The 144,179-nt window shown below is 42.9% G+C and overlaps 2 protein-coding genes across 2 annotated transcripts; both read right to left on the bottom strand.

The window, feature by feature from the left end:
- Positions 1-27,307: 27,307 nt before the first annotated feature.
- MALL (mal, T cell differentiation protein like) lies at positions 27,308-63,885 on the bottom strand. The gene is made up of 4 exons (XM_017872320.1): positions 63,010-63,885; positions 35,099-35,266; positions 31,060-31,182; positions 27,308-29,195 (listed from the first exon to the last, which is right to left on the bottom strand). Exons 1-4 carry the CDS (start codon positions 63,112-63,114, stop codon positions 29,133-29,135), a joined length of 459 nt encoding a protein of 152 aa, XP_017727809.1. The 5' UTR covers positions 63,115-63,885; the 3' UTR covers positions 27,308-29,132.
- A 6,843-nt stretch (positions 63,886-70,728) lies between these two features.
- On the bottom strand, positions 70,729-140,713 carry NPHP1 (nephrocystin 1). Its single transcript, XM_017872319.1, is given in 22 exon segments — positions 70,729-71,098; positions 72,996-73,026; positions 73,028-73,038; positions 76,508-76,581; positions 79,002-79,114; positions 87,921-88,020; positions 88,869-88,945; positions 91,119-91,201; positions 92,294-92,404; positions 94,547-94,621; positions 104,555-104,683; positions 106,020-106,114; positions 107,461-107,548; positions 109,094-109,136; positions 109,458-109,564; positions 112,842-112,943; positions 114,509-114,701; positions 123,374-123,498; positions 124,602-124,623; positions 124,625-124,660; positions 137,036-137,112; positions 140,515-140,713. Coding segments are annotated over 22 exon segments (2,034 nt in total). The 5' UTR covers positions 140,584-140,713; the 3' UTR covers positions 70,729-70,825.
- Between the last annotated feature and the right edge of the window lie 3,466 nt (positions 140,714-144,179).

The raw sequence follows: 144,179 nt of genomic DNA, 5'->3' as shown, positions 1-144,179 counted from the left end.
GGGCCAGGCCAGTGGATGGGCCAGATGCTGGGCCTGTCTGGGCTGGAGCAGGTGACTGCTGTAATCTGACCCAGGATTCTCCCAGGGTCCCAGGGAAATGTGACCTCCTTGAAAGCATGAGAAGAGAGCGGCAGGGGGGCGGGGTTGGTGGGATGTGTTCTGTGTTCTGCTCTCCTGCCCTGTCCTTCCAGAAGAGCCAGACTGCCAGGCTTCGGCCCCCTGGGAACTTGCTGGCTGTGGGGTCTGGGAAATAACTTACTGTTTTTCTGTCTCAATTTCCTTGTCTGACAAGCAGAGGTGCTGCTGGGACAGCCCACCTGCTACACTGTGGGAGGGCTAAAGGAGGAGTCCCCTGAGCGGGGCTGGCCTGCACAGGCACACTTGGCATCATTACTAATTCACTTTTCAATGCCTTGAGCATTTATTGGGCACCTGCTGCTTGCCTGCAGAATAGAGGGGCTGTGAGGGAGAGGCGGAGATGCCACAGTCTGATTCATGTCCCTAAGGGCCTGACTTCAAGGTACCAGACTATCCCCCAGGAAGCAATCATGAGCATCTGCGTCACGAGCCAGTAAGGGATTATGTGGCCTCAGTGTGGGCCAGGCCCTGTGCTTGACCTTTTCCCACGGGCAACCCTACCTAAGGGTGTCATCTTTGTGAAAGCAGGGAGAAGAGTGACCTGCGTGAGGTGCCCCTGCGAGCCAGAGGCGGAAGCCGGTCTGCATGGGGTTGAGTTGAGCCCATGCTGACTCAACACACTTCCAGTGGTGAGGTGAAGACTGTGGTGCAATGCTCACTGTGGCCCGCTCCCCAAGGACCTTCTGGACTCTAATGTAGAGGCCCCTGCATTTGCCCAGCGATGGCCTCTCTGAGACACAGCAACACTGGTGGCTGGACCTCAGCTGTGGGACTCTCCCTCATCCCACAGCCAGCCACAACACTGCCCCTCTGCTCCTCACTCACTAAGAACCATGTCAGAGTTCTTAAGTGTCTACCACATTGTTTTAATTCTCCACTTGCACTCAGTCCCATCATCATTCATCTTATTTGTTTGTTTACAGATTGTCCGTCTTTCTCCACTGGACTCCAAGCTCATGAGGCCAGGGACCGGGTTGGTCTGTCCTCTGTGGCCCCAGTGCCTCGTACAGTGCCTGGCACATGGTAGGAACTTAGTGAATTCTCAGGGAAGGGAAGAGAGATGCCCCAGCACAACATCTCCGTTAGCTGCAGAAGTTTACTTTTCAGGTTGATACAGACTCCCAGTAAGCAAAGCAGATCAGAGTGGAGCAGCTCTGGTTGGCTTGAAGGCATGTGGGGGCCCAGGGGCCCCTGCTGTGCTGAACTTCCTCCACAAGCAGCCCCTGATAGTCCCATTCACAGCCCCCAAGGCTCAAAGAACACAGTTTGAAGAACCACTGGTCTGCGACAAGCTCCTCATTTTCCAGTGGATAAACAGAGGCAGAGAGGTAGGGTCATGTGCTTCAGGTCACGCACTGAGAGACAAGTTGAGAAGAGTACAGGGTCCCTTATCCTTGCTGTCACCCACATGGGTGTTTAATCAGTTGTCAGGCCCAGGACCCTCTTTGGACTGGCCATCCCAACACCTGCCCGGGTCTTCCGGCTCTCAGATGGAGGCCAGAAGTGAGCCCTAGACCTAGCCTCCCTGCTGGGATGCACTCCAAAAGGCATCCTGGTGAAGAATGAAGGGGCAGGAGAAATACCATCTCTGTGCTGTGCATCCCACAAAGGCCTGGCCTCTGCCTGCTGCACTGCATCAAGTAAGTTAACCATCCCAAAAATAACCCAAGTGTATCTATTTTTTACCTACTTGGTAAAAAATTCCTGGGAATTCGTGTCATTGTTCTTAATTATAGATAAGAATTGCCAGTTAAAACTCAATTTGTAGTGTGGAAAGGGAGGCTGGGAGCCAAGTCTGCCTGGCTAAGGCAGGTCTGTGGAGCAAGGTGCTCACCAACACAACGCCTCAGGAGAACAAGAAGACCCGGCCAAGTTACCTGTCAGAACCTCAAAGCCAGGGGCGGTTTCAGGATGCTGGTTCTGAAACTCAGACGTGGCCTGATACTCAGACCTCTCCCAGATTCCAAGGGAGGGCAGCTAGGACTGCTGGCGGGTGTCTGGCTGCATTTCCCACTTCCCTTTTAATCGCTCCTAGGTGTGGCTTCCGTGTTAGCACTGATAAAATCTGGTTCCCACTCCACATATAAAGCAAAAACTGGTGAGCTTATGGCAGATGTCCAGTGGAGGGATGGCTTTTTGTTAAGGCAGCTGCTCCAACAAATTAAGGATGTCTGAATCCAATGGGCTTGGGAAGCAGGAACTGTTTTATGCTTTTGGTTTTTTTTAGCTTTTGATGCGAGAGCCCTCACTTCAGAAGAGGATAGTGAGAATCAGAGAAGGACCCTGGCCATTTCAAGTCATATGGTCATTGTGGTGGTGACGATGTTGGATGTATGTGATGATACTGGTGATGGTGATTGGTGATGATGATATGATGGTGATGATGAAGATAATAGTGATGGTGGTGGTGGTGATGAATCCGTGTTGATGATCATGTTGCTGGTATGATGGTGATGGTGATGATAAAGGTGATAACAGCAATGATGATAACGGTGATGGTTATGACGATGTTATAGGACTTTTCCTTAATTCAGCTAAGAGCCAGGTTCTTGTCGCAAGGTCATGAGAGATTAGGCTTGCAAACACCTTGAAGAGTGAGAAAAAATGGAGCTTATTGGACAAAAAAGGGAAAAAATGGGAAACAGGGACCCTCCACAAAGCCAGAGTCCCTGCTGGTGCGCTTCCTGCCTTGCAGATTGAATCCCAGGTTCCACGCAGGAAGAGGAGGGGCCAGGCTCCTCCCTGCTGCAAACGGTGTGAACTTCTATAACTCCACCCCAGTGTGCAGGCAGGTTGGGGACACTCTGGGGACCCCTTCCCACTTGGCTCTCTCAATGACAATCATTTCTTGGGGACTTGCTTTCTTCCAGACATCATATGAACATTACTTCATCTGCTCCGTCAATCATTCTGTGAAGTATCTATTATTATTAACTCCATGTTATGGATGAAGAGATTGCATCATTTCCCTACATCACTTTTCTATTGTGATGCCAAGATGTAACCAAATTCAGGCCTGTCTGGCTGTGAAGCCTATGATTTTAAACACACTGACAGGATTAAAAATCCAAATATCCAACCTCACGAATCCCCACTAGTTAAGCACCTCAGTGATATGCCCCAACACCTTACCCATACCTCAAAGGTCGCTGTTCCTTCTGAACTGGTTCTGCTTTGGTTTCAGGAATTTGCAGTATCCTGGGGCAGTTGCTGCTGTGCCACACAGAATGCGAAACTTCTCTTCCCATAGAGAAGAGGTTAGCTCAAAAAATAAAAAACATAACAAAACATAGCTTTGCAAAATCAGCAGAAATCAATCTGAAATTGGCATACCCATTAAACCCATCCTTCTTCTGTGTCCTTCCCCTCACTAACTCCTGCCAGGAAATGAGTGGATTTGAAGATAAACCCGCCCACCAGCTTGATTTCTGCACACAGCCAAAATTCTGGTCAGGAGAGGTGACATTTCACCGGCTCAGTACTGTCTCACCCTTTCTGAGGTCTTGCATAGGTTAACACACTACAGTGAACTAGCAGCCCTCATTATGAATGTCTGGAAGACCTCTTCTTTGGAAAACAATAATTGTGGTTCTCATCTGCACACTGACAAACCAGATAAATTGTTGTAGTTTATGTAAAGCATGATCTGTATCTGCATTCTAAGTGTTGAAAATTAAAGAGGGCAAATTTGTGGTCTGGGATGCTTTCAGATTCTGCTATTTTGAATATTCTTTCAAAATTTAGAAACTATGATCTGATTCAGCAAAAAAGTTGCTCATGTTATTGATGGATGAGTAAAGTTGCGACATATGTACGCATTGTTTTTCTGTTGTCCACCTCTTTAATTTAAAGGAAAATATCAACTATCATTTATATTGGAACTATTCTTTTTTTTTTTTTTTTTTTGAACTTTTTTTTTTTTTTTTTTTTTTTTTTTTTTTTTTTTTTTTTTTTTTTGAGACGGAGTCTTGCTCTGTCGCCCGGGCTGGAGTGCAGTGGCCGGATCTCAGCTCACTGCAAGCTCCGCCTCCCGGGTTCACGCCATTCTCCTGCCTCAGCCTCCGGAGTAGCTGGGACTACAGGCGCCCGCCAGGTCGCCCGGCTAGTTTTTTTTTTGTATTTTAGTAGAGACGGGGTTTCACCATGTTAGCCAGGATGGTCTTTATCTCCTGACCTCGTGATCCGCCCGTCTCGGCCTCCCAAAGTGCTGGGATTACAGGCTTGAGCCACCGCGCCCGGCCGGAACTATTCTTATTTGTCAATTGTACCCATATGTTGGCTACTGAGACAATAATTTGTCAAAAATTAACAAAAGCATTCTTTGAGAATCAAATGGAAATATGGAATTTACAACTAAGAGTGTTATATACTTTATTTGTAAGTAGTGTGGCATATATTCCTCACATCAAAAATGTTTTATAATGAATGTATGCATATATATACACATGTTTTTGGAGAGGTGGTTGTTAAACATACACCAGCACATCACTGTGTGAATCTCAAATGAGTTTCAACAGCCCCCTTAATCTTTGAGTTCAATAATGGAGGATCAACTGAGATATCTCAAGGTGCTCTGTGAACAAAAGTGTTGAGGAAGGAAAATGACGATGATTTAGTCAAGACACCTAAAATGGAGCAGGAAGGCCATTTCAGCTGAGCCTCAGGCACGCCTTAAGGGGAGAATGCATGACTTCCAGAACTTCTGCCGCCTGCCTCCTGCTGAGTTAGGAGGCCCCTGACTACAGATCACCTTTTTTGACTGGAAAGCAATACCCTGATTTCTGAGACTGCTCTAAAGATGATCACACCAATTGTAATGGTTGAAAAACAACTTTTGTAATTGAGCCCTCTCCTAATTTGTCATATATATATATATATTTTCAAAGCTTCAGCTTCTCTTTTGTTCTCTGGAGCACTTCCCAAGGTAACTTGGAAGTATTTCCCAGGCGATAGTCATTTAAATTTGGCTCAAATGAATTATTCATTGTATAAGTCCTGCCTCAGCTTTTTCCAGGCCAGAGTGTGATGCTGGACTGGCACACGTAAGGTGCTGCCGTCAAGATAGTGCCACATGACAAGGTTTCTCTTCAAATAATCTGATCAATCTTTTATTCTTTAATTCATAGTACCCCTCTACCTTTTTTCCTTTTTCTCCTTTTTTCCTTTTTGCCTTTGTTAGATGCCCAGGCAGGCCACAGTACCAGGCGTTATCAGTAGCAGCGCACATTCCTTTCCTTATTTGGAAAGAGGACTAACTTTCTAGCTCATTACAGACACCTCTTCCCCTTCCTCTCCACTTTCTTTTACGTGCCCACCTTATCTAAAAAAATCAAATGTTTAGCCAACGGGGATTAGTTTAGATTGTACGACCCAACTCCGGCCAGTGGGGAAAGGATACAGGAGCAGGACCTGCATCAGGAATAAAGGCTCTCGTGCCCTTTGTTCAGGTGCGCTCTCATGGCGACTGGCCAAGGAGGCACCCTCTGCGCAATGACAAAATTGCTTTGCTAAGAATCCTTTGTTCGAGTGTCCAATTTCTTTAGGATTTTGAGCGCTATTCCTAACAATAGGGTGTGAACCATGTACTCAAGAGAGCAAAAAAATCTAACCTATTTTGCTTTATGAAATCACCCTAATTTTGCCATTCAACTCCATCCTGCTGCATTGGTTAAAAAAAAAAATACCTAACCTCAGACATTTTGTGGTTCAAGTCATTTTTATGACCAAGTCCCCATAGTTGGATCAACCTAAAAGGCAAAAACCACACAAGAAGAGAGTTTATTTGGACCAAGATTGAGGACTGCTATACTGGAGTATAGACTCAAGCTGCCCTGAATATGCACTTCAATAAGCAGCAGTTACAAGTGGGTTTTTAAAGGAAAAAAGAGGGACAGGAAGTGGCTGATACAACGCTGTTTGTTAGGAATTCTCACCGGATTATAGAAATAACATTGATTAGTGATTGGCTATACATTGTGAAGCTATAGCATGTGGTTGCAGTGTCTGATGCGGTATTATTAGGCTAGTCTACAACTACTCGTGGCAATAGCAAGCAGTTTCAAGGGGCGAGCACATAGCTCAAGGGGAAAGCCAGTGGTGATTGCTGTCTCATTTTAATGTCCCTTTTGGCCTGATAATTTAAAAAAAACTCACATTCTTCAGATAAAAGTTCTTTTCTCAGTTCCTCTGTTGCATCAAAGCCCCGGGGAGGCCCTTCTTCTCTCTGCAGGTATGTCAGCCATCTTAAGCACACTCCTCTGGTCTGGAGGCTCTGAGGGTGGGTGTCCAGTCTGGACCTGGGGTCTTTGTCAGGCTGGGAATGCTGGTGTTACAGGTGGGTCTTTGTTTTTAGAGCTCCCAAGATGGTGGCAGGCTGCTCCCAAGATGGCAGCAAGCCTCTCCTTCTCTGACCTGGGGTTCTTGGTCTCACGGATTCCAAGGAATGGAACCTTGGGCCATGCGGTGAGTGTTATAGCTCTATTAGAAGCCGTGGGTCACGGAAGAGAATCGTGGAACCCAGCAACTAGTGTTCAGTTCCATTAGGTCGAACCCGGGCACTTAGCTGCACAGGAAGGACGGCGAGCCACTAGCCCGATCGGGAGTGGCAATGGGCGCCCCAATGCGTCAGAAGCACGGTGGACACCCTGCCAGATCTGGAAGGGTGGAAGTCAATGGCGGGTCTGCAAAGGCACGATCAGCAGTGGCAGACGGCAAGCTCAGCTCAGCTCGAGCAGGAACAAACACGGAACAGAAGAGTGTGCAGTTGCAAAATTTAATAGAGTGAAAACAGAGTTGCCATACAATGGGAGGGGACCCAAAGGGGGTTGCCGCCACCGGTTCAAATGCCTGGGTTTATATCCCAATCATTGTCCCTCCCCCTGTGCTCTCAGGCGATAAATGACTTGATTATTTACCCCCTGCTTTTAGCCTAATTGGTATTTTAGTGAGCTCTCTTTACTACCTTATTGGTCAGACATGAGCTGAGTTACAAGCCCCGTGTTTAAAGGTGAGTGTGGTCACCACCCCCAGCTAGGCTTAGGAATTCTTAGTTGACCTAGGAAATCCAGCTAGTCCTGTGTCTCACTGGTGCTGAGGGGTTGGACTTCTTTTCAACTCTTGGGAAACACCCAGAAAGATTGGAGGGAGCCATCATGACCACAGTGCTCCCTGCCTCTCTCCCCAGCCTCAGTCCTGGGGCATCTGCCCCTTCTCTCTTGCTCTCAAATCTCTGGCTCTCCCTATCCCTCCTGGACATCTGTATTTCTGTGATAGGCCTGAGCTTCCACAATGGGCAGAAATTGCCTCTGGCTGCAGTAACTGACCTCTGTTCAGCTTTCTTTTCTATTCCTTTCAACCTCACTCACAGTTTCTCTTTGTATTACATTTAGAGGGGGATAATTAACATGGACTTACATGCATCAGGGATATTGTGACTCCCACTTAATATTATCTCAAATCCTTAAAGCCAACTTGGTAAAGTAGCTAGGTAGACTTTGAGGATAGCTGGCTATTGCCGGCAATGAATTCCTAATTCTGCTGCTATTGCCAAACCACTGTATGCTCTCTCCCCACATGCCAGTCGAGAGCCCATCCTTTGGTCCTTACAGGCATAACTTCCTTTGAAGCCTCAAAGTTAGCATTGTCTACCCCCCTGCCCGCCCCACCCCAGGCTTACCTAATTTTGGTAAACCTTTTCACCTACATAGTCATGAAAATAATGGGATTACTGCAAGTTTTCTAGGCCAGCCCTTTGCCTCTCAGATATGCCCTGTAGCATATTTCTTATGCCAAGTGGATTCTGTGGCAGCAGGCATGCTCTCATGCCCACATGCAGTGTCAGCAGCCACCCCTAATTGGTAGAGCCAGCACGTTTACATTAGGCTCCCCCATTTGCCTCTGTGTTCCCCATACTCTCTCTGCTCTTACAAGTTCCTAAGGCACATCACCTCTCTACACGAAGACACGCTACATATGAATAGTCCTATTAATCAATCCCTCTATCATCTTACATATTCGTAGCACCTTAAATCCTGCTATGCTCCTACATCTTCATCCCATTCCACAGGATTGCCTAGCAGCTGTAGAAATGGCTTCAAAGCCACAAGAGGGTCTCTCAGACACTCCTTTAGACAACATGTTAGCGGTGGCAGAGATCCGAGTTACCCCGAGTCACCAGTGGCATATCTGTATGGGTCCATGGCAACTTCAGTCCTTGCCTCCTCAGAAGAAAGAATTTGACTGAGGGGCATAAAGCAGAAAAAGAGACCCAGGCAAGTTTCAGAGCAGGAATGGAAGTTTATCAAACAGGCTTTAGAGCAGGAAAGAAAGGAAAGAACCCTTGGAAGAGATCCTAGTGGGCGCCTGAAGGTCAAAGAGAGAAAAGGAGAGCAAAAAAGGGCATTTAACATTGATCTTTGGACTTTATAGGCTCGCATCCCTCCCATGATTCTTCCCGTAGGGCGGGTTTCCTGCATGCTCAGTGCTTTCTGAACCCTTTGGAATTGGACAGCTCAGTGTGTTTAGGGGGTTGTACACATCTGAGCCCATCTGAGCCTTCTTCCTTTTTCTCGTGGAGTGTGCCCAGAAGATACTTTGCCATTTTCGTCTCTTAATGTGCAAGCCCAGGAAGTTTCTTCTCACTGGAGTCTGCATTCAATTAATATTTTGATTTTAACAGGTGTAGATTATCAGGAAACGGCCTCTCCCTGGCTGCCAAATTATCATTTTTAGAGAGGAAGTGTGATAATCATTGAACTATCACCTGACATTTCTAGTGGGTGGGGCGAGAGCCCTCTCCCGCCCCCCGTTGCCTTATCTAACTGACTGTAACAAACCCAGACTTCTGTTTTATGATGGCTCTCATTAATGAAATTTTAAGGGGAACAGCATAACTGGTTATGCCATAATTCCCCTGCATGAAGCCCTTGAGAGCCCTTTGCCTTGAATCTAGCCAATCTGCTGAATTTAAGGCTTCTACTAGAGCTTGCACACTGACAAAAGGAAAAATTGCCATTATTTATACTGGCTCCAGATATGCTTTCAGAGTCTGTCATGCTGCCAGCACAATCTAGGAAGCCTGTAGATTCTTAACCTCCGCTGGCACTCCTATTGCCAATGGATGTGTAATTGCTGCCTGTAATGAACACGCTATTCATCTTCCTACTAAAATTGCTATTGCTTATTTTCTGGCCCACACTAAAGAGACTAATACTATATCTTTAGGGAATGATAGGGAACACAAGGCTGCCAAGCACACAGCCCAAAAGGAACCCCTGTATCCATTTTCCACACAATTTATCAAGTTGCCTTTATCCCTGACTAATATTATTAATAAGCATATGCTCCAAAGATAGACTTTCCATGGCCCATTTCTTTTAACCTTTTGGCTTGCAGAGGGGACTCAGTTAAGAAACGAAACAATAATTGTTTTTCCCTAAGATTTACGAGATTTCTGACCAAATTATTTCTCATTGCATTACTTGCAAATCTCACCAAAGCTCTGGAGGAAAGCAATCTTCTTCAGGAAGGCCCACACTTTCCCTTGCAGCTGTCCAAGTGGATTCCATAGGTTGACCTTCAGCTTTAGGCTATTCTCAGTTTGGTTATTGTCTGTGTTTAGTGAATGGACTGAATGCTGTCCCACTTGCTGTTCTGATGCCACAACATGGTGCAAACATTCATAACAGATTCTTCATTGCTTTGGCATCATTTTATGGATTGTTAGACCAAAGAACTATTTTGTTTTGTTTTTGAGACAGAGCCTAGCTGTGTCACCCAAGCTGGAGTGTAGCAGTGCCATCTTGGCTCACTGCAATCTCTGCCTCCTAGGTTCAAGTGATTCTACTGCCTCAGCCTCCCAAGTAGAAGGAGTTACAGGTGCCTGCCACCACGCCTGACTAATTTTTGTATTTTTAGTAGAGACGGGGTTTCGCCCTGTTGGCCAGGCTGGTCTTGAACTCCTGGCCTCAGGTGATCTGCCTGTGTTGGCCTCCCAAAGTGCTGGGATTACAGGTGTGAGCCACCATACCCAGCCAGGAACTCATTTTACAGCATAAACTACTTGCCTGCAACCACTCTAGGGTACTCCAAATGTTATAGCCCCTCCCCAATCCCCAGGGCAAGTGAGGCATACAAATCTAAACATTAAATGGAATTTGAGAAAAGTCTGTCTAGACACCAGAATTAAAGGGCCGGAAGCATTACCTCTAGCCCCTATAGAAATTTAGAATACTCAGAATAAAAGACATGAATTACCCCTCTTGAAATAGTGTTTGGCCGGCATCTCTAATCTTCCATTCTTGAGTTGAATGAGCACTATGGGGCCATATGAACAATTTGATGCTATGACTAGCTATATACAGGCACTAATATGTTTGGAGCTCATGATCCATAGGTACAAAGGGCATGGTCTCCACCAACTGACAAGACTGGCCATGCTTTTTGACCAGGAGATGATGTGTACATAAAGGTTTTCAGAAGAAGGCAAGCACTGTCACCTCACTGGAAGGTCCATGTGAAGTACTGCTGACTACTTATACTACCATCAAAATAAAATAAAACAGCTCCTCGTTATGCAAGTCACACCAAGCCAGATCCTGCTTAGCACTCTCAAGAGAATTGGAAAATCTCCCCTACAGGTGACCTTTACGTGAAGATTTTCAGGGTCAATTTCCAGGCCCTAGAAGCAGATGGTATTTCTTCAAAGTAGACAGTTTTCCCAAGACCACACATCAAGAAAGTTTACTTCCACCTATGTTCTCCCCATTTTAGGACTCTGTATTACCCTACCTTTAAAAACATTTTTTTTTTTTAAACTACTCTGTTTCTGGTTGGCAATTTTTTTTTTTTTCCCCTGTCTGTTGGTGGCCTGTTAAAAAGCTGGCTAGGGACTTTCTCAGTCTATCCTACTCTCTCTCTAACCCTCCACTATAAATGTTTTTTTCAAATTGTATCTTGCTCTAATTAACACTTACTATTTTTCCAACAGGTTGGACACAGACCTGGCACCATTTTACGTTAGTCTTTCAAACCCTCACTATGATAATTAATCAATCGGATTACTGGTTAAGCAACATCTAGGTTATTCAAAAGAATGTTAACTTATTTTTGTTTTTGCCATTATAAGTGTCTAGTAGATAAAGTCCAGAAAATAGACGTACGACAAGAGGAAACAGTGTCATGCTATTGTCCTTTAGGTAAATCAATTAGACACAGAGAAATCTTTATGAGAGCTCAAGGACTGTCTCTGCTCTGATAAAGTCATGAAAATATTTTTCCTTCTACATTAAAGCAGAAATGGTGCTGGACTTTTTCTTAGATAACATACCAATGAGGTATTGCAATCAAACCCGGTGCTTTGATTCCATCATTGACATTCACAAATGTCACAAATCTCACAAAGGTCAAAAACAGTCCTGATCTGACTCTCATGATATAAACATTTGCCAAATCACCAGATCTTACAAAGGGCTCTCAAGTTAGAAGAAGCTTACTTCCTTCCTTTATGAGGCCAGCAGATGCCAAAGGTCACATGTGGATAGATCAGAATTCTGGACTAACTTGGCCAGGTGACAAAATTAAGTCCTACAGCTGCCAAAACAAAACTAAAGGCCTTCTCTATCAGATTTAGCAACCCGTTCTGTTCCTATGGACTGACAGAGACGCGTGGAGGATAAAGATGCACAGATGTCGCTATGACAGAAGACAAGGCACAGCAACAAACCCCAACCTGGGAATCACAAGTCCCACTCTGACCTTGTTTGTAAACAGTTCCGGTCTTTTTATCTTTGGTGACAAGGTGTATAAAAGAGCCCCACCTAGATGATCGGAACAATGTGGATGCAGATCCGAATACCTCTGTCACCAGGTACTCTAAATGCTAGAAGAGTCACTGCACTCCAACCTGGGTAACACAGCGAGATCCCTGTGTCTTAAAAAAGAAAAAAACAAAAGGTAAGAAAAGAAAAGATGTAGAACATCTCCTTCCCCACAGGGATCCCTCTTGCTGCCCTTTTTGGCCAAACTCATTTCTCTCTTGTTCCTCCTCTCCTTAACCTGTGGCAAACTAATCTGTTTTTTATTTCTAAAATTTTGTCATTTCAAGAGTATTATTTAAATTGAATCACACCATGTATAACATTTTAGGACTAGGTTTTGTTTGTTTGTTTGTTTTTTGAGACGGAGTCTCACTTTGTCACCCAGGCTGGAGTGCAGTGGCGTGATCTCAGCTCACTGCAACCTCTACCTCCTTCCGTCCTCCCGGGTTCAAGCAATTCTCCTGCCTCAGCTTCCTGAGTAGTTGGGATTACAGGCGCATGCCACCATGTCCAGCTAATCTTTTTTTTTTTTTTTTTTTGTATTTTTAGTAGAGACGGGGTTTCAGTGTTAGCCAGGATGGTCTCGATCTCCTGACATCGTGATCCACCTGCCTTGGCCTCCCAAAGTGCTGGGGTTACAGGCGTGAGTCACTGTGGCCAGCCTAAGATTAGATTTTTAAACTCCGTATAACTCTCTGGAAATTTGTCCAAGTTGTATATATCAGGAGTTCATTCCTCTGTTATTGAGTACTTTTCTATGGGATGGATGTGCCACCGTGTTTAACCAGACACCAGTCAAAGGATGTTTGCGTTGTTTCTAGATTGGAGCTATTACAAATAAAACTGCTATGAACATTTGTGTACAGATTTTTGTGTGAATGTAAGTTTTCATTTCTCTGAAATAAACAAGCACCCAGGAGCATCATTGCTACTTATCTGCCTTTTTAATTTTAGTCAATCTAATAGGTGTGTGGGATATCTCTTTGTGTTAATATTCATTTCCCTGCTGGCAAACAAAGTACAATATTTTTGAATGTGGTTCTTGGCTATTTGTGTATATATATATTTTTTTCAGCATTCAGATCCTTCATCTACTTTGTAATGGAATTTTTATCTTTTTATTATTGAGTTGTAAGAGTTCTTTCTGTATTCTAGATACAAGTCCCTCATCAGATACACGCTTTTCTCCATTTTATGGGTTATCATTTCACTTTTCTTGAAGGTCTCCCTGAAGCAAAAAAGCTTTTAATTTTGATGAAGTATATTTTTTCTTCTCTGCCATCTGTGTTTTAAGGCAAGGTCCAGTTTATTTTTTTCTTCTGTTGCTGATACTTTTGGCATCACACCTAAGAAACCTCTGCCTAATCCAAGATCATGGACATTTACTCCTGTGTTTTCTCCTAAGACTTTAGTGGTTTTAACTCTTATGTTTTATGTCTGTTACACATTTTGAGTTAGTTTTTGTATGTGGTGTGAAGTAGGGGTTCACCTTCATTCTTTTGTTTGTGGATATCCAGTTGTTCCAGCACCATTTGCCGAAAAGACTATCCTTTTTTGGTTTGTTTGTTTGAGATGGAATCTCCTTCTGTTGCCCAGGCTGAAGTGCAGTGGCGCGATCTGGGCTCACTGCAAACTCCGCCTCCCGGGTTCATGTCATTCTCCTGCCTCAGCGTCCCGAGTAGCTGGGACTACAGGCGCCCGCCACCACCCCTGGCTAATTTTTTGTATTTTTAGTAGAGGCAGGGTTTCACTGTGTTAGCCAGGATGGTCTCCATCTCCTGACCTCGTGATGCGCCTGCCTCCCAAAGTGCTGGGATTACAGGCGTGAGCCACCGCGCCCGGCCTACGACTATTCTTTCTCCATTGCATTGTTCTTGCATCTCATATGGTCTGGCTGTGTCCGCACCAAAATCACATCTTGAATTGTAGCTCCCATAATCCCCCAGTGTTGTGGGAGGAACCCGTGGGAGATCATTGAATCATGGGTGGTTTCCCCCATACTATTCTCGTGGTAGTGATTAAGTCTCGTGAGAGTTGATGGTTTTATAAAGCAAAGCCCCTTTCCCCTGGCTCTCATGCTCTCTCTTGCCTGACACCAATGTACGATGTGCCTTTCACCTTCTGCCATGATTGTGAGGCCTCCCCAGCCACGTGGAACTGTGAGTCAATTAAACCTCTTTTTCTTTGTAATTTACCCAGTCTTGGGTATGTCTTTATCAGCAGTGAGAAAACAGATTAATACAGCATCCTTGTCAAAAATCAATTGACTGTGAATGTGGCGAGTTGCTTCTGGACCCTTAATTATATTCTGTGGCCGTGATGTCTACGCTTTTGCTAATACCACTTTTACTGTATTGATTACTGTAGCTTTGTACTAAGTTTTGAAAGCAGGAAATGTGAGCTCTCTACTTTTGTCCTTCTTTTTCAAGATCAAAATCATTTGGGCTATTCTGGGTCCTTTGCATTTCCACTTGAATTTTAGGGTCAGCTTGTCAATTTCTCGAAAATTGCCATTTCCTATTGGGGTTTGCTAGTGATTGCATTCCTCTGTAGATAAATTTGAGAAATATAGCCTTCTTAATATTAGGTCTTCCAATCCATAAACATGGATTCCTTTCTATCTATTTAGGAGTTTTTAAATTTCTTTCAGCAGAGTTTTGTAGTTTTCAGTGTACAAATCCTGTACTTTTAAATTCAATTTATTCCCATGTTTTTCTTTCTGATGCTATTTACATAAAATTGTTTTCTTAATTATACTTTTGGATTATTTACTACTAATGTTTAGCCAGCAATCACTTTTAATAGACCTTTGATGAAAATCATTTGCTTTTTTTTTTTTTTCCTGACAGGGTCTCACTGTCACCCAGGCTGGAGCGCAGTGGTGTGGTCACAGCTTACTGCAGCCTTGACTTCCTGGGTTTTAGCAGTCTTCCCACCTCAGCTTCCAGAATAGATGGGATTATAGGCACGTGCCATGATGCTTGGCTAATTTTTTAATTTTTTTATAGAGATGGGGGTCTCACTATATTGCCCAAGCTGGTCTCAAACTCCTGGGCTCAGGCAATCCTCCTGCCTCGGCCTCTCAAAGTTCTGGAATTACAGGCTTGAACCACTACACCTTGCCAACATTTGGTGCAATTGCAAATTGAATTAAGGAAATATCTTCCAACATTCTAAACTGCCTTTATAAGTTTAATATACTAATTTTCCCTTTTAGTTATGTCAGTGATCTGACAATAAATTGGTTTCAGTCTCTTAAATGAACCGTTGTATTGAGTTAAATTTGAAATATGATGAACTTTATATTCTCTTAAATGTTCCAACAGTTTGTTAACTTAGATTTCAACCTAAAACCACAAGTCTAAAGTAACTATGCAATTGCACACCAGAGTCTAGGTCCCAAATCTCTAACATATTATCTGCAGAAAATTCCGGATGTGCAGACTTCTTAACACTGAGACACTAACACCTAAACTTTTCTGAACTCATGCAAATACTTTTGAGACTGGCATGTGTGCGCCTACTGGGAAGGGCAGTTGCTATCCCAGTTGCCTGCAGAACTTGTTGGCAATTTCACTCATCTAAGGAATAATCTAAAAGTCTTAATCAGTCATTGTAGCTGGTTCAAGCAAATGGACTTACACAAAAAAGTATGCACATAAATGCAAGCCCAAGTTTCTCATTAAGTTTTTAAAAAAGTCTTTATTTTGATGTTTTGTATCAATTCCACCTTTAATGCCTCCCAATGCCTTTAAAATTATTTTTATTGTAATTAAATGTATACAGAAAGGTAACATAATGATTTTTTTCACTAAGTCCCTACTTTATTCCACTGTGTAAAAAAAAAAAAATTGTATTATTTTCTATGCATTCCATGATGTGTAAAAAGATTGGGAAGTAAAATATAAGAAGGTTCTACTGTGCCAGGATCTTGATCCATATTTCCTTATTTAATTCTCACAACAGAAGGCAAAAAGGTGAGTGAATTGCCCAGGACAAGTCTCTGACTCCTAACCAGCTGGCTTTCAAGAGACACTTGCCAAAGGAAGAAATGGCAAATGGCCTATGCCTACCATTCACACTGAGGTATGAATTTATTTCTACAGTATTATTTCCACTCTGTGTCTGAAATGAAAGACAAGTGTTTCATGTAAGCTGCACCAGTAAGAGATGGCTAAGAGGCTGGCTGGTTTTTGCCGTGTAAGTGGTTCGACCAGGGGCTGCAGAATACTCTGGCCTCATTCAGAGCTGAAAACACAGATGCCGTGGGCCCAGGAGTCCACCTGCCTTGGTTGTTGTGACTGCACTTGAGCAGGAGGGAAGTCAAGAAATAAAAGCAGAAGAAGGCCGGCACATAGTAGAACCTTCTTATATTTTATTTACTTCCCAACCTTTTACATAGCATGGCATGCATAGAATACAATACTTTTTTTTTTTTTTTAAATGAGAGTGTTTCCCCAAGATGGAGGCTATATGGGGGAGCCTTGCTGATGTTACCGTCTTCCCGAACGCATGGGAAACATTACCCATTTATCACACAAGCTGTCTGAGGATGCAGTAGCCTGTGAGGCCAGGGGAAGAGCCCTGGCTCCTCTGAACCTTCCCCTTGGTAACCTTCCACAGGCCATGGCGCTTCGGCAGGTCAGACCTAAGCCAGAATGCAACCTCCTCAGTCACCCAGTCTGTGAGCTGTGGACTGGCAGCCTGACCTCTCTGAGCCCAGGTGGGTGAGGAACCCTGCCCAGGGCCGTGGTGGGGTGGAAGGACCAGATGTCATGTGCCTAGCACATCCTGAGTCCCACCTCATGTGCTTTCCCTCACCCTCCGTGTTCCCTCAGCTGAGCTGGGCCCAAACCTTCATCCCAGGGAAACGGGACCCAGTGACCAACTGGGCTGTGCTACCGCAGGCACCTTTGAAATGAGCCCATGGGAAGCAGTAAGAAAGCAGCAGGCTATGCTTGGGGAAGCGCCCGTCCTGTCCACCATCCCTCCACCTTTCACCATCACTCCTTACCTGACCTACCCCAACACAGGTGGCCAGAGGCGGGAGGGCTCCCCAACAGCTCCTACAGGTGTCCCCTGCAGCTTCCAGCCAATTCTCACACAGCGACAGCTGTTCTTCTGGCCTTTGCTTGGGGTCTGAGCCTGAGCACACGTATCCACATGTGCGAGTTCAGGCTGAGCTCCCACGGTGGGCAGCACCCTGTGTGTGTGTGCCTGTGCATGTGTGCACGCATATGTGTGAACTAGGCAGGCTGTAGTTTGCAAAACTAAATTTGGCTTTTTTTGATTTGTAAGTTATTTACATCAAAGAATTTTAAAAAAGCATAAAATGAAATTAATTAAGTTAGTTTTAGTGGATCACCTCTGAAAAAGAAAAGCTTTTATTCTGTGAAACTGGATTTCTAAAAAATTCCAGGATTCCCCACAGCTAAAGGCACAAGGCAGGGACAAATTCTGGCCAGGATCACATGCAGGGGGCATGGGCAGTAAGAATGAGAAATGGGGTTCTGGGCTCAGTTCCCCAGCACCTTGCTCTTCCTCTTTCTAGCTCCACTGGTTTGTCTTTTCCGGTGTCTGTGAGCCCCTCAAGGGCAGAGGCCATTTCTCATTCATCCTAGCACCCAGTACCCAGGGCCCAGCCAGCCTTGAGCAGGTGCCCAGCAATCTGACAAAGAGTATTTAAGACTGGGTCCTGATTCTGTCTTTTGTTCCCTCCTTGGGTTCCCAAACTCTCCGTTTTCTGCTCCTTCACATTTAAATGGACCCCCAAATGGGACTTCCCAGCTTCTTTGGAGGTGTGGTCTCCATGCACGGATGACAGAGGCTGGGGTCTGGAACCTTCCCCCAGTGCCGCTGAGCTGGAGCCTGCTTAGAGTTCGCAAGTCATCACGGAGAATCCTCAGATCCTTCAGAGATACCATCCCTGGGCCTACTGGGTTCTGAGATGGCAGCCCTAGGGCCAACCTCATCCAGAAGTCATCACTCCCTGGGGGACTGTGAGGGTGTCATCGAATATCTGCCACATCTGCTGACAAGTAGACATCCCAGTGGCTATGGAGAAAATGTCTATGCAAGGGCTTTGATCCTCCAAGGCTTCATGAGAACACTGCTATTATAATAATAGGAGTATATAATACTGAGCATAGTAAAAAGTATAATGATCCCCATTTATATCATGAAGTGGACCCAAAATAGCAATGTTTAGTTCCTAGTGAATTCAAAGTACACAGATTCTTGAGAAGGACACAGCTGCCAAAGAGACTCAGGTCACCTCCCTGCGGTGGCCACCCTCCCCGGTGACCAGTGCAGGCACAAGGATCTGCCACTCCCTGTTTAAACCCCCACGCCCACGCAGAGCTCCCCATTCCCTGTGGGAAGTCACAGGAACACCCAATTCCTGCGGGCCGGACCTTGGCCCAGGCCCTGTCGCCAGTCACCAGCCACCTGGCTGCCACTGTGCCAGTGTCTTGCCTCATGCTGTTCCCAGTGGACTCTCCCCACAGGCTGCCCTTCATCCTCCAGAGCTCCAGCAGGGTTATCCCAGACCAGAAGGGTCCATGCTCGTGACCAGAGATCATTCTAGTAACTTTTGGGAGGTCACACTTTCTAGAAGGCCCCTAATAAGTCCCTCCCCTCCACTTCCAGTTGGGGCTGGCGACCCCTCACCCTAAGACATGAGGCCTCTAGGTCTGTCTCATTCCGCTCCCGGCCTTCCAGGTTCTGGAGCAGGAGGCCTTGGCCCAGGGTCAGGCACCCAGCAGATGCTCAGCATCCATGCGTGCAACAGAACTAAATCTTCCAGCTTTGGCTGAAAGCAAACATCATGGCTGTCCCAGCAGACACGTGCTCCCAGGGTTGTGCCCTTCCTGGAAGATCTCAGCTTCTCTCACATCTGTGTCTCCTGAATCCACACCAAAGGAGCCTCGTTCAGAAGGGACCCCAGGACAGGGCACGGACACCTGTAATCCCAGCACTTTGAGTGGCCGAGGCAGGCAGATGGTTGAGCCCAGGAGTTTGAGACTAGCCTGGGCAACATGGCCAAATCTGTCTCCACAAAAAAATACAAAAATTAGCAAGGTGGGTGGTGCACACCTGTAGTCCCAGCTACTTGGGAGGCTGAGGTGAGAGGATCGATTGAGCCTCACAGGCCAAGGCTGCAGTGAGCTATGATCTAGCCACTGCACTCCAGCCTCTGCAACAGAGTGAGACCCTGTCTAAAATAAATAAATAAATAAATAAAAAATAAAAGGAAGGGGCCCTGGGTTTGACTCGGGCCTCACGACATGCCCTCTCACTGCACGGAAGTGGCCCAGGGGCACACTCTGCCCCTCTCTAGGAGGTGGTAGTGACCTGGGAGGGCCTTGGAGGGGATCTTTGCATGTGCATCAGTACATGGAGAAGTAAGCTGAGGCACAGAGAGAAGGCATGTGTCCCCGATGGTGGGAGTCAATGCTCGCTGGGGCAGCCCCTCCTCGGACCCAGGGGCAGAATTTCAGCAGCAGGTGGGGCCAAATTATATGGTCCAGGGTACGAGAAACACCTGCGTAAATTCATCTTATAGAGCCCTGGAGAGGGAGGGTGGGAGCTGGGGGTGCCCCTGGAAGCTTCTAGAGACCTGGATACACACCAGACAGCAACGGCTGATGAGGGAAACAGTTCGGCTTTTAACAATGTGTGGACAGTCATGATTCTTCCCCTGTAGCCCTGAGACCCCAGTGTCCTTAGCCACGGTCCCTCAGCTGCCCCGGGAGCCGCTAGCATGAGCTGGTGTCGGTTTTAGTGCAGGCGTGCCCTGAGACACTGCGGGTGCTCAGTGACCTGACTGAGCAAAAAGGGGCTTCAAGTGGAAGTCCCTTTTTCAGTTACCTCCGTGTCACTCCTGCGCCTGCATGGGGTGCCTTCCCGGTAAGATTCTGAGACCGTGCATGGGCTGGCCCCAGCTCCTGGCTCTGCCCACCTGATGTCACCCGAGAACTGCCCCTCCTAGCCTTTGCGCAGAGCCCAGGCGCCACCCAGTGGGGCATTCGGGTAACCGAACCCAGCTCTCAACCAGATCCCCGCCTCCAGCGGACTCCCCAGTTATTTTCTCTTAAAAAGGGCCTTAACTCTGCAGCGAGAAATAGCTCCATGATCTTAATGTAAAAGCGGCGGGATTGTTTCCTCTCATGGTTGAGGGCATGTCTCCGGGTAGGTTCCTGCCAGGTGTGATGATGCAAATCAGTAATGATTCTTCATAGGCTTTCACACCTATTTCAGGCATACTTGCACATGTACCTCTCACCTGCACCTTAGCATAACCTTACCAACTTGGTCAGCTTGGGCCATTGTAACAAAACACCAGATGACTTGAACAATGACATTTTATTTCTCACAGTTCTGGAGGCTAGAAGTCCAGGATCAAAATGCCAGGTAATTCCATTCCTGGTGAGGGCTCTCTTCCTGGCTTGCAGGTGGCAGCCTTCTCACTGTGTCCTCACATGGCAGAGAGTGTAAGCTCTCTTCCTTTTCTTATAAGGACACCGGCCCTATTGAATGAGGGTCCCATCATTATAACCTCATTTAACCTTAATTATCTCCTAAAAACTCTGTCTCCAAATACAGTTACATTGGGGGTTAGGGCTTCAACCTATGAATTTGGGAGCTGGCGGGGAAGACACAATTCAGTCCATAGCACCCACCTTGATGTAGCTACAACTTAACATGATGGCGCCTTGACATAACTACCTTTTGCCATATCTAAACCTTGAAGTAAATGCACCTTGACTTTGCTACACCTTGTTGTAATTACACCTAACTGCACCTTGACTTAACCTAACCTTGGAAGAACTCCTTGGCAAGATGGAATTAGCCACCTTGATGTAACTTACCTTGACATATGGTGTAGGAACCCCTATGCATCCCAATTTATGAACAAAAATTTGAGTCTTTCAGCAGTGGCATGACTTTTATGAGCTGTCAAGGCCAGAAAGAAGCAGAAGTGGCCTCCTTCATGTTCTCCTTCCTGCTTTCCTTGTCTCTAAATTTGGAGCCTGAGTCAGGTAGCTTGTGGGCGTTGACCCCAAGAGAGTCATTCCCCATGCTCCCTTCTTCCTAAAAATGACAGTGTGTTTCTGAGATGTAAATCCTATTTCCTTCCTACTGCTGCTCTCAATGCTCTACTTCTGATACCAGAAGTGTGGGCATTTTCCCCACACCAACCACTTCTCCAATTCTTGGAACACCAATTGGGTGTCCTATAATTTAACTCAATTCTGATACCATCTACCTGGAGGTAGTATCAGATCCCACACATTACGGAGTGAGTCCCACAAGACCACCCCCATTTCAGTTGCCAACTGCTAGTCCAGGTTGGCACCTGTGCTTCTGACCAGCTATAAACTGGAGGTTTCCACAACCCCTTCCTCATGCTTGATAGTTTGCTAGAATGGCTCAGAGAACTCAGGGGAACTGTTTAGTTATAAATGATACAACTCAGGAATGCAAAAGCATAAGAATGATATAATGGACTCTGGGGAGTTGGGGGGTCAGGATGGGAGGGGCGGAGGGATGAAAGACTACACAATGGGTACAGTGTACACTGCTCAGTTGGTGGGTGCACCAAAATCTCAGAAATCAGAGCTATAGCACTTATCCCTGTGTCCAAATGCCATCTGTTCCCCCCAAACTATTGACATAATAATAATAAAAAGGATAAAACTCAGCGACAACCAGTGGAAGAGAGGCACGGAACCAGGTATGGGGAAGGGGCATGGAGCTTACATGCTCTCTCCAGACACACCACCTTCCCATCACCTCTCCATCACCTCCACGTGTTCACCAACCCAGAAACTCCCCCAACACCATCCTTTTGAAAGTTTCATTATGTTGGCATTTTTCAATGGAGGCTTCATTTTGTAGGCATGATTGATTAAATCTTTGGCCACTGGTGATTAACTCCATCCCCAGCTCCTCTCCCAAACCAGAAGTCGGCAGTCAGTCAGGCTGAATATTTCAACCGTCTAATCACACAGTTGGTTTCCCTCACAACCAGTGCCTTCCTGAGGCCACCCAGGAGCCCCTATCCCCCTAGTCATCTCATTAGTTACAAAAAGTCATATATCACTTTGGAGATCCCAAGGGTTTTAGGAGCTCCGTTTCTTATTATAAGTCACAATGTCGGTCTTCACCTAAGAAGCAAAGGCAGAGGAAGGAGGTGCCCTGAGCAGAGCTGCTCCAGCCAGCTCCGGCTTCCTTCACGGGGATTGACGACTCCTGCTCCATCTCACTCAAAGGCCACAATTGCTACTCCTGGCCCCCAAATCCACCTGCTTCTCCAGTTCAGCTCTGGCATTTGTAAAGCCATTGTTTTAGCAGTTCCCTCAGAAGAGGTCCTCATACACAGGTCCTCTGGGCTCTGGAGGCACTCAATGCATTTTTATCAGCACTATGAAGAAAGAAAAGAACTTTTACCTGACGTATGAGAGTCCTTTTAAATTATCAGGTCCAGAGAGACAATAAAATGAGACAGTAATCAACCTTGAGCTACGAATTCAGCTCTTGAAACTGCTTGCTAATCACAAGGAGCTATAAATTAACCTAATAAAGCCACACCAGGCACTAAACCATGCAGTGCAGCCTCACAATGTAGAGCCAATCACAAATCAATGTTATTTCTTTTTTTTTTTTTTGGCAATGGAGTTTCACTCTTTCACCCAGGCTGGAGTGCAGTGGCGTGGTCTTGGCTCACTGCAACCTCTGCCTCCCTGGTTCAAATGATTCTCCTGCCTCAGCATCCTGAGTAGCTGGGTAAAGGCACCCACCACCACACCTGGCTAATTTTTTTTGTATTTTTAGTAGAGACAGGGTTTCGGCATGTTGGCCAGGCTGGTCTCAAACTCCTGACCTCAAGTGATGCGCCCGCCTCGGCCTCCCAAAGTGCTGGGATTACAGGTGTGAGCCGCCGCCCCCGGCCTCAATGTTATTTCTATAAACCAATGAGAATTCCTAATGGATTTATATCAGCCCACTGGTTGTCCCCCCTTTTTGCCTTTAAAAAACTGATTGTAACAAAGACCCAGTGAAGCTCATTTCCAAGCTTCCTTGCGTCTGAGTCTTCTAGGCAGCTGTCCTCACTTTGGCTCAAGTAAACTCTTTATATTTTATGCCTCAACCTCTTCCTTTTAAGTCAACACCTACTAGTGCTGGGCACAGAGCCAGGGGTGGCCTGGAATCAAGCTGGGCCCTTCCTCAATTGACCAGGCTTCCCTACAGCCAGGGCAGCCTTGGCTGTGCATGGTGCATGGCCCTGTAGGGCCACCAAAGCTGGACTGGGTCCTGGCGGTGGCAGGCCAGTCTCTTCCTCTTTGTACAGGTGGGAAGCTAGAGTGAAAGGAACTAATCCACTACAGCTCAGGCCAAGGAGAAAGGAAAGAAGCAGAGAACACCCCTTTTCCCCTGAGATGTAGAAGGTGGGTTGGGGGGTGAGGACTGGGAGGGCTTAAAAGCCAGCCATGTCATCCATCCCTGTAGCCTGGCTGTGGCTTTTGCAAGTCCCCATTCCTTTCAACAGTGTGAGCAGAGCACTCAGAGCTGAGGTTGGTGGGGTCAGGGGAGGGTGCTGGGCATAGGGAAGGGCAAAGATGATAAAAACACCCAAGAACCAAACCTCTGCTCATGGAATCTCATAGTCTTGTGGGGGAGAACAGCATTGAATGAGTGGGTAACGCAGCACGGCACGGCAGAGCACGGCACGGCACAGCAGAGCATGGCACAACACACACCCCAGGTGCAAAGGCACCCAAGGGGGCAATGACTAACTTCACAGAAGGGCCAGGGGTTTGAGAAAGACTTTGAGATAAAAAGATAACAAGAGTTTTTCATGTAGACAAGAAGAGGGCTTCCTGTTCCCAGGGAGAGGGAATAGGGAATGGAATGTCCACCACGTGCATGGATGCAGCAGCAGCGCTGAGCTGGCCACAGCTGCCATGCTGACACTGGACCATCAGGGCTGGACGACGGGGGTAGCAGGAGCTACAGCTGGACATAAGGCAAGGTCATGCCTGTAATTAAGGCCTGGGAGGTCACTTTCCAAAAGGTTTGAACTTTATCGTGAGGGCAGGGAAGGATTTGGGGCCAGAGATGGGCTGAATTTGACCATGGCTGAGAGACTGGCCCAAGTCCTTGGAGATGCTGCCTGACTCTGGGATGCGGGTTCTGCAGTACCCAGTGGTGAGGGCATGGACAGGGCCTGGGAGGTAGGAGGAAGAAGACCAATTCTAGGTCCATTCTGGAGGTAGAGTCTCTGGATCAGGCCTGAGGGAGGACCAGGCTTTGGAGCGAAGGCCCTGGTGAACTTTCGGAGGAATTGGAAGGTGTGAAAGCGCATTTCTACCGGGCTGTAGTATATTCGGCTGCATGTATCGTGAGCTCAGCATAGTGGGGAACGGATTTTGTCATCTTGGACTTCTTATGAAGTTCAGGCAAAGAGGTGGCTGGTGTTGGTCGAACAGCTGCCAGCATCTGGGCTTCTATTTTTGCCATCTCTTTGGCCGTGAAGTCCTTGTCCCAGGCAGGAAGAGGAGGTGGCAGTGTAGTGGATGTGGTGGCATCCTGCCCAGGTCACCTGCTCAAGCCAAGGCATTCCCTACAGCTGCTGGGGAGAACAGCTGCTACAGATGCCTTCACCCCTGCCTGGGAACTACTGGCTGACATGAGAGACGAAGTCTGTGCCCACTTGACTCAAGGCAGGGTAGCTGCAGGGCCCGCAAGCTCCAGAGTTCCCTGTAGTGTCAGCCACAGCCTCAGTTGCAACTTCATTGCCAGCCAGCTTTTCCCACTGCTCCATCCTGCCTCCCTCATCTGTCCCAGGTGCATCTCCCAAAAGCCTCCACAGTAAACCTGCATGCACAGGGTTCTCAGTCTCAGAGTCTGTCCCCGGAAATTCAGTCTAAGACAGCAGTTGTATCTGACCATCGTCTCAGGAAAGCAACCCCAGCCCTGGAGCAGACCTTGGCTTCTCTCTCAGTGGCCGGAATTGAGCCCTGGCTGCAAGGGAGCCCAGGCACAGTACAATCTCAGGAGTGTGCTAGCAAAGGAGAAGGCAGGAACGAGTGTGAGGGGCATTGACTGTCACAGAAGTTTCAGACACTTAAAACCACGCATTTTATTTATCAAAGCCCGGAGAATGAGAAAGTGAGAAGACAGAATGCCCTGGGACACTTAATGTTCCTGGGATGATGTTTTGTATGTTCTGATAAGCTGGGTCTGTCCTTTGGAAACTTCTTATGGCTAAGGGCTGAGATGAGGAAGAAAAGGTGGAGAAATACAGAGTTTGGCATTTAAGAAGTCTTGATCTAAGTGTTGACTGCAGTGTGTTCTGGATGTGAAATCTGGGCTGTTTGCTCATCTGTCAGACGAAGACGTGATGCCTCTGAGGAGTGGCTGTGACCCAGCAAGGGAGGCGACATTGTCATTGTACTGAGCAGGGCTGAGGATGGCCAGGCAGGAATGAGGCTGGGAGGAGAGGACTGGGGAGCAGGGTGGAGTTCCTCAGGGGCTGTGTCAGGTGAGACAGGGCAGGGCGGAGACAAGCCAGAGATACTCCATCTGGCTAGAATCTCCCACAGGTGTGACCCAAGGCACAGAAACTGGGGTGGAATGAGGGTGGACTCTGGTCAGTGGGACTCAGTAAAGTGGGTTGTAACCAGTGAGCTGGATGTGTAGCCCTTCAGGGGATGGAGATCCTAGATGTGAACTCAGAAACCAGTGTGTTTTCTGGACCCTCCTGGCAGGTAAGTTAGAACAGAAGAGGCATCTACGTGGGGCCTTGACTCACCCCAGGTATTTTGCCACTAATTCCAACATTCCTTCTCTGAGAACACAAACATACATGGGAGATAGAGGGATTTACAATCCCATTTTACTGCTATACACGGAGCCCTGGGCCACTGAATCAGTAAAATTTATGATGATTAAGCTTCTGCACAGGGGTAGTCCAGCATCACCATGGAAACATCACACCCTTCTCCCAGCCCAGAAGGTGATGGAGGGTGATGGGTAGGCACAGTGTAAGGAATCAGGCTTGGACAGAGGCACGTGCAGCACTGGAGATGACTGATGGTGGGCAAGAGAGGCTCTGGAGCAAGGCAGCTCATCACCTGCTGGTGTCCCATGGAGGGCCAGATCCACCTGAGTGAATCTAACAGCACATACTGGAATCTGAACTCTGCAAATTTTGGGGAGAAGCTGGTAATCCTCCCTCACAATCCCTCCCCTTGAACAGGAGCTCGCCTTTGACTCTCAAGTCCAGCCTCTAGTTATTACTGAGATGTGCTTCCCTGCAGATTCCTTCTAGGGTGGGAAGTAGGGCTGTTAGTTTCTCTGCAGCCAACCCCAGAGATTAGGATGTTGTTTGTTTTTCAAATTTTAACACTTTATTGTGCTTTTCCATGTTTTAAAGATCATAGCCCAGTTATTGGCTAAAGCAGAGCCTCTGGCTATTTTGGACAAAGCTGCACGTCAGAGCTGCTTGCTCAGTGTGGGGCCTCTGGTGTGGCTAGTGGGACCCTGTGTCTCAAAGCACTGCACCCCCAGTGCCCAACACATGCTGAGGCCTCAGGAGATGGTTGTGGGATGTCCGGGTCTAAGTTTTCCCATAGCTAACCCTGAGACAAGACGGGTGCAGGATCCTGGGAAGCCCAGGGGAAAAGATGGGTGCAGAGCCTGGAAAGGAGAAAGCCTGTGAAGCTCACGCCAGAGTCCACTTCTGCTGGAGCCCCTGAGGAGCCTGTGGAGAGCCTCGGGGTGTTCCCTCCAGAAGATAAGAGCCTGGGGAGACCCCTGCACTGAGAGGAGGGCTGCCCTTCAAACAGAAAGGCAGCAGCACTGCGACAGCTCCAAGTGGACTCTGGGGGCCCAGGATGAGCCTCTAGTGTCTGCACAGGGGATGGCAGGCCGGTGTTTGCTGAGACTTGGACAAGCCTTGCAGTGTGGCAGGAGACGATGGCCAACGTGCAGCAGAGAGCCATGCGGGGGTCAGCTCTTCTCCTACTGAGCCCTCTTCACCTCTCCCAGCCCCTACTGGTGCACTCCCAGTTTTGCCTAAGCTGTGTGAGTTTGGTTTCTGGAACTTGCACCCAAACTGTCCTTACTGAAGAACAGATGACATTATAAACCCAAAGCCCTGGAGACAAATGTGACCTCCCTTTGCTGTTGCTCTAGAAGCAAGGCTGGGTGGCTGGGGAGCTGGGGTCCCACCCTTGGAGAACTTAGGTTGTGAAATGCTCCAAGGGGTGCTTTTAGTGAAATTACTGACAGCACGTAGGACCTGATGGCCAGTTCCAGATGCCAACAAGATGAAGTCGACCAACTGCTCCTTTTTACCATACAAACAACTTTTATTTGCATGTGGCTACTTAGTAAATAATAAACAGTGATCATCCTAGACAGCTGCCAGGTAACAAAAAGAGAGACACATGGAGGCTTTTCAAGGTATCAGGTTGCAAAAATAAAAAAAAGTATCAGAGTGATCAGAAAGTGAGCGAGCAGTAGTGAAGCCAGAATTTTCTTTGCCATGACTCCTGTAGTTCTGTCCCTGCCTCTGCAAACCCCAGGAGGGGAAACAGGTTGATACAAAACTGTAAGGTCTCAAACCAGTTAGGACAAGTCCCTTTCTCATAATAATTTATTTCATTCCCAATGACAGAAGGCATGTGCAGTTACAGGGCTGTGCCCCACTCGTCTGGGTCAGCAGAAGAGCACAGCTTTCTTTGGAAAAACATTTACTTTAGAACCAAGCACCTTGATTTAATATTTCAATGTGTACAACTCTGCCCATCTAGGTCCTGGTGAGCCCTGGCCCAACCCTGTGGGCACCACCATTCCGCCAGGCCTTGGAGGGCCACCGGGTGCTTAAGAGAACGTGAGGAGGGTGAGTGCAGGTGGAGGAGCACGGTCCCTGGGACACGAGTCCTTCACTCCTCCCTGAAATGATGCGGCAGCCTTTTCTTCCAATGTGGTTGTGGCAGAAGAATGCATGGATGTAATGTTTTTGCCTTCCTCCCTGGGGGTCTTTTCTGAGGAACCAGGCACCATCTAGTCCTTAAGAGGTGGAGTCCTGGAATCCTGACCCAGGCGCCCGGCAGCTGTGCAGTTTCTGAGATATCAGACACATGGAGGAGCAGGCTATGCCCTTCCCTCCCCACTCCCCACGCCTCAATACCCAGGTCTAACTATATAATGATTTATTTTCCCCACAAATCTACCTCAAAATTGGCTTCATGCAGATTTTCCTTGGATCCCAAAGCTGCAGAGGAAAGGGGAGGGGAAGTGGGAGGCTGGTGGGCAGAGTGGCTTGACCCTGTCAGCCTCCCAGGGAACTTGGGACCACAGCTCCCTAGCGCAGGCTCAACAAGGGACTAGGAACAAGGTATATGCATCTGCATTAGATCTGAAGGCCTTGGCAGCACCTCTTCAATTTTAAGAGAATCAGATGGGGCGTGGTGGCTCAAGCCTGTAATCCCAGCCCTTTGGGAGGCCAAGGTGGGTGAATCACGAGGTCAGGAGATTGAGACCATCCTGGCTAATACGGTGAAACCCTGTCTCTACTAAAAATACAACAAAATTAGATGGGCGTGGTGGCGGCACCTCTAGTCCCAGCTACTCAGGAGGCTGAGGCCAGAGAATGGCGTGAACCCGGGAGGCGGAGCTTGCAGTGAGTGGAGATCGCGCCACTGCACTCCAGCCTGGGTGACAGAGCGAGACTCCATCTCAAAAAAAAAAAAAGAGAGAGAGAATCAGAATCAGACTGAGTATTCCCCTGGACCTACCCTACGGAAACGCACAGCTGAGGCAAAATCCCCAAACAGACTTGACATTAGTGGAACTGGGATTCTCCATTAGTGGAGTGAGGGCTTTGATGTGAGTTGTCTAGAAGAGCAAGTTCATGGTCAGATAATTCCAAGAGACAGTTGTTTTCCCAGGAGAAAGAAAAGTGTCGTCCTATTCAGCAGAGTGAATTTAAATGTCCAAACAAAGTGTGGTGTCATCGCTCAGTCTGCAAGGACGCTCTGTTAATCCTGTGGATGTTTTAGTGGATCTTCGGTTTATCATCCAGATGGCAAACGTTGGAAGCTGCTTTTGGGGACCAGTAATTGGGGCTCTCAAGGAGCACTTCCCCCTTGGCCTGGCGCCTGTGCATCAGTGGTAATAGATGCTGAAGGCATGGAGGATGTAGAGCAGCGTGGTGATGAAGCTGAAGAACTGGAAGGAGGTGGAGAGCGACTGTTAGAGACAGCAGCGCCAGCTCTTGCCCACTCCCCAGGGACCCTCAGCCCCACTGCCCAGGAGGCCACCCATGACCCTGCCTCCGCATGACACTGCCTCCTCACCTCCTGCCTGGCCTGAGGGCAGCAACCCCTGGCCAATGACTCCCTCTCCTGGAAACTCTCCCATCAGGGCATCCCTGGGGCCATCCTGGTGTCCTGCCCCGATTGCAGTCTCTGTCTCATCTGCACCTGGATGTGAAGCAGGTTCACCTCCACTCTAGCCCTGGGCCCATATCCCACACTGACCTCCTGCCCGAGGCCCACTCTCCTCTACCCACCTCCAGCAAACCTGTGTTCTGAACACTCCTACAGCTCCCCTTGCTGGTCCAGAACTCCGCTCTGAGTGGCCGCTTATCAGCTCCTTGTGACTGTTCAGACCTCCTCCAGCATTTCCTGGCTCACACTGAGCCCCTGACATTTCCTCACAAGCCCAGTAGGCCTCAGGGTCCTCCTCTCGCCCTGCTTCCTGAGCCTGACGCCTGTGGCCCCTGACTCCTCCTGCCTCCCTTGCCAGCCATATGCAAAGCCACCCCAAAGGCTACTGATTTCCCTGCCTAGCTCTTGGGACATTCATTTCTCCCTTGTCTCAGCCACCGGCATCCCTCAGCAGGACTCCTCATGGCCTCACTTGTCCATTTCTGCCTGCCCTGACCCTTGAATCTGCTGCACCATTCAGGCAGGACAGGCAGAAGTGGACAAGTGAGGACACTTCTCACTCATGGGGAGAACACAATCATGTTGCCCCACATTGAAGCTGTGTGATGGCTCTGCTCTTTTCTCAGGGTAGGGCCTGTCACCTTCACCTTTCGGGCCCTTCCAAACATCCCAGCCCCACTCTGTCCCACTGTTCACTCACACGCTCCTCATTCAGTCAGTCAGTCAACAAATATCTTTTAAGCACCTGCTTTCCTTCAAGAACAACTGTGGGTATAACAGTGAAGAAAATATTCAAAAATTCCTGCCCTTATGGAGCTTACATTTGAGAGATAAGAAGCAGATAGCAGCAAGACAGACGAGTAACACATACATGGATTAGATGGAGGTAAATGCCACCCACTGTGGGGTACACTGAGACCCTCTGGGGTGGCCACTAGATATTTCAGCTGCTTTCCAGCCTGTCTGCCTCCCTTCCCTCCTCATCAGGTGAGTTTAACTTCCTAAACCTACAAGTCCAGCAATGGCCCCTGCAGCCCTCCATGGCCCAGCCTGTCCCCAGCATGGCACCCTGCTGTTCACCGATGGTCAGCTGTCCCAGCTACACCGCCCTCCTGGCTGCCCTTGAGCATATAGAGGGACCTTGGCAGGGGTAACTGCCTGGTGGGATCTTAGCAGGGGTAACTGCCTGGTGGCCCCTGCCTCCTTCTGTCCTCTTGACAGGGCCTTCCTTGATGCCCCCTCCCCTGAGACCTTGGCATTCCGCTTTCCCCTTCCCTGCTTCTTCTTCTCCCAATAGTTCAGCCATGCCGAGAGATGTGGGCTCTATTCCAAAGGCAGTGGGTGCCACTGGAAGATTTTCAGTAGGAGAGAGACACCTGTTCCAATTTGTGTTTTGGAAAAAAAAAAATTCTGCAGACAGTGTTGGGAGTCTAAGAGAGAGGAAAGCTGGAGTGGGAACAATAGAAGGTAAAAGAGGACCCCTGAATGTGGGTGCACAGGTTTACAGGGACACACATCCCTCTCCCCTGCTCATGTGGCTCCTTCACTTGAGGGCTCAGGGTCTATGCAGCACAAGGCAGAGTTAGACCTCCTGCACTAAACATCTTCTAGCCAAGACTGCTGTCCGTGGCCAGCCCACTCACCGAGGCTGCCGTGTTAATGTAGTAAATTCTCGGGTCCACGCTCTCAGAAACAATCGTGGCATGTACTTGTAGGACGGCAGCACTCATGTACAGGATGCCAGTGGTCCCGTGGTACAGGCTGTCCTGGAAATGCAGAGCAGAGCCATGCATGGCCATGTCAATCAGGTGAGCATTTTCCTCTGACTACATAGCTGTAAAGAATGAGCAAACGAGGCAGGCCAGCTCCCCCAGACTCCTGCTTTTTTTTCTTTTTTTTTTTTTGCAGTGTGATTTGGTTTGGCTCTGTGTCCCCACCCAAATCTCGTCTCGAATTGTAATCCCCACGTGTTGAGGGAGGGACCTGCTGGGAGATGATTGGATCATGGGAGCAGTTTCCTCATGCTGTTCTCATGATAGTGAGGGAGTTCTCATAAGATCTGATGGTGTAAAAGTGTGATACTTTCCCTCTCCTACTCTCTTCTGCTCCCTTGTAAGGCATGCCTTGCTTTCTCTTCGCCTTCCACCATGATTGTAAGTTTTGTGAGATCTCCCCAGCCATGCAGAACTGTGAACCAATTAAACCTCTTTTCCTTATATATTACCCAGTCTCAGGTAGTTCTTTATAGCAGTGTGAGAATGGACTCATACAGAAAATTGGTACCGGAGTCAGGCACTGCTATAAAGATACCTGAAAATCTGGAAGCAACTTTGGAACTGGATAATGGACAGAGGTTGCAACAGTTTGGAGTACTCAGAAGAAGACAGGAAGATGTGCGAAAGTTTGGGACTTTCTAGAGACTTGTTGAATGATTTTGACCAAAATGCTGATAGTGATATGGACAATGAAATCCAGGCTGAGGTGGTCTCAGATGGAGATGAGGAACTTATTGGGAACTAGAATAAAGGTCACTCTTGCTATACTTTAGCAAAGAGACTGGTGGCATTTTACCCCTGTCCTAGAGATCTGCAGCACTTTGAACTTAAAAGAGATGATTTGGGGTATTGGGCAGAAGAAATTTCTAAGCAGTAAAGCATTCAAGATGTGACCTGACTTTTCCTGAAAATGTACAATCATATGCATTCACAAAGAGATGGTCCAAAACTGGAACTTATGTTTAAAAGGGAAGCAGGACATAAAAGTTTGAAAAATTTGCAGCCTGACCAGGTAGAAAAGAAAAACATATTTTCTGGGGAAAATTTCAAGCTGTCAGCTGCAGAAATTTTCATAAGTAATGAGGGGCCCCAAGACAATGGGGAAAATATCTCCAGGGCATTTCAGAGATCTTCACAGCAGCCCCTCCCGTCACAGGCTCAGAGACCTAGGAGGGAAAAATGGTTTTGTGGGCCAGGCTCAGGGTTCTGTTGCACTGTGCAGTCCTGGAACACAGCACTCTGCAGCCCAGCTGCCCCAGCTCCAGCAGTGGGTGCCAAGGTACAGCTCAGACCATTGCTTCAGGGGGATAAGCCCAAAGCCTTGGCAGCTTACACATGGTGTTGGGCCTCCAGGCATGCAGAAGGCAAGAATTGAGGTTTAGGAATCTCTGCCATGATTTCAGAGGATGTATGGAAATGCATGGATGTCCAGGCAGAATCTGCTGCAGGGGTGGAGCCCTTATGAAGAACCTCTACTAGGGCAGTACAGTAGGGAAATGTGGGGTCGGCACCCCTACACAGAGTCCCCACTGCAGCACTGGCTAGTAGAGCTGTGAGAAGAGGGCCACCATCCTTCAGACCCCAGAATGGTAAGTCCACTGACAGTTTGCATCAGGCACCTTGAAAAGCCACAGACACTCAATGCCAGTTTGTGAAAGCACCTGCAGGGGCTGTACTGTGAAGAGCCACAGGGATGGAACTGCCCAAGGCCTTGGGTGCCCACTCTTTGCAACAGTGTGACTTGAAAGTGAGACATGAAGTCAAAGGAGATTTTGGAGTGTTGACATTTAATGGCTGCCCTGCTGGGTTTAGGATTTGCATAGGTCCTGTAGCCCCTTTGTTTTGAGCAATTTCTCCCATTTGTAATGAGAGCATTTATGGAATGCTTGTACCCTTATTGTGTCTTGGAAGTAACTAACTTGCTTTTTGATTTTACAGGCTCATAGGCAGACAAGACTTCCCTTGTCTTAGATGAGACTTTGGACTTAGACTTTTGGGTTAATGCTGGAATAAGTTGAAACTTTGGGGGACTGCTGGGAAGGCATGATTGTATTTTTAAATGTGAAAAGGACATGAGATTTGGGAGAGGCAGGGGTATAATGATATGGTTTGGCTCTTTGTCCCCACCCAAATCTCATCTCCAATTGTAATCCACATGTATCAAGGGAGGGACCTGGTGGGAGGCGATTGGATCATGGGGGCAGTTTCCCCTGTGCTGTTCTCATGATAGTGAATGAGTTCTCATGGAGTCTGATGGTTTAAAAGTATGACACCTCTCCCTCCCCTCTCTCTCCTGCTGCCATGCAAGGCATGCCTTGCTTACCCTTCACCTTCCCCCATGATTGGAAGTTTCCTGAGACCTCCCTAACCATGAGGAACTATGAGTCAATTAAACCTCTTTTCTTTATAATTTACCCAGTCTCAAGTAGTTGTTTATAGCAATGTGAGAATAGACTAATACACAGTGTTTTAAATGTAATATCTATGTCATAAGCAATGGCAGATTAATAAAGATCAGTATATTTCAGTTACCCAAAGTCAATCTTGGTCGGAAATATTAAATGAAAAATTCCAGAAATTAACAATTGAGTGAGTGTCTTTCTGAGTGTAATGATGAAATCTTGCACTGTCCCACTCTGTTTCACCTGGGATGTGAATCAGACCTTTGTCCAGCATGTCTACACTGTCTATGCCACCCATGTTAGTCACTTTGTACCCATCTGGGCTATCAGATCAACTGTTGTGTCATTGCAGTGCTTGCATTCAAAGAATCCTTATTTTACTTCATAATGGCCCCAAATTGCAAGAGTAGTGATGCTGGCAATTTGGATATGCCAAAGAGAAGTCATAGAGTGCTTTCTTTAAGTTAAAAAGTATAAGCTTTCAACTTAATAAGGAAAGAAAAAAATATGCTGAGGTTGTTAAGATCTACAGTAAGAATGAATTGTCTATCTGTGAAATTGTGAAGAAGAAAAAAGAAGTGCATGCATAGCATAATCGGGGTTCAGTACTATCTGAGGATTCAGGCTTCCCTTAGGGGTCTTGGGACTTGTCCTCCAGAGATAGGGGGACCACTGTATACTGTCTTAGGTATGCTGAGGAATTGTTTACTTTGTATACATGTGATAATGTGAGAAAGTTGGCGGGTGTTCTTGGAAATATACCGAAGTGTGTGGAATAGAATGGCATGATGTTTGGGGTTTGCTTTAAAATTCCTTAGCGGGGAAGAAGGCTAGATGAAACAAATGTGGTAAGGTCTTGATAATGCTGCAATATGGGTTATGACTACATGAGGGCCTATAATGCAATATTCTGCACTTTTAAATATGTCTTCAATTGTTCGGTATGAAACACTTTTAAATGGTTTTTTGAGATTATGTGATAACATAAAAATTAGTGACGTAATATTAAATGAAAGCATCTACATCCAAAATTATTTGTAGAGTATAATTTATATAAATATGTGTGTGTATATATATGTGTGTGTGTGTGTGTGTGTGTGTGTGTGTATACTTTGCATATAATTCATGTGGGATATGGAAGAAATAACCTGTCACAGGGATTGTGATAGGACGTTGAGATGGGACTGATTTTTTCCTACTAGCATTTTCTTCAGTGTTGCTCCAAGGATTTTACCAGGAAGAAAATTTAAGGGAAACACATCAGAATATGCTTGATCAAAGGGCATTGTGTGTTCTCCTAACAGGGAAGGCAATGAAGGGGAATACAAGGAATGATTTACTCTTGCAGAGAAATGTCTTCATTTTGGCCTGGTAGTAACATACTAAGATAAAATGTCTTGGTTCCATAGGAGCCTAGCCCAAGATCCCTCCCTGCCCAGAAAGGCCAATTGTCCTCACCCAACCCAGGACGTCCACCCAGGAGGAGCCATGCTGCTGGTTCTTACCACAACTCTCCAGGATTCAAATCTTCTGTAAAATCCAAACAAGTAAGACAACAGGAACATCAAGGAGATGAGAAACGAGGTGAGCGAGACATACATCACCCATCCTTGCAGCAATGGGAATACTACGTGGGTGGCAGCTACCAGGGTCCAGACCAAGAACCCAAATATCTGGAAGATAAAAGCATAAAAGAAGGGGCTTCATTATAGTATGGAGCATGTTTCCCTTTGCAGGGCATCTCTTTTCTGTGTCTAGCTACAAGTTCAGGTGAAGTTAGGAGGGAACCAAGAGGGAAATGGGGAAGGAAGCCTGGCCCCTCTGAGTCACAGTAAAGTCAGGTCCGATTGCTAGAAAATTCAAGGGGTTAATGCAGAGGTCACAAACAGAGGGACTCAGCCAAGTCTGGCCTGTGAATGTGTCTTTTGGCTCAAGCAGTACTGGCATATACACTTTTAAACAATTCTGAATAAGTTCTCAATGTTTAAAACAGGATATTTCACATGGAAAATCCAGATTTGGGACATTTCTTTAGAAATCTGTGGTTCTGGCCACAGGGTACCCATTTATCAGGCCAGAGTAGGCTGAAATAAGTTGTGACTGTCTCTTTAAAAAGGACCTGGAGTCCTCAGTGGACCACATCCCCTCACCCAATTAACCTCACACCACGCTGTGGGACATTCCCTGTTGCTCACTGACACTGTGAAATTGTTTACCAATGAGATACAGTTTATTTTTATGTATTTGTTAGCCATTAATATTTCCTCCTCTGTAAAGTTTTTTATTTTTTTAATCTGTTAAATATTTTAAAATAGATTTTTCTTTTTCTTATTGATTCATAGGAATTCTTGCTAATGGTGTGGATTTCATGGACTGTCATTAACATTGCAAATATATTCTGCTAGCATTCACATACTTTGTGGTTTCCTTTGATTAACTAAGCCCGTAATTTTAAGGCAGCTGAATATGTCAATCTTTTCCTTTATTGACTATGTTTTTATCAAGTGTAAGACATTCTTCTCTGTTTTGAGTCATGAAGATATTCTTGCATCCAAGATTTTCCTCCTGAGATAATTTTCCTTCTTCCTGGAGTGCACCCTTTAGTAATCTCTTTAGTGAAGGTCAGTGGGTAGTAGTCAGTTTGATTTATTAGAAAACGTCCTTAAATTTCCCCTGACAATTATTTTCTCTCTGCACTTCCGAGATATATTTCCGCCATGTTGTATATTTTCTGTATGCTTCTGTTGTGTTCTGGCTTCCACGGTTGCTGCCGAAAGGTCAGCTGTCCGTTGAACTCTTGCTTTGTAGGAACCTGTCTTCCTTATTTGGCTGTATTTAGTCTTCACTCTGTCTTTGGGATTCTGCAGTTTGTGAAACAGTGATACCATGTGTCAAGATGTGGATATCTTTTTATTACTCCTGCTTAGTGTTCATTCTACATTTAATATCTGAAAATTCCATTCACTTGGACTTAATAGCTTGATTCTGCAGTTTGTGGCTTCCATTAACTTCCATTCTTGTTCGCTTGTTTCCTCTTATGTTAGTGAATTTTGATTGGGAGCTCATGTCTGTGGAAGTAGCTCAGTTCTGAATGATGTATCAGAAACTTTCTAGACCAAACAACTTCACTCACATTTTTTTTCTTGAGGGAGTCTCTCTGTGTCACTCAGGCTGGAGTGCAGAGGTGCAATCATGGCTCACTGCAGCCTCCAACTCCTGAGATCAAATGATCCTCCTACCTCAGCCTCCTAAGTAGCTAGGACTACAGGTACATACTACCACACCTGGCCAATTCTTATTTTATATTTTGTAGAGACAGGGGCTTGCTTTGTTGCCCAGGCTGGTCATAAACCCCTGGCTTCAAGCAATCCTCTTGCCTTGGCCTCCCAAAGTGCTGAGATTACAGGCATGAGCCACTGTGCCCTGTCTTCAAGCCTTTGTCTATAGCTCAGCCAAAAGATATACAACTTGAGTTCTGCTTTCCAAACTATATCCCTAGCTTTCTGGGACCAGCAATTCTTGTATTACAACTGGCCAATACATAGACATAGATGTGTCACCCTTTCACTTCTGAGGCTTCCCCTTGCTGTTGTCAGCTGTTGTCTTTGAATTTATGGAGCATTCTTGGGCTCTTAAGGAGAAAAGGGGAAAAGGAGGTGAGAAGCTAGAACTGAAGCTAGAATTTGCTCCCAAAACTGGTACCTCTTAAAGCACCAGTTCTGGGAGCAAATTCCCCCGTAACAATCAAAATCCAAGTGAATTTTGGAAGTCCTAGGCTGGTCTGAGACTGCCGGAGAATGAGTCAAGGTGGGCTTGTCCTAGGGAGGGGGCGGGAGGGATGGAAGCTGCTGTCCTCTGGCTCCCCCTCAACTGTGCTGTTGCGTGTCAATCCCAGTGACAAGGGCTGCTGATGCTTCAGAAAGGTACCAGGGCTCAGCTTTAAGGCACTTGCCAAGAAGCTATGAGAAGTGCATTAAAATGCTGGCACATGAACAATGCTGGTTATTAGTGATTCACCAGGTACTTTACAGTTTTTTAAATGCATTCACACAGACTGCCTCATTTAGTCCACACACCAATTCTAACTCCCTTGGAAAGACCAGAGAACTACCATTTGATACCTTCCACTGCTTACTGCCAGCTCACCTGTGCCAGGCATGGGGACAGCAAGGGAACCTCAACCACATCTTGCCAGTCAGTGCCTGCAGAGGGGTCCTGGTCCCCCTCTTGCCATCAGAAGCTTCCTTGGCCAGACACAGTCATGCATGTTACTTGCATTCGCATATTTAATTTTTGCCACAGTCCATGAGGTAATACTGTACCAGAGGGGACTGGGGCCTGAGGTCACACAGGCAGTGCGTGGTGGGACTAGGACATGGTGTAGGACACTTGTGGTTCTTGCCCCAAAAACCAGATTTCAAGGCCAAAGGCAGGGCCAGGTGGAGGCTCCTAGAATGTGCCAGGGGGTGGCCTACTAGAGCCTCAGCCAAGGTCTGCCTGGGGCATTAAGGGCCTTGATGGGGATATCATACCTGCAGTCTCAGGGAGCCCATCAGCGGCCTCCTCTCTCTGGGTTCCAGCTATGGCTTAGGGATCCCTGTCCTGTCTTTCACAACAGGCCAGGGGCCTCTGAGCATTTGGGAATCTACTCAAATGTCTCGGGAACCTTCCTGCAATGGCTTCAGTGTTGCAGAATCAATGTTCTGCAGAAGAAAGTCACTCACTTCTTATTTCCACACCCTCTACCTCCTGAACAGTAGGAGGGACCAGAGCCAAGGGCTGCAGGTGGATTTAAACTCGGTAGAGTTCGTGATCTCATTTCTGTCTCAAGTAGTCTAGGTTGGATTCCTTATAGGTGTGAAAACTTTGAGCATTTGTTTTTACTTTTTCTTAAAGCTCACATTTGGCTTTCCAAATTTCCTGGTGGCCTAAATTGCTTTCCCATTTTAATGCTTATTTTTGTATTTCCTCAGAGCAGGAGATATTTTTCAATGGTTGGGGCTGGCCCTCAACGTGGAGAAATATTTGATTACAGCGAGCCATTTAGAGCAAGTAGATTTCAAGCACAACTTTGGCAGATCCTTTTCTTATAAGCAAACACACACAGTCATATATAAATTTTCCAAAAGGCTGAACTGACACTTGAAAGGACGTCTTAAGGAAAGATGGAGCTTAACGATAGGTTTTTAAAACCTATTCTTCTCTAGAACATGCAGAGCTCCTTCATTTTTCAGAAAGTTTGTTAAGAACTAGAATATGAGGACTGGGGTAACAACACCCAGATTGGAGTCCAGGAAGAAAGGGCTGACGCCAGGTTTGGAGAGGGAGGTTGAGCCTGGATGTTACCACACCAGATAGTGAGAAGACTTCCAAAGCCTCCTCGGGTCCGGCCAAAAGGAATCAGCAGGCTCCTGCTGGCCAAACTTGGGTCCCTCCTGGGACCACTTCGGCTGCTTACAGCTATGATGGATTGGAATGCATCAATTAAAGTAAAATCCATGAGTTCAAAATGATACTTAAAATAAAAACTTCTTTGGTCACTTTTGGAGGATGCTTATTATTTTGAAAACTGCTTTAAAAGAAAAAGAAGCTGGCAAAAAATGTGTTGTGGGGGCAAAGAGCTTCTCAAATACACACATACCAGAACACTACACTCCAGGTGGCACTCTTAAGTCCTACTACTCCTAGAACCCTTTGGGGACTTCAAGAAAGCCCCAGGGTCTGGGTCCTGCCCCAGAGAGTCTGCTTGAACAGGCAAGGGAGGCTGCGTTGTTGAGAGTTCCCCAGGCGGAGTGGCCAGGGCTGAGAAAGCCTGAGGCCAGCTCTCTGCTTCTACTCTCACCTCCAGTCCATGCACCATGCAGTACCTTTCCTCCTGGGTTTGAGTCCCAGCTCTGCCTGGTGGGCAGGCCATTTAGCTTATCTGTGCCTTTGTGTCCCTGTCCATCAAATAGAGGAGGTGGGGGTCTCACTGGCCCCTCTATCATCCGGCCCTTGTGATGGTTTGGTGGGTCTGTCTGGCACATGGTGAACGTCAGCTGTAGTAGCCATAACCATTTGGAATGGCACAGAGGGCAGGAAGGGACGTCGTTCCATGAGAAAGATACAGAGGAGGGAATGTCCAAGAGAGGCCTCTCTAAAGGATGGGAAATTCACTTTTGGAAAGGAGGGATGAGAGATCAATCAGCTGGGTGGGTGAGATAACATTTAGAGGGCACAGACCCTTCTTATGAGTTGATTATAGCTTTGGTCACCAAGAAAAATGCACCTACACACACACACACACACACACACACACACACACAATTTTTGCCTACAAATCTGGGGGCTCACAGACCCACAATGTCCGTCTGCAACCTCCCAGTTGAAGTCCATTGCCACCTCCAGGTTAAGTACCTTTGCCATCAACGACTCTATTACTTTGGCAATATTGATCAAAACATTAAATGCACATACTGTTCAACTCAATAATTTCACTCGATGGAATTTGTCCTACAAATGATGCACATGAGCAAAATGACAAAGATAAAAGTTGTTTACTGCAGCCTGTTGATTACAGAAAAGCTAGGAAATGACTCCTTTATTCAGAGGGAATCAGTTAAATCAATTATGTCTGCAAAGTGAAACACTCAGCAATCTTCTAAAAAATAAAAAATAAAAGAGAAAAGTCTATATCCCAAAATGGAACACGCTCCAAGAATTTGTAAAAGCACAGACCAGTGTACCCAGTGTGCTCTGATTTGTGCAGAAAAATCAGAAAATGCGTGTGTGAGTGTCTGTGCATACGTGCATTTGTTGCAGGTGAACAGAATATTCCCAGAATGAGACCCAATCAGCCAGTCAGTGCCTTGGTCTCGGGGGAGCAGAACCTCTTGGCTTGGAGACAGTTTTGAATGTAGGACCATGTTCACATTTAAAATAACCCAAAACAAATAATATGTAAATTTAAAAAGAAAAGAAAACTGCGTGGGCACTGGAGGTTCACTAGAGAATTCTGAATGGGAAGAGATAAGGAGGATGGCCTTTGGGGAGAGTAGATCTGCTCACTCACACAGAGCAGCTAGAAGCCCCTCACGGGCGGGAAAGAGGCCGCTGCAGGGGCCGGGATCACACACAGAGGTTCTGAGACAGACGCTGCCCGAGTAATGACACCCTGGGAATGGTGAAGGATGTGTCAAAAAGATGCATGGTCTCAGGTCTGTGTGGCCAGGGCTCTGGGCTGTGGCTGGGAGGTGTGGGTTTGGGGTGGGGCAGACAAGGAGCTGAGAAGCAGGGAGGAGTGCCAGGGTTGGGTACCTGGTGGCAGGTTTTTCTGCATAGCTGGGCATTGCTTCAGCATGGCAGGTTTCATGTACTGCCAACCCCAAATTCCTTTGCTTACTGTGTCTCTTTTTTTTGTTTTCTGGGTCATGATGAAAAATGTTTATTTTAGTGCAGATTGCTATCAAAAGTTTTACAGCTTTTGCAGGAAAGGGTTGTGTTAGTCCAGCTTTCATGACAGCTTTGCCTCTCTTTCTCTTCCCTGGTACTCAGGTGACCACAGGCTTCATAAAGCCTCAAAAACTTCAGGCTGAGAGGAAAAGGCCCCAGTCAAGATGGGTGCGGCTCATGTCATCAGCAGACAAGTGAGCTGGGGTCTCCTGATCCCACCACAGGCCAGGCAGGCATGGGTTCTGTAAAGGACACACGCGGCGTCGCCCACAGCGGGAACCTGAATGCCCCGAAGGTTCCCTCTGCCACTGTGATGTTTCAGGATGAAGGAAACGATTGCCCCTCGCGTTCAGGTGTGCAGAGTGCATGCTGTTTAAGTCCAGGCTCTCTTGTTACTATATACCTCTCTCTCTTTTTAAAAATTGTGGTTAAATACATATAACAAAATCAAACATCCTAGCCATTTTTCAGTGTACAGTTCAGTGGCATTCGTGTTCATTCACACTGTCGTGCAAGCATCACCACCATCCATCTCCAGAGTGCTTTCCATCTTGCAGATCTGAAACTCTGCACCTGTTAAAGAACAGCTCCCCATTCTTCCCTCCCCACAGTCCCTGGCAACCACCATTCTACTTTCTGTCTTCTCTGGGTACCTGATATGAATGGAATCATGTCGTGTTTGTCCTTTTGTGACTGCCTTTTCTCACTTAGCATAATGTCCTCAAAGTTCATCTGTGTTGTAGCATGTGTCAGAATGTCCTTCTTTTTCAAGGCTGAATAATATTCCATTGCATATGTGTGTCACGGTTGGTTTATCTACTCATCTGCTTATACACACTGGGCTTGCTTCCACCTTTTGGCTATTGTGAATAATGCTGCTATGAACATGGGTGTTAAAATAGCTGTTTGCTGCACACCCTTAAAATATAAAAACAGCTGGGTGCAGTGGCTCACACCCATAATCCCAGCACTTTGGGAGGCCAAGGTGGGGATCACTTGAGCCCAAGGGTTCAAAAGTTGCCTGGGCAACATGGCAAAACCTTGTCTCTAAAAAAATACAAACATTAGCCAGACATGGTGGCACATGCCTGTCGTCCCAGCTACTTGGGGGGCTGAGATGGGAAGACCACTTGAGCCTGGGAGGTGGACAGCCTTAACTGTGCCACTGCACTTCAGCATGGGTGACAGAGTGAGACCCCGTCTCAAAAAAAAAAAAAGGAAAAGCAAGACAAGGCCTATCCTGGGGCTGTGCTTCAGACCCCATCAGGCAGTTGCCATGCAAAATGCCTCAAGAGTCACAGCTCTGTCAAACAGATGTGCACATGTTCCTGCCACTGTAGCATCCCTTGGGAGTCTGGTTCTGTTCACGCAAAATGAGTGGGAGTTTGGTTCTGAACACGCAGCACTAAGGGGACCTCGAAAAGGACACCTTACAGCACAAGAACTCAAACAGGAAGGCAGAGTGTCACCTTGCTTGACCTCAGCTGGGAATGTGTGTGCGTGTCTGACAACTCAAGGTTTTCGTTGCTCTGAGCATGTCAGTGACTGTGAAAGTGCCAAGTGTATTAATTTGGGGGTTACAAATACATCTTAGCAGAAGTGGGTGAATTTGCAAATACAGAATCCAGGAGTTATGAGGGTCCACTGTATTTTCAGTGTCAAAATTATCTTCCATCGAGTTGATAAAACCTCATTTACTCAATTAGGCCCTAATCAGTGTATATGGGGGTTTTTAGCTTTTTCCTGTTACAGATGCTGCTGCAGCAAATACCTTGTGGCAGAGAGCAGAATATATTCTCTCATGATAAACTTCTGTGGAATGAGTTTCTGTGGAATGAGTTCCCCAACTGGCCTTACTGGTGAGAGGTATAGGCTCTCACCAGTAAGGGGATGTCGCTGCCCACGCCATTAGACTCATCACATTCCCTAGCTAGGAACACATACTTGACTTAGTCCTGATCAACGAGACAGAGGGAAAGTCTTCCTGGTGCCTAAGAAGGGGGCACAGGGCACAATGGTCCCTTTCTTGCTCTGGCCATTACTGTGCAGTGGTGAACCTGAAGCCATGAAATGCAGGAGGAGAAAGATGAAAGGAGCCTGCATCCCAGATGACACAACGGAGCTGCTGACCCAGATCGCAGGACACGAGATAGTGCATTTCCCTTCTGTTAAGGCCAGTCCCAGCCAGCGACAGCCCTTTCACAGCATTGCTGAGGAGTCCCGGGGATTTGAGTCTGTGCATGTCACTCATACCCCTCACCTTCTCTTCAAACACTCCAATGACTCCCATGACTCCCAGGCCAGACTCGGGATACCCACCCTCTGCCTTTATGCCAGGCTCCCCAAGCCTCCACCACATCCCCCAGTCCTGGGACTGGCAAACTATGAGTGAGACTCCTTCATGGACTGCGACTCCATTTAGAGGATTATCAACCAGCATTAAGAACTGGAGCCGACCGGGCATAATGGCTCACACGTGTAACCCCAGCCACTTTGGGAAGCTGAGGTGGGAGGATTGCTTGAGGCTAGGCATTTGAGGCCAGCCCGGGCAACAACATGAGATCTTGTCTCTAGAAAACATTTCAAAAAATTAACCGAGCACACCTGTAGTCCTAGCTACTTGGGAGGCTGAGTGCGGGGAGGATCCTTTGAGCTCAGGAGTTCCAGGCTGCAGTGAGCTATACTTGTACCACTGCACTCCAGCCTGGGTGATGAGCAAGACTCTGTCCCTCACTGCCCCCTCTGCAAAAAAAAAAGAACTTAAGCAGAGTAGAATTATAAAGTATAGGAGTGTATTTTGTACAGGAAAGGGAAATACTGTTTCCTGGATCTTTTGTTTCACTCACACACACACACACACGCACACACACACGCCTGTAGTGTACCAGGGTGCGATGGAAATCTCTCTTTTTTTGTGGATGAGTTTGTGGAAGCCCTTGCTCCAGCGTGCCTTCCTTCCTGCCCGCCCCTGGACCACTCCTCCCCTTCACAGCACTGTCCCATGGGTAGGCCACAGCCCAGCACAGGGCCCAGCCTGGCGCCTGCAACATCATCCCAGGGCCTGAGGGGCCATGCGGGGGCCTGGGTGGGAATGGGAGCCGCTGAAGAAGGTAAAGGGAAATGTGGTGAGATGACAGGCCCGTTGTCAGGAAGTGTGGGAGGAGCCCTGGAGTGCCCTACCTCTGTGGGGCTGGAACTCCCTGTACCCCAGCTAGGGTCTTCCACACGCATGCTCCTACCTCAGGTGCCACAGCTGGAGGCCAGGGACCCAGCCAGGCTGTGCTGGGTGCTCCTGGGCAGGGCTCACCTGACTGCAAGTCTCCCTGTGGGTGGCTCAGAGACCCAGAGCCCACCTGGGTGCTGTTTACAACTCATGAGGCAGCTCCCACCCCCGTGTCACTGGCCCTGCAGCCTCATGAAGCCTTCTGAGCAGCCATCCTTATCTCCTTTGTGCTTTGAATACAGGAGGATGCTGGCTCTAAAAGGCAGAGGGGCATCCTCAGTTACCCAGCAGGGGCGTGGCAGGCCTGTCTCCTGTACCCCAAGAGGACCCTGAAAACGAGTAGCATTGCACAAACGTTCCACACTCCGCAGTTCAACCTAGCACACTTCCAAACCCTGAGTCACATGGAGGGATCATTTCTTTTTCTGTGGCTTTAAGGCTAGCAGGAAATGGCCAGCCCAGGCCCCTAAGGCCTCCAGGGAGGGCCAGGTCTCATCTCCCACTGGATAACAGTGTTGGCGGGAACTTCCATCCAGTGCTAGTGGGAACTGTGTCCACAGCTGCTTGTGGCTGAGCGAGTCATATAAGGGGGTCCTAGGTACTCATAAGCACTCACAGGATGGGGCTGGCAGTGTGCCCCACCTCTCTGGGATGGGTCCAGACTGGCAGGAAGCGCAGTCCGGAAGGGGCCCTGAGTCAGGGCCAGGCATCCCCATTCCTGCTTCCTCCTCCCCCAGCACCACGTCCGCCCATTCAGACTGACTGCCTTCACTTTTTATTGACCAAACAGTACAGATTTACAGATTTACAATGTCATATAAAATTGACTAATTAGAACATTCTTTTCCATCCAAAGTCTAAAGCGCTTTTCCTTCTTGTCTCTTAAAGAAAAGGAAGGGGACAAAATTAAACACAGCATTTGGGGGGCATATTTTCCCTTTTGTCTACCTATGCACCTTAGGAAAGCACAGACACGCTGTAAAGCAGCAAGGGGAAGGCATCCTGCTCCCCCCGCGGCCCCGTGGCTGGGCTTCCCCACGCTCCCTGGCCCCCCGCCCCAGTGTCCTCTTCCTCACTCTCCCTGTTTGGTCCCATACATTGATTAACTTCATGTTCCTGCCCATGTGCCCCCCAGGAAGTTGCCTAATGATCCCTGGACTCAGGCTCAGAGCAAGTCCCCATGCTCTCCTTTCTCCTTAGGAGCCCACAGACATTTTGTGACTAGTAATGTACCTGCCCTTCATTAGGCACCAGGTCACTTAGTCCTAGTTGATTGATTGCCTGCTTGGCTCTCCCCAGCTGACCCCCAGTCTATCTATGACCAGACCCTGAAAGGCAGGGACCAGACCATGTCACCTCCTCCAGGAAGCCACCCTTGACTACCAAGCCCCCTGCGGCATACTTCCCCTAGGGTCACTCTCCACTTTCATTGTCTCTCTTTTTCTCTTCCCTGCCTCCTGTTGGAACTCTGAGTTCCTGGAGGCAGGACTGTCCCCTGAGGTCTCTGTCCCTGGGGTACAGCACGGAGCCTGGCCTAAAGCAAGTGCTTGGTACATGTCACTGACTCACTTGAGAAAGGAGGAGGGGGCTGCTGGACACACCACTCACTGGATGCTCACAGCCTCAGCTTCCTGGGACAGATGCCCGTGAAGGTGGCACCGCCTGCTGCCTTCTGGGCCTTCCACTGTGGCCCAGCCACAGACTGGCATTCCTGCCAGGAGCCTGAACCAAATGGGGACAGAGGTGTATTTGTTTCATCCTCACTTACTTCCTGCTCCATCACCTCCCAGGCCCCAGAAATTCTCCCAGTAGGGTAGGGAGCAAACTTCCCTCAGGATTCCCCAGGAAGGCTTTTCCCACCACCCTGCCTCCTCCCTCACCCCACCAGCGCCCCTCGTCATCCTGAGATGCCCCATCACCCTGGTACGTAGGACAGACTACTAAAAATTGTGCTGTCAGAGAGGACGGTGCTCAAATAAATACACCTCCCCTCCATACCTCCCCAACATCACGGGGGCAGAGAGAGAGTCCAGATGGGCAGTGCTGGGGGGAGGCTGGTTGGGGTATCTGTGAATAGTGCCGAGGTAGAAAAGCAAAGCTCAAAGAATCCAGTCTTCTTTGAAAGAGGTCTAAAGACTCTGGAGTCTCAGACCCATGATATTCGGCTCCTCTGGATGGGGAGCCTACTGAGGCTATACTCTGGGACCCCACTGGTATCTTCTAGGGACAGCTTGTGGCCAGGGACAGGAAGTGGTGCCATGGGTAGCTAGTGCTGTGGAATGTGGTACAAGGGTTGGCCCTGTCCAAATGAGGTGGGCCCTGTGTGGGGCCTGAGCAGCCATCCATTCTGGCCGAGATGGGGGAGTCTGACTAGGTAGTGACTGAGGGACAGGCTGGTCTCTTCAGGAGGCAAGAGGGCCCGAGGCTAGGGGCTGGGATGGGCAAGGCAGGGGAGGGGCTGGAGAGGATGGGCGAGGCAGGGGAGGGGCTGGAGAGGATGGGTGAGGCAGGGGAGGGGCTGGAGAGAGATGAGGGGGCAAAGGCCAGGGTCCTCGAGCTCCTCCCCACTAGGGCCCTTTGCCCTGTGTGTTATTAATCTGGACAACTCTCTAGGAGCCTCTCCTGACTCCCACAGATCTGCCCTGCCCAGGGGAAAGTTCTCCGGGGAGAAAGCTCCTGGGAATGGCGGAGAGAGCCAGCACTTCTACTGGCAAGGGTCCTTATCTGGGGCTCGCCCTGGGTCCAGTGGGTCAGACTGCCCGGGCCTCTCTGTTAGGCTCCATACCAGCAGCCGGTGGCTCCTTCAGGGCAGCCGTCAATTCTGTGTACCCCTCCGGGTGGGCTGGCCTTCTGACAGTGTGCTTGGTTGACTGTCTTGGCCGAGTTGAGAGAGGCCACTGGTTCAGGGACAGCTGCTCATGGTCCTGCTGGACGGCCAGGGAAAGACCCAGGCTGGAAGTTCAGACAGGGGCTGGAGTGGCCAGGGATGCGGGGCCAGGCCAGGTGGTTCCCAGTGTCTCTCTGCTGTGTGGTGTGGGCTCCCTCGGTGGCTGGGTCCTTGCTAGGTTCTGGCAAGGGAGGATTTGGAGGGAGGCTGGGATGTTAGGAGAGGAGTGGGGGTTTCCTGCTGCCTTTTCCAGGCCTTGCCATTGTCTCTCCAGAATCAGCAGCAACAGCTGGAGACGAGTTTCCCAGTGCCCTTTCTTTAGGGTGAACACTGTCTCCCAGCACCCACACACTGGTCTGAGCACTGACAAGGCAGGGACAGCTTCATCTACAGGTTTGAGCATCAGCCTTGTTGCCCTTCTGTCCCCGATTCTGGGGGTGGGCAGCAGGCGCTGTGAGTGCTTATTATTATTCTCTGGATTGTTCAGTGGCCCCTTTCTGTTCATCCAGCCTTCCAACAACTGTGTTAACAAGTCCCAGTATTGAATACCCTCTGTGTGAAGCACCTATCATGGTTTCTGTTTCCTACTGGACCGTGACAGGCATAGCACCTTTACAGATTTGCTTGGCTGTTCTCCATCGCCCTCATTACGCATCAGGCTCCATAGGCAGGGGCCATGTCTGTCTTGTTTATCTTTGTATCGTCAGTGCTTGGCAGAGAGAGAGTAGGTGCTCAGCTTGAATGAATACTTGGGATTTAAGTGGGGGATTTAAGTCTTCCTTCTACCCTGACTTTATGTATTTGTTAACTTCCTGGTCCTAGGCAGCCCTAATCTGAACAAGAAAATGCGTCACCCATCAATCCAAGCCCTTCAAGAATGTCAAGATCCTCCCTGAGTCAGCTTGTCCCGACACCACCTGGCTCCCAGGGCCGCTGGGCAGCTGTGGCTGGCTGTGCAGCCCTTGCTTTTCACCTCTCTCCTGTCCTGGAGTGCCCGTTGCATCTTTAGTGTGTTAGTTGCACCACTCCTTTAAGACAGGCTCATGCCTTACCTTATCCCCTCAAAGACTGTCTTATTTTTGTCTGCCCCTAAGAGCAGAGCATGGTGCTAGAGTGGCAGTAGTGTTTCAATAAACACATGTTGACTTATAATTGCTACTTCTCTTACAATGCACTTTCTAGTAAGAGGTCCGATGACCACCAACGATAAAGTAGTATGGGCTGGCATTATGGAGCACTCACACACCATGTCCTGATACTTCCTGTGACGTCCACATTCAAACCCCACAGCTGTCTTATAGGATCCTTGTTTCTCTTTATTGTTACTCTTTCCATTGTTGACAAAACTGCGGCTCAGAGTGATTAAGTAACCTGCCCAGGGTCTCACAGCAATGAAGAAGCAGAGCCAGACTTTAGGCCCCATCCTGACTGATTCTATTTTACTGAACCTGAATACACCGTGGCCTCCCAGAGGAGGGCCTGGGCCTGACCAAGGGGGAGGAAGGCCAAGGTGGCCACAGGCAGTGTGGGGAGGTTCACATCCAACTCCTGCCCCATGCCCTTTCTCATCTTCTCTCCTGGGAGGCCTTGCTCTTTCCCAGCCCAAGGCCTTCCCTTTCCTCGTGTCGGCCCTTGTCTTCCAGGGGACATCCTTGGCCATTATTCCAACGGGACCCCATGGTCCCGTGGGCACAGTGGTTGGTGGCTCCCATGTCCTGCAGGAGAACAGAAGAGAAGGGTGCTGCCCTGTGGGAGCTGGACCAAGGATAGGAAGAGGCAATGTGGCAGTGAGGGGAGTGAAGCGAGGGACAGAGACAAAAAGGCTGAAGCGTGAAAAGAGAATTATAAAATAAACTGGGGTGAACTGAATTAACTTTGCTGCTCCTGGAATTATAGAGAACTGACAGGGGAGCAGAGGAAAGCAAGGGAGATGATTTTTCCTCTTGGAAAACTCAATTTTAAGGCACAGTTAGAAGGAAGAGGAAGATTCCTGCCCTAAGGTCAGGCCTAAGAGGAGTCCTAATTTCTTCTCCCAGCCCCACCTAGTCACTTTCAGTGCACACGGAGTTGGCCCTAGGGGATTCCCAGGGGGCCCCTGGCTTCAGTGAGTTTCAAACAGGCTCTTCCATATAAACAGAGTAGAAGCAGCAGCAGGTTGGAACGGAGGTGATACTGGCCATTTGGGTAAGACATACAATAAACTTGCTGAGCTGGAAGAGCTCGGGATGAACTTATAAGGGCTCAGAGGATTTCCCTCTGACTGACATGCTGGCGAGTTAAGCAGCTAAAAGGAAAACATCCAACATCAAACAAAGAGTTTGCATGGTCTCCCCTTTTAACTTTCGGAACCTCTAGAAATCTTAGCTGTTTGTTTTAAACTAGTCAAAAATCTCGTAAGTCAACTAGTGACAAGGTTGACAGTTAAAAGAATTTATTGGAGTCATATTCATAAAGCATTTCCTTGTTCACAGTCACCTAGGTGAGCTTGCAGCTTCCACCTTTAAGCTTATAAAAAAGCTGATGAGTCACCTCCATCAAACAGGTAATGGCATGGTCAGTCCCCAGCACCCACAGACAGCTGGCCCCAGAGCAGGGCAGGGGTGTGAGCCCCACCCACCCCAGGCTCCCCCAAGGCACACACACTTGCTGCATGAAGGAGAGAGTTCTCATCTTAAAATTCATCCATTCAAACCTTTTTTGCACTTGTAGATGATGTTTTAAAATTAATATTGTCTTTAGGAAATCTACATTCACCGGTAAACTACATAAAACATGAACTTTACCGATGAAGTTTCAGCAGTCACTAGTGGGGATGTAAAACGCAGAAGTTATTCTCCAGCCACTCTGGAAAATTGTTTGTCGGGGTTTCTTAATACTTACTACACCACCCAGCAATCATACAGGGGCATTTTCCTGGAGAACTGAGCATTACCCCCACACAAAAGCCTGCACACAAGTTTTCACAGCAGCTTTATTTGGAACAGCCAAGAACTGGAAACAGGCAAACTGTTTCTCAATAGGCGGATGGTTAAACAAATGACGGCAAAGCCAGACCACGGAACACTACTCAGCAGCTAGAAGGAAGGAGCTATTGACATAGGCCACAGCTTGGATGGTGCTCAGGAGCATTAGGCTGAGTGGAAGACGCCAACCTCAAAGACCCATATACCGTGTGGTTCCATTTATTTATATAACTTTCTGGAAATAACAAAATTGTAGGAATGAAATTTGTGGTTTTCAGGGGTTTGTTCAGGAGTGGTTGAGGGAGGGCAGGGTAGGGGGTGCACTCTGAAAGGGTAGCACGAGGGAGCTCTTTGTGGTGAGTGGCAGCCCTGTACCTTGATGCAGTGGTGATTCCCTGAATCTACATATGTGAGAAAAGTGGAGCCCTAAAGTACCAAGGGAGGTTTTTGGGCTCTGATACTGTACTACCATTAGGAAAGATGCAGCTACTGGGGAAAGCTGTGGACAGGGACAGGAGGCCTCACTGAATTATCTTTGCAACTTCCTATGAATCTATAATTACTACAAAATAAGTTTTAAAATGTGAACTTTACTGGCAAAGACTTGAAAATAAACATTTTAGGCAATTATCCATGAGAGCAAGCTCAGGAGAGGAGAGGCGGAAGAGAAACTGCAGACTCCCCAGGGCCTGGCCCATCCCTGTCTGTCATCACCAAGAAATAGGGGATCTGGCCTGGCCAGCAGGGTGGCTCAGGGTCTAGGGAAGTCGAGAGAGGAACCAGGGCCTTGTGTGAGTGCATCTGACTATGCTTTCCTGGCACATCTGGCCTCTTGTTCATATGGGAAGTCTGTAGCACGGGTCTGCTCTCAGGTCCTTGGGGTATCTCGTTAGCAGCAGCTGGAAGGGAAGGTCCTCCCTGGGCCACCCCCACTGTGGACAGTATCAGAATTCCATTATTTGATTTCGAGTTCTTTGTCCCTTTGCTGGCCTGATTTTACAACTCACTCTCTGTACTAACACCCTTAGAAAAACAGGCCTGTTCATGAGGTCTTAGGCCCTGAGACAGAATTTGCTGGGCCCCCAAGGCCTGGTGCTCTGGGATCAGCCCCAGTGGGCAGCAGCAGCTGCACCCCTAGGAGAGCAAAGCAGAAGAGGTGCCTGTGCTAGGCTGTTTCTGTACTTGTCTCTCCTGCCAGCATGTTTTCTGTTCAATGGCATCAGAATCACCCACCCACCTCAACATTCTCCCTCTCTCCCATCTACCTCCCCATTCCTCACCCCAGATATAAGGTCCATGTGATTCTAGTTTCGTGCTAGGAATGCTTATTTAAGGGAAAACCAGGTACAGAACAGCAGGTACAGAATAACCCCATTAAATAGGTGTGTACACATATATGAGTATGTGTGCACATATGGATCATATTTATTTCTGAACTTTCTCAAATTTCAATAATGAATAGGATTACTCCTGAATTAAAAATAAATGAAGTTATAATGAGGAAACATCAGACAAGACCAAATTAAGAGACATCGTACAAAAATAACTGATCAGAAGGCAGAGGGGATCATGGCAGGTGGAAGGCAGGACTGGATTGCAGCTCCAGACAGAGCAGCACGCGAAGGCTTGCATTGTGAATTTTAGCTACAGATCAACTGCAAGAACAGACCAGCAATCCTGAGAGGACCCACAGACCCTCTGAAGGAAGCAGACTGCTCTTGCAGGACCCGGGAGACACCCCAAATACTGTGAGTGCCCCAAATGAGGAATTAGGAAAGGGAGACCTTCCTCTTCCAAACACATCCCCCCACTGGAGAAGCTGAAGGTCTGTTTGCAGGAGAAGTTTCCAACTTTACCTGGAGCTGAGTCAAGTTGGAGAGCTGAGCAAAATACAGGGGTAGAGGAAGCAGCAGAAAGGCCCTGGGAGCTCACTGGGTCCCCAAGCAGCCCATTCCTGCCTGGCACCACAGGAATTCATCGGGAGGGTGGCCAGAGGAGCAAGGGGTAAAACTCCACAGGGAGAAGGACTTCTCTAGCTGAACTTTGTAACAATTTGAATGGGGAGAGATGCCTCCTGGCCAGAACTCAGAAGACCTGGCCGGAACTCAGGAGAGGTCACAAATTGAGTGTGCAGACTTTATAGGCAGGGGAAGAACTAAAGCCCTTTTCTCTTGCTTTGGGAGGAGGATAGCCTTGGGCAAGTTTTCAAACCCATCCTGCCCTCTGCCTGGAAACAGACTTGGGGCCGTTGTGAGGGACACAGTGGGAGTGAAACCGGCCATTTGGTTTGTGTGGGAGCTGGGTGAGGCCTGTGACTGCCAGCTTTCCCCCACTTCCCTGACAATCTTCATGACTCAGCAGAGGCAGCCATAATCTTCCTAGGTGCACAACTCCGGTAACTTGGGAATCTCACCTCCACCCCTCACAGCAGCCACAGCAAAACTCATCCAAGGAGAGTCTGAGCTCAGACATGCCTAGCCCTGTCCCCATCTGATAGTCCTTCCCTATCCACTCTAGTGGAAGACAGAGGGCATATAATCTTGGGAGTTCTAGGGCTCCACCTACCACTGGTCCATCTCCATACTACTACAGCTGTTGCTTTCTGGAAAGTGCCACCTCCTGGCAGGGGGCCAACCAGCACAAAAATAGATCATTAAGCCACCAAAGTTAAGGGTGCTCACAGAGTCCACTGCACCCTCTGCCACCTCCACCAGAACAAGCACTGGTATCCATGGCTGAGAGACCCATAGACGGTCCACATCACAGGACTCTGTGCAGACAATCTGGAGTACCAGCCCGGAGCCAGGTAAATTTGCTGGGTGGCTAGATCCAGAAGAGAGACAACAATCACTGCAGTTCGGCTCACAGGAAGCCACATCCATAGGAAAGGGGGAAGAGTACTGCATCAAGGGAATACCTTGTAGAACAAAAGAATCTGAACAACAGCTTTTAGCCCTAGACCTTCCCTCTGACAGAGCCTACCCAAATGAGAAGGAACCAGAAAACCAGCCCTGGTAATATGACAAAACAAGGCTCTTCAATACCCCCCAAAATCACACTAGTTCACCAATAATGGATCCAAACCAAGAAGAAATCCCTGATTCACCTGAAAAAGAATTCAAGAGATTAGTTATTAAGCTAGACAGGGAGGGACCAGAAAAAGGTGAAGCCCAATGCAAAGGAAGTCCAACAAATGATACAAGTGGAGGGAGAAATATTCATGGAAATAGATCGCTTAAAGAAAAAACAGTCAAAAATTCAGGAAACTTTGGACACACTTTTAGAAATGCGAAATGCTCTGGGAAGTCTCAGCAATAGAATTTAACAAGTGGAAGAAAGAAATTCAGAGCTCAAAGACAAGGTCTTTGAATTATTAACCCAATCCAATGAAGACAAAGAAAAAAAAAAGAGAAAATATGAGCAAAGCCTCCAAGAAGTCTGGGATTATGTTAAACGACCAAGCCTAAGAATAATTGGTGTACCTGAGGAAGAAGAGAATTCTAAAAGCCTGGAAAACATATTTGGAGGAATAATCGAGGAAAACTTTCCCAGACTTGTGAGACCTAGACAGCCAAATACAAGAAGCACAAAGAACACCTGGGAAATTCATCACAAAAAGATCTTTGCCTAGGTACATTGTCATCGGGTTATCCAAAGCTAAGACGAAGGAAAGGCTCTTAAGAGTTGTGAGACAAAAGCACCAGGTAATCTATAAAGGAAAAGCTATCAGATTAGCAGCAGATTTCTCAGCAGAAACCCTATAACCTAGAAGGGACTGGGGACCTATCTTTAGCTTCCTCAAACAAAACAATTATCAGCCAAGAATTTTATATCCAGTGAAACTAAGCATCATATACGAAGGAAAGATAGAGTTGTTTTCAGACAAACAAATGCTGACAGAATTTGCCATTACCAAATGACCACTACAACAACTGCTAAAAGGAGCTCTAAATCTTGAAACAAATACTGGAAACACATCAAAATGGAACCTCTTTAAAGCATAAATCACACAGGACCTATAAAACAAAAATACAAGTTAAAAAGCAAAACCAAAACCAAAGTAGACAGGCAATAAAGAGCATGATGAATGCAATGGTACCTCACATTTCAATACTAACATTGAATGTAAATGGCCTAAATGTTCCACTTTAAAGACACAAAACTGCAGAATGCATAAGAACTCACCAACAAACTATCTGCTGCCTTCAGGAGACTCACCTAACACGTAAGGACTCACATAAAGTAAAAGGGTGGAAAAAGGCAGTTCATGCAAATAGACACCAAAAGTGAGCAGGGGCAGCTATTCTTATATCAAACAAACTTTAAAGTAACATCAGTTAAAAGAGATAAAGAGGGACAGTATATAATGGTAAAAGGCCTTGTCCAACAGAAAAATATCACAATCCTAAACATATATGTACCTAACACTGGAGCTCCCAAATTTATAAAATAATTACTAATAGACCTAAGAAATGAGATAGACAGCAACACAATAATAGTGGGGGACTTCAATACTCCACCGACAGCACTAGACAGGCCATCATGACAGAAAGTCAATGAAGAAACAATGGATTCAAACTATACCTTGGAACAAATGGACTTAACAGAAACAAAACAGCAGATATTACAACTGACGGAACATTTCATCCAACAACCACAGAATACACATTCTATTCAACGCACACGGAACTTTCTCCAAGATAGACCATATGACAGGCCATAAAACGAGACTTGATAAATTTAAGAAAATTGAAATTATATCAAGCACTCTCTCAGACCACAGTAGAATAAAACTGGAAATCAACTCCAAAAGGAACCTTCAAAACCATTCAAATACATGGAAATTAAATAACCCGCTTCTGAAAGCATTTAGTCAAAAATAAAATCAAGATGGAAATTAAACAATTCTTCAAACTGAATGACAATAATGACACAACTTATCAAAACCTCTGGTATATAGCAAAGGCAGTGTTAAGAGAAAAGTTCACAGCCCTAAACACCTACATCAAAAAGTCTGAAAGAGTACAAACAGACAATCTAAGGTCGCACCTCAAGAACTAGAGAAACAAGAACAAGCCAAACCCAAACCCAGCAGAAGAAAGGAATAACCAAGATCAGAGCAGAGCTAAATGAAATGGAAACAAACAAACAAAAAAAAACCATAAAAGATAAATGAAATAAAAAGCTGGTTCTTTGAAAAGATAAATAAAATTAATAGACTATTAGCAAGATTAACCAAGGAAAGAAGAGAGAAAATCCAAATAACATCACTAAGAAACGAAACAGGAGATATTACAACTGACACCACTGAAATACAAAAGATCATTCAAGGCTATTAGGAACACCTTTATGCACAAAAAACCAGAAAACTTAGAAGAGATGGATGAATTCCTAGAAAAATACAGCCGTCCTAGCTTAAATCAGGAAGAATTAGTACACTAAACAGATCAATAACAAGCTGCAAGATTGAAACAGTAATTTAAAAATTACTGACAAAAAAGTCCAAGAACAGATGGATTCGCAGCAGAATTCTACCAGATATTCAAAGAAGAATTGATACCAATCCTTTTGACATTATTCCACATGATAGAGAACAAAGGAACCCTCCCTAATTCATTCTATGAAGCCAGCATCACCCTAATATCAAAACCACGAAAGGACATAACCAAAAAAGAAAACTACAGACTGATATCTTTGATGAACATAGATGCTAAAATCCTTAACAAAATGGTAGCTAACTGAATCCAACAACATATCAAAAAGATAATCCAACAACATATCAAAAAGATAATCCACCATGATCAAGTGGGTTTCATACCAGAGATGCAAAGATGGTTTAACATATGCAAGTCAATAAATGTGATATACCACATAAACAGAATTTAAAACAAAAATCACACGATCATTTCAATAGATGCAGAAAAAGCATTCGACAAAATCCAGCATCTCTTTATGGTCAAAACTCTCAGCAAAATCGGCATACAAGGGACATACCTTAATGTAATAAAAGCCATCTATGACAAACCCACAGCCAACATAATGCTGAATGGGGAAAAGTTGAAAGCATTCCCTCTGAGAATTGGAACAAGACAAGGATGCCCACTCTCACCACTCCTCTTCAACATAGTACTGGAAGTCCTAGCCAGAGAAATCAGACAAGAGAAAGAAATACAGGGCACGCAAATCAGTAAAGAGGAAGTCAAACTGTCACTGTTCGCTGACGATAAGATCGTTTAACTTGAAAACCCTGAAGACTCTTCCAGAAAGTTCCTAGAACTGATAAAGAATTCAGCAAAAGTTTCTGGATACAAGATTAATGTACACAAATCAGTAGCTTTTCTATATACCAACAGCAACCAAGCAGAGAATCAAATCAAGAGCTCAACCCCTTTCATGATAGTTGCAAATAATAATAACAATAATAATAATAATATAGTTACGAATATAACTAACAAAGGAGTTGAAAGACCTCTACAAGGAAAACTACAAAACACTGCTGAAAGAAATCAGATGACACAAACAAATGGAAACACATCCCATGCTCATGGATGGGTAGAATCAATATTGTGAAAATAACCATACTGCCAAAAGCAATCTACAAATTAAATGCAATTCTCATCAGAATACCACCATCATTCTTCACAGAATTAGAAAAAACAATTCTAAAATTCATAGAACCAAAAAAGAGCCAGCATAGCCAAAGCAAGACTAAGCAAAAAAAAAAAAAAAAAAAATTCTGGAAGCATGACACTACCTGATTTCAAACTATACTGTAAGGCCATAGTTACCAAAACAGCATGGTACTGGTATAAAAACAGGCACATAGAGCAATGGAACAGAATAGACAACCCAGAAATAAACCCAAATACTTACAGCCAACTGATCTTGGACAAAGCAAACAAAAGCATAATATGGGGAAAGGACATCCTTTTCAACAAATGGTGCTGGGATAATTGGCTACTCACATGTAGGAGATTGAAACTGGATCTTCGTCTCTCACCTTATACAAAAATCAACTCAAGATGGATTAAGGACTTAAACTTAAGACCTGAAACACAAAAATTCTAGAAGATAACATTGGAAAACCCTTCTAGATACTGCTTAGGCAAGGATTTCATGACCAAAAACCCAAGAGCAAATGCAATACAAACAAAGATAAATAGGTGGGACCTAATTAAACTACAGAGCTTTTGCACAGCAAAAGGAACAGACAGCAGAGTAAACAGAAAACCCACAGAGTGGGAGAAAATCTTCACAATCTATACATCTGACAAAGGACTAATATTCAGAATCTACAATGAAGTCAAACAAATCAGTAAGAAAAAAACAAAAAATGCCATCAAAAAGTGGGCCAAGGACATGAATAGACAATTCTCAAAAGAAGATATACAAATGGGGAACAGACATGAAAAAATGCTCAACATCACTAATGATCAGGGAAATGCAAATCAAAACCACAATGTGATACCACCTCACTCCTGCAAAATGGCCATAATCAAAAAATCAAAAAACAGCAGATGTTGGTGTGGATGTGGTGAACAGGGAATACTTCTACCCTTCTGGTGGGAATGTAAACTAGTACATCCACTATGGAAAACAGTGTGGAGTTTCCTTAAAGAACTAAAAGTAGAACTACCATTTGATCCAGCAACCCCACTATTGGGTATCTATCCAGAGGAAAAGAAGTCATGATTCAAGAAAGATACTTGCACACACATGTTTATAGCAGCACAATTCACAATTGCAAAATTGTGGAACCAATCAAAATGCCCATCAATCAATGGGTGGGTAAAGAAACTGTGATATATATATATATATATATATATATGATTACAAATATGGTGCAGTGTATACATGGATGATGAGTGCACCAAAATCTTACAAATCACCACTAAAGAACTTACTCATGTAACCAAATACCACCTGTACCCCAATAACTTATGGAAAAATAAATTTTTCAAAAGCAAAAAAAAAAACAACAACAAAAAACTAATCAGTACTCTTCAGAAGTGGCAAGGTAAGGACCCAGGTTGTACCAGATTAAAGGAGATGAAGGAGATATGACAACTAAGTGCCATGTGGGATCCTGGCCAGGATCCTGGACCAGAAAAAGGACATCAGTGAGGAAATCAGGAAAACTGAAGTAAGGTTTATAGAGTACTTGATAGCACAGTATCGGTGTTTCCTGATTTTAAGAGTTGTACCATGGAAGATACAGGCATTAGGGGCAGCTGAGGGAAGAGTACACAGAACTTTCTGTACTATTATTCCAGCTTTACTGTAAATCTCACATTACTTAACAATACAAATAAATGAAGAAATGAAGACAATTGGGCCAATGTCAATTTTGATTGTCATTGAGCCCCTCACCTCCCACAACACATAAGGCCTCAGAGCCCAACACGAGCATGCACTTTGCTCTTCCAGGAGTTTCACTGGCAGGAGCAGGGCAGGTGGAGCCACCATGACCTCTCACAGTTCTCACCCTGGGTGCTGTCCTGATTCCAGAAACACTGTGCCTCTAGCCTGCTTCCAGGACTTCTCCCCTGGCCTCTAGGCCTTTCCCTCTCTTTCCCCCCAGCCTATGAATGCCTGTTCTTTGAGGTCCAACTCTTGGTGGCAGGCCTGGACCCCTCCCTGGCCTGGAGAGTTCAGAAGGTCCCTCCTTGCTGAGGCTACCATCCAACTGTGGGGAGGAAATGCTCACAGTCTCTCCCTGGCAGACAGGAAATCACCAGGAGGCAGTGCCCTGTCACCAGGGGCTTGCAGGACTGACATAAACCACAGGCTCAATAAAAGAGGCAGAGTCAACCAGTACCCCGGCCGCCCATGTGACTGTTCCAAGGTGAGGGGCACACCCAGGGCCTGGCACATAGGACTCATCATAGCATGGTTATGTCATCAGTCTGGCAGCATGCCCATTCTGTGCTGGGGATGGTAGCCTTGGCAGAAACCTGCCTCTTAGGTGGAGTTTCAACTGGAGCCACTCAGATGCTAGGCCCACCCTACCTGGTTCTCTTTCTGGTTGCCATCAATGGCCACCCATTAGCCAGTTTGCCTAAAAGTGGCTCGATCAGGCCCAACTTTGCAGGCAGATGACCAGAGTGAGAAGAGCCGGTCACGTCCGATTTAAAAGTAGATCCACTTTCTATCTTTTCCTCCCTGCTCAGAGACAGCACTGCCAAATTCAGGGCAGGTAAGAAAATACCACCCACAAGCTAGATATTTCAGAAGGTGCTGGAAAACAAAACACACTCTTTTGCCCTGCTTAGACCCCAGACTTGAGTGTGCTCCTCCGTGAAAAGGATGTGGTACCAGCCAGTTCAGAGGGGACTTGTGCAGTGCGGAACACTGAGTATGCACAGCTCTGCAGATGGGAGCAGGCAGGCTTCCCAGGGATCAGGGCCACGACTCAGCCGCAGGGCGCCCCAGAGAGTAACACAACGACAGGTTCTCATTTGCAACCTGGGTGCCTCACACGACTGTTTTATGGCAGATGCTGCCATAGTTATCTTGTGTGGGGACCCCACAAAAGTTAAAGTTCAAAGTCTGCAGACATGACAATTAAGAAAACCTGCTCTCAGAGGGAAACATAGTCTCCCCACTTCAAACCAGAAAGGCACAAATAATTGGACAAAATAAGCCATGTAATTATAATTCATTTCCAACATTTTCCTGGGAATCCTGAATATTTTAGCAACGTCCCCCCAGGCCTCCACACCCAAGTGGGTTTTGTTTTGGAGGGCGGAACCCCCCAGCGGCATCAGACGGGGCACAGAGTGGGATCTGTCTCTTGAGTACAGCTGCACCCCGCTGTGCGCCCCGTGGGAGACTCGCAGCCACCACAGCCCCTGCGCTCGGTCCCCTTCTCTCGGCGCGCGGTCCGGTCTGGGGCCGAGGCCGGTTTCCCCTTTCTCTCTCTCTGCAGGTGGCCGGGGGGCCGCACTCACCAGCTCAGGCAGGAAGAAGGCGAAAGGGATGGTGAGGAGCAGCGCGACCCCGAGGGCACATCGGACGGGGCGTAGCTGGTGACCGGCGGGTCGGGCGAGGCCATGCTGTCAGCCCTTGCTGGGCACTCCGCGGCAGCTAGCCCGCGCGCAGCCCGTCAAATATCACCTCCTGCCCGACACACCCATCGGACGTCGTCTGGGAGGGGAAAAAAAAAGTTCCAGCCGAGCAGGTCCTTCCACTCGCTGAAGCCAACAGATCCTCAGTGAGCGGGCCAGCGGCATCCAACGGCTCTGCCTGGCCGGAGGGGGGCACAGCGCTGGTGCAGGAGGGAGCAGAGCGGGAGTCTCTTTCTAGACCTTTCCAACTAAGGAATCTTTGACTCCTGGAGCCTGTTATTCTAGGGGATGCCAGCGACAGTCACTCCCCTGGGCCCAGAGTGTAGGCTCAGGCTGCATGGCTATGAGGGCTGTGTACTGAGGACCAGCAATGAGCCAAGCTATCTTCGGACAGCCTGGGTGCCCACCACGGCCTGCACGTGGCTGTTTTGCCCTTTTCCAAGTGAGGAGACTGAGAATCAGTGAGGTCAACTCAAGGCCATAGAGCTGGTTACTAACAATGCTGGGTCTTGCCCAGCTCCCTCCTTCTCCACTCTTGGTGGCAGCTCTCAGTCCCCAGCCTCCCCTGGAGGAGCAGCCCTCCCTTCCAGCTCATGCCCCTGGGACTTGGTGTTTCCTTCTTTCTCTGGATCCCTTTCCATGGTCCTCCACTGCTCTTTTCCTCATGGGGCAGATGGAGGAAGGCCCCCCACTCTCTGGGAGAGGACCACACCAGCAGGCACCAGAGAAGGGCTGGGCTGGCTGGCCACTGCCTCTAGCGGACAACCTCCTTCCTTCCCTGACCTTCCTTCCAGCCAGTGCCTTGCCCCTAACTGGGCTTGGGGCCAAGAAGTTTCTTCCTGACTCCCAGGCAAGTAGGGGAGCTGAATGCAGGGCTGTGACCCAGAGGCAAGCAACTCCTTTCACACCAAATACAAGTCCCAAAGGCTGAACCATTTCCCCTCCGCCTTTGAACTGGCCAACCTTCATTTTCCCAACCCACCCTCAAAGAGTGTGCTCAGATGCTCGGGATTGGGGTCCCTTCTTCCTGCTCCCTGCTGCTCCCTGGTGTGGAGAGCATGTGGGGAAGACTGCGTGAGGGCTGGATTAATTGGAAGAGCCCATGTCCTGATCTCATTAGCAGAAATGGTGAATTCCAGGTCCTGCTCTCAGGGCCACAGGTGGGGAGATCAGCCAGCTCNATTACTTAACAATACAAATAAATGAAGAAATGAAGACAATTGGGCCAATGTCAATTTTGATTGTCATTGAGCCCCTCACCTCCCACAACACATAAGGCCTCAGAGCCCAACACGAGCATGCACTTTGCTCTTCCAGGAGTTTCACTGGCAGGAGCAGGGCAGGTGGAGCCACCATGACCTCTCACAGTTCTCACCCTGGGTGCTGTCCTGATTCCAGAAACACTGTGCCTCTAGCCTGCTTCCAGGACTTCTCCCCTGGCCTCTAGGCCTTTCCCTCTCTTTCCCCCCAGCCTATGAATGCCTGTTCTTTGAGGTCCAACTCTTGGTGGCAGGCCTGGACCCCTCCCTGGCCTGGAGAGTTCAGAAGGTCCCTCCTTGCTGAGGCTACCATCCAACTGTGGGGAGGAAATGCTCACAGTCTCTCCCTGGCAGACAGGAAATCACCAGGAGGCAGTGCCCTGTCACCAGGGGCTTGCAGGACTGACATAAACCACAGGCTCAATAAAAAGAGGCAGAGTCAACCAGTACCCCGGCCGCCCATGTGACTGTTCCAAGGTGAGGGGCACACCCAGGGCCTGGCACATAGGACTCATCATAGCATGGTTATGTCATCAGTCTGGCAGCATGCCCATTCTGTGCTGGGGATGGTAGCCTTGGCAGAAACCTGCCTCTTAGGTGGAGTTTCAACTGGAGCCACTCAGATGCTAGGCCCACCCTACCTGGTTCTCTTTCTGGTTGCCATCAATGGCCACCCATTAGCCAGTTTGCCTAAAAGTGGCTCGATCAGGCCCAACTTTGCAGGCAGATGACCAGAGTGAGAAGAGCCGGTCACGTCCGATTTAAAAGTAGATCCACTTTCTATCTTTTCCTCCCTGCTCAGAGACAGCACTGCCAAATTCAGGGCAGGTAAGAAAATACCACCCACAAGCTAGATATTTCAGAAGGTGCTGGAAAAACAAAACACACTCTTTTGCCCTGCTTAGACCCCAGACTTGAGTGTGCTCCTCCGTGAAAAGGATGTGGTACCAGCCAGTTCAGAGGGGACTTGTGCAGTGCGGAACACTGAGTATGCACAGCTCTGCAGATGGGAGCAGGCAGGCTTCCCAGGGATCAGGGCCACGACTCAGCCGCAGGGCGCCCCAGAGAGTAACACAACGACAGGTTCTCATTTGCAACCTGGGTGCCTCACACGACTGTTTTATGGCAGATGCTGCCATAGTTATCTTGTGTGGGGGACCCCACAAAAGTTAAAGTTCAAAGTCTGCAGACATGACAATTAAGAAAACCTGCTCTCAGAGGGAAACATAGTCTCCCCACTTCAAACCAGAAAGGCACAAATAATTGGACAAAATAAGCCATGTAATTATAATTCATTTCCAACATTTTCCTGGGAATCCTGAATATTTTAGCAACGTCCCCCCAGGCCTCCACACCCAAGTGGGTTTTGTTTTGGAGGGCGGAACCCCCCAGCGGCATCAGACGGGGCACAGAGTGGGATCTGTCTCTTGAGTACAGCTGCACCCCGCTGTGCGCCCCGTGGGAGACTCGCAGCCACCACAGCCCCTGCGCTCGGTCCCCCTTCTCTCGGCGCGCGGTCCGGTCTGGGGCCGAGGCCGGTTTCCCCCTTTCTCTCTCTCTGCAGGTGGCCGGGGGGCCGCACTCACCAGCTCAGGCAGGAAGAAGGCGAAAGGGATGGTGAGGAGCAGCGCGACCCCCGAGGGCACATCGGACGGGGCGTAGCTGGTGACCGGCGGGTCGGGCGAGGCCATGCTGTCAGCCCTTGCTGGGCACTCCGCGGCAGCTAGCCCGCGCGCAGCCCGTCAAATATCACCTCCTGCCCGACACACCCATCGGACGTCGTCTGGGAGGGGAAAAAAAAAGTTCCAGCCGAGCAGGTCCTTCCACTCGCTGAAGCCAACAGATCCTCAGTGAGCGGGCCAGCGGCATCCAACGGCTCTGCCTGGCCGGAGGGGGGCACAGCGCTGGTGCAGGAGGGAGCAGAGCGGGAGTCTCTTTCTAGACCTTTCCAACTAAGGAATCTTTGACTCCTGGAGCCTGTTATTCTAGGGGATGCCAGCGACAGTCACTCCCCTGGGCCCAGAGTGTAGGCTCAGGCTGCATGGCTATGAGGGCTGTGTACTGAGGACCAGCAATGAGCCAAGCTATCTGCGGACAGCCTGGGTGCCCACCACGGCCTGCACGTGGCTGTTTTGCCCTTTTCCAAGTGAGGAGACTGAGAATCAGTGAGGTCAACTCAAGGCCATAGAGCTGGTTACTAACAATGCTGGGTCTTGCCCAGCTCCCTCCTTCTCCACTCTTGGTGGCAGCTCTCAGTCCCCAGCCTCCCCTGGAGGAGCAGCCCTCCCTTCCAGCTCATGCCCCTGGGACTTGGTGTTTCCTTCTTTCTCTGGATCCCTTTCCATGGTCCTCCACTGCTCTTTTCCTCATGGGGCAGATGGAGGAAGGCCCCCCACTCTCTGGGAGAGGACCACACCAGCAGGCACCAGAGAAGGGCTGGGCTGGCTGGCCACTGCCTCTAGCGGACAACCTCCTTCCTTCCCTGACCTTCCTTCCAGCCAGTGCCTTGCCCCTAACTGGGCTTGGGGCCAAGAAGTTTCTTCCTGACTCCCAGGCAAGTAGGGGAGCTGAATGCAGGGCTGTGACCCAGAGGCAAGCAACTCCTTTCACACCAAATACAAGTCCCAAAGGCTGAACCATTTCCCCTCCGCCTTTGAACTGGCCAACCTTCATTTTCCCAACCCACCCTCAAAGAGTGTGCTCAGATGCTCGGGATTGGGGTCCCTTCTTCCTGCTCCCTGCTGCTCCCTGGTGTGGAGAGCATGTGGGGAAGACTGCGTGAGGGCTGGATTAATTGGAAGAGCCCATGTCCTGATCTCATTAGCAGAAATGGTGAATTCCAGGTCCTGCTCTCAGGGCCACAGGTGGGGAGATCAGCCAGCTCAGCCTTTGCCTGGTCTGGGGAGAGCCTTTGCCTGGTCTGGGGAGAGCCTTTGCCTGGTCTGGGGAGAGCCTTTGCCTGGTCTGGGGAGAGCCAAGGAGTTTGGACAAATGAAGCTAAGAGCAAAGGCATTGCAAAGAAAGGCAATGAACCCCCCCAGTGGATCTCAAACCAGACTGATCATCCCTTTTCTCCAGGCTATGGAAACTAGGAAGTGAGGGAGACCCTAATCCCACCTGCCAACCCCAATCTCACCTACACCACCTTGTTTACAGGATTAATCCAAGCAAAGCAGAGATTTCTCCATGAATCCCACATCTTGCCACCTCTCTTAAAGGTTGCAAATAAGCACTATGACACTCTTACAGGCTGTAGGATACCTTTGACTTGCCCATGGACAACATGGCATAGTAGGAAAAGCTTAAGAAGAAAAACAACCTTCTTAGGCTCATATCTATGAAATGGAGATAATAATACAACCCATAACCCCTTAGTCTCAAGTTGAGAGGCCCTGAGCCACCTCCACCTTCTGAAGCAATTAGCATATTAAGAAATGAAGATATGCCTTGGTCCTCTGGCTAAAGACCAGGGTTTTCATTTTCCTCCTCTGCTGTGCACTTCTTGTGACTGTGTCTATGTTCGGGACCAAAGCAATGTGTGTGTTGGGGTTTGGGTGGGGGGTGGAGAGCGAGGAGAGAGAGAGAGAAAGAGAGAGAGAGAGACAAAGGTAACAATTATTCCCTCCGTGCTTTTAGGATCATGTTTCCTCTGGTCAGAGACAAAGGTTCCCCTTTCTCAGAGTTCCAGGTACCTGCCTGGCTGCTACTTCCACTGCCACCATCACTGTCACTTGATTGCCCAGGGGCTGAGGAAGGAAAGAATAAACAAACAAACAAAACACAGAGATTTTCTATACTCCCTCTGACTCTTTGGGGCTCTCTTTCCCATTCCTCAGACCAGAAACAGGGATTCTTTTAGAGATGTCTTTGTCTGCATCCTGTGTACAGTTCCGGGTTTCAGGTGGTCTCTGACCCTGGCTGAGAGGTACCAGAGGAAAGAAAATGGGAAACTCACCAACAGCTTAGTAGTGTTTTGAATTCTGGTTTCCTTCCAAAATATTCCTGCTTTTTTTTCTTTCTAGAATCCTCAGCTTCTCCATGCATTCTGTCCAGGGCTCTAAATTGCATTTAGTGAAAGGAAGAGGAGGAGTATCCTTCTCTACTTGACCAGAGCCCAAATTGCAACATCCTGCTTAACTCTTCAAGCACTTTTCACTACCCAAGATTTCCCTGATTTACTAATTTGCCTATTGTTTGTCTCCCTGCCCCTGCCCCTCTCTAGGATGTGGGCTTAAGGAGAGTCAAATCTTTGTTCATGTGGTGAACCACAGCCATGTCCACCATCTTGAATACTGTCTGGTACACAAAAGGTACTCAATAAATGTTTTTGAATAAATGTTTTTGAATGATTGAAACAGTCGTGAAAACAGTCATAAAGACTTTGAAGACAACTGCTTATCTCTTTTTTTGACTCCTCGTTATTAAACTCTTTTCCCACTAAGAAATTGCTTTACTATTTTCAGAAACAATTTACTAGTTGCATGAAAAGAAGAGACAGGCCAGAAGAAATCCAGAGATACTTGGGGGAAAGAATAGACAGTTGTATCCATTGGGATTCTTTCAATAACAAATGTTATAAAAACCCATTCCAACTGGCTTTAGTGATGAAAGGAACTTATTACCTTAGGAAGTGAGAAGTTGAGAGGTAATAATGGCTTCTGGTGAGACTTCATCCAGTGACTTGAACAATGACACTCAAGGTGGAGGTGATGTTACCAAGAGAGAAGTATATGAAGGCTGGGTAGCAGAAACACCAGAGGTCCACTACAATAGCCTCCCACTGTAGAAGTAGGAGCAGAGCTCTCCCCTTTTCTGCTGCAAGAACACACATGTTCACTGGTTCTGGCCTGCTAGACACAACTAGATTGCAACTATTATTTCTACAAATCAAGGTCTCTTTAGCTGTCAAATGGGGTAGATAGAATGCACACACTGATAGACTCAGGAAGACCCTGTGATTAATGTTCGTAGCCATGAGGCAGAACTGAGTCTGGTTTCTTGTGTCCCTGGAGTTGGGCAAGTACAGAACAGCTGCCAGGAAAAACGAAGGACTCAATGGGATAATGTCTGGGCCGGTCATCCAGAGATTCCTACCTGGAGAAGAGCTCAGAAAGCATGGAGACCTTTTTATTCCCCAAAATGGTCTCTTTGAAAGGTCAAAGTTCTGCAAAGTTAATCTTTTCTGGCAAAGTCAGATGCAAATGAGCAGGTTAAGGTCCGGCCTGTCTTACAGAGTATCAGAAAAGGGCTAATGACAGACACACTATCAAAGTCCCAAGTGTGAGCTGTATTCCATTAATGAGTTTTCATAATGCTGCACACAGACCTGCACACCTCATTCAGTGTCAGCCGTCACTGAGCAGAACATCCTCAACCTCCATTTTCCTGCCTATGAGACAGCATAGTCCATAGCCTTTCACTTGCCATTCACTTACTATTTTTTTGAGACAGGGTTTCCCTGTCGCCCAGGCTGGAGTGCAGTGGGAAGATCACAACTCACTGCAGGCTCAACCTCCTCAGCTCAAGTAATCCTCCAACTCAGTCTCCCGAGTAGCTGGAACTACAGACCTGCGCCACCATACCCGGCTAATTTTTGTTTTTTTTTGTTGAGATGGGGTCTCATCATGTTGCCTAGGCTAGTCTTGCACGCCAGGGTTCAAGCACCCTGCCTGCCTTGGCCTCCCAAAGGTGTGAGCAACTGTGCCTGGCCCATTCACTTATCTTTATACCCATCCTTCTTTATCCAAATTGACTTGGTTACTGCATTCAAATATCAGAATTCAGAGAGCAAGTTTGAGTTTTGAGGGATACAGTGTTACCAAATCCATGTGTCCTTGAGTTTCAGGTAGTAAATGTGGCAGTTCATATAGTGAGGGGATTCATTTGAAAATCTATTTAAATCTAACTGGTCCCCAACAACAGAAAGTGGCGTTGGGAGAGGGAGAGTGAGGATAGGAAGGAATACCTGTACACATACCATTGACTTCGTGCCTGCCACACGGCCACTAACAGCCCTGGCCATAGTACTGCTGGAACTAGTTTTTGTGTTTGGGTGATTACTGTCTACCTCATGTATTGTTAAGGGCAGAGATCTTGGCAGGATTGTTCTCACTCTGTCTTCAAAGCCCAGTGCTGTGCCTGGAGCATGGCAGGTGCTCAACACTTATTAAGTAAATGAGAAATGGACAATCGCAACACTTAGATGCAAAGTGCCCTAAGTAAGGTTCTTTCTCTGCCTCTTTGAGGAAACAGATCACAGCAGCTAGGTGACAGCTGTCTTGGATCACCTCCACACCCCAAGAAAGCCTCCCAACTTAGAATGCTTCACACAAGAGGAAGCTGAGGCAGTTCACAGCAAAGGATATCCTATAATGTTGCAAATTGAAAAAGCCCTCAACTGGCAGAGGACACTGCTGGCTTCCTCTGTTAAACTGATAGTTTCCCAACTGCTACCGGGTTGGCAAGTCAAACCTGCTCCATTTGTACACAGGGTTATGTATTTCAACTGGTTTTATGTGAGTTGCTCTGGCCTTGCATATTAGATCCTACACATTGAAGACAGACTCTACCTGCTCTTTAATATCTGCCTTTGACCCTAGACTTTCATTCCAAGCACCCAGGCAAGCGAGTTGCAACATTTTTCACCTCTGCAGACCTGACGGATATGACACTCAACCAATTAAGAGGTTGGGAGGGTGGGGAGGAGTGGGCCACATAGTTTACAGTTCAGACACCCCGCCCTGCCCGCCCTCCCATGGTTCGGGTGTGGTGAGTCCCCCTGGCCTCGCAGGTGGGCACCACATGTGTGGTCACTCGGCAAAGGTCTGCTGGTCACCCTGCTGCTGCCCGTCCCCCACAACTTACTATTAATTCAGTGAGTTGGTGAAGTCATTCTCCTTGACACAGACCCATGAGGACTGATTTCCAGGATGTTTTTGGCTCCCTGACAACCTTTTCCTGTTTTGGAAGCCAGTAAGTGGCATTTAAAGTCACAGAGATTTTGTTGTTTGAAAAAAAAAAAAAAGATTCCACTGACTGAAGAGAAGGTGGAGTCTCTTAATGGCAGAAATGCCCACACCCCTGGGTCTCTCCCTTCCATATGTACCTCACTTTCTGGCCTAAGCTTCACTTAAGCTTTTTCTCTGGTGCTCCCATACTTTCCTAATGTGTCAAAAACTATGAAGTTGTCCACATTTGTCAGCTCATGACACTTCTCAAATGAACATGGAAGACAGTCTTGGAAAATGCATTCTAAAAAAAGCCTTCTCTTCCTTCATGTTGTACATGCACTCAAAGAAATGCACTAGCATTTTCTTTCACTCAAAATGCCCCACCCCTGGCTTAACACTAAGAATAAGCCAAATGGTTAAAAAAAAATAAAAAGATGGCCAAGCATGGTGGCTCTGAAATCCCAGCACTTTGGGAGACTGAGGCAGGAGAATTGCTTGAGTCCAGGAGTTTGAGACCAGCCTGGGCAACATAGTGAGACCCTGTTTCTACAATAAAAAACACAAAAATTAGCCAAGCATGGTGGCACATGTGTGTGCTCTCAGCTACTCAGGAGGCTGAGGTGGGAGATCACCTGAGCCCGGGGAAGTCGAGGCTACAGTGAACTGTGATTGCACCACTGCACTACAGCCTAGGTGACAGAGTGAGACCTTCCTCAAAAAATAAATAAATAAAAATAAAAAGGTGGAGCTTAGAAATTAAAAGTCATTTCTACAAAGAAATGACTTTCACAGTGAGGAGTGACATGGGCTCATGTTCTTTCAAAAACAGGGCGGCAGGGGACTAAGAGTAAGAGGAGGCAACTCAATAGGAGTAGGAAAAAGTCTCTGTCCACACTTACCACCTCCATTTGAAAGGCAAAACTATCTCCCTGGGAGCAGGAGCTGGGGACGGCCACGGGGCTAGAGAAGTGGGAGCACCACTTTGTAAGTGTGCCCAGGCAGCTGATGGGCAAAAGGAAGGTGTTTGCCACACTCAGCTTTGTATTGTGTGGTTGAGGGCAGAAGGGCACGCACAGGGAGAGATCTCCTGAAATGAGTTCCTGGAGAATGAAATCTCTTTTCCAAGGCCCAGTTCTCACTTGTCACATTTGTGGCTGGGAACCCTTTCTTTTTTTTGAGACGGAGTTTCGCTCTTGTTGCCTAGGCTGGAGTGCAATGGTGCAATCTTGGCTCACTGCAACCTCCGCCGCCCAGGTTCAAACAATTCTTCTGCCTTAGCCTCCCAAGTAGCTGGGATTACAGGCACGCACTACCACACCCAGCTAATTTTGTGTTTTTAGTAGAGCTGGTGTTGGCCAGGCTGGTCTCGAACTCCTGACCTCAGGTGATCCACCCACCTTGGCCTCCCAAAGTGCTGGGATTACAGGCGTGAGCCACTGCACCTGGTCTGGAAACACTTTCATACCATGTTAATTTCTGAGACTGGGGCTCAAGGTAAATTTAGGTTAAGGGTTTAGGATAAGTTAGCTAGGATAGCCCAGAAGTTTCATAATATGACAGATCTCTAAAAATAAATGGCTCTTTTAAAACAGCATGCCATCAAAAGAAAGTACCTCTAATGGGATTCTAATTATTTAGGTTAAACTCTTTCTCATGTTTTATTTTCATATGGAATTCTAAAAGGTTTGCACCGATGAGGCAGAACATCTTAGGCTGTAGAAAATTATACACGGTATCTTTACTTGGAATATTAGCTATGCCACTTATTAGCTGTGACCTTAGGCAAATTACTTCACCTATTTGGCCTTCAGCAGTAAAAAAAAAAAAATAAAAAATAAAAAAAATAAAATAAAAAAATAAAAAAAAACAGTACCTATCTCCTATAGCAGATGTGAGGATTAACCGGGTTAATGAGAAATGCTCGGGCACACAGTAGGTGCTCAATAACGCAGGCTGTTACTATTTATCACTAAAAGGAAAGACTTGGGACATTTTACCAGCAGTCACAAGTTTATGTGAAATGCAACAAAACCTGAGTACCTCATCCTTCTTCTCTGAAAGGGTGAATCAACTCCAGTCTCCAGTGCCTGAAAGTTTGTTTTTGTTCTTTTGACAGAGTACTTATTTTCTTGATTTGAAAAGGCAAAAGTGATTCTGCTTTTGTACTTAATTAGGGTAAATCACATTCAAGTATCAGACTGAATTAAGTGATACAACTTTCTCAAATGGATCACTTTAACTTCCTCTTCATTGAACAAGATACATTTTATTAACACTCATAAATTTAAATATTTTGGATACTAGACCCTTATCAGTTAGACGGTCCGTAGAAAGAAAAGAGTAAAACCTAAGTTGTAAAGTGACAGTGATTTTTGGTTCCATCATTTTATTCACGTAATCGTGGAGGATCCATCTGATTCCGTGGGAAGCTGAGGGCTAGAGGCTGCCACTGTCACACTGCATTCTTTCTCATTTCACCCAAGAAGTCATAGGTCTGCTCTGAAAGGTCAAAAGGTTCATGAATTCCGTCTGGCGACAGCAGAGCTTGGAGGGCACCCTGGTTTTCTTGGTTTTGCTTAAGGAAGTCAGTGATAACTTTCCCTCGTGCAGTCTCAGACTCTTCGTCTGCCCACCTGAATGGGGGTAGGCGTGTGGAGTGGAGAAGTGGGAGCACGCAGTCATGGTAAACCAGGAGAAACGTGGACTTCAGGAACTCTTTGTCTCTCTGGGAAAACACCACCCCCACAAATAACATCGTTATTTTTAAAGTGTTAAAGTCTATGAACTCTATTAACTAAAAGCCACCTAAGAGGTAGGATGGAGGGTGCCATTAGTGCCTGGCAGGTATCGGCTCTGAGCCAGCTGCTCAGGCAGGACATGGCACTTCAGAAGTGGAAGAGTTACACAGAGTACAGTGGAGCAGTTCTCCCTGAGAGCCTCTACATGGCTCCACGAGACCAGGGTGTCTCCTAAGCTCCATGGAGGGTGTCTCACACATTCTGTCAAGGTGTTGCAGTCTAATTTTGGTGACACCAGTGTGGTTACAGGTAAATATAACTAAAACAATGCCAAGTCAGCTGTACCTACTTACTGACAGCATATCAGAGATAACTGTCACGTTATCTAAGAGAATTGTAGCAGGTGTTCTGCATAGGATCCAGAGTTGTTGGCTTATTTCCAGCAATGCCTGGGATAAACGTTGAGGGGTCCTTTGGTGATGAGGATGTCAGACCCTTCCCAGATAAGAATGGTGCAATAGCTGTACCCATGTCAACCCCCGATGCCCACAGGCCATGGTGGGAATCTCAGAGAGCACAGCAAGCTGAGGGCAGAGCTGTCTACAGGCAGCAGAGTCCACACAAAGATATCATCCGTTCCACCACACATGTCCACATGAGGGCAATGTCTACAGGCCCAAGGCTGCTGTACTAGAACAGCACTAAGCCTGACAGTTTTGGCAAAGTCACATGTATATAGATGGTACTGATCAAATGGAGGCTGAAATAAGGATACAATGTATAAACTGTTTCCCAATTTTTAGGGTTTTCAGCTCATTTGCTATTTCATTTTCCTTGTAGATAATGAATACTTTAGATTGGGATTGGTAAAGTATAGACGGTGGGCCAAGTGTGGCCTGCCACCTCTTTTCATAAATAAAGTTTTACAGGAAAACAGTCACATTTGGTCATCTACATATTGTCTGTGGCTGCTTTTGTGTTACAACACCAGAGCTGAGTAGTGTGACAGAGACTATAAGACCTGAAAGGCCAAAAAGATTTTCCATCTGGCCCTTCCCATTTGCCAAATCCTCTGGATGAGAGCAGTCAAACCACTACTCACTGATTAAAGCAAGTTCAGATTGGTAATTACCATGATTTTATAGCAATGTAAGCAGGAGCAATGCATTGTTTTCAATATATGGTACAGCTCAGGCCATTTTTTTTTCCTTCTCTCTACCTGATACAGGCTTTGAGAGCTAGAGAAGTTTTTTAAAATAAAAGAAAATTTCAGCCGGGCGCGGTGGCTCAAGCCTGTAATCCCAGCACTTTGGGAGGCCGAGACGGGCGGATCACGAGGTCAGGAGATCGAGACCATCCTGGCTAACCCGGTGAAACCGCGTCTCTACTAAAAAATACAAAAAACTAGCTGGGCCAGGTGGTGGGTGCCTGTAGTCTCAGCCACTCGGGAGGTTGAGGCACTGAGAATGGCGGGAACCCGGGAGGCGAGCTGCAGTGAGCTGAGATCTGGGCACCGCACTCCAGCCTGGGCGAACAGAGCAGGAGACTCCGTCTTCTAAAAAAAAAAAAAAAAAAAAAAAAAAAAAAAAAAAAAAAAGAATATTTCATATACAATTGAGAGACTTTGGCTTAGAAACTTCCCCTTTATTTAAATAAAACTCAGTAATCTGAAATGGCTGTCCTGAACAAGTGTTCCTTCTCACATTAGTTAACGATCATACATAACCCTCTTGGAATGTGTTTTTGCAGCCATAATGAAACAGTTTCCCTGGTTAAGAGGGATTATGACTATGGCTACTTTTGCTAAAAAAGAGACATTATTAGAATGGGCAAGCAAACACCAGGTGCTGCAAATATGAAGTTCAGTGTGGAAAATCATATTACCTTCTCTGATCTTTTAACATACTTTCTTTTCAGCCCATGAACTCTAAAGAGCAAAGAGAAATATTATATTAGTCCAAGTAGTAATAAGTCCTCACAACACTTCTGCAACTTTACTCTGTAAATAAACTTATGGACAGGGTTAAAAATGCTGTACAGATTCTACACAAGCAAGAAGTGAATCTGTAATCAGGCATCTATTGCAAACGACCCAGCACCAGAATGACTAGGAAGATGTATCTGTGAAAGATGATGTAGAAACCCATAATTATAAATCAAAACCAACTTGATAATAGAATAAGTGAAACACTAACACATTCATGCAAACTATACAAACACAGCACCTGAATAATAAAATAGTATTAAGCTTTCCAAGTAAGACAGTAATGAAAATAGAAAACATTGCCAAATACCAAGCTTTTCTAAAATTATCTCTGTCATGATGATGACAATGGTCAGAATGAGACAAATTGAAGTACAATTTTGTAAGTAAATATTTCTAATCTGTCCACAAGGCTTCACAGAAACTTCCTTAAGTAAATAAAAACCACAGAGTTAAATTAGTCCCACAAAAGTATGAATTTAAGACTTTCGCTGTGCCAGTTCCTGGCACACTGAACGCGTGGGTGGAATATGACCCAGGGTCTGGGTTCTGTGCATGTCGGTAGATATCCTCCTGTTGGCACCTGATATCATAGGTAACCTGAAAGCATCAGACCTTTTTCGGCAGGGAGGCCCTGGGATGAATATAACATATGGCACCAATAAGGAGATTCCCCATAAAATAAATGATGCATTGACAGAGCGTTTCTCAGCAGGAGATAACAGACTATGCCACTCATGAGAACATTTTGGAATGTTCATACCTATTACCACATGAGGGGACTATGGTCCTCCACCCTATTAACCGCTGTGCCTATGGGTCCTTAAGAGTTTGAAGAGGACCCTTACAGAACCGGAGTGTTTTACTAAACAGGCCAAGTGGCATTCTTATTATTATTAAAATGTCATCCACAAACTGAACTGTGCTAGGTAAGTAAACACTAGGAGGCTCACATGCTGTACATTTTAAATTTTATTAGGTTGGTGCAAAAGTAATTGTGGTTTTTGCTACTACTTTTACGGCAAAAACCGCAGTTCTTTTGCACCAACCTAATAATATGGCTTAACGTGAATATCACTTAGCAAATTTAGACTTAGTGTTTGGTAAAATTTGTCTGTTTTTGTTAGTTACATGTCAATGTCCTACCTTATTTTTCATTAAGCCACCAGCAAACAGTAGGATGTTTCACTTAGAGTAACTCATCTGGGAATAGCAAACATGTTACGGGACACTATTACCTCCCAAGATCCACTTCCTTTCTTCTGGAAAAAGAAGACTATACCTCCTTTGAAGTTAAATGGACTGTATGACTGGTTTTGGCCAACGCAATCTGAGCAGAAGTGGCCCAGGCCCCTTTGGAGCAAAGGCAGTAAAAGCCCAAGAACAACTCTCCATTCTTCCTCTTCTGAAGGGAAACTGGCAACAGAGGTAGCTACTTGTTCCAGATGGTGCTGTGAGCTCCACTAGCCTGTACCCTTGGGTGACTGTGGAGCAGCGTCCTCCGCTGATCTATGCTGGATACATACCATGGGTGGGAGATAAAACTGTGCCAACCACAACAGCACAGCGAGCTTCTCCTAAGTAACACACTATGCCACGGAGAGGAGGCGGCTCATGAGTGTAGAAACCACCACTTTCTTTTTTAAAATTATCATTATACAAATAACTCAATGTGAAAAAATTAAGAAAATGTAGATAAAATAATCCAAGATCCAGAGATATTCACTGATGCCTCTCTGGAATACATTCTTCCAAATCTTTTCACAGGCAGGTATATAAATGTGTATATATTTATACTTATTATGGCTCAAATGGGGTCTTTTCGCTAAATAACATGTGCACAACTTCACCCACATGCCTTCAAGCAGCCTGTGGCACATTCCGGGTGCACCCAGAGCTGACCTGCAGGGACAGCACTGACTGGTTCACTGCTGAGCTCCATGGCTGGCCAGGTCACTGCACGTCTCTGAGCTGTCTGCTCATCAGGGAAATGCAGATTTTAGACTAGATTAGGATTCCTAAGGTTCTTCCTAAGAACAAGGTGCAGATTCCTGACTGTTACATACCTAGGGAAATATTCCTGTGGCCTATATTAATTCCTGTGCCTTATATTAATACATAGTGGGCTCTTGTGAAATCTTTGTTGAATGAATGAGTGTATGTATATGTTCTGTATAATGAATAATTATTATGAAACTAATGACTTTATAGAAGAAAGAGAAATTCTGCATTATCTAGCTATAGTGCTAGATGAACCTATCTAAAATTAGAGGAGATCATATGCACCATGAACATTTTCTTAAACATCTCTGTTGAAAATTGTCATTATTACTATTGACAACCCCCAACCCAGCCAAGTTAGCATATGAACTGGTTTCAAAGTCTAATAAGAATCTTTGGAGATGACTGAGCCCTCCTTCCATTTCTGCTGTCAGGCCCATATGGCCTCTTTTTTAGTAGCAGGAGTCACCCTCTAATATGCTCACCTCACTTCTGCATATGTTCTGCCTCTTTGCACTTGGCAGAGTTTGCCTAAAGAAGAAACTTTCCTGGGTTACCCACCACCTACCACTGCCCTCAGCCCCACACCGAGACTCAGGCTTACCTTGCCCATCTACCAACCACTCCCTTACTTGCATCTGACATGCCAAGCTGGACTGTCAGCTCTATTCCTTCCTGCCTCAAATATCTGCTCATGCTAACCCTTCCACCTGCAATGCCTTCACCCCCATCTCAGCAGGTCAAAATCCTCTTGGCCCTGGCCTTTATTAGGTTCTCTCATTCAGGACCTCTCTAATGAAACATAATTTGGATCCTTCTTTGCTGCCTTCTTTAAATCTTCAAGGTCCTGGGTTATACCTCCCCCATGGCACTTGTGATGTTACCTGTTATCTGCCTTGCATGCATACAGCTCTTCTACTTATTGACCCTGATGTATTAGGCTAAACCATATGAAACTGCCACTTAGAGAGGCCAAAAATGGCTGAAAATTAGAGATTTCATGTGATTTAACACCCAGCAGTTATTTCAGACAGCAACAGCACACATGGAATTAAATTAAAGTTGATGTGCATGCCCTGATTCTCCCCTGGAAATTCAATTGATTTATCTTACAGACCATTTTGGATTTTTGCTCTTGGGACACAATCAGTCAAGGAAAAAATGGGCATAAGATTACAATCGTGTACATAGCAGGCACTCCATCTGCTACCTGGGTCAGGGAAGGCAGCCCTTGGGAATTCATGCTAAGATGGGAAAGATGAGGACTGAGTTAACTAGACAATGGACAGGGATTGGGAGACATCATCCTAGTAACAAAAAAAGGGCCTAGACCAGATGATAGAACTCTAACACAGAGTGTGTAACTGCTTCCATAAGCCAGCAGGTTTCCACTGCAATGCATGCGACCCACCCTGAGGGCATCCATCACGTCAGGCTGCTCCAAGAGCATGGGGAAGGTGGCCAGCATGGGATGGCTAATTAAATCTGAAATGCAAAACAACAGAAAGAATTTTATGCAAACTTCACTCAATGGATTTTATTGCAATAGACACAAAAATATGCAGATGAAAATTATTGTGCCAAATGATTTCTTGATAACACATTCTACACACTTTGACTTCTATGAGAGCTCAAAGCTGTCCCTTCAACCATCATTTGCCCCTATACCCATATCCTGGTGAGTTCCTGTATCAAATTAATGGAGCTTTTAGAGTGAGGGCAAGGAGGCTTTGAACAGAATAAGACTAGAAAATTTTGTTCTGTGTTTTTCTTCAACTTCTCTTTCTTCCTTATGGCTGTGGCATGGTAAAAGGAATCTTCCTTCCCCTTAGAGGTAGCCCTGCTCTTGGGAGACTGAGCAGAAACCAGGAAGCATTGGGGGAAAGGACGCAGAGGGACTGCTGCTCAGGTCTGATTCCAGTCCACCAGGGCTCAGGGAAGGACCCAAACTTGTGTCTGGAGCCGGCAAACAGTAGTAGGTGAAACTGGAAGAATTAAGAATTGAGGATTCTGGCCATATGACCAAACACAGCAGGGGAGAATATTGACATTTCACAGTAGATAATGGCACATGAAAATTCTGTGCAAAGAAGCACACCAGTAAAGACATGTCTTAGTCTGTTTGCACTGCTGTAGTGGAATACCTGAGACTGGTTAACAGAAACAAAGGAAAATTATTTCTCAAAGTTCTGGAGGCTGGGAAATCCAAGATCAAGGTAATGGCATTTAGTGTCCGGTAAGGGGCATCTTACAACATCCTCCAGAGGGGAGGAACACTGTGTCATCATGTGGCTGAAGGCAAAACGGTAAGTGAGACAAATTCCCTTGTCAAGCTCTTCTGTAAGTCTCTAATCCCATTTATAAGACAACAGCCCTCATGGCCTAATCACCACTCAAAGGCCCCACTTTTCATGTTACACTGGTAACATATGAATCTTAGATGGGACACATTGAAACCAGAGCAGACACTTTTGAAATGGCAAGGGCAAGGTATTCTATAATCTGGTGTCCTCAGTAGAGAAAAATTCATTCTTTAGATACTATTAGGATATTTTATTCTAATGATTAAATTCAAACGAAGTCAACAATTCTGAGTAAACTTCTTACCTATTGGGAAAACTAACAAGCCTTATCCGCTTTAAGAAGTCATATCATTCATGAAGTTTCTCAAGAGTCATCAAAATGAATTCAAAGGCAATGGTGATTAAAAGGCTTACCTGTCCTCCCCCTTAGAGTTATAATGATTCCTTGGGAACTTTCTGTGCTTCTCTGCCTTTGAGTTCCACTTCTACCTATATATCCAGGTGATAAGTCCCTGGGAGAGGACTTCTACCTATGAATGTTATTTGTCCACAAGTGCTAAGCCTCTCACTCACTCTGCTCCATCCATACTGGCCTGCCTCAATTTCAAGCCCTCCAACACATGCATGTCTTCTTTCCTTGGGTCTTCAGACATGCTGGCCACTCTACCCAGAAAGAATCCTTCCCCACACACTTCCCTCATAGGTCTAATTCCTCTCTCACATCTTTTGTTAAATATTACTCACTCAAAGAAGCCTTTCCTTGCCCTACACATTAATCAAGTCTTCCCAGTGCATGCTCTCGTTGCATATTTTCCTTCACAGCACTTACTTGAAAAAGGTAGAATGGATTATTCATGTAATTATGTGTTTGAGGTCTGGGATGCCTATGCCTGTCTCATTCACCACTGGGCCTAGCATAATATCTGGCACATACCAAGTACTTGGTACATATCTGGTTACTGATTTACTTAATTGAAAGAAGAGCCAATAAAATTAAACCATTTTTCTTTTTGGAGGCAATTATTATAACACATGCATTTCTCTTTGTAGGTTCAATCATGTATGGCAACTCATTGATTTTTAAAATTATTTTTTAACATTTTACTTGGTAAAAATTTCAAATGTACAAAAAAGTTTCAAGAATAAAGACAGTACATAGGACACCCAAATACTCCGTATCTGGATTCACCAATTTAAACTAATCCATTTGATACTTACACTTCATGCAGTAAGGACCAGCTATTTTGGTTGAGTTTGGTTTCTCTTCAAAATGATGATGTGCACACCAAACACATGGGAAAAAACAGATTACTCAGAGACATTAAAGGAAAATATGCCTATATTTGACTCGGAATCTCAAAACTCTAGAATTTGAAATGTGAAAATGCATATGTTTGAAAGAACTGAATATGTGTTGAATTCACAAAGCTCAATGCTTTGGATCCGAGGATGTCCCATAAGTAACGTATTAACATCAATGCTGTTCTAAATATTTTATTCCAAAAGTCACAATCAGAAATGGAAGATACAAGATGGTACAGGTTACATTTACTCAGAGTATGAAGTATTACTGCACAAAAGGAAATGGCAAAGCCTACTTACCAGTACTTTGCAAGCTCATCCTGTCTTTCAGGAGCACATCTCCAAGAATTTGTCGATAAAATATCAACAAGTGAACAGAACACATACTTCCAATTAATGTTTCTGGCAGTAGACTATTAAAGAAGGAAAAAAATGTATTCATTAGACAATCCCCTACAATCCAACCTATAATGTTTTGATGTATATTACTTTAATAAACAGTCCCAAATTTTGCTTTATTACTGGAACACATTTTTAACTATTTAAAGACAAATTTCTACTACAAGCAGGCCACATTATATTTCAGATGACTTTTTTTATTTGTTTACACTTTCAAGTCTCAACTCTGTGTTGCCATTTTTGTGCTTCCATGTTAGCATATATATACTGATGTGAAATGTCAAATAAAAAAGGGAAGCCACTAATTATATGTTTTGGAAAGAAGGGGACTAGTCAGTTACAAGCTTAAACAAGGGCATGTGGCTGCCATGCCTGATTTGGTGAATGCAGAGGAAATACAAATTCAGGCTGTTCACAGTACTGGGTGGAACATGGCAGGGTGTGACAGACCTGGAATAAGTCCTGACTTTGTCACTTCTTAGCTATGTGACTTTAAATTAATTAATCTGCTTGTGCTTTGGTTTCCTCATTTATTGGATACCAATAGTAATACTTGCATTTCAGAAGGTTACTAAAGAGATTAAAATGAAGTAAGTGTAGGCTGGGCACGGTGGCTCACACCTGTAATCCTAACACTTTGGGAGGCCGAGACGGGTGAATCACTTGAGGTCAGGAGTTTGAGACCAGCCTGGCCAACACGGTGAAACCACATCTCTGCTGAAAATACAAAAATTAGCCAGGTGTGGTGGTGGGCACCTGTAATCCCAGCTACTCAGAGGCTAAGGCAGAAGAATCCCCTGAACCTGGGAGGTGGAAGTTGCTGTGAGTCGAGATCGTGCCACTGCACTCCAGCCTGGGTGACACAGCAAGACTCTGTCTCAAAACAAAACAACAACAACAACAACAAATGAAGTAAGTACAGAGTGCTTAACGTAGTGTCTGGTATATAGTAAGGGCTAAAAAACAGAAAATAATTCAATATTGAAGTTAAATTGGTATCAGTTTAAAATAGATTGCTATAACCTTAGGATGTTATATGTAATATCAAGTTAAGTTGGTATTAGTTTAAAATAGATTGTTATAACTTTAGGATGTTATATGTAATACCATGGTAACCACAAAGAAAATAACTATAGAATATTTTCCAATGGAAAGTAAAAGGGAATCAAAATTTGTCACTATGAAAAATCAAACACAAAGGAAATCAGTGAGGGAGGAAATTAAGAACAAAAAAAGCTATAAGATAAGAAGGAAATGAGTAATAAAATGGCAAAAGTAAGTCCTTCTCTACTAGTAATCACTTTAAATGTAAATAAATTAGACTCCTCAATCAAAAGATATAGATTGGCAGGATGCACTAAAAAAGCAAGATTTAATTATATGCTGTCTATAAGAGACTCACTTTAGACTTAGGACACTCATGGGTAGAAAGTGAAAGAACAGAAAAAAAATATTTCATGTAAATAGCAACCAAAAGAGAACATGTTTAGCCATACTACTATCAGACAAAATAGACTCCAAGCCCCCAAAAAAGTTACAAGAGACAAAGAAAGATATTGTACAATCATAAAACAGTCAATTCACAATATACAACAATTATAAACATATATGCTGCAAACATCAGTGCTCCTAAATATATGAAGCAAACACTGACAGAATTGAAGGGAGCAATACACAGATCTATAATAATAGAGAAAATTTCAATATCCTACTTTTGATAAGGTATAGAACAATGAAACAGAAAATCAATTACACTGTAGACTAATTGGATCTAGCCGACATTTACAAAACCCTCTACCCAGCAACAGCAGAATACATATTTTTCTCAAGTGCATATGAGATAATTCTCCAGGAAAGACCATATGTTAAGTCACAAAGTAAGTCTTAATAAATTTAAAAAGATTGAAATCATACAAAGTATCTTTTTTCAATCATAATGAAATGAAACTAGAAATCAAAAGCAGAAGGAAAACTGGAAAACACATAAATATGTGGAAATTAAACACACTCAAACAACCAATGGTTCAAAGAAGAAATCTCAAGAGAAACTAGAAAATTTCTTGAGAAATGAAATGAAAACTCAACATATCAAAACATAAGATACAGTGAAAACAGTCCTAAGAGGGAAATTTATAGATATAAATACTTACATTAAAAAAGAAGGAAGAGCTCAAGTCACCAACCTAACTTCATGCCCTAAGGAACCAGAAGAATAAAACTAGCAGAAGGAAAGAAATAATAAAGATTAGGTCAGAGATAGACAAAATAAAGAATAGAAAAACAATAGAGAAAATCAACGAACACAAGAGTCTGTTCTTTGAAACGATGAACAAAATTGAGAAATCTTTACTGAGAATGACTAAGGAAGAAAGACTCAACTAAAATCAGAAATGAAAGAGGGGATATTACTATTGATTTTATAGAAATAAAAAATGTGTAAGACAGTACTATAAACAGTTGCATGCCAACAAGCTGGATAACCTAAATGAAATAGGCAAATTTCTAGAAACACACAACCTAATAAGGCTGAATCACAAAGAAAGAGAAAATCTCAATAATAAGTAAGGAGATTGAATCAGTAATAAAAAAAATCCCCTGATAAAGAAAAGCCCAGCATCACATGGCTTCACTGGAAAATTCTACCAAACCTTTAAAGAAGAATTAACACCAATTTTCCTCAAACTTTTCCAAACAACTGAAGAGGAATAAACACTATCAAACTCATTATGAGGTCAGAATTACACTGGTAAAAAAGCCAATAATACTACAAGAAAAAACAAAACAAGAAACTACAGGCCAATATTCCCAAATATTGATGCAAAATCCTCAACAAAATAGTAACGAAGTGAATTCAACAGCACATTAAAAAGCTTGTACACCATGACTAAGTCAAATTTATTAATGAAATGCAAGGATGGCTCAACATTCAAAAATCAATCAACATAAATACTACATTAACAGAATTAAGTGGAAAAACCCACATTATTTTCTCAATTAATGCTGGAAAAGCATAAAATTCGACACCCTTCCATGATAAAAACACTCAACAAACTAGGAATAGAAAGAAACTACTGCAACATAATAAAGGCCATATATGAAAAGCCAACAGCTAACATCATACTCAATGGTGAAACACTGAAAACTTTTCCTCTAAGATAAGGAACAAGACAAGGATCCTGCTCCTGCTCCTTTTACTCAACATAGTAATGGAAATATTTTTCTAAAAAAAGAAAAGTATCTTTGTTTGCAGACAAAATGATGTGGAAATATGTAGAATATATCTAGAAAACCCTAAATATTCCATGAAATATACCTTCAGAATAAATGACTAGCGAAGTTGCAGAATACAAAATCAACATGTAAAAATCGTTGTACTTCTCTACACTAACAATGAACAATTTGAAAAGGAAACTAAGGAAACAATTTACAATAGCATCAAAAAATCGTCAGAAATTTTAAAATATAAAAAATTTCAATATTCAGATTTCAAAATAATCTGGAAACATGAAAAGTGAGTTCTTTAAGACCCTCACACATGACATATAGTAAATACTGGGAATATATCATGCACAAGATTTAACCTTTGAAAGGACTCAAGAAAATATCTTAGATCATTCTAATATGTATTTCTAATCCTATTTTTAGAAATATATAAACTCTGTCATTAAGCACGAAGTAGGACCATATAGAAAATCTCAGAAACCTTACAAATGATACGTTGTCTTCTATCAAAAAGGAAGATGTCTTTGGGCTGAGAAAACCACCGAAGATTTAAAAGAGATCTTTTGTAAATTAATCCTTTGTCTTAATTCCTAAGATTATATTTTAGAAGGGAAAATCATCACAGAGGTAATATTCAGTCTTCCAGCCTGCTGGAAGAGAACAGAATGAATGTGACCACTGTTCTGAGGTAAGAGCAATGGATTCCACGAGTAATTAAGTTTCCTGGAATTAAAGAGGTATCCTTGACCACTCTTTAAATCCTGAATTTCTAGAAACATCTAAAAATATAATACAGGTTCTCTTAGCACAGTTATATTGATATACAGCATTTGATACATAAAGTCAGAAACTGTCTTTTTCCATCCTGGCTACGTTCTGATCCTGTATACATTTGACCTACATTTTAAAGACTGAAAGCAGGGGACCATTTCAGCTGCCTCAGTGTCACCACATGCTTTCTCAGGGATCAGGCTGTGATTCTGGGTTGTTCTAGGACCATGGACATGTTCATGAGCAGGGAACAGAACAACCTTAGTTCATGAACAACATGTTCATGCTCTGCCCGTTGGTCCACGGTCCCACCGCACAGTGATTCAGCTGCATGCCCAGCTCAGGGCTCACGATGAAGAACAGCCATGGTTTTGCCAGGGAAAGGGGTGGGAACTTCCTTCCTTCTGCTTGGCCCTCTCCTTTTCTCATAGACCTGCCTGCTTTGCCTGGCAGGCATTGGTCCACCCAGTGTGGGCACTCCTTTCCTTCTGGCACCTTCTCACAACATGAAGCAACGCTGCTTGCCCTTTATTAGATTTTCTTTAGAGAAAGCATCTGATTTTCCCAAACTTAAGATGACTAGAAAGTTCTGGGCTGCTAAAGGTTAGCTGAATTAAGTAAGTAAAATATCCTTCCCCTGAATTCACATGTAGACCAGCAAATTCTGGTGGCAAATTTCAATGAACACAATGAATGGGCCTCAAGCATTCAAGCAACTAACATTATTACCTTACTTATTTTTAGCAACAATATAAGGAAAGCAAAAGAGAAAAAAAGATGGAATTCGTCAAAACAAAGGATAATGAATTTATAGCAAATTTACACACACACACACACACACACACACACACACACACACAGGCAACCTACTTCTACAGATCAGGGTTTCTTGATATTCAGAACTCATGCACTGGAAATCTGAAGTCAAATTCAGGGCTTTCCCTCCTCAGGGGTTTATACACATGCCTTTGTTCAAATCACATCAGTTCAACCCTTTCGAAAAACAGCTCCAAAAGACAAATCTTGGTGAAACTGAAGCATCTATTTGCTCTCTTTTTCTTACGTTGACGAGGTCACCATGATCACAACTGACTCCACAAAACAAGACTGCCAAGACCCGTGAGCAGGACTCTGGTGCCATTGGTCTACACTGAATAATTCACATTTTCACAGGATTCCTGATATCCAAAAGATACACATGGGTAGGACTGCTGGCTGAGTCAAAGAGGGCAGTGTAAAGACAAACAGCAAGGGCACTGGGTAAAAATGGGCACTAATGCAAACTCTAACTAGGCTTTCTGCCCTTGGCCTTGCCTCCATTGCCTTATGTCCTTTGACATCATGGAAAGAGCCCTTGTCCTTTCTCCCTTGAGCAGCAAAGTTTGCATAAACAAAGGTGAAGTTTGTAAAGAAGGAAGGGTGAAGATGGAGGTAGGGTGTGCCTTTGAAGGAGAGGAGGAGAAGGACTATTGGTGTCATTACCTGTCTTGTTCTCCCATCCACTGAAGGTTTCAGGTCAGGGGAAGAGAGGATGCTGAAATGGATCAGTCCTGCCTCAGTCTCCACCTCCAGGGTGCTCAGGCTCAGTGATGTCCAAAAGGGCACAGGCTGGTGCCTAGCCTCTTACCTTGAACCCACAGCACAGCCCCACCCCGCCCCCGACTATGAAACCAAGTCGGGTTTCACTGTCCTCTGGTTTCACTCTCCCTGAGCTGGTTTCTGTGCAAGCCACCCTGGAGTTGCACCAGCAGTGTGTCCCAACTCACATTTGAAATTCCCAGGAGTATATATTTTGGGGTCATGCAAAGTGGAGAGGCAATTTCAAGCCAGCACTCAAGTCTCTCTGTGGAAGAGCACACACCAAGATGAGGCAGAGGGAGGCCAGAGACAGGTGGAGGCTGTGCAGAGGTCCTGAAGAGTATACTTTTACACTAGCAGGGAGAGCTCTGCTTTGAAATTATTTCACAAACATTTTTCGGGTGCCTATTCTGTACTGTAATGAAACAAATGACGCAGTCCTGAGGTATGGAGGACAAGGACACAGGACCTTTAAGAACCCAGCATACAGAAGAGCATTCACTGCTTAAGAAGAAGGGGCTGCCTTGCTAACTTCTGCACCACACAGTTCAACTTGATCTTGAGGTCATACAAAGTATCTGAAACCCAGTATTTGAGGCCAAAGAAACATTATTAAGAGCTGTACCTGAAAGACATGCATGGGAGTGCTTCCGGACTCTTGGAAGCTTATTAACAAGATGAGTAGTGGGGAGGCCAAAGATGCAGGAAGAATGGGGCCAAACAAGATTTGGTTTTTCTTTCACAAAGACTACTACTGTGCTGCTTTCTTTCTAATCTTGAAAAATCACAATTTTCCAAGGAAAGACTGGCCAAAAAAGAGGATTTACAGGCTCTATGAACATCCAAGGGGGAAAAAAGCTAAGAGAGTAAATACTACCCACAAACACATTATTAATGGCTATTGAAAGATTGAACTGTTAACACTATAATTATAAAATAAATTTCAGTAGTAGTGGTAAGAACAAGGGATATTTAAGCTAAGACTATGATCTGGAATGAGAAAAACCATTCAGAGGAGCATGCCAAGTCTTCACTGACTTCCCTACTTCTTAATAATCTGTGAGCAATGGGCAGGTCATGGTGGGACAGTTCAACTGCAACATTCTCTGTCCCATGCCATGCTCTTCCTTCCCCCTCTTGTCCTCGTGCCTCCTCTGTGGAGCTCCTTTCCTCTGCATCTCCCCAGTCCTTCAAAGGTGATTTCAAATGTCCTGATTTTACCAGCTACACATCTTCATTTGAACAAATTTTATGATATAGCACCATCTACCTGGCTTTATATTTACATGTATCTATATATAAGACAATTACAGTAGTAAAATAATTACAGCTAACACTATTGTGTTAGTTACTATGTGCCACACACTGTAAATACTGGCTAAGTGTTTTATATGTTTTCTTTCCATTAAACCTCATTACAGCTTTATGGGGTTGATATTATTATGTCCATTTTAAAGATATAGACATTAAGACCCTGACAGAGATGTCAAATGTCTAGTCTAGGAGGGTACTGAGTGAGAAACTGATAGATCTGAGATTTTATTAGTTTACAAACTCCCCGAGGAAAAATGTAAATTTAAAACACCATGAGAAACCACTACTCTCATTTATTAGAATGGCCAAAACAGAAAAACTGATCATATCAAGTGCTGTCAAGAACATGGAGTAACTGGAACTCTCATACATCGCTAATGAGAGTGCAAAGTGGTACAGTCATTTTGAAAACAGTTTGGTAGCTTCTTACAAAGTTAAACTTCATACGTCCCAGTAATCTCACTCCTAGGCATTTATACGCATGACAGATGAAGACATATATCCACATGCAGAAAATTTGTATACAGATGTTTAAAGCAGCTTTATTTATAATTGCCCCAACTTAGAAACAACCCAAATGCCCACCAACTTGTGAATGAATAAACACATTGTAGTATATCAAAGGGAATTCAAATGCTCCTCAACTTATGGTGGGTTATGTCCCTAGAAACCCATCACAAATTGAAAATATCGTAAGTTGAAAATGAGATCGTAAGTTGAAAATGCAATTAATACACCTAGCCTTTTCTTTTTTTGAGTCAGGGTCTCACTCTGTCATCCAGGCTGGGGTGCAGTGGCACCATCACAGCTCACTGCATCCTCAACCTCTTGGGCTCGAGCAATCCTCCTACCTAAACCTCCCAAGTAGCTGGGACTACAGGTGTGCATCACCATACCCAGCTAATTTTTTTTTTTTTTGGTACAGATGGGGTCTTGCCATGTTGCCCAGGCTGGTCTTGAACTCCTGGCCTCAAGCGATTCTACCATCTCGGCCTCCCAAAATGCTGCAATTATAGGTGTGAGCCACCATGCCCAGCCTACAACTAGCCTATTGAACATCAGAGCTTAGATAGGCCTACCTTAAACATGCTCATAACACATTAACCTACAGTTGGGCAAAATCATCTAATACAAAGCCTATTTTGTAATAAAGTATAAATATCTCATGTAATTCATTGAATCTGTACTGAAATATAGTGTCTACTGAATGGGTTTTGCTTTTGCACCATGGTAAAGCTGAAAAATCTTGAGTAAGTCAGGGATAGTCTGTACTATTTAGAACAAAAAGGAACAAACTATTGGCACATGCAATGGCATGGGTAAGTCTCAAATGCACTAGGCTAAGTGAAAGAAGCCAGACTCAAAAGGCTCCCGAGTGTTATGATTCCATTTGCATGACATTCTGGACAAAGCAAAACTGTTGGGAAAGAAAATAGGTGTGACTGCCTGAGGCTGGGGCTACAGAGCTGACTATAAAGGTGCATGAGATAACTTTTTAGAGTGAGGGAAAGTTCTCTATCTTGACTGCAGTGGTAATCACAGGACAGTATACATTTGTCAAAACACAAAGAACTATAAACTAAAAAGAGTAAATTTTGCTGCATGTAAATTATATCTCAATAAACTTGACATTAAAAAAAGTTCCCTGAGAGGTAGAATCCCTGAAGGTAGACTAAATTGGTAAGCCCCATTTAGTCAAGTCTTCTATTTACTAGTTAGCTGAAATGACAGATTTGGTTAGAAGAGCTAACTAGTAAATAGAAGAGTAAGCTAATTTCAGCTTTGTTACCCATTTCCCTTCTGACCTTTGGAGAATTGAAGAGGACAAAACTATTATAACAACAGATGACTAAATAGGAGGAGAAGCCAAAAGCAGAGATGGTCTCCAAGTGCTGAATGATCCCAAATCCACTGCACAGGTAAGCAGGTACTAACCTTAGTACATTTCTGGATCTTCTGTTCAAGGATCTCAGTTTCAGTAGAAGTTGAGGCTGCCTTCTCATTGCCATCATCTGGTAGAAAACACTGCCATGTGCTTTTAAGAAAAATCAAAAATAACTCATGAAACTTTAAGTACTTGAGACAGTGAGTATAATAAAATAAGTATTTCATGAAAATATACCACCCAGTAGTGCTGAATCGAATGAAAGGCAAGAGTCACCCATATACCCTAAATGAGCTGAGAGACCTCCCTACGGGCACAGGATTGTTTGCTAAATCAGATGAGTTACAGCATTACTGCTGCCAGATTACAAAGGAAAACAGCATATCTGACTCCAGGTAGAACTAACTGCATCCCAGACCCCAAACTCCTTTCTGTTCCAAAAAGGCAGGAATAGCATTGTGAGGGCAGCGGAGGTGGCGTGTCCTGAATCACAAAACAAGTAGAGGGGTGACTGAGGAGTGGAAATGGAATTCCAAATCTGCCAGGCTCTGAGCCCCATGAGGCAATGACCATATCATTCTTGCTCTTCATTCTCCCATTATCTAGCACAGTGCCTGGTTAATGAACATAGTAAAAGATGCTCAATATTTCTAGAGGGCAATTTGGCATGCCTATTAGTGTTTCAAATGTCTGCATCCTTTGACCTAGCGATAGCCAATCTCTGTATTAGTCACAAGTATCAGTTCAGTGGTCAGTGAAAACGAACTAATGCATTAGTTCTCATTCTTCATGATTTCATTCTTCATGATTTCTTAGAGTCTCATATGTGTTACCAAGAAAATAAGTACTTAAAATGATTAAAATTTTATACGAAATGACATATTTTAAAAGAGTGAATCCAAGTAAAAAATGCTATGCTTATTAGAACGTAGCTACCTCTCGGATGCTTCTATTTGTTTACTCTTTAAGGAAAGGAAGACAACACATGAGAGCCATACCTCTTCTGGATACTGAAGGGTCCACGTCAACACCTTTTTCATAAGGAGTACCACCATTCAAGAAAAGCACATAAGTTCTATAAAAGAATAACATACAATGACAGATAGAAGCTGTGGACATTTAGAAAACACTGGAGTCTGTAGTTAAATATTTTTTAGCACTAATATACTCACAGACATTTCATTTAGGCCTCATTGGTAAATGAAAAGAATAACTGTTGATCCCTCCATGAGGTACTATCTGGGCTAATAAACAGTCTTTCTTCCTCATTATAAGCTGCAGAAAATTATCTTTCCTAACTATGCACTGTAGAAAATACATTTTCCTTGAAAATGAGAAAATTAATTCAAGTCATTAAAGTGTTCAGACCTTAATGACTTATGTTAATGACAAGTGATCGTTTTTTAATGTATTTTCAAATGTGTTGAATCATTATTTGAAATGAGGCCATTATGAACTTATATTATTTTAAAATATAAAAGTACTATGTATGTTGTTATAAAAGTTTGAATGGCAGAGAAATGATAAGTGAAAAGTGAAAAAATCCCTCCCCATGCCTTCTTCTCTAGTTTGGTTAATCTCCTGCCCTATCTTTTTCTATGAAAATGCAAACAAATGTATAAACACGGTGAATTTCAAAACTAACACATGCTTCAAAACATACTACATGCTTTTCTTTTGAAGTCACATACTAAGTGTAGAAAGAAGGTAAAAGAGCCCTTTAATTGTACTGCACCATCTTCTCAATTCTGCTCCTCAGAGGTAACTTCTGGGAACAGTTTTGCTTTGTTTTGTTTTTGCTTTTTTTGAGGCAGAATCTCGCTCTGTCACCCAGGCTAGAGTGCAGTGGCATGAAAACTGCTCACTGCGGTCTCAACCTCTTGGACTCAAGTAATCCTCCTAGCTCAGCCTCCTGAGTAGCTGGGATTACAGGTGTGTGCCACCATGCTTGGCTAATTTTTTTATTTTTGTAGAGACAGGGTCTCACCATGTTGTCCAGGCTGGTCTCTAACTCCTAGGCTCAGGTGATCCTCCCGCCAAGACCTCCCAAAGTGCTGAGATTGTAATCATTGTGAGTTACCTCACCTGGCCCACAAATAGTTTTTAATGAACAAAAGTGGAGTTGCAGTATTCAAAATATTCTGCAACTTTTTCCACATACTAATACACTGAAAATGTGTCTATATTAATACACAGAGCTCTACCTCATTTAAAAAAATAGCTGTGACTTCACTTTCAGAAAGATGGAATAGATAAACAGTTCCTTATTTCTTCCACTAAGCACAACTAAAAACCCTTAGCATATTAAAAGACAAAAACAAAAAAGCAAATAACAATCACGAGAAACCTGGCACCCCGGGTAATGCACCCTCTAGGATGATGTCAAAGGACTTGTAGAGTCAAGACTACTACCTCTTCCCAATGGCAACGAGGCCACATAAGGAGCATTATCTAAATTAATCCTCACAACAAGCCTTTGGAGTAGGAATTATTACAGTCTTCCAGATTAAAGATGGGTGAAATTCAGACTTGGAGATGTTAAGAAATCCACCTACAGTTACATGGGTAGAGCTGGGACTGGAGCCCAAAATTTTATAATCCAAATTTGGGATCTTAATCACCATCCTACTGCCTGCCCATTTGTGTCCCTTCTTGAATTTGTTTATATCCTAGATTTAGATCTTTCTTTTCCTCCATTTTAAAATATGGATTATCTTTTTCTCATTCATTTTTGAGAGTTCCTTTTATATTAGGGATAACGGTCTTCTAACTCTTCTGTACATACTGTAGTATTTGCTTCCAGTCTGCCTTTTGATCTTAAAGTTTAAATCATTTACTGTGGTTGCCACTATGATTTCAATGTCCCACCTACAGAGGAAGGGTAGAGACTCACAGAGGACCTCTGGACTCTGGACTTAACTTTCCCACTTTTTGGAGACAACTAGGCTCTATTTTCAGCATGGTGAAATGTGTTAATACCATAGGAAATTACTGAAAGAATATTCTCAGCAGACAGCTAGTGCAACCGTCTTTTAAACTACCTCTTCCCTAGGAGTCATTTCTTCCTCCTGAGGATGAGATTGTGCATGCTGTTTCCATACACTGCCTAAACAACACTAAAGTCAACATAAAAGGCCCTCTCCCCAAAAGTGATTGGCATGCTCACAGAACAAACCTGAGGTCTCTAGAGTCTAAAAAATGAATTGTTACAGAAGTATTCATTCGTTAGGAATACATAGCCAACTTACTTTGCTGGAATAGGAACTCCACTGGCATCAAAAAGTTTAAGAAACACCCAGCCACAACTTAACTCTCCTCTTTCTCCAGTTGACTAGAAAATAAGACAAGTATATGAAACTTAAGGTCTGAACTTGTCAAATTTATAAGCACATACCAAGTCCTTTTAAATGAACAAAATAAGTATTCACCTTTAGAACTAAAAAGTTCTTCATAAGAAAACAAAATGAAACATAGTAGAGTCCCATTTTGCCTGCAGGTCAGATATTAAAGGCAGTATATCAAGTGACAATCGTATTTTGTCAAAATTGCTCGCAAAAATCCCTTAAACCAATGATGTGGCAACTGTTGCCACTGTCTCTTGACTGATATAAGCATTTTGTGGAGTGATCTCAAATCACATCAGTACTACATGGGATTATGAACCTTTGTTTCACTGACAGAATGCAGATATTAATCATTCAAGGGCTTTTCTGCTTGGAATTTTACCCCCACTGTCAGTTGCTAGAGGCCCCCAAGGCTTCCTTTGGGGGGCCTGCTCCTTTCCCCAGTCCTACCCCCTCCACAATACATATAGATGAATTTGCCTTAAACAAATGAATGGACAGTGTAATACCATCAGTGTAACATCTCTATAATGCTCTCTGGGTTACCATGAGGTCAAGTACCTATACTATACCTATCAAGCTATTATTAGTATGTGGAAACATTTAGTTGCTAGCACAGAGCTGCACCCACTGGTTCAGTAGTTTATATGACATAAGTTAACCCAAATTCCTGGTGTTCGCTTTATAAAAGTCACTACTCTGCCAAGTCCCTTAATTAGAAACCTTAGTTACAAGGCTAAGTATACTCTGCTCCTGGAGGACAGAGGTGAACCATGGGACTGGGATGCCAGCGAGCATCTTTTATCACTTTCTGCAAAGTTCCATCCTTTTTGAATTTTTATTCTTTAAAAGCACTGGAGTTCACTCAAGCTATAAATGTGAATAAATACTCTTTTATTTTAAATGCTATGAAAACAAATCAGCACACATAAAATTAGAATCACTAGCATTCTCATTCCTCAAGGGATTAAAATTCTATTATACATAAAGACCCCAAGGATTTCTTTGTCAACAGACACATTTTTTAACCTTCCCTTTTAACTGATACATTAGAAAGCCTTATCTTTCAACAGACATACATTGCGAATATAAGAAATTCCAAGTTCAAATAATATTCCAATATCTGGAGATGCAGAATTGGACCTGATAAAGCAATCACCATCAAGCAAACATGGCAAGATGCGACTAACCTGAAATGATAAAGAAATTACAGTTATTGATAAAAATAAAAAATGGGAGGAAGGGGGTTTGACATGGTTTGAACAAATGTCCCCACCAAATTTCATGTTGAATTGTAATCACAATGTTGAAGGTGAGGTCTGGTGGGAGGTGTCTGGGTCACGGGGGCAGATCCCTCATGGTTTGGTACTGTCCTCACCATAGTGAGTTTGTTCTCAGGAGATCAGTTTTTTTAAGTGTGTGGCACCTCCTTCCTCCTTCTTGCTCTTGCACTGTCACGTGAGATGCCTGCTCTCCCTTCACCTTCTGCCATGATTGGAAGCTTCCTGAGGCCTCCCTAGAAGCTGAGCAGATGCCTGCGCCATGCTTCCTGTACTGTCTGCAGAACCATGAGCCAATTAAACCTCTTTTCTTTATAAATTAACCAGCCTGAAGCATTTCTTTATAGCAATGCAAGAATGGCTTAACACAGGGTTTCAGCCCTATTTGTTAGTAAATAATTTATGCCTTTGCATTATAATAAAAGTCTTAAGAAAACAAAAAGCAGATGGACTGAATTCATCTGTGCCAATTATTATAAATTTTAAAAATTTAACTTCTCTTTTAAAGGCAAAATACCTTTACCTTCGCTTATCCTTTGTTTAGAGTAGAGGCTAATAGTACTGTGCCTAGGTCTCCAGAGGTGTTACAAATAATAGTTTATAGACATTATAAGATATTTATATCAACCACTGTTCTTTGTAAACAGAACAAAAATTCAAGACTTACTACACATATTTGCTCAACTTTCCTGATGTGTGCCTTCTGAATTTTCATTTCTCTTCTCTTTTGCTCATTCAATTCCCTTTCCCCAGACAACCGTATCCCTCCCTTCTTGCCTGTAAAATCTATCCATCCTTCAAGATCTAGTTTCTCTTCTAGAAAATTTTCCCTGAGCCAAAGGACTAGAATTAACTTTACCCTCCTGTGTGCTTCCAAAGCACCTGGAGCTCCAAAACCATTACAATCTGCCTGAGTGGTAGTTACCAACAGTACTCACCCCACATGGCTACTCTGATTAAATAAGGTAATGTACATAAGAGCCTGGCACAGGGCCTACACACAGTTAGGGTTCCAAAAATAGATGGTATTGTTTTTCTTCATGTATGTATTTTCCCCTACTAATTTTGCTGGAATAAGAACTCCACTGGCATGAAAATGTTTCCACATGCCTAGGAAAAAATGCTTGCATGTAATAGATATTTAATTTCATTCAACAGAATAACACATACTCCCAACAGTTCTTCTTTCTACCCCAGGAAAAATATTTAAAAATTCTACCCTAAATACTTAACATACACAGAGATGTAATGACAGAATTGTGAAGTACTGTGCCAAAAGAGAAACTGTGCTTCTCACTGGAGGAAGGGTGCTAAGAAGATCAAGATGGAGTTTTAGGAGGTGTGCTCTCAACAAGTGTGGACAGGCACAGCACACAATTGAGGTGGCTGGCCTCATCCACACCCTGAGTCCTCTCATTGGACCTCCATCTTGCCTTAAGATCTTTTGATGCAATAAGAGGGAAGGTAACTAAGGGTTTTAGGATGCAGTTATACAAGGGAGTTAGCTGTGGGAAGGAAGTAAATACTGAATTAATGAGACCTTGGAGGTAGACGAAAGTACGTAAAATAAAATATAGACAATTGATATTATAAAAACAACATGAAGACATCTTTGTCCTCCCTACATCTATGCAATGCTGACTTAGTGGTTTAAACCCACCTAACGCCATTCCAGTCTTGACAGTATGTGGGTGTAATGTAGCAGTCCCTTAGGCGTCATCCCTGACATTATCTGAAGAAAGCACAGCTTTTATTACCACAGTTGGAAGATTTCATCTTTGAAAAACACCCCACTTCCTAAATGTTATCTTTATGTTTTCATTTTTCATCAAACGAGAATTTTCTAAAAATGAACCCTGAAACTGATTGAATGGGATGATTCATAGGAATTATAACATCGGTGAGTCAGAAACATGAGTAATTTTTATCAATGTCCTCAAAGAACACCAAATATAAAGATTTTTATCTGTCCCCACATATTCTGTGCTATTTATAGAAATATGAATATGTTCTACTTTGAAATGCACTCCACTCATTCAGCAGATTACTTACCTGGGAAGAAAAGGTCCATGTTTGGGGCTTTTTAGATTGCCATGTGGCTCTGACTGTATGAATGTTGCTCAGAACCTGAAATGAGATTTTCCCTTTTGAAATCATGTAAAAAGCTCTTTGAAACATCACCACTTCCATGTCCCAAAGAGTTAACAGTGGCTACACTGAGTGAGGAAGATGGCAAGGGGAGAACTTTCACTTTTTACTTCATGCAATTCTGTAATGTTTTTCTTTTTATATCAGGTATGACATAAATGAAATCAGAGTTGGACTCCTATGTTAGTAATAAATTATATTAAGTGAACTCCTTAATATCTAAGATAGGTTTACCAGAAAAGCAATTGAAATTTTGGGTAAAAATGGCTTTTTATTTATCTTATTTATTTACTTGTTTAGAGAGGGAGTCTCGCTCTGTTGCCTAGGCTGGAATGCAGTGGCATGATCTTGGCTCACTGCAACCTCCGCCTCCCAGGTACAAGCCATTCTCCTGCCTCAGCCTCCCAAGTAGTTGAGATTACAGGTCCCTGCCACCACGCCCAGCTAATTTTTGTAGCTTTAGTAGAGACGGGGTTTCACCATGTTGGTCAGGATGCTCTCGAACTCCTGACCTGAGGTGATTTGCCTGCCTCGGCCTCCCAAAGTGCTGGGATTATAGGCATTAGCCATCGCACCCAGCAAAAAAAATGGTCTTTTAAAAGAAAAGATGTGACCTGGTTGAGCACAGTGGCTCATGACTGTAATCCCAGCACTTTGGGAGGTTGAGGCAGGTGGATTACATGAATTTGGGAGTTTGAGACCAGCCTGGCCAACATGATGAAACCCTGTCTCTACTAAAAATACAAAAATCAGCTGGGCATGGTGGTGTGCACCTGTAATTCCAGCTACTCGGGAGGCTGAGGCATGAGAAGCCCTGGAACCTGGGAGACGGAGGTTGCAGTGAGCTGGTACCACACCACTGCACTCCACCTGGGCAATGGAGTGAGATTCAATCTCAAGAAAAAAAAACAACAAACATGTGACCCATACAAGCATTTCATAGGCAGTTCATTTACTCTGTCACTAAGACAGATAATCCTAAGAGTTCCGATACAGTTACATTTTTTTCCTCAAGATCTCTAGGCCCATAAATTATATTTTTCTTGAAATTCAATCTCTTATAAAATGCTCTATGCAAGAAGTTCACCATAAAATTTACATAAAACAATGAAACACAATGGGAACAAAACTTTATGGAATGAAGAATTCAAATGCTAAAATGCTATGGCCAAAATTAACATCTTCCAAAGGAATGGATAATAGATAATTTTTATTTTAGATGAAAATATTCTAGTATAATACTTCCAAAACAAAGCTTTAAAATAATAATTTAAAATAATCCCAAATGTGTTACATTAGGTCAAATTCAACTCACTGTATTCCACATCCCCAGCAGTGGGAATATAGGAGTATTTTATGGGCAGCTGAATTGTCTTCCACATTAATAAAATCCCACTTCCTTCAATTACTAATATATACTTGTGTAAACTTTTTCTGAAATTATGTATATTTACCACCCGGACTCTTGGAATACAAACTCCTTGTAATTACTACCTTGTGATTACTGTAAGACAGAATATTATTTATTCTAAGGTTCTTCTTCGTTTTTTAAGAAATGATTTCTACTTCTAATGGCCAAGAAGTCCTTTGTTATAATCAAAATTGAAATCCTATACTATCTCTGCTTTTATTTTTTCAATTGGGAGAATCCTAATTTTGAAGTTCAGAATCAAAAGTAACTTCTTCTGTTTGATAATTTTATATCTTTCTTGACATATTGACTCTAAGAACTAAAAAGGACTTAGTCCAACCATCTCATTATGCATTTCAGAAAACTGCAGCCACAGAGGGTGAATGACTGGCTTAGAATCACACTGCTTTCTCTACAAAACCAGACCCAAATAATGAAGAAATGAAGAGTCAAAATAATTTAGAGATATTTTGTTCAGGAAACTGCATTAAAAACACAAGAGGGGCTAGGTGCAGTGGCTCGTGCCTGTAGTCTAACTACTTGAGAGGCTACGGCAGGGAGATTGCTTGAGCTCAGGAGTTTGGGACCAGCTTGGGCAGCATCGTGAAACCTTGTCTCTATTTTTTTTTTTTTTTTTTTAATAGATTGCGCCATTGCACTCCAGCCTGGGTGACAAAATGTACAAGAACTTCTCAACCAGTTTATGCTTCAACATAGCCATTCTGCTCCATATATGAAGCAATGAAGCAGTGATAGTTAAAAAGACAGAGTAATACCCAAAAGTAAGATGAATATGTCAATGGACCACAAATAGAAGATAGAAGAGCAAGGTGAGACTAAAACCAGAGGTTTCCTGGGCTCTGAGTCCAGAAGGAGCAGGTGGTAGCAAGGGGCTGGATTTGTATGTTATATAGGCTGAAGGTACTCACTCCATAATAGAGAAATAGATATTGCTTTACTGCTGCTGGAAGCCAGTAGGGTTTAAAAAAAAAAAAAAGTTGCCCCTCCTTCTCATAAAAAGTAGTGAGCCTAAGCAAGTAGGAGGACAAAGACATAGCCATGACACCAGGATCAGAACCATGTCAACAAGTGGGCCTTTTAATGGATCAGTGACATATCTGACATCATCTTAGATCAAGGACTCTAAACTAGACTTCAAGATCTGGTTCTGAACTGGGGTTGGGAGAGGCGAGTGAGGTACCGTTAATAAAAACCACAACACTACTAGATAGAGGGAAAAAGCACTGGAAGAAATAAGTGGAGTTGCAAAGGTATTTGAGAAAATAATGGCTGAAAAAAAATCCCCAAATTTGGTAAAAGACATAAACCTATAGAATGAAGAAGCTGAGCAAACCCCAAGCAGGGTAAACCGAAGAAATTCACGCCAGATACACCATAAACTTCTGAAAACTGAACATAATGAAAACACCTTGAAAACAGTAAGAAACAACATTTAGGTTAGCCAACAGGAAAAAAAAACTATTTGAATGATGATGAATTTCTCATTAGAAGGCACGGAGAACAGAAAGAAATGACACAATAGTTTTCAAGTGTCAAACAAAAATAACTGTCAACTCAGAATTCTCTATCTAATTAAAATATCCTTTTGGAATGAAGAGGAAACAGGGACAACCTCAGATAAAGTCTAAAAATCTGTCACCAGCAGACCTGCCCTAAAAGAATGGTTAAAAGAGATTCTCTAAATAGGACATGATAAAAAGAAGACTCTTAGAACATCAGGAAGAAAGAATAAACAACGGAAATAGTAAAAATATAGGTAAATATTATGGATCTTCTTTCAGGTTTTCCAAATTATGTTTGGTGCTATGTGATATGATTCTCAATGTATGTAGAGGAAATATTTAAGACAACTATATTACGAGCTAGGGAAGATAAAGAACCAAAGGAAGGTAAAGTTTATACATCACTCCAACTGGAATGTTAACACTAGTAGACTGCGGTAAGTTATGCATGTATAAAATTAATACCTAGAGCAACCACTAAGGAATCTAGCCAAAAAGATACACTCATCAACACTACAGATAATTCAGAATGGAGTTGGAAAAAATGTTCAAGTCGGGCAGGTGTGGCGGCTCACAATTGTAATCTCAGCACTTTGGGAGGCCGAGGCAGGTGGATTACCTGAGGTCAGTAGTTCAAGACTAGCCTGGCCAACATGGTGAAACCCCATCTCTACTAAAAATACAAAAAATTAGCTGCGTGTGGTAGCAAGTGCCTGTAATCTCAGCGACTAGAGAGGGTGAGGCAGGAGAAGTGCTTAAACCAGGAGGCAGAGGTTGCTGTGAACTGAGATTGCGCCATTGCACTCCAGCCTGGGTGACAAAAGCAAAACTCCGTCTCAAAGTGATAGGTTTGGCTGTATCCCCACCCAAATCTCATCTTGAATTGTAACTCCCACAATTCTCACATGTCATGGGAGAACTCAGTGGGGGTGACTGAATTATGGGGATGGGTCTTTCCTGCACTGTTCTTGTGATAGTGAATGACTCTCACAAGATCTGATGATTTTAAAACTGGGAGTTTTCCCTGCACAAGCTCTCTTCTCTTGTCTGCCACCATATGAGATGTGCCATTCACCTTCCACCATGATTGCGAGGCTTCCTCAGATACGTGGAACTGTAAGTCCAATAAACCTCTTTCTTTTGTAAATTGCCCAGACTCGGGTATGTCTTTATCAGCAGTATGAGAATGAACTAATACAGTAAATTGGTACCAGGAGTAGGGTGTTGGTGAAAAGATACCCAAAAATGTGGAAGCAACTTTGGAACTGGGTAACAGGCAGAGGCTGGAACAGTTTGGAGGGCTCAGAAGAAGACAGGAAAATGTGGGAAAGTTTGGAATCTCCTAGAGACTTGTTGAATGGCTTTTTGACAAAAATGCTAATAGTGATATGAACAATAAGGTCCAGGCTGAGGTAGTCTCCAATGGAGATGAGGAACTTGTTGGGCACTGGAGAAAAGGTGACTCTTGTTATGTTTTAGTGAAGAGACCGGTGGCATTTTGCCCCTGCCCTAGAGATCTATAGAACTTTGAACTTGAGAGAGATGATTTCGGGTATCTGTTGGAAGAAATTTCTAAGCAGCAAAGCACTCAAGAGATCACTTGGGTGCTGTTAAAGCATTCAGTTTCATAAGAGAAGTGGAGCATAGAAAGGTTTGGAAAGTTTGCAGCCTGACAATGCGATAGAAAAGAAAATCACATTTTCTGAGGAGAAATTCAAGCTGGCTGCAGAAATTTGCATAGGTAACGAGGAGCCAAATGTTACTCCCCAAGACAATGTGAAAAATGTTTCCAGAGGATGTCAGAGGTCTTCACAGTAGCCCCTCCCATCACAGGCCAGGAGGCCTAGGAGGCAAAAAGGGTTTCATGGGCCAGGCCCAGGGTCCCCATGCTGTGTGTTGTCCAGGGACTTGGTGCCCTACGTCCCAGCCACTCCAGCTGTGACTAAAAGTGGCCAAGATACAGCTCAGGCTGTGGCTTCAGAGGGTGCAAGCCCCAACCCTTGGCAGCTTCCACATGGTGTTGAGCCTTCAGGTGCCCAGAAGTTAAGAATTGAGGTTTGGGAACCTCCGCCTTGATTTCTAGAGGATGTATGATATGTCTGAATGTCAAGGCATAAGTTTGCTGCAGGGGTGGGGCTCTCATGGAGAACCTCTGCTAGGGCAGTGCGAAAGGAAAATGTGGTGTTGAAGACCCCTCACACAGAGTCCCTACTGGGGCACCACCTAGTGGAGCTGTGAGAAGAGGGCCACTGTCCTCCAGACCCCAGAACAGTAGCGCCACCAACAGCTTGCACCATGCTGCTGCAAAAGCCATAGACACTCAGTGCCAGTCCATGAAAGCAGCCAGGAGTGCGGTTATACCCTGCAAAACAACAGGGGCTGAGCTGCCCAAGACCATGTGAACCCACCTCTTACATCAGTGTGACCTGGATGTGAGACATAGAGTCAAAGGAGATCATTTTGGAGCTTTAAGATTTGACTGTCTGGCAGGATTTCGAACTTGCATGGGGCCTGCTGCCCCTTTGTTTTGGCCAGTTTATCCCATTTGGAATGGCTGCATTTACCCAATGCCTGTACCTCCATTGTATCTGGAAAGTAACTAGCTTGCTTTTGATTTCACAGGCTCATAGGCAGAAAGGACTTGCCTTGTCTTAGATGAGATGTTGGGACTGTGAACTTTGAGTTAATACTGAAATGAGTTAAGACTTTGGGGGACTGTTGAGAAGGCATGATAGGTTTTGAAATGTGAGGACACGAGATTTGGGAGGGACCAGGGGAGCAATGATATGGTTTGGCTGTGTCCCCACTCAAATCTCACCTTGACTTGTAACTCCCTCAATTCTCACATGTCATGGGAGGAAACCAGTAAGAGGTGACTGAATTATGGGGGCAGGTCTTTCCTTTTTTTTTTTTTTTTTTTGAGACAGAGTCTCGGTCTGTAGCCCTGTAGCCCAGGCTGGAGTGTAGTGACGTGATCTTGGCTCACTGCAACCTCCACCTCCTGGGTCCTGGTTCAAGCAATTCTCCTGCCTCAGCCTCCTGAGTAGCTGGGATTATAGGCACATGCCACCATGGGGGCAGGTCTTTCTTGCACTGTTCTCATGATGATGAATGACTCTCATGAGATCTGATGGTTTTAAAAATGGGAGCTTTCCCTGCACAAGCTCTCTTCTCTTGTCTGCCGCCATGTGAGATGTGCCTTTCACCTTCTGCCATGACTGTGAGACCTCCTCAGCCATGTGGAACTGTAAGTCCAATAAATCTTTCTTTTGTAAATCGCCCTGTCTTAGGTACGTCTTTATCAGCAGTGCGAGAACAAACTGATACAGAAAGATAGGAAAAAGAAAAGAGACAAACAAAAAAGACAGAAAACAAAGAGAAAAAAATAAATCAGTAGACTAAAGACTTGAGGCTCCTCTCCACTGTCTGCCTGCTTCTGAATGCTCTGCATTCAGGTAGTTGCTTTTTATTTTGCCCAGAGTTTACAGTTGCTATCTCTGGGTGGGGTGGTCCAAGAGGAGCTGACTCAAACATTACTGGAAGTTGTGTCTCATTAGTTAGTTTTAGCAATAATGCGTTTGGTTTTGTGTGTGTGTGTGTGTGTGTGTGTGTATGCATGTTTTGGTTTTTGGTTTTGTTTTTTTTTTTTTGACACAGAGTCTCACTCTGTCGCCAGGCTGGAGTGCAGTGGTGCAATCTTGGCTCACTGTAACCTCTGCCTCCTGGGTGCAAGTGATTCTCCTGCCTCAGCCTCCCAAGTAGCCGGGACTACAGGTACACACCACCACGTCCAGCTAATTTTTGTATTTTCAGTAGAGATGGGGTTCCATAATGTTGGCCAGGATGGTCTCAATCTCTTGACCTTGTGCTCTGCCCGCCTCGGCCTCCCAAAGTGCCGGGATTATAGGCGTGAGCCACCGCGCCCAGCCCAATGCTTTTTATTCATAACTAGGTTTAGATTTAGAAGCACTCCTACATAAGCAGCATGAGTATCTGTGCAGCTATTAAATATGTTCCATAACTCTCAATTTGGAAATCTCACATAAATTTCTTTCATAAAGTAAATTTCATTATTTTGATATATTATTCAAAATAAAATTCCATTCCTTTTTATGTTCTTATGTAAGAGAACACGGAGAGGTACAGGAAAACGTATCAAACCAGATGTATGAAACAGAAAGCAATTCAGCTCTTGGTCACTGAGGACACCTACTGGCTCCTTTGTGGCAGTGATTTTGTGCAGAAAGTATTATAGAAGTGAGGGAGGATCACCATCATAACATAAGTTCATTTATTTACCCCAAGTTCAGATGAAATAAAGGCACTTTCTTCATGCTGGGGCTTTGCAGTATACTCAGCCTGAGCAAAACCAAGCTCATGTCAACTCCTCCAAACCTGGTCCTCTTCCAGTGTTCCCCATCTCATTGAATGTTGCCACCATCCATACAGATGCGGAAGTCAGAGACTAGGTATCATGCCTATATCTCACTCCCCCTCTTTCCTGCATATCCAATCCATCACCAAGCTCTGTTGATTTTTACTCCCAAATATCTTTATCCACATCTCTCATCTCCACCTCTACCTCTCTAAGTTAACATCACCACCTCTCATCCAGACACTCTTTGAAAGCACCTACTATGTTCTTTCTATGTATTACATCATTCTGATAACTTCCCTTACATTAACTCATTCAATCTCACATTGACTGTTATCAGCTCAAGCAGCACTGTCTTCTCAGGAAGGAGCTTTGACTGTAGATTTGAGAATTCTTTTCTAATGTAAGCATCTAGTGCTATAAATGTCCCTCTAAGCAATGCTTTAGCTAACATCCCACAAATTATATGTTGCATTTTCATTTTTTGTCCATTTCAAAATATTTTCTAATTTCCCAGGAAATTTGCTTTTAACCCTTTGATTATTTAGAAGAATTTAAATTTCCAAGTATTTAAGTATTTTCCATTTATTTTCTGTTACTGATTTCAAATTTAATTTCATGTGATCAAGGACTGTGTATTATGATTCCAATTCTTTTAAATTTGTCTAGGTTTGTTTTCTGACCCAGGACTGTCTATCTTGGTGATTATTCCATATGTACTTAAGAGAATGTGTATTTTACTATTTTGAGGTGAAGTGTTATGTGAATATCAATCTAATCCAGTTTGTTGATATGTTATACAGTTCTCTTACATCCTTACTAATTTTCTGTCTGCTTGTCCTATATTACCAAGAGAGAAGTGTTAAATTCTCCAACTATAACGGAAGCCCCAACTATAATTGTGACTTTGCCGATTTCTCTTTTCAGTTCTAACCATTTTTATTTCATGTACGTTAAATTTCAGATGTTAGGTATGTACCAACTTATGATTACTATGTCTTCTTGGTGAACCATCTCTTTTATCGCCATGTAGTGCCTAAAGTCTACTTTGTCTGATATTAATATCTTTTGAATGGTATATCTTTTCCCATCCTTTTCTCTTAAGCCACCTACAGCATAATATTTAAGGTGGGCTTCTTATATGTAACATATAGGTCGGTCTCTCTCACTGTGGTTTTCATTTGCATTTCCCTGAGGGCTTCTTACATGTTGAGTATCTTTTTTTACTTCTAGTGGTTTTTGATACTTCTTTTTTGAAAAGGCTATTCAAGTCTTTTGTCCCTTTAGAAAACTGAGTTATCTTTTTATTTTTTGGATATCTTTGACCTGTTCCTCGTCTTAGGAAACAAGTGTTCAGTATTTCACTGTTAAGTATGATAATGCTAGCTTTAGGTTTTCTCTTGTTGCATTTTACCAATTTAAGGAATCTCCCTTCTATTCCTAGTTTGTAGAGAATTTTCAAAATCATAAATGGGTGTTGAAATTTGTCAAATGCTTTTCCTTATCTCTTAAGATGATCATATGATTTTCTTATGGCAAATTATAATGATTGATTTTCAAATGTTAAATGTGACTACCCAGGCATGTACATTTGAATTTCTGAAATAAACCCCAATTGGTCATGATATAATGTTCTTTTTATATATTGCTAGATTCAATTTAATACTATTTTGTTTAGAATTTTACTTTCTGTATTTATGAAGGATACTATCTGGTAATTTTCCTTTCTTGTAACGTCTTGTCGTATTTTGGGGTCATGTTTTTTCTGGCCTTATGAAATAAGTTGGGAAGCATTTCTCCTTCATCTGTTCCTTAGAAGAATTTGTATCAGATTGGTATTATTTCTCCTTTAAATGTTTGAAGAGATTCACAAGTGAAGCCACCTAGGCCTGAAGTTTTCTTTGTGGGAAGATTTTTTTTAAGTTATAGGTTTAATTTCTCTAACTGAGGTTATTCACAGTTTCTATTTCTTCTTATGCCAGTTTCAGTAAATTACGGTTCTCCAGGAATTTATTTATTTCATCAATGTTATCAAATTTACTGGTATAAAGCTGTTTATAATATCTCCTTATTGGCCTCTTAATGTCTGAAGGATCTGTGATAATGTCTCTATTTCCATATCAGATGTTAATAGTTTGTTTTCTTTTACTTTTTAAAAAATGTCTTGATAGTCTCACTATGCATCTTTCAGTTTATTAATGTTTTCAAAGAATCAACTTTTGTCTTTTTTTAAATTTTCTCTTTGGTTAATCTGTTTTCTATTTCATTAATTTCTACTCTTATCTGTATTATTTCCTACTTTCTTCAGGTTTAACTCACTCTTCTTTTTCTAGCCTCTTGATTTGCTAGTTTAGATCACTGACTTTAAATCTTTTATCTTTTTTTCTAATATATGCAATTAAAAATATAAATTTCCATCTAAGTACTGTTTAACCTGTATCTCATTTAAAAAATGAATTTTTTAAAGAGTCATTCAAACTTTTCTTTGGTACTAGGTAAAAAATACTCTCTTAGGAATTGGGGAGAAGTTGAATGGAAAAGAATCTAAGGAAATGTTTCTCCATAATCCTAGTATGAATTGATTTACTTCTCAGTAAGCTTACCTTATTACCATCAAATAGACAGAGGCGTACATGTCTGCTGAGAACCTGTATGCTCATTCCTGGAAGAGGAATCATTTTACAGCTCCATAATGTCAGAATCAATGAAATACGACTTGGTCTTGATCTAATCTAAAAGAAAAATTAGTTATAAAAAAGTTTATTTTTATGATTTCTAACACAAATCTGTCTTTTGTAAATTCAGCTTATGAAAATGTATACAGAATTTTAAAAAAGAAAAAAATTTACACATATACAATAAAAATTTCAATACTCTGTTCATTGAAAATTAAAATCAGTCATTTTAGGTAAAGTTTTCATAGAGTTACATTGGAAATATTTGCATTTTTCTTAAATACTTAAAAACTGTGATGAAAGGAACAACAAATATTAGCAGGTAAAATGTATATGATCTGACTATAGAATCACTGTATTCCAGTCCCCAGGTTCACTCCCACAGAATGTGGGTAAGTGCAGAAGGCTAACACAGCATAAAACCAATGCCACCTGGTATTAAGATTATCCCACTATTTTTTATTCCAAGCAATTATCTACATTGTTCCTTAGTTTCTTAACAGGTGTTTTAACAGAGAGAAAGCACTATTTGATACATTTATTAAGATCTACTTCATAGGTATAATTCAGATTATGAGTAAATAAATTGGCATTCTGATTTTTTATCTTTTAAGAACAGCTTCAATTAGTTAAACTTTACATTTTGCTTTATAGTCATAAGCCTTTTCATTTACATAACTTAGACTGGGACTGGTGGCTCACACTTGTAATCCTAGCACTTTGGGAGGGAGAGGAGGGCAGATTGCTTGAGCTCAGGAGTTTGAGACCAGCCTGGCAACGAGGCAAAACCCCATCTTTACCAAAAATACAAAAATTACCTGGGCATGGTGGTGTAGGCCGGTGGCCCCAGCTACTCAGGAGGCTGAAGTGGGAGGGTCGCTTGAGCCCAGGAGTTTGAGGCTACAGTGAGCCATGATCACACCACTGTACTCCAGCCTGGGTGACAGAGGGAGACCTGTCTCAAAAATACTACTACTACTGCTACTACTATAAATGATAATACTGGCTAACATCTACTGAGTTCTTTTCATATGCCAGGCATTATTCAAAACCCTTCACACACATAATTTTCAAAATAACTCTATGTTGGAAGCATTACTATTACTCCATTTTTACAGATGAAGAAATTGAGGCAAAGAGTGATTAAGATAGAAACCTAGTATTATTTCCTTTCTAACAATGAGAGAAGAATGCAATGGAAAAGAGAAACAAGATAAAGTCAAGGTAGCAAGTCCAAATTCTGCCTTAGTTATAAAAATATCACTATTTCAAAATTATCATAATCATTTTTTTTTTTGTTTTCATAATGCATTAGTCAATTAACATGTTGTCTACTTGCAACCATGACAAAATCTGGAAGAGTTACAGTTTTACTGATAGTAAGTATACTTACAGTGCCTTCTGCACCATCCCACATCAGATCTCTGAAGGCCAGTTGTGAAGGCATGAGCTCTGGTTGTAGGAAGTAACTTGCTCGAAATTGATTCCCTGAAAAAATCATTTTTTCTTAATTTTCTTACAAAGAAAGAAACTCAAAATCAAAAATCCATAATGTTATGCTATGAACTAGAGTACAGGCACTTCCAAAATGCCACGCTGCTTACTAAGAACGTGCTTTCCAAAATAGAAGCACCAATATAGATTTATGCATAAAAACAACAGTACGAAACTTACAGATACAAACACATAAAAGATCATCTTAAAGTACCTTTAAGAAAGACTTTTAGGCCAATAATATGCCCCATGATGACAATGATTTATTCAAATATTTCTGTAAAATGCAGAAATCTGTAAGCACTTTTTGGAGACTTCAGAAAAAATACAGTCATTAGTTTTACTTCTTAACCCAATAGCATTTTATGCTCTTCTTCCATGCTTTAGTCATGAATAATACTTATTATAACATCATTTATCCATTCAAGAAATAATTTTTGAGTTTCTACTCTTGCCAGATACAACACCAGGTTCTAGATATACAAAGATAAATCAGAGATATGTCCCCTGCCCTCCATAGTTTACAGTTGAATGGGAGAAAATTTTTTTTTTAGAAAATAAGTAGACAAGCAAATAAATAAAATAAGTATTAGAGGACTCAGAGCTATAAAGGTGTTCCCATGAATGGGAGTAGAGGAAACCCACATTACTCAAGGAAGGCATCTCTGGGAAGGCAGAATTGACCCTGAGACCTGAAGGATGAAAAGATGGGAACTTAGGGAGTGCTGCGAAGAACCTTCCCAGCAGAGGCAACCTCAAAGCAGCCCTTCCATGACAACTCAACAACTCAGGGTATGCAGGACACTCCTTGTCCCTCAGCATGATTCCTCTTTAAAATGAGCTTATAGACAAAAGTTGCCAAGTACAGGGAAAGCCAAGAATGAGTAAGGAAAATGAAAATTCCAAATGGAGATAATTCTTTGGAAAAGTCTTGCTTGGAAGAATATCAGAGAAAAGGAGGTTTTGGCTAGAATTGGATAGGATTCAAGGGGCTGATCCTTAAAGGTGGGAGGAATTAGGTGTGCTGATATCACAGATAAGGGAATGAACCAGTGAGGGGAAGGTGGGTCAGCTAAAGACACAGGAAAGGACTGAAAATTAAAGGAGTCACATTTTTTAAAAAAAAGAAAGCGGCTGGAATCCAGAGTTGTAAACACGCTGGCCTCTGATAGGATCAGGGATCTTTCTTCACTGTCATGGGAAAGATGAGGAAAAGATGAGCACCAAAGAGATGTGAGACTCAACATCTTCAACAATGTGTTCTGCCTGTGATAGAAAAATGAGACGTGGATCTTGACCGCTTTGCTGAAAGAGTGCAGTGGCTGATAGGCACACGTTACCTTCCTCCAGAAGCTGCGAGAGTGTGGAAGGCCTGAACCCTGTAGGAATAGCTCCCATCGTGGTTAACACATCAACAGTGTTTATCTGCTGAAGACAGTAACATCAAAATGGATTTGTTTTCAGTCATGTTTCCGCATCTCTATAATACTTTCTCTTTATTACTAGAGTAACTATAACCCAAAAAAGAAAAATATAAACACACAGGCTTTAGTGGAGGAATAATACGACTTGGCTCCAAATTCCTGAGAGGATGCCATCACAGCACCCTGGCCTCTCCTAAGGACCTAAGCCCCAAACGGTGCCCAGTGTGCAGAGCTCTGTGTTCCGGAGCAGCTGCTTCAAGTACACCCTTATCAAAATGTCCCTGCTCCTGTCCTGCTCCACCCTGCGCTTCCATTTCACAGGTAAGTTAATGTCTATTGGCAAATCATACACACTGAAGAATTAATGGATTCTTTTCGTATACACATAACACACAACTCATAGACACACACCCTCACACATACAAGCATGTACTTATACGTAATAAGTAAAGAAAAAGGTCAGGAAGGATACTTACTAAATTGTTAATGGTGATTACTTATGAGTTTGAGGAGGAGAATTTTCATTTGGCTACGTAATTTTTTTTTTTTTTTTTTTTGAGATGGAGTCTCGCTCTGTCACCCAGGCTGGAGTATAGTGGCATATTCTTGGCTCACTGCAACCTCCGTCTCCCAGGTTCAAGCAATTCTGCCTCAGCCTCTCCAGGAGCTGGGACTACAGGCATGCGCTACCACGCCCAGCTAATTTTTGTATTTTTAGTCGAGGCGAGGTTTCCCGTGTTGACCAGGTTGGTCTTGAACTCCTGACCCCAGGTGATCCACCTGCCCTGGCCTCCCAAAGTGTTGGGATTACAGGCATAAGCCTCTGTGCCCAGCCTGTAATGTTTTTTAATGACAGAATTGTAGATCATTTCTTCCTTTAAAAAAATTTAATTAATTACTTTTTTTTTTTTTAGACAGGGTCTTGCTCTGTCACTCATGCTCTAGAGTGCAGTGGCACAATCACAGCTCACTATAGCCTTGACTTCCCAAGCTCATGCGATCCTCCCACCTCAGCCTCCCGAGTAGCTGGGACTACAGGCACAAGCCACCACATCCGGCTAATTTTTCTCATTTTTTGTAGGATAGGGTCTCATTATGTTGCTCAAGCTGGTCTTGAATTCCTGGCCTCAAGTGATCCTCCGGCTTCAGCTTCCCAAAACGTTGGGATTACTGGTGTGAGTCACCATGCCTGGCCAATTTCTTACTTTTTATTAAAGCCTTTCAGGATTTTTCAAATAGTAATTAAAATTTAACATCTGTTTCCACTCAAATGACAGGAAAGCAGGATCAATGAGAATGTTTCCAAGCCCTCAAGTGACACCATGAATAAGACTATCTATTCTTTTTGTACAAAAAAAAACTAATGAGAAATGTTATTTGGAGCACAGGCTTAGAAACCAGAAAGAAATATACATCCTCTGCTCTGTACATTCCACGTCCTGAACCCCGTTTCAGATCCATTGCTATCTTCCACAGTCTCCATCCTGTTTTGCATCAGAGCCATTAGGTAACAAAACAAGACATCATCAATAAGACAGAAGATACCCACCTCTGAGATCGCTTTTTGAACAGCACTCCGGCGGGAATCAGTTCTGGGGAGACAAAATAGCAAAGTGAATCAGGTCAGGTTATGCCTATTCACTCAATTGGGGAACTTCTTTAATCACAGTTTATAATCATCAGTATGTTTTGAAAACCTAACAGTTCCCAGATGAAAACAAGGTAGAACTAAATGTATTAAAAATAATTACAAAATGAAAATAATAATGATCTTTAAGCAGACAATAGTATGAAAAGTTCTCCAGGTACAAGTTGTCTCCATTTCAAGAAAGTATTGAATTATTTATAACAGTAAAAATAAACAAATAAAATGTTTCCTAAACCTACTTTGATATCCTTTCCCACTTTTGTACCTTTGCTTAACTTCTGCTCCATCTGCTGTTTCATCCACCACCTCTACATCTTCTTCACTGCCCTCTTCAACTGATTCTTGGCCTTCTTCTTCTTCTTCACTATACGGCTAAAAAGACATTGAAATGTGAAGTGCTTTTTAACTAATGCAAAAAACAACCAATAAAATACCAGTACTGTCACCTAAACCTCCAGTGAAAACAAAACAAGCTTTTCTATTAAAAAAAAAAACAAGAGCATTAGTACTTTTAGAAAACCTCGAGCATAGATGGGAATTTAGTATATATGATAAAACTCAGTGGGAAATAAATTTTCAACACATGATTAATAACTTTGCTATTTCAAAAAATAAGAACTGAGATAGACAGCGAGTTTAATCAAAATAAATTCCAGATGGAATTTACTCAAATAAAAAAGAAAAGAAGTAAAGATAAAAATAAAAGAAATATAAAAGCATTAGAAGAAAACAATCTAGAGATGGGGAAGCCCTTTCCAATCGTGATACCAAAATCAAGAATCGTAAGTGGAAACACTGACAGATTTAGCTACGTAAGAAATAAACATGGGCTAAAGTCAACAAAGAAAATATGTAACACGTAACTTAAGCATATCCTGAGGGGAAAAAGAGAAAATAGCTCACACAAATATCTAAGGATTAATATCCTTATTATTAAAATATTATAAAAGCTCTTAGAAATCAATGAAAGAGTTTTTTAAATCCCTTCGAAAAAAATATCCAAAAGAACTGAAAAGGTACCAACACATAAAAATGATAAGTACTCAAGTTGATGGAAATCTCAAATACCCTGACTTGATCATTACCCAGTCCATACAAGTAAAAAGTACTCACACAAATACAAAAATACTATGTATCAATAAAGAAAACCGAAAGGGCCATTCGCAAAGAAGATACACAAATGGTCATAAAGCATATGAGATGATGCTTAACCTCATTAGGAGTACAGTAAATGCACATAAAATCACTAATGACACTTTTTTTGTTGGTCATATTGACAAAAATTTTAAAGACTGGTAACAGCCATCACTGGCAAATGTGTGAGGAAACAGCACTCTCTGATTGTTAGAGGTGGGAGTACAAATTGGCATAACTTTTCTAAAAGGCAAATTGGAAAAAGAAATCAAAATATAAAGGTGTAAACCCTCTGAACCAGTCATGAACATCTAGGAATTTATCTAAGGGGATAATCGGGCAAGTGTGCAAAGATGCACGCAGACTTGATGACAATACAAGTTGCCAGTTGGCTACCACCTATTCCCCACCTCCTCTTTCAAACAAAATCCCTGATTTAACAATGATCCAGTTAAAAGACTACATTTTCCAAGACTTCTTTGCAGCTAAGTGTTGCCAGAGAACTAAATGCTGGTCATTGAGCAACAATTGAAAATTTTCTGTGTAACTTCCAAGAAACCTTTTTCAAAAGGCAGCAGCTTATGCCTTTTGATTTCTTTCCTCTTTTGCTCCTTGGAATCCTTAAAAGATCCAGCAGCTGACTTAAAACTAAAGAGATAACTCTAGGAAAAGCAGCCTCACATCAGAAACAGGATAAAATACTGGATAGGATCTTAACCAATTCTTGATTGCCTTTCTCCACACTTCTATGCTTGAGAGAAATACGCTTCTACCTTATTTAAGCTACTTTTTTGGGGGATCTTTCTGTAACTGGCAGCGGATGCTAATCCCATGTTCTTTGCAACATAATCGATAGTGATTACAGGTTGGAAACAACTTAAATGACCATCTAAATGAGATTAGAAGACTTGCTGCCATTGAAAAAGATGATCTAGACCTGCCCTATGTAATACAATAGCCCTTTGGCCATGTGTAGCTAGTGAGCTCTTGAAATTAGTCCAAACTGAGAAGCGCTGTAAATGTAAAATACACACTGGATTTTGAACTTAATGTTAAAAAAGCAAAATGACTCAATATTTTAAAATATTGATTATATGTCAAAATAGTATTTTTGATATACTGGATAATATAAAATATATTATTAAAATAATTCTACCTGTTTCTTTTACTTTTAAAATGTATGTAATGAAAAATATGTGTTTGTTCTTTGTCACTGGTTCCCGGCACAGAGCTCCCAAAATCCTTGGAATTTCCTGAATGATAGAAGTATGTTTTCTTATTCATCAGGAGTCCCTTTCAGTCACTCCTGAGTTTATGCTAATGAGGTAACTCTAGGTGGGCACCTAAACAGCTTCAGGAAGGGGACAGGTTACCAGAAAAACCAACCCAGGTATTAGAGGTTAGAACTTTCAGCCCCACCCTCCAACCTTCGAAGAGGGGAGAGGAGCTGGAGACTGAGTTAATCACCAATTGCTAATTATTTAGCTAATACGACTAATGAAACCTCCAGAAAAACCCCTAAATGATGGGGTTCCAGGAGCTTCCAGGATGGTGAACACAGCGAGGTGCTGGGAAGGTAGAAGGCCCAGAGAGGGCATGCCGGCCACCCCCCACCAATACCTCACTCTATGGCTGTTCCTGAGTTGTATCCTTTATAATAAACTGGTAAATGCAAGGAAAGTGTTTTTTGAGTTCTGTGAATTATTCTAGTAAATTACTGAACCCCTGAGGTGAGGGTGTGGGAACTGGTGAATATATAGCCAGTCAGTCAGAAGTATGGGTGGTTCCTGGGACTTGTGACTGGCAACGGAAGTGGGCAGCAGTCTTGTGAGACTGAGCCTTTAACCTGTGGGAGTCTGTGCTAGCTCCAGGCATTAGCATCAGAATCGAATTGAATTGCTCACACTGGTTGGTGTAGAAGAACTGATGTAGTAACACATATATGGTGTCAGAGAAAAACTACATACTTGGTTTAAGAAGTGGTGTCAGCAAAAAGATACCTCAATGTGGCTACTGAAAAATTTAAATTACACGTGTGGTTTGCATCATAATTTTATTGGACAGTGCTGATCCAGACAGAAATCTACATATCTTGGCACAGAAAATGACCATGTTATTTTATGAAACAAGAAAATATAAGCTACGAACACATGTGTATAGTATGTTCACATTTTAGTAAGGGGATCATATATTTGTGGAAGTTAACACAAAGTTAACTGCGGTTATGTTTCACAATAAACAATAGAGACCTAGTATTTGATATGATCAGCATTAATCCACAAAGCATCCCCTCACTGTGAGATCACGCTCCAGGGCTCAAATGCCTAAGAGCACTTCACAGGTCCCCAGGACCATTAATACACGATGTTTTTCCCAGGTCCTGTCCCTCCAAAATTAAAGCAAATTCTATATCTCAAGTCATTCACTAGTCAACTGACAAAAGAACACAGCTAAATGTTTTATTAAAAGTGAAAAAAAAAAGTCTTAGAAAAGGAAAGCATAAACCAAGACTAACCTCTAGGTAGGTTCTGGGAACGAGACCTTCATTTCCTTTGGCATCCTTAGCTATCCACCAACCATCAGGTTTTTTTTCAATTACAAGGAGAATTTCCCCTTTCTTAAAGCAAAACAAAACATTTTAAATAAAATTCAATAATCATGAGTCTACATCAATACCAATGATTCAAAATAAGTGCTGAAAAAAAGGCAAAATTTTTTTAATCCAATATTTATCAAAAGCTTCCCTATCACCCAACCCCTATGTATTCTGCCTAACTCACCTAAAACCATAAATGTGACATCATTTAATGGATCATTCCTTTTGGTTACCTATCATACACTCGAACCATTTATGCAAATGGGAACCATTTTCACTATCATTTTAAGGTCCCAAACTTACTCCAAAAGTTCGATTACTGTGTAAGATATTTTTTTTTTTTTTTTTTTTTTTTTTTTTTTTTTTTTTTGAACAGAGTCTCACTCTGTCGCCCAGGCTGAGTGCAGTGGCCAGATCTCAGCTCACTGCAAGCTCCCGCCTTTCCCGGGGTTTACGGCCCATTCTCCTGCCTTCAGGCTCCTGAGTAGCTGGGGAACTACAGGTGCCCGCCACCTCGCCCGGCTAAGTTTTTTGGTAATTTTTTTTTTAGTTAGAGACGGGGTTTCACCGGGTTAGCCAGGATGGTCTCGCTCTTCCTGACCTCGTGATCCGGCCCGTCTCAAGCCTCCCAAAGTGCTGGGATTACAGGCTTGAGCCAACGCACCCAGCCCTGTAAGATATTTTTTAATGTTGTAATATCTCTGGAAAAGTGTCTTTCAGAAGCAGCATATACATTCCCAAAGAAAATCAATTCCATTAAAGTTAAACCCTATATGTGAGCAAAAATAGTATTTACTGAATGCAATTACCCACTTAATTCACCAGATATGTTTTGAATAACACTCGCTCATTTATAAAAATAAAATATCTCTGAAGACAAAAGCATTTCCACCCCTGAGGACACTACAAAAGCAAACACTTTCTTGAAATATACATTATTGTCTAATATTGATGCCATTTTCCAGAAGAATTTTTAAAAAATCAATAAATTAAACCATATAATTATTTGCATAATATTCTTATGTGTTTTATTATTAATCAGTTACTAAACTTTGAAGTTTAATATAAGAACCAAAATTCATATATTCACTTAAATTTCTTTGACTCGTCTCTCTAGCAAAAAACACAGGCTGAAAATCACAACTTTATTGTTCTGTCCCACCTGCCACTTATTTATGCCCAGGCCAAGCGAGTATGGACGCAAGCCCCTCTCCTATCTAAGCTAACAGGAAAGACTGCTACAAAACGGCAGGAAGTGCTCCCTTCTACCTCCACTTATGGACATTGCCTAACTCACTTGAATGAATTTATACATGTAACATTCAACAACAAATTATAAAATTTTACCCCTAAGTAAGGAATTCTCAACATTAAAGCCACTTTCAAAAACCTATTTAGAGGAGGTAACTTTAGTAACACAATCTCATATTACTACTGCTTGTAAATCATAATTATTACTTATTTAAATAGAACGTTAAAAAACTTCACTTTAAGAATCTGTAATACAGGTGTACAGGCAGAGTTTTCTTATTCTGTTCGGTATGGACATTGATCCTTAGGTTAGGTTTCAGTTTTATTCTACCTACCTTAAATGTAAGATCTCCAGCTTGCTGAGCAGTGAAATCTCCAACAGCGATGTATTCTTCACTGGTTGACTGTTTGTGATATTCATTTCCCTCTTTCTCTTCTTCTTCCTCCTCTGCATCTTCTTCCTCCTCACCACTGTCTTCACTTTCTTCACTTTCACTTTCTTCCTCTTGTTCAGTAGGTGCCTCAACTCTACAAAAAGTGTTTCTGAGTAGGACTACTTGAAATAATATATGAGAATAGACCAGCTATGAGCATTAATCCTAAGTGTACATGAATATCCCATATTTTGAGCTGGCAAATAAAAGAAATAAGGGAAAATACAATGAACAGTTTCTACCACCTAGCTAAGAAGGTGTGCCTGGAGAGACTGAGGCAGAGAGGGAGCTGAGTCAGGTATGTGAGATGGCAGGGCATCACTGGACTTGAGGCCAGGAGACTCGAATTCAAGTCTTGGATTCATCCATTAAGCAAATGCTGTTCAAGCATTATTATGAAGTACTTAGAGCACAGGCTCTGCTAAATTTAAATTCTGGCTCTATTCCCTCTTTGCTGGATGACCTTGAGTAGGCTTCTTTTAAGCTCTTCATTTCTCATTGGTAAAGTGGAGATAATAATCGAACCTGCCTCCTAAGGTTGTCATGAGGATTAAGATGAGTTACTACTTGCAAACTGTTTAGAACAGTGCTTGCCCATAGTAAGCTTTCCATAAAAGTCAGTTATGATGATGACACTGATGCTGTAGGTCAATTTCTGTGTCAGAGAGACACACAGTGGACACAAAGGTAAACCAGACATGATTCTCCATCCTCAAGGAGCTTGCAATGAGACAATCTAGAAAATGGAGAATTATAAAATAGTGTAATAGGTACTAGAGTAGAGGTATACACAGGATACTAAGAAATCAATCACACAAGAGGGACACCTAACCCAGGCTGCATGAATGGGAATCAGAAAAGGCTTTAATTAGGTCTTGGGAGACGATATGGAATTAATCAGGTAAAATGGGAGTAGAAAGGAAGGACAGGGAGAGTAGAAAGGAGACTTGAGATTAGGAAATGTCAAGTAGCTCATGAATGGTAGGGCAAGGCTTGAGGAAAATGAGTGAGAGTTGAGGCTGAAAAGAAGTATGCAGAATGTAGCCCAGGTGAGCTTTACCTTTAAGGTCGTCCCTAAAAATGAGGAGCGGAAGGACATGATATGATTCCCACTTTAGAAAGGAGACAAAGCTACAATGTGGGGAACAGATTAGAAGAAGGGCTAAAGGTGAGGGTGGTTGTTGAAAGTAAGAAGTGACAACACCATGAACTAAGAAAACAGCATAGGGATGAAGAGAAAGGAGGTGAATAGGAGGGTGAGGAAGAGAGAAATGCCAAAATAACATTAGCTTGGGCACGTCACTAAATCTTTCTGACTTTTATTTATTCACTCAACGTTCAGCAAAGTTTAAATTTTGGGGGGCACCTACTGTGTGACAGACACTACGAGCTTGAGCTATAACAATGAACAAAACCAAGATCTTTGCCCTCCTAAAGCTTACATCAGAGAAGCTTGTCTTTAAAATGGGAAAACAATACTTAGACTAATGCAAATGAACATCTTTAACCATAAAACTAGTCAAATACAAGATTTGCTCTGGAATAAAAAGGAATATTAGCTTAACTTTGTTTAAAATAATGGTAGGACACTCTCATACCACAGTGATCTAAAACATAAACAGGGATGTAACAACCATTTTTATACCACAAGAATAAAAAAATCCATAAAATGTCATATTGATTTTCAATGTGTCGCTTTCCTTCTTTAGGAGTTATTTTATACATATTTTATATGGGTCAATTATTCCAAAATGTTGCCAAAAATAATGTGAACTTGATACGTTTTTTCTCCTTCATTAATGTAGTGCATTTCAATGATTGATTTTTTAATGTTAAGTCAACCTTACATTCTGAAACAAGTTCCACTTGGTCATGATTCCCTTTTGAAATGCCTCTAGATTTTACTTGCGAATATTTTATACTGAGTTTGTGCATCTGTTCATGAGGGCCTTGTAATTTTTTTCTAGTGTTCTTGTCAGGTTTTGATATCTGTGTTATTGAAAGTTTTATACAATGATTTGAAAGTGTTTCTTCTTTGTCTGTTCTCTTGAATGATTTTGTAATATTGGCACTATTTCTTTCTTAAATGTTTACGATAAATTCACCAGTAAAGCTACCTGAAAGTTTAATCTGTGGAAAGGCTTTTAATTACAGATTCAACTTCTTTACTAGATATTTTAGTAGAACTGTTAAGATTGTCTATTCGTCTTGTGTCAATTTTAGTACATTTTCTTTTTAAAGAAACTGATTTTATCTAAATTTAAAACTTATTCACATAAGTTGTTCATAGTATCTTCATAGTATCTTTTTAATGCTTGTAGAATCTGTATTGATTTGTTTTTTTCTCTTTCTCTTTTCTTGATCAGTAATGCCAGCAGTTTATCTATTTAATTAATTTTCCAAGAACCAGTTTGGCTTTGTTGATATTGCCTACTGTAGGTCTGTTTATTGTTCACTGTTTCCTGCTTTTATTTTTATTATTTCCATCCTTTTGCTTTCCTTGGGTTTGTTGTCCTTTTTCTGGCTTCTAAAGTTGGATGTTTTAGTAATTGATTTTCAACTTTTTTTCCAAACTATACCTTTAAAGATATAAATTTCTGACCAGGTGCGGTGGCTCACACCTGCAATCCCAGAACTTTGGGAGGCGAGGTGGCAGGATTGCACGAGCCCATGAGTTCAAGACCAGCCTGAGCAACATAGTGAGACCTTGCCTCTACAAAAAATTTAGAAAATTAGCCAAGTATGGTGGCACACACCTGTAGTCTCAGCTACTCGGGGAGGCGGAGGTGGAGAGGATCACTAGAGCCTGGGAGGTAGATGTTGCAGTGAGCCGAGATTGCACCACTATACTCCAGTCTGGGTAACAGAGACCCTGTCTCCAAAACAAACAAACAAAAGATAGAATTTTTCCCTCTAAGCACTATGCTGCTTGCAACCCACAGTGATTTTATTATCATTCCAAATATTTTCTAATTGCCACTGTTATATTTTCTTCGAATCACGGTTTATATGGAAGTGTGTGACAATCTGCAAACATGTAGTAATTTTTCTTTTTTTTTTTGAGATAGTGTCTCATTCTGTTGCCAGGCTGGAGTGCAGTGCTGCGATCTTGGCTCACTGCAATCTCTGCCTCCCGGGTTCAAGCAATTCTCCTGCCTCAGCCTCCCGAATAGCTGGGACTACAGGTGTGCGCCACCACACCCAGCTCATTTTTGTACTTTTAGTAGAGATGGGATTTCACCATGTTGGCCAGATGGTCTCTATCTGTTGACCTCATGATCCACCTGCCTTGGCCTCCCGAAGTGCTGGGATTACAGGCATGAGCCACTGCGCCCAGCCACATGTAGTCATTTCGAATTATTTTGCTGTCATTGGGTTTTAATGTCATTCCAAGTCATCAAAGGAAAAAAAAAAAAATATATATATATATATATATATATACACACACACACACACACACATACACACACACTACATAATTTCAAACTTTTGAAATTTGGTGACAATTACTTTATGTCCAATATGGTTCATTTTGGTTTATGTTACAGTTGCACTGAAAAGAGTATGTATTTACATAATACCTACTTGGGTGCTGTGTTCTACACATATATAGTCATGTGCTGCACAACAATGTTTCAGTCAACAACGGGCCACATATACAATGATGGTCCCATAAATCTAATACCATATTTTTACTGTACATTTCCTATTTTTGGATATGTTTAGATACACAGATATTTACAGCATTGTGTTACAATTTAATTGCCTACAGTATTCAGCACAGTAACATGCTGTACAGGTTTGCAGCCTAGGAGCAATAGGCTATACTATATAACCCAAGTGGATGGTAACCTATACCTTCTAGGTTTGTGCAAGTACATTCTATGATGTCTGTACAATGATGAAATCACTTAATGACTCATTTCTCAGAACATATCCCTATCATTAAGAAAGGCTTCACTATACATGTAAGATCAAGGTGATTAAGGATTGTGAATTATCTAGCTCTGTTTAGTTCTGGCAACTTTTGCTTTATACATTTGAACCCATGTTACTAAATGCATACACATTTAGGAAGATTTTTTTTCCGAATGAATCGACCCTTTCTTTTATCATTATGAAATGTCCTTTCTTAAATAGCAAATTCCTTTTAGCCTTAAATATCTGATATTATTGTAACCATATCACCTTTGTTTTGGTTATAGAACAAAGAATATCTTTGTTATAGAACATGGAATATCTCCTTCCAGTTCTTTACTTTCAATCTCTCTATAATGGTATACTAAAGTGTATCTCTTCTAAATAGCATATATATGGGTTAAAAAAAATTCAATCTGACAATCTTTGTTGTAACTGAAGTGTTACTCCATTTATATTTAATGTAACTATCCAAATGGCTGCATTGAAACCACGTTAGTATTTGGTTTCTATTTATCTCATCTGTTTTTTTTTTATTTCTCCTTTCTTGCCTTTTTTGGGTTAATCAAATCACTTTCAGAATTCCATTTTATTGTGTTGTTTTACTAACTACACTCTTCTTTGTATTATTTTGTTACTGATTGTTTTAGGTATTACAATATGCATCCCTAACTTATCAGTCTAATTGAAATATCACATTTCACCAAAGATAAAACAACTTTAAGATAAATAATATAATTCCATTGACCTGCCAGCCTTTGTGCTATGCTGTGCTACTGTCACATTTTCCTTCTACATATAGTCAGTCCTTGTAACATGCAGATTCTGTATTTGTGAATTCATTGGCTCACTAAACTTTATTTGTAAACTCCCAAATAACATTTGCAGTGCTTTTGTGGTCATTTGTGGACATACACAAAGCGGCAAAAAAACTGAGTTGTCTGACATACACATTCCCAACTGAAGTCGAACATGGTGACACCTGCCTTTTTTTTTTTCAGCTCTCATACAGGAAAGTATCCTTTTTTGCAGTCTCTGTAGTGCCACACGTTTTGCACTTTTGTGGTGGTTTTCTTTCTCTTCCTTCCTCCCTTCCTTCCTTCCTTCCTTCCTTCCTTCCTTCCTTCCTTCCTTCCTTCCTTTTTCTTTTCTTTCTTTTCTTTCCTTCTTTCCTTCTTTCTCTTTCTTTCTCTCTCTCCTTCTCTCTTTCTCTTTCTTTCTTTCTCTCTTGTGTGTGATTTTGTTGTTTAACATGGTTCCAAAACATAGCGCTGAATAGCCGTGCAGTATTGCTAAGCACAAGAAGGCTATAATGTACGTTCTGGAGAAAATAAGTGTGTTAGATAAGACTTGTTCATGCATGAGTGACAGTGCCATTGGTGTAAATTCAATGTTAATGAATCAATAAAATATATGAAATAAGATGTCTTTAAACAGTAACACAAGGTTGTATGTTACTCAGTTGACAAAAACATTGTGACCAGAGGCTCACAGGAGTCTTAAGTCTGTATTTCCCCAGGAGGAATGGTTTAGTATTTACTAATCAAGTGTTCATGGCAACTTTACACAACATAGCTACTGCAAATAATGAGAATTGACTGGATATTTTAAATCCCCAAATATATCTTCTGCTTTACATAATCGAGTGTCTTTTAAAGGCATGTAGAAAAGAAAAAAACAGGCTTTTATATATACCTACATACCCATCTTCTTCAATCCTTTTTGAAGATCCAAATTTCCATATGGGATCATTGTCTGCTAGCTGGAAGAACTTCCTTCAACATTTCTTATACTTCAGATCAGTTGACAAATTTTCTCAGCTTTTGTTTGCCTGAAAATGTCTTTATTTCACTTTAAGTTTTTATACTTTTGCTGGATACAGAATTCTGAGTTGATAGTTTCTTCTTTCAATGTTTTCAAGATGTTACTGCATTGTTTTCTGACCTGTATTTTTTCTCATAAGATGTCAACTCTGATTCTGTCATTTGTCTCTAAATGTTTCCTTTTTTCCCTTGGCAGGTTTTAAGATTTTCTATTTATCGTTGGTTTTTCAGTAGTCTGGCTATGAGGTACCTGTGTGTGGGTTTCGTTATATTGATTCTGTTTGGGGTTCCCTGAGATTCTTGGATCAGTGGATTGATATCTCTCTTAGATCATAATTTTAAAATGTTTTCAGTCACTATCTCTTTAAATATTTCTTGTGCTTCATTCTCTCTCTTCTTCTGAGACTTCAATTACAAACCTGTTATAACTTTTAAGTGTCTCACCTCTCTCTTACATTCTGTTTTGTCCTTTGCATTTTTATTTTTGTGTATCAGTTTGAAAAAGTTTTAAGCTGTCTTTGGGTTCACTGATCCCTTCCTTCTTCTGTTGTATCCAATCTTCTGTTAAACCACCCAGCAAATTTATTTCATATATTGTATTTTTTTAGCTCCAGAATTTTCATTTGGTCTTGATTAGTTTCCATTTATCTGCTTAAGATTCCACTCTATTCATCTTATCTATCTTTTCCTATAAATTATTTAACATATTAAAAATTGCTGTTTTATGGTTCTTATTTGCTAATTCTCATATCTCTGAGCTACTGATTATTTATTCTCTTGATTTTAATACATTTCCCAGATTTTTGAGTCTATACATTGAGTCAGATTTTGGAAGTTCTCAGCCATTAGTTTATCAATTGTATTTTTTAGTTATAGAATGTTCATTTGATTTTTCTCTACTTGAATTCTCTTAAAATACACCCATTTCCCATATCATTCATCTTTTCTTCTATTTTCTTTACCGCATTAATCATATTATTTAGAGGTCCTTGTCAACTAACTCTGTATCTCGTTCATATCTGGGTCTGTTTTTATTGACCATCTTATCACTTGTCACTTATTGATCATGTATTTTCCCCTGCTTTTTTGCATTTCTAATTTTTTTTATTACTGGTTACTGTGATGGACACATTACAAGATACACTTACAGACTTTGGATTATGTTAGATTCCTCTAAGAAATTTTAAATTCATTTAATGTTACACAGTTAAATTATCTTGTTCCTGATAAGGTCTGCTTTTAGGCTCCTTCACAGAAGACCTACTTCAGCTTTGTCTTTATTCCTAGATCATGGTTGTTACTCTCAGGGTGTTTTCTTTACTCCTAAGGCCTGGGCCTTCTGTGATCTCTATCTAATGCCTGAAGCCTTTCCCAAGTCTCTTTACTAGAGCTAGGTACAAACTCCAATGTTTTTCCAGGACCATATGATTTCCAGAATCCATTAAACTCTCAGTCTCCCAGCAGGTACTTTCCGCCAGGCCTCGCAGGCATCATGCCCTTAGACAGCACAGGAGACCTTTCAGATTGCTGGATTTGTTTCTCTGCAGTTCCCTCCTCTCTATGGCACCTTGCTCCACAACTCCCAGTGAACTGGGCAGCTCCAAAGTGTGATCTCTGTCTCCTCAGTCGAGTAAGACTACTATTCCCTGCTTGGAATCTACCTTCCTCCACCACAGCCCATAAATTATTCCCAGGGAAAAAGTCTAGGTGAACGTAGGATTCGCTTCATGTGTCTCCGTATATCAAGAATATCAACCCTGCTTGGTAGAGGCTCAATGGCTTCAAACGAATACTTTGTATATTTTGTCCAGACTTTATAGTCATTTATGGTGGGAAAGTAAGTCCAATACCAACTACTCTGCCATTCTCAGTACTAAGAATCGGTGGAAATTCTAGATCCTCGCATCTACCACCTTCAGCATTTTTTCCCCAGGTACAGTATAAAGGTTGGAGAACAACACTGAAAGAGTCTGAATAACTGGTTTTTTTCTTTTGCTTCCCACAAATTGGGTTTGTTCATACAGGTTGGTATTCCTAATCTGAAAATCCAAAATCCAAAAGACTCCCAAATCTGAAACTTTTGGAGTGTCAAAATAACGCTCAAAGGAAATGCTGATTGGAGCCTTTCAAAATGTAGATTTCCAGATTAGGGATGCTCAATCAATAAGTACAATGCAAGTATTCCAAAATCCAAAACAATCCAAAATTAAAGATACTTCGGATCCCAAGCATTTCAGATAAGGAATACTCAACTTGTATATGTAAGTCTTCTTTACAACTTTTAGAAGCTATTATTAACATACACTCTGGCAGAAAAACAATGCATGTCCCTAATTCAATTTTTTTTTTTTTTTTTAATAGAGACAGTGTCTTACTCCGTTGCCTAGGCTGGAGTGCACTGAAGTGATCATAGCTCACTGCAGCCTGGAACTTCTGGGCTCAAGCAATCCTCCTTGCCTCAGCCTTCCAAGTAGCTGGGACTATAGGTACGTGCCACCAAGCATGACTAATTTGGGGTTTTTTGTAGAGATGGGGTCCACTATATTGTCCAGGCTGGTCCTGAAGTCCTGGCCTCAAGTGATCCTCCTGTCTCAGCCTTCCAAAATGCTGGGATTACAGGTATGAGCCACCACACTCAGTCTTTGCTTCAAATTTTTAAAGAATGTTTATGAAAGGGAGAACAATGCAAGTAGACATTCCAAATCATTTCCCTTTTACACATCAACATTGACATTAAATATATCATCTTTATTTTCTAACATTTGTTCATTTAGTTTTTCAGATCTCTGTTTTATTTCCTTAACTAAATTATAAATTGCCTGAGGGCAGAGACTATGACTTACACTTCTTTCTATCTCTCATGGGATCTAACACCTTCTATTATAGACAATAAATAAATGTTGACTGATTCTATTGTTAGTGTCATTTGTTTACATCTCTACTGTTATATGTCTTTGAGTTAAACATTAAAGCTATTGGTGACATATCTTAAAAAAGAAAAAAGAAAGATAGAAAGGAAGCATACTCGGTTATATTTTTTCTACTTATTGTCACAGCAAGGCCCTGCAGTTGTTGGGTAAGCTTGTCCAAAAGAGTATGCTCCTCTTCTTTTCTCTGGTTATAGTTTGCAACAGGTGCAGATTCATCAGCCTATGAGAGAATATAGGTCAGTTTCACTGAAAAATTAATTGCAATTTCCTAATTTCAAAAGAACAACAAAAAATTCCAATAAGTGCTATAAAAACAAGTAAATATCAGTGTGACATTACACCTATCTTAGGGAAATAAATTAGATTTAAAAGAAACAGGCGATTGTGTTGGAATGCAAACCAAATGAAAAAATAAAATTATACCACTTGTTTTAGGTTTTTGTTTTATTTTCTTGCTAAGTATTATAGACCTTCCATAGTCAGTAAGAGATATGTTCTGACAGAAGATTGGCTTTAGGGTCAATAAGACAGCACCAATCCCAAGTTCTGCCACTTATTGACAGAAGAGGCATGGCTGCTTCACCACTGAGAGCTTCAATTTCCTCACCTGTAAAACAGGAATAATTAGGTTTTCAAACAGCCTAAGTTGAAAAGTTTTGTGCCACTAGAGAAATCTGGATGAGCTCTTCAGTGACCACATATCTCAGATGCAATAAAGGGAAGTAATATACGCTGGAGAGCTGACTTTCAGGTGCCTTCTACTTTAAAAGCTCCATTAGTCTCCAGACCTGGACATGTAGGGGTAGCCAAGGCTCATGCAAAAAAAAAAAAAAAAAAAAAAAAAAAAAAAAAAAAAAAAATCCTGAAGGGATTGTCAAGGTTAAATTCCTGTTCCTTCTATTTTTGCAGAGACATTGATATCAGAGTTGCCATTTGATACAAGAAGCTTCTTTACCACTTACCCTCAGGGCCAGACTATGCATTATTTCCCCATGAAGAAATTAAAATAATAACAATTCTAAAATGTAAAACAAAGAACTCACAAAATGCAAAAATAAAAATAGTTCCTTCCAGGATTGTCTGAATCCTTAATAGCAGGTGAGTTCATCAAAGCTGAACATTCTTCGGTAGTTGGAGCCTTGGATTTTGCTTTGCTCCCAAGCACAGACTTAGCAACCCTGTTTGGCAAGCCAGCACTGGCTGCAGTTAGACTACACTGCTAATGTAAACCCAGGAACCTACCAGTTTGAATTAACTCCCACTGAATAAAAATACTTGTATAAGAAGAGATGTTTTAATACTATGATTAACCTCAATACTTACTTTGCTTAATTTTGAAGAGCATTTTATTTTCATCTATTGCCTGCTTTAACTGGATACATCTAAATTTAAAAAAAAAAAAAGAAAATATATTGATTTTTCTATTGTCAGAACCAGAAAGCTATTTTATAAAATAATTCAGTCGTTGAGCAGGCAATGCAATTAGCCACTGTATGAACAATGCTACAAAACTGACATATAAACGCTTTTCCACCTATGAGCTCAGATGATCCTCATAGCCAAGCTGTAACACACACAGACATGATAACCAAGCTTCAGAAACCTTCAGTGTCTCTGGGCATCAGTTTCCTCTCTCTAAAATAAGGAAGAACGCTGGACTTTAAAATGCTTCTCCAGCTCTACAACTCCATAAACCTAGGAACTAGCCTCAGAGACAAAACTAAAGTTTATTGTGTGCCAACCATGTTAAGCAGTTTACAAGCATTACCTCATTTAAGCCTCATAACAACCCTCACTCCACTTAAAGAAAGTGAAGTTCTAAAAAGTGTCCAAGTCCACATAGCTGCTCAACGGTACAGCAACAATATGAAGGCAGCTTAGGATTCCACAGTTGGCCTATTGGAGGCCACTACAGCACATGCCTGCTTTGAGCTTGGCTTGTCCAGACAGGTCCAGAGTTTTATTTATCCTATAGATGCTTCAATTCAGCATTAAGTCTTAGATACCCAAATGAAAAGTACAAAAAATGACCAAATATGGGCTATGAGCTATAGCTCATGATATTTTTTTAAAATCAAATGCTTTACCAAACAATAACCTACAAAAGTCACCTTTTTATGCCGTTAGAGTCTTTTTTTTTTTTTTTTTTTGCTTATAGATGTGAGTGAAATGAAATAAGCGTGAAAAAGGGAATAACAACGTTGATCCAAGATGGTCGATTAGAAGCAGCTGTGGTCTGTGGCACTCACTGAGAGGAATGAAGAGAGGCAAGTGAATTCAGCACCTTCAACTGAAATATCCAGGTCCTCACATTGGGACTGACAGGGCAAACAACTTGACCCATGAGACTGCAGAAAAGCCAGGGAAGAAGGGGAACAACAGCCAACCCGGGAGTGGCATGGTGCCAAAGGAACCCCCATCCCCAACCAAGGGAAGCAGTACTCACTGAGCAACCCTGCCCAGAAAACCATGCTTCTCCCACGGATCTCTGCAACCCACAGATCAGGAGCTCTCCTGAGTTCATGCCACCAGGGCCTTGGGTCCAATACACAGAACTATATGGTATCTTGGCAGAGCCGCTGCTCAGGCACACACAGTGACCCAGGAATTTTACATATTCTGGCCCCAGGATCCCCAGCAAGGGGGGATATCCATCTGTATATATCCCTAGAAAGGGAGCTGAATCTAGGGAGCCAAGCAGCACTGTTCCAAGGGCCCCACTTCCACGGCCCCCACTTCCATGGCAACTCACAAGTTAAGACCCACTGGCTTGGAATTCCAGCCAGCCAACCAAAGCAGTCTGGAATCTGTCTGAGGCAGTTCCGAGTTACCAGGGGCAGGGGTGGCTGCCATCTCTGTGGTTCAGTAGACTTAGCCATTCTAGCCTGCTGGCTTTGGAGAATACAAATGGTCTGGACAAGAAAGAGTCCCCTCTAACGCATCACATGTGCTCTACCAAAAAGCAGCCAGACTGCTTCTTTAAGTGGGTCTGTAATCCCATTCCACCTGACTGGGTGAGACCTCCCAAAAGGGGATTCCAGCCACCTCATACAAAGTGCGTTTGGGCTGGCAACAAGTCAGTACTCTCCTGGGACAGAGCTTCCAGAGGAAGGAGCTGGCTGCCAGATTTGCTGTTTTGCAGCCTTCACTGGTGATACTTCCAGGTAGGGGAAAAACCGAGGCAATTAGGGTCTGGATTACAGCAAACCACAGCAGCACTACAGTAGAGTGTCCTGTTAAAGGAAAAACAAACAAACAGAAAACAACAACAACATCAACAATAAAAACCGAACAAAAATCCTAAAGGTCAGCAACCTCAAAGATCAAAGGCAAATAAGCCCATAAAGATGAGAAAGAATCAACACAAAACGCTGAAAACTCAAAAAGCCAGAGTGCCTCTTCTGCTCCAAATGACCACAACCCCACTCCAGCAAGGGCACAGAAGTGGGTTGATGCTGAGATGGCTGAACTTACAGAAGGAGGCTTCAGAAAGTGGGTAATAAAAAACTCCATTGAGCTAAAGGAGCATGTTGAAACCCACTGCAAAGAAGCTAAGAGTCATGATAAAATAATACAGGAGCTGATAGCCAGAACAGCCAATTAAGAGAGGAACATAACTGACCTGATGGAGATGAAAAACACAAGAACTTTATAATGCAATCACAAGTATCAACAGCAGAATAGACAAGGCAGAGGAAAGAATCTCAGAGCTTGAAGATTATCTTTCTGAATTAAGACAGGCAGACAAGAATAGGGAAAAAAGAATGAATGGGATTATGTATAGAGACCAAACCTATGACTGATTGGGGTACCTAAAAAAGACAGGAAGAATGGAACCAAGTTGAAGAACATAACTCTCCCAACCTAGCAAAACAAACCAACATTCAAATTCAGGAAATCCAGTGAACCCCAGTAAGGTACTTCATGAGAAGATCAACCCCAACACACATAATCGTCAGATTCTCCAAGGTCAAAATGAAAAAAAAAGAAAGTTAAAGGCAGTCAGAGAGAAAGGCCAGGTCACCTACAAAGGGAAGCTCATCAGACTAACAGCACACCTCTCAGCAGAAACCCAAACCCTACAAGCCAGCAGAGATCAGGGACCAATATTCATCATTCTTAAAGAAAAGAAATTTCCAACCCAGAATTTCATATCCGGCCAAACTAAGCTTCATACATGAAGGAGAAATAAGATCCTTTTCAGACCAAGCAAATGCGTAGGGAATTTGTCACCACCAGGCCTGCCTTGCAAGAGCTCCTGAAGGAAGGACTAAATATGAAAAGGAGAAATGGATACCACCCACTATAAAAACACACTGAAGTACACAAACCAGTGATACTATGAAGCAACCACATAAACAAATCTGCAAAATAACCAGCTAGCATAATGATGATAGGATCAAATTCACACAAAACAATACTAACCTTAAATGTAAGTGGGTTAAATCCCCCAATTAAAAAGACACAGAATGGCAAGCTGGATAAACAGCCAAGATCCACTGGTATGCTGTCTTCAAGAGACCCATCTCATGTGTAAAGACACACATAGGTTCAAAATAAAGGGATGCAGGAAAATTTACCAAGGAAATGGAAAACAGAAAAAAGCAGGGGCTGCAATTCTAGCTTCTGACAAAACAGACTTTAAACCAACAAAGATAAAAAAAAGACAAAGAAGGGTATTACACAATGGTAAAGTGTTCAATTCAACAAGAAGAGCTAACTATCCTAAATATATATGCACCAAATAAAAGATCACCCATGTTGGGAAGAGACCCCCAAATCTGGCCATAAACTGGCCCCAAAACTGGCCATAAACAGAATCTCTGCAACACTGTGACATGTTCGTGATGGCCATGATGCCCACAGTGAAGGCTGTGGGTTTACTGGAACGAGGGCAAGGAACACCTGGCCCACCCAGGGCAGAAAACTGCTTAAAGGAGTTCCTGAACCACAAACAATAGCATGAGCGATCTGCGCCTTATGGACATGTTCCTGCTGCAGATAACTAGCCAGACCCACCCCTTTATTTCGGCCCATCCCTTTATATCCTGTAAGGAATACTTTTAGTAAATCTATAACCTATAGAAACAATGCTTATCACTGGCTTGCTGTCAATAAATATGTGGGTAAATCTCTGTTCAAGGCTCTCAGCTCTGAAGACTGTGAGACCTCTAATTTCCCACTCCATACTCTCTATTTCTGTGTGTGTGTCTTTAATTCCTCTAGTGCCACTGGGTTAGGGTCTCCATGACCGAGCTGGTCTCAGCAACCCAGATTCATACATCAAGTTCTTAAGATTTTCAAAGTGACTTCGACTCCCATACAATAGTAGTGAGAGACTTTAACACCCCACTGACAACATTAGGCAGGTCATCAACACAGAAAATTGACAAAGATATTCAGGACCTGAACTCAGCTCTGGATCAAGTGCACCTGATAGATATCTACAGAACTCTCCACCCAAAAACAACAAAATATACATTCTACTCATCACCACATGGCACTTACTCTAAAATTGACCACATAATCGGAAATAAAATATTCCTCAGCAAATGAAAAAGAACTGAAATTATAACAAACAGACCAAAATGCAATCAAATTATAACTCAAGATTAAGAAATTCACAAATGACACTAGCAGCAAACCTGACTGGTAGTTCCTTCCCCAGAAGGAGAGATTCCTCTGCTGTGGAGTCCTGCGATGTGATCACCAACCAGCCTGTCATGATCCACAATGGATCTGGTGTGATTAAAGCTGGTTTTGCTGGTGATCAGATCCCCAAATACTGCTTTCCAAACTAGGTGGGCTGACCCACACACATTCGTGCCATGGCAGGAGCCCTTGAAGGCAACATCTTCTTTGGCTCCAAAGCCAAGGAGCACCAAGGGCTGCTCTCGATCTGCTATCTCATGGAGCATGGCATTGTTGAGGACTGGAACGACATGGAACACATCTGGCAATATGTCTATTCTAAGGACCAGCTGCAGACTTTCTCAGAGGAGCATCCTGTGCTGCTCACTGAGGCACCTTTAAACTCACAAAGAAACCGGGAATGAGCTGCCAACGTTTTCTTCGAGAGCTTCAATGTGCCCGCTATTTTCATCTCCGTGTAAGCTCATTTGAAACTAATGAGAACAAAGAGACAATGTATCAGAATCTCTGAAATGCAGAAAAAGCAGTGTTAAGAGGAAAATTTATATCACTAAATGCCCACATCAAAAAGCTAGAAAGATCTCAACTAAAAGAACTAACATCTCAACTAAAAGAACTAGAGAACCATGAGCAAACAAACCCTAAAGCTAGCAGAAGACAGGAAATAACCAAGATCAGAGCTGAACTGAAGGAGACAGAGACATGAAAAACCCTAAAAAGAACAAATTCAGGAGCTAGTTTTTTGAAAAAAAATTAATAAAATGGGTACACCACTAGCTAGACTAATAAAGAAAAGAGAGAATAAACACAATCAGAAATTATAAGGGGAATATCACCACTGACCCCAGAGAAATACAAACAATCAGCAGAGAATACTATAAACACCTCTATGCACATGAACTAGAAAATCTAGAAGAAATGGATGAGTTCTTGGACACATACACCCTCCCAAGACTGAACCGGGAAGAAATTGAATCCCTGAACAGACCAATAATGAGTTCTGAAATTGAGGCAGTAATAAATAGCTTACCAACCAGAAGCTCCCAGGACCAGATGAATTCACAGCTGAATTCTACCAGAGGTATAAAGAAGAGTGGGAACCATTTCGACTCAAATTATTCCAAACAATTGAAAAGTAGAGACTCCTCCCTAACTAAATGTATGAGGCCAGTATCCTCCCAATACCAAAACCTGGCAGAGATACAGCAAAAACAGAAAACTTCAGGCCAATATCCTTCATGAACATCGATACAAAAATCCACAACAAAATACTGGCAAACTGAATCCAGCAGCATATCAAAAAGCTTATCTACCATGATCAAGTTGGCTTCATCCCCAGAATGAAAGTTTGGTTAAACATATGCAAATCAATAAATGTGATTCATCACATAAACAGAACTTAAGACAAAAGAAAATGACTATCTCAATAAATGCAGAAAAGGCTTTCAATAAAATTCAACATCTTTTCACATTAAAAACTTTCAATAAACTAGATATTGAAGGAACATACCTCAAAATAATCAGAGCCATATATGATAAACCAACAGCCAATATCATACTGAATGGGCAAAAGCTTGAAGCATTCCCTTTGAAAACAGGCACAAGACAAGGATCCCTCCCTCATCACTCCTATTCAATGCAGTGTTGGAAGTTCTGGCCTGGGAAGTCAGGCAAGAGAAAGAAATAAAGAGTATTCAAATAGGAAGAGAAGAACTCAAATTGTCCCTGTTTGCAGATGACAGGATCCTATATCTAGAACACCCCAATGTCTTGGCCCAAAAACTTCTTAAGCTGATAAGCAACCTCAGCAAAGTCTCAGGATACAAAATCAATGTGCAAAAATTGCTAGCATTCCTATATACCAACAACAGGCAAGCAGAGAGCTAAATCCTGAATTCACATTCACAACTGCTACAAAAGAATAAAATACCTAGGAATACAGCTAACAAAGAGAGTGAGAGGGACGTTCTCAAGGATAACTACAAACCACTGCTCCAAAAATCAGAGATGACACAAAAAAATGGAGAAACACTCCATGCTTGTGGATAGGAAGAATCGTATCACGAAAATGGACATACTGCCCCAAATAAAGTATAGATTCAATGCTATTCCCATTAAACTTCCATTGACATTCTTCACAGAATTAGAAAAACTATTTTAAAATTTATGTGGAACAAAAGAAGAGCCCAAATTGCCAATACAATCCTAAGTAAAAAGAACAAAGCTGGAGGCATCACACTACCTGACTTCAAACTATATTACAAGGCTACAGTAACTAAAACAGCATGGTACTGGTACAAGAACAGACACATAGGCCAATAGAACAGAATAGAGAACTCAGAAATAAGACTTGCACACCTACAACCATCTGATCTTTGACAAACCTGACAAAAAGAAGCAATGGGGAAAGGGCTCCCTATTTAATAAATGATGCTGGAAGAGCTGGCTAGCTATATGCAGAAAATTGAAACTAGACCCCCTTCCATACACCATACACAAAAATTAATTCAAGATGGATTAAAGACTTAAATGTAAAACCTAAAACTATAAAAACTCTAGAAGAAAATCCAAGCAATAGCATTCAGGACATAGGTACAGGCAAATATTTCATGACAACAAAAAGCCTAAAGCAATTGCAACAAAAGCAAAAATTGACAAATAGGATCTCATCAAACTAAAGAACTTTTGTACAGCAAAAGAAACTATCATCAGAGTGAACAGACAGCCTACAGAATGGGAGAAAAGGTTTGCAAACTATCCATCTGATGAAGGTCTAATATCCAGAGTCTACGAATAAGCAAATTTATAAGAAAAAACAACCCCATTACAAAGTGAGCAAAGGACATGAACTAACACTTCTCAAAAGACACACATTCAGCCAAGAAACATGAAAAAAAGCTCAATATCACTGATTAGAGAAATGCAAATCAAAATCACAATGAAGTACCATCTCACACCAGTCAGAATGGCGATTATTAAAAAGTCAAAAAACAGAGGTTGGCAAGATTGCAGAGAAAAAGGAACACTTATACACTGTTGTTGGGAGTGTAAATTACTCCAATCATTGTGGAAGACAGTGTGGTGGTTCCTCAAAGACCTAGAGGCAGAAATACTAGTTGACCCAACAATTCCATTACTGAGTGTATATCCAAAGGAATAGAAATTGTTCTATCAAAAGACACATGCACACGTATGTTCACTGTAGCATACTCACAATAGCAAATACATGGAATCAACCTACATGCCCATCAGTGATACACTGGATAAAGAAAATGTGGTACATATACACCATGGAATACTATGCAGCCATAAAAGGAACCAGATCATGTCCTCTGGAGGGACACGGATAGAGTTGGAAGCCATTATCCTCANAAGACAGTGTGGTGGTTCCTCAAAGACCTAGAGGCAGAAATACTAGTTGACCCAACAATTCCATTACTGAGTGTATATCCAAAGGAATAGAAATTGTTCTATCAAAAAGACACATGCACACGTATGTTCACTGTAGCATACTCACAATAGCAAATACATGGAATCAACCTACATGCCCATCAGTGATACACTGGATAAAGAAAATGTGGTACATATACACCATGGAATACTATGCAGCCATAAAAAGGAACCAGATCATGTCCTCTGGAGGGACACGGATAGAGTTGGAAGCCATTATCCTCAGCAAACTAATGCAGGAACAGAAAACCAAACTCTGCATGTTCTCACTTATAAGTGGGAGCTGAATGATGAGAACACATGGACACATGGAGGGTAACAACATACACTGGGGCCTGTAGGAAGGAGGAAATGGAGGAGAAAGAGCATCAGGAAGAATAGTTAATGGATGCTGGGCTTAATACCTAGGTGATGGGATAATCTGTCCAGCAAACCAGCATGGCACATGTTTACCTATGTAACAAATCTGCACAATGCTATACATGTATCCCTGAACTTAAAAGTTAAAGAAAAAAAATAAAAAACCATAATAAATAAAATTTTTTTAAAGCGAACAAAAGTCCTTTGTCAAAAGGGTAGAAAAAGAGAAGGGGAAACATCAAACTGGGGCTGACCCCACTAGCAACCTCCCCAAAAGTCCCTCTCCCACCCTACCTCTTTGCTGGCAGTCAGCTTCCCACTGGCACCTATGTTCTCAGCCTCCACTGCAGGCAGGGTGGGCAGGGGGCCCCGGGCTCCCAGTGTAACATTAAACACGTATATTGGGATTGCCTCCCATTTTATCCTCCCTAACCAGGCATGAAAAGAATCCCTCCTACATCTGCTCTTAGATACTGAGGGTATGGACTTTGTAAACATGAGGAGAGACATCACCAACAAGCAAAAGATGGCAGAGTGGATTGACAGCAAAGGCTGGTCTTTGAGGATATCACAAGCCATGAATCCACCCCGAGAGAACCCAGCTGCAGGCATTTGTCAAATGAGACTAATGGCAAAGCTGCTTATTTTGGCAGGTGTCATGGTACTTGACCAAAAAAATCTTTACTGAAACTTAGACTCAGAAATTTCACTAAAAGGCCAGAGTAGAAAACTATTTTAATATAATGTGCCAAGAAAATAAATTATTTATTATAATTACCTCCTTTATAACTATGTAATTATTACAATCCTCAAACAGTTGATATTTTAAGACTCCTGGTTCAGGATAAAAACTAAGCACGCATTCATCTTCACTGCCTCCTGAAACCCCACAAAAATGATTAAAACGTTTGAAAAGGTAACAAACCCTGAACACTGCAAAGAAGGAAAGAGGGACAAGTAGCCAGCAAGAGATTTCAACAAATTTCTGCTCCATGGAAAAAGCCTGGAAGCATGTTCTCCTATAAAGGGTGGAAGATGCAACACAAGCATAAGAAGGAGATAATCTGCCAGGCAGAAAACTCCAGGACTTGAGTCAGCAGACATAAAGGACCAAAGGTTAACTAAACTAAATCATAGAGGAACACATTATGAAACTCTGCAGATGAAAAGACATGCACAGTGACTGGTGTTTACTTTATACATTATCTAATATTATTGTGTTATATTGTGTAAATTAAATCATATGCATACATCTCTAAGTTTTGAAGAGGGAAATCAATGTTAAAGCAATATTATTCAAGGGAAGAGTAATGACACTGATTAAGTTTAGATTTAGTTGGGGCTCTTTTGTAATAAGTCTTGTGACTTTTAAAAGTCTATTTACAGAAAACCTGAGCCAGTTAGCTCCCTTTTCCCCTCTCTGCTTTCCCTCCTTACCAGGGGATTCTTCCCTAAAAAACAAAAAAACAAACAAAAACAATTAACAAATGACCTAAAGAGAATCATGACTGCTAAGGAAGTTTCCACACACCAGGGTTAGAGCCTGCCCTATTCTGGCACTGGGGGCTTCTCAGACTAAAAGCTACTTCCCAGCCCCTGATAAGCCCTACCAACATACAGAATTTCATTCTCATTCAAGGGATGGTACTAGCAGGAAAGACCCCTCTCTATCTAACAGTAGAAACGCCCATGAGAGCTCTCTGGGCTAGTCCCTCATTCCTCAATAAAAAATAGATAAGCCAGACCTAATAAAGAAAACAGGCAACATGAAAGATAAAATTTAAGAATAACCAAATATAAATTAACTAATTAACTAATTAAAAAGAATCTGAGCCCAGAGAAAGCAAAGACAATTCAGAGAACAGAAGAGAACTTAAGGAAAAAAAGCTTCCTAGTCATGGAAGTAGTAACAAGGCAATCAGTATGAACAGGAACACGATGCTATGAAAAAAGAACAATTCAAGAACAAGAGAAAACACTTGTAAATTAATAACACGACTGATGTCCAGGCACGGTGGCTCATGCCTGTAATCCCAGCACTTTGGGAGGCCATCATGGGCAGATCACCTGAAGTCAGGAGTTTGAGACCAGCCTGGCCAACGTGGTGAAATCCTGTCTCTACTAAAAATACAAAAAAATTAGCTGAGTGTGATGGTGTGAGCCTGTAATCCCAGCTACTTGGGAGGCTGAGGCAGGAGAATTGCCTGAACCCAGGAGGCAGAGGTTGCAGTGAGCCAAGATTGTGAGACACAATGAGACTCTGTCTTAAAAAAACAGAAAACCAATATAACTGCTGAAATACAACAATATGGCTGTTGAAATAGATAATAAAGAAAAGTGTTAAAGTCAAGAGAATTGCCAGCATGGTAGCTCACGGTGAGGGAGAGGGGCATCCCTTGAGCCTAGAAGGTAGAAGTTGCAGTGAGCCGTGATTGTGCCACTGCATTATGGCCTGGATGACAGAGTGAGACCCCCCACTCCCCCCCAAAAAACACCTCCCATACAAACAGACAAAGAAACAGAAACTATTAACAGGAACTTATGGGATCTAGAGAATCAGTCCAGGATATTCAATACCTGACTCAAAGGTATTTCAGGAAGAAGCAGACAAATGGAATTAATGAAATAATCTTTTCATAAAATAAAATCTCCCAGAGCTCATGAGACATGAGTTTTCAAACTGAGACTCAGAGCATTGAGCAGATAAAAATGACACCTACATGACATTTTCAGACATGCAAATGTCAAAGTGAGTTTTTAAATGACAGTAATGATCTTCTTTTCATGCACAAAGAAGACTATGGTTAATCGGGCTTAAAAATAATTATTAGGGGCCAGGAGCAGTGGCTCATGCCTGTAATCCCAGCACTGTGGGAGGCCGAGGTGGGCGGATCATGAGGTCAGGAGATCAAGGGCATTCTGGCTAGCACAGTGAAACTCCATCTCTACTAAAAATACAAAAACTTAGCCAGGCGTGGTGGCACGCACCTGTAATCCCAGCTACTTGGGAGGCTGAGGCAGGAGAATCACTTGAACCTGGGAGGTGGAGTTGCAGTGAGCTGAGATCACGCCACTGCACTCCAGCCTGGGCGAGAGAGAGAGACTCTGTCTCAAAAAAAACAAAACATAACAATTATTAGGCTGGGCGTGGTGGCTCACACCTGTAATCCCAGCACTTCGGGAGGCCAAGGCCAGGGGATCCCTTGAGGTCAGGAGTTTGAAACCAGCCTGGCCAACATGATGAAACCCGTCTCTACTCAAAATACAAAATTTAGCCAGGTGTGGTGGGGCACGACTGTAATCCCAGCTACTCAAGAGCCTGAGGCAGAAGAATCAATTGAACCTGGGAGATGGAGGTTGCAGTGAGCCAAGATTGTGCCACTGCACTCCAGCCTGGGCGACAGAGCGAGACTCAGTCTCAAAAAAGACAATAATAATAATAATTATTATTTTTAGTTTACTAACATAAAATTTAAAAACCTAGTTTTCCCTGGGACTTCAAATTCCGTCTATAAATCTTACTCTATTTTTAAATCTAGTAAAGCAAGAACAATAACCTTTGCTTTTCTTTCATTACTGTTAATTAAACTTGAACTAAATCCCTTAAACAATCAATCCTACTATTATAAATTAAATTCACTTGACATTTCAAAATTCATTTGTTTTTCCTTTAAGGCACTCTGAATGCCTGACTTAAGTAAAACTTTTCCAAACAATTATAATTCACTTAAATTAATAGAATGACTCTCATGTTCTTTGAAATGTAACAAAATCTTTGAATATCTTAAAACAAAGATTATCTTAATGATGTCCTAAACTTAATACAAATGTTATGAATTAATAGTCTAAATTTGATTTAGTTCATCTCATCTATTTAACTTTAAACTCTCCCAAGGATTTTTTTTTTTTTTTAAGTAAAACAAATACAAAACAAAAAGCACCCACCTAGAAAACAGTGTTGTCTTCTCATGGGAGTTAAAGTTAATATCCCAATGAAGGACTAACCGCTTATAACAGAGGTTTCCGACGAGGTCACAGGATCTGGGCTACATAGGCCAAGGATTTAGGGTAATCCTGCCCAAGTCACCTATGTTTACATTAAGCAGTTTTTATAGTTGCTGTCATAACAGCAAGTCCACAACCATCAGGTTTAGGTTGGTTTCTTCTACATTCAACTTACAACACTATGTGATTCTTCCATTTGATTCCAAAGGACCAATCTCTATGCCTTAAATACTATGCATTGAAATGTAAGTGCAGTTCCTGGAAAACTTACATAATTTAGCATACTTTACCTTTGATAAATATCTTGTCTTTTATTGGGTTCTAGGACTTCTTCTTTCAGTTGGCTCTCAGAAAGCAAACTATCAACCTATGGAGACCATTTAAAATATCACATTGTTAAATACCATATCACCTTAGGAAAGAAAACTTCTCTTTTTATCCAGTATTTTATAATGAACACTTTTAAACATACAACAAAGTTTTAAAAATTTTACAGTGAAAACCCATATACCCACTACCTAGAGAAAACATTAACATTTTACTATACGTATTTGATCTATCCATCAATCCACCTTATGCCTTTAAGTAAGTTACAGTTATCAATACATTTCTCCCTAAATAATGGACTATGGATGTCACTAACTAAAGTTCAATAGTTGATGCAATATATGTATACAGTGAAATGCACAAATATGAGGCATACATTTGCTGAGTTTCAACAAATGCACCCATCTGTGTAACCAAAATTCTTATCAAGATGTAGAAAACTACCATCACCCTAGTAAGTTCCTTCATGCCCTTGCCAGTAAATCCTCTCCTTAATCCTCCATAGACAAACCTGTTTTGATATTTTTCCAACATAAATTAGTTTTGCCTGCTCTTGAAATTTTATATAAATAGACTCATACAGTAAGCACTCTTGTGTAACCTTTCCATGAAGCATGTTTTTGAGATACTTCCATATTGTTGTGTGTACCATTAGTTCATTCCTTCTTATTATTGAGTGGTATCCATTGTATTGAATGTATCATGACTTTATCTTGACTTAGTAGTTTAAGTTTACTAACACTATATGTAACTTTGTCAATATACTCTCCAAAAAGGCACACACTTCTTTGGTCTGTTTTCTATAGATTATGTAGAGAAGATAAAGTAGATGAAACAAAGAGAAAATTCCACTAGTTTCTTCTCTACTCTTGCAATTTGGCATCCATCTGAGTGTTATTTACAAAATTCACACACCTAGTGATAGAGCCAATCATCGCAGGCCTGACCCAGAGGGGCTGTTGATTACTTGTCCTATGGACACCGAATAGAAAATCTGTTCCATTTTTGGCTTCAGGTGTCCTCTGTGAAGACAGGGAGGAATTAGCCAATACTACCAAAATACACTTTCCAGATAGTCAAGGTATCAAAAGGCTACAGAGCCAATATTTCTCCCAGGAGAATAATCTTTGTAATAGTTTATTTTAATAATCATTTTTATAGTTTCCTTCTAAAACTTTTCCTGGTTCTCCTAATGTCCCACTAAATTTAAAATTAGTTCATCATGACTAATCATCAGAGAAATGCAAATTAAAACTACAATGAGGTACCATCTCACACTGGTCAAAATAACTATTATTAAAAAATCAAGAAATGACAGATTCTGGTGAGGCTGACAAGAAAAGAGGACACGTGTACACTCTTGGTGGGAATGACAATTAGTTCAGCCACTATGGAAAGCAGTTTGGAGATTTCCCAAACAACTTAAAGCAGAACTACCATTTGACCCAGCAATCCCATTTCTGTGTATATACCCCCCTCAAAAAAATAAATGATTCTACCAAAATGTCACGTGAATGTGTATGTTCCCTTCAGCACTATTCACAATAGCAAAGACATGGAATCAACCTAGATGCCCACCAATGGTGGACTGGATAAAGAAAATGTGGTACATATACACCATGAAATAATATGCAGCCATAAAAAAGAATGAAATCATATCCTTTGCAGCAACATGGATGGAGCTGGAGGCCATTGTCCTAAGTGAATTAACATAGGAACAGAAAACCAAATACCACATGTTCTCACTTGTTGAGTAAACACGGACATAACGATGGGAGCAATGGACACTGGGGACTGCTGGAGTGTGGAGGAAGGAAGAGGAATGAAGGCTGAAAGACAGCCTATTGGGTACTATGCTCACTGTTTGAGTGATAGGATCATCTGTACCCCAAACCTCAGCATAACACAATGTTCTCATTTGACAGACCTGCACATGTACTCCCTGAATCTAAAATAAAAGTTGAAATTTAAAAATAAGACACAGAATCATATTAAGAGTCCAGCAAAGTTCAGCATAAGTCAATGCCCCATCAAGTTCATTTTTTATTTCTACCAGAAGAGTATTTAGCTTTTGTTGCACCGTTCTGATTCCAATACAAAGTCACCTAAATAATTACCTCCCAAATCCTTTTTACTTTAAACAAGAGGACAAAAATGGATAAAATAAGAGTATCAGTGAATCTCTTACTGGCCTAAGATTATAAAATAATTTTACTCAGTGGAAAAATACTTAGTAATACATCACATGAAAAAAATTAAAACAAAGTAAAATAAAAATGTCAAAAAATAAACCCAACTGGTTTGCCTATTACTTTTTCTTATTTAATAAGAACTCCAGTGTATTTTTAAAGAGGTTTTTTTTTTTTTTTTGAGACCAAGTCTTTTGCCCATGTTTGCCCAGGTTTAGTCTCGAACTCCTGGGCCCTCAGGGTTGATCCTCCTGTCTCAGCCTCCCCAAGTAGCTGGTACTACTAGCATGAGCCACCACACCTGGCCTAAATATTTTTATAAAGATAAAAAAGAATAAAGAAAATCATAATAATCATCGGCATCCTGTCACACAGAAATACCACATTAGCATGTTCCCTTCTATGCTGTTCTGAGTATATCATGTAAGTAACAATGTGATGAATACTTTTATACATCAATCTCAGTCCTACTTTCTAATTATTACATATAGCAGATCCCTGGAAATGTAATTTTTGAGCCTAGGTGCATACACACATGCTACACCTTGTCAAGCTGCTTTCCTGAAATGCTGTACAAGCACCTTATACATGGGAGCCGTGAATGTGTCTGCTTCATCATACCTTCAAGACTGAGTGTTGTGATTTTTAAAATTTTTGGGATACCTTACGTCCTTTGCAATTACTTGAGTATCTTTGAAGTTAACATTCCTCCTATGTTTATGAGTTACTTGTTCACCTCCTCTGCTCATTTATCAGATCTTAATATTCTTCTCTATTAAGACTACTTCTTCACACCTATCTCGCTTGAGTTCATGGAGGCAATAATCATCTCCATTTGAGGAAGGTTCAAAGGAAATAGGCTTGGAAAGTGGAGAGAGGGGCTAGGCTCAGAGTTGGGTTGGAAATGGTTACCACTAAGTTTAGATTGGGAGATGAGGTGGGTTAGTGAGTTGTTAGGGTAGGAGGTTGAGATGTTAGCTGGGAGTGAGGGTCGGAGGAGGGGGCGCTTAGTTGATGGTCACGAATTTTGGGAGGTTTCGCCTTTGCCTGGGGGTTGAGTTGGGATCAGGAGGGGTTTGAATCGGGGTTGGGTGCTCGAATGTTATGGAGTAATGGAGCGTTACAACCTGGGAAGGTAAATAGGTTGAGGACAAGCTCCCAGGATTAGGTGGGGTCACGGTGGGAAGGCGCAGTGCGCGCAGCTGCGTCCGCCTGTTGCCCGCCCCACGGCCCTCTGCACAGCCTGACCATACCTGTTGCTTCAGCTCCTGATTGCGGCGCCGCAGCGCCTGGAGAGGATCGCGTTGCCTCCTCGCCAGCATCTCCCTCGCTGCGGCTCCCCGATTGCTCCAGTTGCCAGGGAAACCAAGCGGCGGCGCCGGAAGGTGACGCCATCGACGTGCGCCCGCCTCCCAAGCCCGTCCCGTCCAGCCCGGGCCGGTCCCGGAAAGGGTCAAAATGACTTCTTGCGGTGGCCATCCCACGCCACCAGGCAGGTCGCGGCCGGGGGAGTCACTTTTCCTCGCCAAATCCTAAGGATAGGGGAATGTCCCCCGGCGTCTGAAACTACATTCCCCACAATACATCAGTAATAACATCAGTAATAACACCACCTTCTTGCTGGGATACCTGTTTTATGGCATTTGCTTTTTGATACCAATTTTGTAAGCTAATCTTAAGATACAATTTTAGCATCTTAAACTCTTTCATTAACTGCAAGAATAGCTTTCCTATGGGATATATGGTTCTGTTTCATATCTCACTTCAAAAGGCGGTTAATTCTTTGCCATTTAGGCTACTGAAGTTTCATTTCATTCTAATATTGCACGTTGTCCACTGTGAATTCTGTAAGGATGGTAATTGTTCTACAGCAAATCTATGAGCAAATTATTAGTTCTCATTATGATTCCCAGTTTACATCAACTCTCAGGAAGGTTGTCATGTTTCCCCCATATGGGACTGCATCCCATGAATCCAATTCCAAAACGCCACTACACCAAAATTGGACTTGAATAAGAATGATGATGATTGGAGCTCACCTTCCAAACGATGGACCCCATTGATATAAATGAATGTTCTTCAGTACAACCACAGGCCAGGCTGAACCATTATTTATGTACATTTTTCTTCCAGTATAATACATAAAGTGTACAGAGAAAAGTGTGCAGCTCTGAAAACCCTCCACCCCATAACAGCACCCAGATTATGAAACAGAACATTATCTGCCCATTAACAGTCTTTCTAGTCCCTGCCTACCCCCACCCCCAACCTCCCATCCCTCTCACTTCTCCACCACACACCAAAGGTAAACAATATCCTAATTTCTAAGAGCACAAACTTGTGTGGCCTTTTTTTGTACTATACAATTAAATTATGCACTGTGTGGTGGCTTCTCCTGTCCTTTATATATCACATTTGTGAGATGCATCTATACAGTGTGTGGCTGTAGTCTGTTCATTCTCATTGCTGATATTTCGCATATGATATACCCTAACATACTCACTGATTGTACTGTTGCTGCGTAAGTGGGCAGTTTCCAACTTACGGCTAGTATAAATAGTGCTGCTAAGAACATCCTGGTGCAAGTCTTCTGGCAAACACATGTATACCACTGCTGAGTCACAGGGCATGTTATATGTCAGCTTTAGTAGATACTACTACCTGGTTTCCCAAAATGGTTGTACTAATTTATACCCTATCAGCAGCATATTGAGTTTTTGTTCTTTATGTCCTTGGCAAGATTTGGTACCATCTTTTGTTGTAATTCATGTCATATTTTGAATTAATTTCTCTACGGTGGCTCATAATTAATGTTCACTTAAATAGCCAAACATAGGATTTCCATTAAAAATGTTTATAACAAATGAGAAAATGCTACGAAATATTTCTAAGTGGATTATTAAATAATTACAGATGATGAGATGAGCAAAACAAAAAAATGCTCTAAAAAAGTTATTACTTATGAAATTCTCATTCACTTAGTCTACAAATTAGAAAAATTATCTGTATCTACTTATTTATAGGGATTTCCATATTTTAAATAGAAAAGTTATAGCATCATGGATACAGTTTGATTCTGTTGGTAAAACTAAACTAATAAACCCCCCTAAATATGTGTGAATATATGAACAACGAGGAAAGGTACAAAAAAAGTATATTACTCATTCATGTCAAGTGTAAAGATGTTTGACTGTATACATTTGTGTACCATATTGTTTCAGTTACAGGTATCCATTATTTGCGATTCCTGGATCAGCATCAACATCACCTGGGAGCTTGTTAGAAATGCACATTTTCAGGCCCTACCACAGCCCTAGGAGAATCAGAATCCGTATTTTAACAATACCCCAGTGTTTCATGTGCACATTCAAGTTTGAGAAGTACCACTGAGGTATTCAGTGTGCTATAAAGGATGTGATTACTCAGCTGATTTTTCACTAATGACTGTAATATTCAAGATGGTCACATTAATAGTAGTCATTGCTCCTCTGTAGTTATACCTTGATGCCATTATAAGAAACAATATAACCTAAAACAAGAGAGATCTGCAGTGAGGTAGCCAAAAGAAACTAAAGCAAACCATGGCCAATGTTTCTCCTGAAAGCAAGCTACTTCATAAAACTCATCATGATTTCTTTCTATCAGTGTGTTAAAATGAGTAACAATTTTGGATTGCTTCCTCACAGGCGATACTGAAAAATAATTTAATAGTTTCCAAGAGACTCATAATGTAGACAGAACCAGTGGAACAAGATGACTTGGAATCAACAAAAAGATTATAACAAAGAGAATAGAGAAAGTGTGCAGTTTCAGGGTCTTAAAAGAAAATTCAGGCCAGGCACAGTGGCTCACGCCTGTAATCCCAATACTGTAGGGAGCCAAGGTGCGCGGACCACCTGAGGTCAGGAGTTCGAGACCAGCCTGGCCAACATGGTGAAACCCTGTCTGTACTGAAAATACAAAAATTAGCCAGGTGTGGGTGGCACATGCCTGTAATTCCAACTACTCAGGAGGCTGAGGCAGGAGAATCGCTTGAACCTGGGAGGTGGAGATTACAGTGAGCTGAGATCATGCCAGTGCACTCCAACCTGGGCAACAGAGTGAGGCTGTGTCAAAGAAAAAAAAAAAAAAGTAAAAGACAAGACAAGACAATCCACCTCAAATAAAAATGGCAAATATATATGAGCACCTTGGTGCAAGGCACTGTTTGGGCCTGTGGTACAAGATGTTTAACACTGATCTCAAAGAGCTTCCAAGCTACAGTAATAGACTAGAAACACAAAAACTGTACCAACCACTTACCACAGAAGTACTACCTGGTGTACAGAATTCCGTGCCAAATGAACAGCTTATGATTAAATACACTGAGTTCTACAGTAAGGTCTTGCATTGAATATGTCTACTAGACAGCTGAAAGAGTGAAGCTGGAATTGAAGAAAAGGCTCAGAGGGAGGGAGGTCTGCTCGGATGTGCTAGTTAAGCCAAGACAATGGCTAGGGTAATCACAGGAGAGGACAGAGCAGAGAACCAAGGGCAAAAGTTTGAGGAACTTGAGAAAGGCAGCAATAGTAGCAGTTTGGAAACTTGATAAACTTTTGTATTAGAGGAGCAAGGGAAGGAGAATTTCAAGGGAGAAAGTGGCCTCATCAAATATCCTCAAGGTACAATGTAAGCATTCAGAAAGAGCCATAGATATTAATGTTTCCGGAAGGTGCAGAGGGCAGATCACAGCAGGCCAATGGGCAAAATATTTGGAAAGAGACAGTGAACCACTTCTAATTGGCAAATGATAGCATCAATTAAAACAAATTTTAAGTCAAAATCTGTGCATTTGTTAGCCGGGCGTGGTGGCGGGCACCTGTAATCCCAGCTACTCGGGGAGGCTGAGGCACAAGAATTGCTTAAGCCTGGGAGGCAG

The sequence above is a fragment of the Rhinopithecus bieti genome, unplaced genomic scaffold, assembly GCF_001698545.2.
Source record: "Rhinopithecus bieti isolate Rb0 unplaced genomic scaffold, ASM169854v2 scaffold_7528, whole genome shotgun sequence".
Taxonomy (NCBI): domain Eukaryota; kingdom Metazoa; phylum Chordata; class Mammalia; order Primates; family Cercopithecidae; genus Rhinopithecus; species Rhinopithecus bieti.
This window is presented reverse-complemented; position numbering and strand designations above follow the sequence as displayed.

Excerpts from the sequence above, each read along its gene's own strand:
- MALL (XM_017872320.1), bottom strand. The coding sequence starts at position 63,114 with ATGGCCTCGCCCGACCCGCCGGTCACCAGCTACGCCCCGTCCGATGTG. Across the intron at positions 35,267-63,009 it reads CCTTCTTCCTGCCTGAGCTG|ATATTTGGGTTCTTGGTCTG; the intron begins GTGAGTGCGGCC and ends TTTATCTTCCAG. Across the intron at positions 29,196-31,059 it reads ACATTAACACGGCAGCCTCG|TTCTTCAGCTTCATCACCAC; the intron begins GTGAGTGGGCTG and ends ACCTCCTTCCAG.